The 144,179-nt window shown below is 38.1% G+C and overlaps 1 protein-coding gene and 2 pseudogenes across 4 annotated transcripts; 2 read left to right on the top strand and 1 right to left on the bottom strand.

The window, feature by feature from the left end:
* The first annotated feature begins 61,178 nt into the window (after positions 1–61,178).
* Positions 61,179–119,473, top strand: HEPH (hephaestin). Of its 4 annotated transcripts, none has more exons than XM_045847540.1 (22): positions 61,179–61,281; positions 66,211–66,335; positions 69,307–69,512; positions 71,632–71,876; positions 72,945–73,157; positions 74,191–74,373; positions 75,372–75,626; positions 77,840–78,008; positions 79,183–79,319; positions 80,604–80,735; positions 82,494–82,705; positions 83,624–83,774; positions 86,079–86,291; positions 96,236–96,449; positions 98,036–98,175; positions 98,965–99,096; positions 107,391–107,497; positions 109,340–109,565; positions 111,918–112,057; positions 112,921–113,083; positions 116,559–116,603; positions 118,544–119,473. In XM_045847540.1, the coding sequence occupies exons 3-22, from the start codon at positions 69,337–69,339 to the stop codon at positions 118,771–118,773; spliced, it is 3,483 nt and encodes a 1,160-aa protein (XP_045703496.1). In that variant the 5' UTR covers positions 61,179–61,281; positions 66,211–66,335; positions 69,307–69,336; the 3' UTR covers positions 118,774–119,473. The 4 variants fall into 4 exon arrangements, with proteins under 4 accessions (XP_045703496.1, XP_045703495.1, XP_045703497.1 ...); XM_045847539.1 differs by having other exon boundaries at positions 61,207–61,281; positions 66,199–66,335; XM_045847541.1 differs by lacking the exon at positions 61,179–61,281 and adding an exon at positions 62,744–62,869 and having other exon boundaries at positions 66,199–66,335.
* A 3,669-nt stretch (positions 119,474–123,142) lies between these two features.
* LOC123824253 lies at positions 123,143–124,168 on the top strand (annotated as a pseudogene).
* Positions 124,169–135,945: 11,777 nt separating this feature from the next.
* On the bottom strand, positions 135,946–136,240 carry LOC123824368 (annotated as a pseudogene).
* Between the last annotated feature and the right edge of the window lie 7,939 nt (positions 136,241–144,179).

Raw genomic sequence — 144,179 nt, 5'->3', positions numbered from 1 at the left:
TCTCTCCTCCTCCCACTCCCCTGTTGATAACCCTCCATGTGATCTCCATTTTTGTGGTTCTGTTCCTGTTCTAGTTGTTTGCTTAGTTTCTTTTGGTTTTGCTTTAGGTGTGGTTGTTAATAATTGTGAGTTTGCTGTCCTTTTACTATACATGTTTTTTTTAATCTTCTTTTCTTAGATAAGTCCCTTTAACATTTCATAAAATAAGAGCTTGGTGATGATGAACTCCTTTAACTTGACCTTATCTGAGAAGCACTTTATCTGCCCTTCCATTCTAAATGAAAGCTTTGCTGGATAGAGTAATCTGGGATATAGGTCCTTGTCCTTCATGACTTGGAATACTTCTTTCCAGCCCCTTCTTGCCTGTAAGATCTGTTTTGAGAAATCAGCTGACAGTCTGACGGGAACTCCTTTGTAGGTGACTGTCCCCTTATCTCTTGCTGCTTCTAGGATTCTCTCCTTCATTTTTACCTTGGTTAATGTAATTATGATGTGCCTTTGTGTGTTCCTCCTTGGGTCCAACTTCTTTGGGACTCTCTGAGCTTCCTGGACTTCCTGGAAGTCTATTTTCCTTGCCAGAATGGGGAAGTTCTCCTTTATTATTTGTTCAAATACATTTTCAATCTGTTGCTCTACCTCTTCCCCTTCTGGTACCCCTATAATTCGGATGTTGGAACATTTAAAGATATCCTGGAGGTTCCTAAGCTTCTCCTTGTTTTTTTGAATTCTTATTTCTCCGTTCTTTCCTATTTGGTTGTTTCTTTCTTCCTTCTGGTCCACTCTATTGTTTTGAGTCCTAGTTTCCTTCCCATCACTGTTGGTTCCCTGTGCATTTTCCTTCATTTCTTTTATGGTAACCTGCATTTTTTCATCTAATTTGCGACCAAAATCAACCAATTCTTTGAGCTTCCTGATCACCAGTGTTTTGAACTGTGCATCTGATAGGTTAGCTATCTCTTGGTTGCTCAAAAGGATGAGTTCTGGGGTACTGATTTGTGCTTCTGTTTGAGCCGTCTCTCTCTCTCTCTCTCTCTCTTTTTTTTTTTGGTTGGGTCGCTCCTGTTATGGTGAGGGGTGGAGCCTTAGGTGTTCACCAGAGCTGGGCACCCCAGTCGCTAGATTGTGACGTTGTATGTGAGGGCTGGGTCGAGAGGGAACAATGGCGGTAGGTCTGTTCTCCGTGGGACCTCAGTCCCTTCCCTGGGATCCTGTGTTGCGCGCTCTGCCCTGTTCCATAATTGCAGCCTCACTGGGTCTGCCAGCTGCCGCTTGCGTACTCAGGGTCCACCCGCTGCGATCTTTTGTGCTCCAGATGCCTTACACTCTTCTGGTTGCCTTATGTGCCCAATTCTCCCTGTTCTCTGCACCGCGAGCCCGAGCCCAGCTGCTTGTCTCCACCCCTCCTGCTGGTCTGGATAAACGGGTCTATTTCAACTTCCTGGCTGTCCGACTTCCATTCAGATAAATTTTCTATCAGTTCTGGGTGTTATTCTGCCTCTAAATTGTTGTTCTGATCTTGGTTGTGCATGGAGGTATGGTGCATATGTGCATCCACCTATGCCTCCATCTTGCCGGAAGTCTGCTTTTTTTTTCAATTAATCCTTATTTTTGGTGGCAGCAGGCCCTCCATGTTATGAGACATGCATGTCTCATCTGTTGGGTCCACAGGTAGGCTGCGCAGTTTCCTAGCTGGCTGCACCTGACTCATGCTGCCCAGATGGCAGCCCTTGGGCCTCATACCTGGTAAGCTCTCCTGCTACCCCCAATATACTAATTCCTGGAGCCAAGCATGAACTGAATGGTAATGGGGCTTGGGACCTGCTCAGAGGTGCACCTGACTGGGCTGGGCCACAGATGAACACACCATTGCCTTATGGCCTGGGGAGTTACCACACAGCCTCGAGAAAAGAAGGCTGACCCACGATTCTCAGGATGCCATCTCTGGGATATTCCCACATGTGCAGTGCACTACTATTTCTTAATCTTTTAGTATTCCAGGCACTGTACTAAGCACTTTTTGTGCATTATTTCATTTGATACTTACAGCTTCAGATGGATATTATTGTATTTGCTCCTATGTCTTTTCTGTCACTCTTTACTCCCTTACACTGATTTACTTTTTATTTGTAAAATTCACCACTACTTGACATAGTGTATATTTACTGGTTGCTTGTTTGCTGTTTGTCTCTCATTCTAGAATGTAAACCCATGAAAGCAGGAAATTTTGTATTTCATGTTCATTGCTATGTCCTCCATGCCTAAAACAGTACCTAACATATAATAGATACTCAATAATTTTAAATGAATTAATTGAATAAATGACCATTCTACTAGTGAGAATGAGAACTAGAATGGTAAAATCACTCAGGTGTATAGCAGATGCCTAGACAAGATCTAATATCTGTGTGTCTCTACTAATGATACTGTTAAGCACCACACTATTTTGCTTCCTTCACATCTTTAATGACCACTTATAAAGCATTTCCAGACATTCTCTGGATGTCGTTAAGGTAGAAAGAGGAAATTTTAGATATGATCACTGTGTTTGTGATATTTTAGTATATATAGAATCAAGACACACATGTATGGACACACACATGTACACACTGATACAAAGTGGATTATTGAACTTTAAACCTTGTGGTTCAAATAACATTTAGTGAGTAGTGTGAAAATACTTCCTAGAGAAAATGATATGACAACTACCATTTATGGTACTTCTGCTTTGGGCTGGATGCATTATCTCTAGGCTTTATCTTGCAGGGGAGACATTATGAATCTCCCTCACCATTTTTTTTTTGGTTGGGGAAAATTGAAGTCTAGAGACACTAAGGGACGTGTTCATGGTCATGCAGCTGGCAAGTGTCAGAAAGGAGATTTCCAATTCAAGTAGGTTTGTTTTTAAAGCCTGAACCTTTCTCTTCCATTCCCTAGGGTTTATACATGAGCTGCACCAAGAAAGATGAGATGGCTGCAGGGATGAGGAGAAGGAGATGCATAGTTGCTTTAATCCAGAGAGTTTACCTTTTCTTTATTCTCAACCACAATGCTCCCTGGGATGATGGTATGCATGTGGTAAAAACTTACTGATTGTGGGTGAACATCAGAGAAAGCAACCCATGTACTTTGAATTCCAGTATCCAGAGGTTACTGTAACTTTGTGCCTACATCCATCTCCATAGCCCACCTTCCTGGAAAAAGGTTTAAAAGGCATATTGGAGCAATTCATTACCATGAAAACATTAGTTAAGACCACCCTGTGTGTCTCTGTACCTTATGGAAAGCAATAGTTTGAGAACATGCATACACATAAAACCAGAAATGCCACATATAAATATAGATGCACAGATACACATGGACACATGAAAACATACAGATAGATGTACATATGTGTATAAAACTGCCATAGGCATAAAATATTAACACATTTATACATAACATACAAAATGTACATGCAGAGATATACATCTCACAATACACAGACATACAAAACAGTGACAGAGACAGAAATATACAGATATGCACAGTCATACAAAAAGAAACATTGAAACACAAACTCATATGTCCAAGCAGAGCATAAGCAGACAATACATGCATATATGCATATAAACATTCATATAAACACAGAGACACACACATATAAACATTAACTCAAAGATACATAGAAAGATAGGCATATGTGTTTAAAAGCAAAATAACAATAACAAACCTCACACATTAATGGAGGGGGATGAAAAACTCATTTATACAATGAGAGTAGAGAGATGGTAACAAACCCAATGGACTTTAGTGTTCTAGGAAGGCTTTCCTGAGGAACTAGAGTGTGGTGTGGGGTGGAACCTGAGATTTGGGCAGTATTGTAGAAGCAAAAGGGATGGGAAAGGAATATTAGGAGGGAGGGAGGGAGGGAGAGAGACAGACAGACAGACAGACAGACAGACAGACAGACAGACAGACTCAGAAGCAACATGGACAAGGAAACTGGTGAAAAGGGAGAAAATCTGTTAGACTTTAGCTTGGTGTATATGTAGAAAAGTAAGGAGAGGAAAAGCTTTGCAAGATTGTGGAGAATTTGGAAGACCATGCTAAGATGCCTAAACTTGATCTTATAGGTTTCTATGGGAGCCATAGAGGGTTTTAGAGTGGAGCTGGGACATGCTGCTTCTGAAAGAGGTAATTTAGGGCCAAATTTGTTGCTAAAATACCAATGGAATAAGGTAAAGAAATTGGAGGTAGAGGTATGGGAGACTAATTAGGCTATTGGAAGCAAAATGCAATGGGAAAAAAACACTGGGATGGATATTAGGAGAGCTGGGTTCATCCTCTCCTTTGGGCGTCAGTGTTCCCATCTGTACCCTAAAGATATCATGTTCACTCATGGATTTTAAGCTATATCTAGAGATACTTAGGGTCCTTTAGGATATAATTGTAAAGGGTAATCCAGAGGGAATGGGGAAAGGGAGTTGTAGGTGACTATTTCAACCAATGAGGTGCTGTAGCCAACTTGAATCCCAAGAGCTGATCGTACATGTTTTTTCCCAAATCCATATTCAACAACATCATGTTGGTAGCTTGAAATTGACCAAGGTGGGAATATTTATAGCACAAAAATTAACAAATATCATAAGCCTGGCCTTCTTTTTTTCCTTCAGTAATCTACTTTTAAACATTCATCCACATACTACTTGTTTCAACTCTTCAAACCCACATTAAGTAAAACAACTCTGATTTTATCTGCTAGACCTGTTGGGATTCTAACATGTCATTTTCTTGAAAGGAATCTGTGACTTGGATGATTTAAAAATTATACACCTAGCTCATTCTTAAGGGCCCTGCTAAGCCTGATTATACAAGGTTCTGGTGCAAGACCACAGGCATGAGTGTAGGTACATAGTAGGTACTGAACAAATGCAAATTAAGTACCTTCAAGGTTTCTGGCACTGTTCTAGGTACTGGGGATATAGTAGTGAGCTAAACAGACATGTATATTATGCTGATTACTTTCTAATGAAAAATGGTCATTATTAAATGAATAAACCAAACAGATACATATAGAAAAGTAAAAATATATATGATTTGGCTCAGCCATGAAGTTCTAGCAAAAAACACTGAATCTTTTTTTCACCACCAAAATTATCCATGAACTTATTGAAAAGATGGGAAGACAGAAAATATTCATGATTGTGCATGTGCAGGACTGAGATGAAAGGAAGTGTGGAAGCAAATGAGAGCTAGATTCTTATCTGCTATAGAATATAGAAGAAGGATTAGCAATATAAACATGTTTTTTAGTGTTATGGAGTTACCCTCTCCAAAAAAAAAAACAGTTAAAACATTTGAAATTATTGTCTATGAAGAGGGGGAAGTGTTTTAACAAGAATCACAAAACAATTTGATTGCTTTTATTATATGCATATTTAATTAGAAATATATGTATAGTATATAATGTGTCAGGTGGTGATGAGTATCATGAAGTTAAAATAAAACAATGCTACAAGACAGAAACAGTGGTAGGCAGAATACTGGACTCCCCCAAATGCCCACATGCTAATTCCCTGTGAGTATGACAGTTTACATGGCAAAGGATAATTAAATTTACAGATGGAATTACTCATGCTAATCAATTGGCCTTAACATAGAGATTAATTTGGATTATATTTGTGGTGTCAATGTAATCACAAAGGTTCTTAGAAATAGAAGAGATAGAAGAGTCAGAGTTAGAGGAAAATGTTAACTATGGGAAAAGAACACAGAGCGGTACAACATTGCTGGTTTGGAGATGGAGGAAGGCAGCCTCTAAAAGCTGAGAAGGACAAAAATTTGTATTATCCCCTAGAGCTTTCCAAAAAGGAATGTAGCCCTGCTGACATCTTGATTTTAGATCAATAAGATATATGGCAGACTTCTGAACTCTAGAACTGTGAGATGGTAAATTTGTGTTGTTTTAAGCCACTAAATTTGTGATAATCTGTTATGACAATGATATAAAACTAATACAGAGTGTACTAAGGTACCATGCACTCTCTGAGGAAATGACATTTGAATAGAGATTTGAATGAAGTGAGGGAGGAAGCTTGGCAGATATCTTGGGAAAGACAATTCGAGAAATGGAGGTCTGTAAGTGGAAGGTTCTGAGGAGGGAGCATGGCTGACAGAGTGAGTGAAGTGGAAAATTGATAGAGGATGTGATGAGAAAGTGGATGGTTGAGGGTAGGGTCTTGTAGGTCATTTAAAGGATCTTTAGCTTTTACTCTGAGATAAATGATGAAAGGAATCTGAGCATAGGGATGGCATGATCAGATTTGTGTTTTGAAAGGATTTTCTTCACTAGTCTATGGTAAACTCTAGAGGGGCAGAGTAGAAGCAGGGAGACCAGTTGGATGCTTTTGAAACAAATGAGTAACTATAGGATGGTGGCAGTTAAATCAGGGTAGACAAAGTAAATGCAAGAGACTGGGGGAAGAATGGCTAGAACTTGGGTATGTGTCAGAATGAATGATGGCTAAATAAAATGCACAGATACCACTCATGTGGTAGATCTGGATAGCTTGGGCAAAAGTAAGGCCACAAATACAACTCAAGAAATGCTGAGGGGAAGAAGCTATTTTTATCAGGAGACAATTTGGGACCAGCCAAATGAGAATAGAAGTGATGGGACTTTTGCATTGAGATATCTTCCTAGGGAGTATGTAGTAGGGAATGGAGCTCAGAAAAGAGGGCATGCCAAGTCAGATCTTTGACAATAATTTAGAGAGAGGTGATGATGAAGCCATTGGAGCTTGGAGAGGACAGTGGAGAAAGAAGCAGAGAGTCAAAGATGGAGAAGTAACTGTTCCTATAGTACACTCTACTCCCTTCTTTGCCACTGATTCCAGGCCCATACCTATAACTACAGAAAGTTAAACCCTAGAGAACCCTTTGAGATAACCATGGGTCCCATTTTGCCTCAACTGTACAGGTGGGAAAAGCTGAAGCCTAGAGAGAAAATGGAATTTGTTAAAGGTCACACAATGAAGGTCAGTGTCAGAGGCAGGACTAAAACTCAGACTAATTTTCAATACATCACACTGTCACTTATGCTGCTATATCCCCCAATTCTACAGACTGTGCTCAGTCACCCTAAGTAATGTATTTGGAAGAAGTCCCTTAGCAGACTGGAGCTGTTTCTGTTTTTACTGGGCCCTGGTTTGTCTCTCTAAAATATAAAGCCAATATAATTGATCACTCTACTGTAACAGTAAAGAATACACTTGAAAATCAAGACTGGATCCATTGCTTGCATGCATGCACACAGAATGGGAAACAAACAAAAAGATAGAACAAGTCTATGACACCAGATTTTTTTTTTTCACTGAACAAAGTTTCTTGAGCTCTGGTTCTTAAGGTGACAAAAAATAAAGGAAGTAAGAGTTGTGACTGTGAGTGGGTGGATGTGATATACATATGCATTGTCCAAATTTCACGTTTCCTGCTCCCACCCATTTGCCCCACTGACTTGGAAAGTTAAGCAAGAGCCACTGATATCCCAATGCCTAAGAAGATCCTTGGCAGCTGGACATGCCAGCCTTTCCCCTCACCATGTCCTGAATGGACTTTCAATTTAATTTCAATTCCTTCCATCAAAAGATTTTATTACTGACTTGTGTCAGGCTTGTGCTAGGTTACTTACAGGCACTCTTTTACTTAACCCTTATAACAAGGCTACAAGAAAAGTACTAATTTAATTCTCATCTTACTAATGACAAGGGTAAGGATCAAGAAATGTAGATAACTTTCCTCAGGCTCCATAGCTAATTTGAAGCAGAACTGGGAATGGAACCTATACAGTCTGTACCAGAGTCCTTGTTCTGGCTACCGTGCATCTTGTACTGTGAATTTCATCTTTGTAATTTTGGACCCAAGTCAAGGCCTGGTATGTGTTTAGTGTTTGTTAGGTTTAACCAAAATTAATGTGGAAGGTGATATAATTAAGAATTTAAAGTACTATGAAACCATAAGAGAATGAAGGATTAAATCCCCACAGGGTCAGGAAAGGCATTGAGGAGGAGATGGCATTTTAAGTGGACTTTGAAGACTTGGTAGGTCTTCTATAGGATGAATGGGGCACATGAATGAGTTATTTCAAGCTGAAGTTCAGGGTGAAGCAGGGTCACTTTTGTGTGGATGGATGACTTTCTCTTCAGTGCCTCTAGTCTTGACTCATATTCCAGACTTCAACCCCAAGACATAAGCAAATGTTTTGCCTCAGGACAGGATTTGACCTATAGTATACCCAAAGCTATGAAATTGCACACCATGTAATAAAATATCTACTGTACTAGGCATAAGTTTACATTTCCTGAGCATGTACCATCTATAGGATATCAAGGAGGTATCTGTGATCATATTGGTAGGAAGAAACAAATAAGCCAGCATTAAAATTTCATTTAAAAATAGGCAAATTTATAGTCAGGAAATAGATTAGTTGTTGCCTAGGGCTGGGAAACAAGAAGGAATGAATGAGTAGTGACTGCTAACTGGTACAAGGTTTCTTTTGGGGGTTATGTAAGTATTCTAAAATTGATGACAATGGTTGCACTACTCTGTGAACATACTAAAAATCATTGAATTGTATGCTTTAAATGGGTGTAGTTCATGTTCTGCAAATTCTCAATAAAGCTGTTAAAATTCATTACAATTTTGGAAGAATCTTTAATGGCTTGGGAAAAGTTTAGAATACAATGTTAAGCAATAAAGAATATTAAACTGTACATGTCATAACCCCAATTAGATTAAAAATATAATGGACTTACATATAGTGTTTAATGTTTTAAGTTTTCTGTATTTCCCATTTTTCTCAATGATCCTATATTTTGTTTCTACAATTATGTGTGTGTAAAATAAGCATGAACTGTTAATATTTGTTTGCAGTTAGTTAAAAACAATTAAATTTTTCTTTTGAACTTGTTATTTTTATAATTTTCAAATTTTTCTACAGTTAAAATTCATTATTTTAATAAACAGACAAAACTAAAGCATTTGAAAATACCATAAAATGTTCATTGTATATTGTAGTATCTACAAATAAATAACATAATTTACATTAATCAATGAAAAAATAAGCAATAATCAGGAGACAACTTGCAGAAGAAACAATACATTTGGCTAATAATACACGGGAATAAGCAAAACCTAGTGGTTGCTTCCCATTGTTGGTGAAAGTATGGGAAAAGAGGCACTCTTTCATGGGGATGGCCAGAATATTAGACTGGTACCAACAGTTTGAAAAGCAATTTGGCAATATCTAACAAGATAAACAGATTTACTGTGCTATTGGAGTTTTAGAATATTATTCTTTCTATAGAACCACTTAGACAAGTGTACAGTGACATAAAAATGAGTGTGTTTATTGCATCATTGATTATAACAGAGAAAATTAGAAGCAACCTAAATGTCCATCAGTATGGAAGTGAATATGTTTATTGACATGAATTATAATTTAGAATTACTTAAATACCATATAGTTCATTGATATAATAAAGAATACTATAGTTATTTTTTAAATGGGGTAAATAAATATGAACAGATAAAGAGAGATGTCTACAACATATTCTTAATTGAAGAGAGCAAATTTTAAAAGAGAATATATAATATGAATCCATTTTTAGAAAACAAAAAAGGTTAATTTATGCACAGTACAACTCTGTGCAGGGCAAATGACAAACTAATCTATGGAGTGAATCTATAGGGGACTTTCACTTTCTGCTAAATGAGGAGAATTGAATATAAATCACAGATCTGCTATGTATTAAGGCATGGGACCTCGTGTTATTTTCTCTCTCTAAGCTCAATTTTCTTATATGTTACAGAAAGCTAAAAAGTGTGCATATTTCATGGGGTTGTCTTGATGATAAGATGGAAAATGCATGTACATGCTTAATTAATGTTAGCTATTCTGCTTTGTATTTATTGCTCTAATTTTTATGCATTGTTTCTGAGGCTAGAAAAAAATGTTAAAGAAAAATAGAGAATTCACATTCAGATAATGATTTGATGACTTTGTCAGACTACCAAACAAAGTCAGCAGAAATTGTATTAAACCTTTCTGTGGGGAGCAGAATATCTGGTAACCTGCAAAGGAGCTCCCTGGATGGGAAAGCTTGATATCTTCGTTCTTAAAGATTATTGGAAACTGAACCATTTTTACATGCATTATCTCAACTGTCAGTTGTTATTATCACTCTATATGTGAAATAGAGGCTCTAAAGTTAAATAACTTGTTCAGGGTCACACATAGTGGAACAAGGAATGTTACCCTGTTCTGTGTGATTAAGTTTGTGCTCCTTCATATTGCACACACCACCTAGATTAATTCAAGTGGAGAGTGAGCAAACATTCCCTGGCACATTCCATACGTCCGTTGCACAGATATCACCTTTCACACACCTGGACCATTTCTTGAGGGTCTGGACGTGGAACCCCATGTGTTCTGTTAAAGTGTTTCCAGATTGACCAAGAGTAGCTCTGTGCCCTGCTAGGTCATGGGCTCTCACTGACCACAGAAATTGAAAACATTTGAGCAAATCAAATTTTTCTATCTCACTAGTTTGGGAGCAAAGCAGAAGTAGAAAAAGCTGACAATGTCCTGCTGGAACAGGGATGTTGAAATGGACACAGTATCCCCTTATGAATTCAACCAATACAAATGTCCTAAACTTAATTCTGCTCTTATTCTTGTATTTTCTTCTATGTTGTCTTTAATCTTAGAGGTAATAGGTACTCTTCCTTTCTTTTGTCTCTCCTCTTTCAGGTGCCTCATTGTGCTGCTCTCTCCTCTTTATCCTCAAAGTCAAATTTCTTCTTGAGGTTTTGTGTCATTTATAGCTGGATTAGTAAAAACTTTTCCTTGTGGACCTGGCTATCCAGATTTATTTTAATTTATTTTTATTTTTAATAATTTATTTTGGATATGTTATTTTTTTATCCCAGGAATGCAACAAGAAATTTATTTTTATTTTTATTTTTCATTGTTGTTCAATTACAGTTGTCCCCATTTTCCCCCATTACTCTCCCCTGCCTACCCACCCCCACCTCCCATATTCAATCCTCTTCTGCCCCACAGTTGCCTTTGTCTGTGGGTCCTTATACATGTTCTTTGACCATCCTTCCCCTTCTTTTACATATATACTGAACACTACATTGACCATCTTTTGTTGGCCCTCAAAACTCTTCCAACTTTTCCTCATCAAATGGTTGTATTATCCAAGTCCATAAACCTAGACTTAAATATCACAGATATTCTAGCAAAGGGCAGGTAAGAGTGGGAAACACAAATATAACTTACTTATTTTTATTGCCTGCTAGAATGTGGGCAATATGAGGGAGATGTTTTGTGTATTATGCTTTTTGATATACCACAAGTGCCTAGAACACTGCTTGGAAGCTACAGGAGTTTAGTAAATATTTGTTAAATGAGTGAATGAACATTCTAAGATCTTGTAGTTCATTCTCTTCCTTCCTAGTGCTCAAGTAAGAATCAAACCTGCTCCTCAAGTTTACAGGTAATATACTCTAAGTAAGGCTCTTATTTTTCTCTCAAAAACCATTTCCAGTTTCTAAAACTAACCAGTGCTGGAATTTGTTATTTTGTTCATGTACTCATTTATTCAGTTGATGAGTGCCTACTATGTGCCTGACCCAAGCTAGTGTCAGAAGTACAAAACTAAGTACAAAGTATTCTTGCTTGCAGGAAACCCATAATCCAGAGTGAGACCTGGATACAAAGCAATTATAACTAGACTTCCAGGCTACATATAATAAGTCCATGTTATATATACTAAATAGGCCAGACATAGAAAGAGAGAGGTCACCTTTAATTGCCTTTTAATATCACCTTTAATAAAACATTTAAATATCACTATAGCATATCTTTTCTGTAGCTGCTTAAACCCATTAAAGTATTAGCAGAAAATCATCAGGTGCTTTTAGCATTGCTCCTATGACTGCTAGCAAGTATGTCCCCTTCCATTAATATTCCTTCTCCCAGTCTTTTGTTCTCTGCAATATATAATTCCAGTTCCATTAGCTTGGTTCAAATATCATGGTCTCATGGCCTTGATCACTTTTTGAGAGTCCTTATTAGGTTTATTTCTAATGACTATTTTAGTAAGCTGTGATAGTCAACCTCATGACTGGGAAGTTGAGAAATTAAAACATTTTCAGAGGGCATGCTAACTGAGATGGAGCAATGTCCTTGATGGCATAATAGTCAAATCAACCCTCCACCCACATATAGAATGGAACAACTAGGAAGATATAGCAATATGTTGAAATTAGGAGACAGACAGAGTTAAAATGAGTCACCAGAACACCCAGAGCTGCAGAGATCATTACCACTTGCATTTCCGTGATTGGTTTGGTCACTGTTATCTAGGTGAAGAGTGCTAATGTTAAATTTATCAGTATTCTACTTTGTAAGACTGTTCCTGGCTAGCACACCACTGAGGATGAGTCATGTACAGATGTAAATGTCCAGCTATCTGTAGCAAAACTGGCTTAATGGAACTGTACTGATATTGGGTAGTGTGAGAGAGTACAAAGTGTGCAACAGTAGATACTACTTTTTTCAATATACATGGACCACATAACAATTCAAACATAGCTCTTGCCCACCTGCACTCTGGAAGCCATTGCAAGGAAATATCTCAGAGCCTTGCAGTTAATGATACTTTCATCTCTTGCCTCCATTTTATTGTCATAATCTCTCAAAGTGAGAGTTATATATCACAGAAATGTAAAAAAAAAGGCATTTTCACAAGCACTTAATTTTTCCAAAGGCTTGATAAATATTTAATATTTTAGGTGTTAGGAAGAAAAATATACTTGCCACACTACATTGGAACATCTATCTATGTGTATCTGGTTGAAGGATATTCAAGGTTTGGTCTGGCTTCAGTTACTTCAGGGCAAGTTATTAACTTCATGGATCCAGGAAGTCAATATTGTCAACATTGGTGAATGCTATCAACATAATCAAATAGATAAACCAGTGTTTACCAGTCTTGATTATACTTTAGAATAATCTGGGGGGACTATAATGCCCAGATATGACCTCAGACAAATTCTGAAATCTTTAAAAGTGGGTTCCAGATATCAATATTTTATAAAGCTCTCAACCTGATTCCAATGTATAGCCAAGGTTGAGAACAACTGAATTAGAGTAATCGTTGTGTCAATTCAAACGTCATTTCAGTTCCTGAAATGACATATATGAGGTCTGTCCAGAAAGTACCCAGCTGTGCAATTTGAAAAATAGAGACATTTACTGAAGAAGATACAAGATACAAGAAACATTGTACATAGGAAAATGATTCCCCAGTCCCCTTCAAAGTAAGCACCTTGGGACCTCACACAGTTCTCCCAATCGCCATCAGTTGCCACATTGTATTTTCCTGAATCTCATGACGGTCTTTAATCTCTTCCCTTTCAAAGGTGATTTTAGTTTGGGGAAAAGCCAGGAGTCACAGGGTGCCAAATGTGGGCTGCCGGGGGGCTGAGTCACCTGGGTGATTTGATGTTTTGTCAAAAAAAAAAAACCCTGCATGAGACATGATACATGAGCAGGTGTATTGTTGCGGTGAAGCTGCCAATCATCAGCTGCCCTTATGAATCATCTGAATAGTTTCCACAGAGGAATATTCAAACTTAATGCAAAATTGGATGCAGATTCCTTGCTCTACTTAGTCATTTTGAATGGGACTGCCACATGGCACACAAGTTCACACAATGGCATCTACCGCCCCCAATGACTACTACAGTGAAGTTATCATTATTCATGCGTGCTCATTCCAGTCCACTCTGCTTGGCTGCCAGGTAACATGAGTGTCATGCAAACAGTTCTTGTTAACAATGGCTGGACTTTTTCTGGACAGACCTCATATAACTAGCAATATTTCCAGGGATTACCATCTTCTTTCTTCCCCTCTTTTGGTATGGGCATATATAAAAACTCGCTATCCTGTAAAATCAAACTAAATATTGCCCTCGGTGAGCATGTGATCAAAATGTAGATTCAGGAACTCACCGGGCAATTGTTTTTTGTTAAGTTTTCTATTATATGGTTTCCTTTTATAATTTATGTTTTTAATGAAAATCAATGTTACTTAACATTTTAAGGAATTAACTTTTAGTCAACTTTGTAAACAAAATACATTTCCTGTTCTACATTTCCTCTTTTCATTTCACACAATTACATATTTGTGTGATTAATATGACTCTGCTACTAGACTACAGTCCATGGGGACTACAGCTTTGTCTTGCTTACCACTATATCCACAGTTCTTGGCACACAGTAGGCACTTAATAATATTTGTTAAATTAAAAAAACTCATAACAATAGAAAGGTAGGTGGTGGTTTATCACCTTTTTAACTGATGAGTTTTTACCACTTTGTTCATTTTACTCTGTCTTTGTCAATAGCACAAAAGTCAAACAGTCAGTAAAGACTTATCTTTGCTTAAAGATTTTGTATTCTTTCAAGGCCCTTGAGGAGAGGGGACAAAGATATTTCTCCATTGTTCTAAAATCAGAACTACCAGTTTTCATTTCTAAAGGACAGTTCCCTGAACACAGGCAAAGTAAAATAAGGTAAGGCACTTGTTGCAAAGCTTTCAACTGTATGAGAGAAACCTTTTCATATTTAAAAGCTGTTGAGAGGCAGCTGTTAGTAACATCTAAGTCTTCATTAGGCAAGTACGTTAATACCAAAATATATTTCATTATACATTTCAGAATGTACATGATGTTTTTATTTTGAGGGGTGTTGCTGCCCTTTACATAACCGAGATTTTTATCTAATGAGAAATTTAAAACTTTTTCAGACATGTGCCCTTATAGGAGTGTCCATGAAAGCACTTGGGCCTTTGCCTGGCCTGCAAAAGTGACCATGGCTCTTGAAGGGAAAAGAGAAGCAAGGCCCACATTGTTGCAATTTATTTAGTAATCTGATAACAGGAAAAATTTCCCAGATTACATTGTGGTGGTCATACCATGCAGTGCAGTAGTTTTTGTTTGTTTGTTTGTTCTGTCTTCTATAGCCTGTCCAAAGCAATGCAGTGACAGGTTTAGAAAAGAAGTTACCAAAACCAAAGGGAGGTGCAATTGAGGGCGGAAGGTGGGGGTCAGTGGGGCAGGGAACAGTGGTAGGGGGAAAATGGAGACAGCTGTACTTGAACAACAATTAAAAAAAAAAGAAAAGATCTTACCAAAACAAATAGACAAGAAAACTCCAGTTTAAAACTTACTTGGTAAACGTTAAGACCTCTCTGTCATTTGATCTTTTGTCTGAGGCTAGTATGTTGACTATTTCATTATCTATTTGGTATGAACTGTGGACTCTGGGAAAACAGAAAACTTTTTTTAGTAAATTTATTAATATTTCACTCTTAATGCTAAGTACAACCGGATTATTCATATAGCATGCCAATTTCATTTCATCTTACACCTCAGATCATCTTGATTGCTTCCTATTGCTTATCATTTCAAAATATTAACTCCTGAACTATTGACTTGGGAATACTGCCTTACTTTGCATACCTTACTCACCTTTTTGTTCCTATTTGTAAGTTTTGCCCCAGCTATGCCATTTTCACTTCCAATTCTCCTTCTGTTATTTCTTTAAAACTCTCAACAGCTTTTAAAAACTAAGCCTTAAGTTTACTTATCCAGTTAACATAGTAGTACCTATCAATCCAGCTCACTTTTGCTCATGCTGCTTTGTGACACAGATGACACTGGGATGTTTTTGCCTTGCATAGAACCACATAGTCAGAGAGTACTCCATCTAGATAGCTTTGAAGTTGAAAAAATGTTTCAAATACAAAGTCATACATACCTATAATTTACATCTTTCATACCTATATGCACACATGTCTAGAAGCCGTACATTTTTTGCCATAGAACTCACTCTACCTCAAAGAAGACACCATGAAATGCATACTAAGTTCTTTATTAATTGTGTAACATTTGGAACAACATTATGGTGACAACACAATTTTTTGAATTTATAAAATATGTTAGATTCACTCTTATATATCAAAAACCCAGTCCTGAGTAATATGAAGTCTGGCCTTCAGAATTTTAAAGACTTTGTAAACCATTATATTTAATTAAACAAACATGTTCTTTCTAAGATTTATTTGATTGAAGAGAATGAGAAAACCTTTCTTTTCCTTTGAAATTGCTATGGAAGAAGCATAAAATAAATGAATCTATAGGGGCAGTTTAGCAGATGGGAGAAAAAGAGTAAGAAAATGGTACAATCTCATCTTTTAAAACTTTTAGCTTGAAGTTTTAATATTCATGTTGAACAAGTAAAACATTTTAAATGCTCTCTTTACCAAATAGATAATGTAGATTCCAAGTGTAGTGGTGCCCAATGGTTGCACAAATATGAATGCTGCTGTAGGTAAGTTTATATGAAAATTGTTCCAGGTTGATCAAAAATACCACAATGTTTCTGAAGTATAATTAAATTTAAAGAAATTGTATATATATATTATATATAATAAATATATAATATATATATATAATCAGAATGTACTTGAAGAAACTATAGAGACTGTGGAAATGAAAGATATAGTGGAGAATTTGTTGACTATAAATGTGTCATTTTCATTTCTCATAAGTTACATTAAAGTAGAAGTCTCAATTTTAGTGGACTCTTCAATAAAATAGAATATTTTATTCTGGGATATAGAATCCTGGTCATGTAAATTTGGTAAGACTTTAGATAGATTCATCAAGTTATCCAAAATGAGGTCATTAGAATTGTGAAGTCTATCTCCAAAGTCACTAATGGCACCTTATTAAACAGGGAAAGCGGGGCATTTTTCATGTATTGTGCTACCTGCTTGTCTGTAGGAAGGTAGTGCTTTGTTATACAGAATGTGAGAAAAATAAGGTTAAAACAAATTATAATTCACAAGTCTTATACTGCTAAATGCATCACAGCACAGCATTAGAACTATTCTCTCATTCTTCTGAATCGTTACTCTCTGAACTGGCTATTGTGGGGGGCATATCAATTATGAACAATGTACTTTCATCTCTGGGCTTAGAAGCTAATATCAGCTTTCCCTAATATATGAATGCATTATTTCAACCTTGATATTTCTATAGGAGCAGAATAAAGATCTTTCATGTGTTTTTTTTCAATATGCAGTGATTTCAGAATAGTACTAACTACTAAAATGTAGATCTCTGCAGGATGTGCTTACCATAAAATCTAAGGCAGGCTATGGAGGACTATGCTTAGTAAACAACCAAAGAGGTACTTTCTAAGAAAGAACTTCTTTAGGTGGCATGTGCAAAACCCAAATTTATTACAGCACATTGCTTTGGTATTTTTTTTCATGATTTGTCTTAAATTCAGAAACATCATAATGTATTTTTCTTAGTTTTTTTATACTAATTTTCAGGGATTTTAATTTATATTATCCTATTTGATATTCACAAATGTCACAAGAGAAGCAGTTATTATTATACTTAGTTGACACAAGAGTAAGCAGAAATTCATAGAGGTTGAACAACTTGCCTAGAGTCATCTATGTAGTAACTGGCGGAGCTAGGACTGGTAAATAAATCTTCTGATCTATGTTCAAGTATGCTTTCATACCTCTTTTGCCCATTGGCTTCAAAGGCACTTGCCTCTCCTTCAATTTTTATTAAACTTGGATTACAGATAGGAAGAGAAAGTACTGGTATCTTTATTGGCCAATAATTTTTAGAGACAAAGCTAAATAGTTTGGGTAAAAATATTTGATCTCTTAAGAGATTAAAAAACTGAAGGAAGAGTATTTCCTCTTATTTATTTTCAAATACTGCAGTTTCTTTACTAACTGTTCTTTATACAGGATGGGGAGAATCAGTGGATGGTCTGGTGACAGTCAACTGTAGCATGCAAGCCTAGTTGTCATTTAGCTTGAACTAATATTCACCAATATCTAATTGACCAGACAGAAGCAAACATAGTAAATGTTGGATTTGAACCTGAAACTTTGAAACTAAATGACGAAGTTCATCAAACATGCCTAGTGTGTCTGACAGAAAGAAAATAACTCTTTTTCCAAGTCATCTTGGTTAACTAATGCAGCAAGAACCATGAATATCAAGTGTAGTTCCATTACTGATCAATGACAAAAACAGTTCTATCCAAATCTTCCATAGCTGGAGAAAATAATTATAGGAAAGTAAAAGAGTTTTATTTTAATTTATTATTTTATTTTATTTTGTCTCAAAATAGAAACAAAAGTAAGACCATATTAAGCTATGAGAAAGAAACCTGTAGGAACAGTATTAAAGACTATTATCTGCCAGGAATTAAGTTTCCTTACTCTTCACAGGAAGTTGAGGAAGAGCTCAATAAAGACAGTTCTAAAAGGCAAATGCCCTGCTCTTACAATTTCCATTATAATTATGGCCATTTACTACCTGACTCAGTCCAGGCAAAATGCATGATTTATTTTTATAGCTTAAATTTGTTTACCTATCCAATATTTGTACAGTAGTATATTTACCATTCAGATACTTAACCATATCACAGTGCTCAGATTCTTCTTTTATCAAATATTCTCATTAAAATACCATCTGTGGCCACAAACTTATAGTTTAAGAGATAGAGTCAATATCCTGAGATATTAAATAATGCTAAGTATAACAAACACACAAAATTGGTAAAAAGGCCTAGGTGAGAATTGAAATATTTTTGAATTGTAAGCATAATATTATACTCAGTATCAGTTGTCATATACTATTTTTTCTCTCTCCCTCTCTCTCTCTCTCTCTCTCTCTCTCTCTCTCTGTGTGTTGAATAATCCACTTAAATTCAGTAAAGTCTTAAAATGAATTGATAGACTTACCTCACTGACATGATCAGGGTCATAAATCACTTTCTTTTTAAATAGCAAAGACATTTACCCCACCATATGGGTAAAGGGTTACCCTAATGCTAGTGATTGAAATGTCACTAGCATTAGCACATTACTCTCCACAGTCCCCTTGGCCACAAGAGGCAAGTATTCAAGAATGTTCTGTTACTCAATATGGTAACCAGAGTCAAATCACATTGAATCACATACTTTTCAGTTTGTGATCAGATAGACAATAAAATGAACTTCCTCTTTGTATAATTTATAAAGAAACAATAGCCAGGAAGAGTTACAGTTTTCTTAAGAGAAGAAATTGTCAATTGTTTTTATCAGTATCCATTTGCAAATGTGTTAACAAAAAATTTCTACTTCACTAAGCTGGTCTCTGATGTATCTCGTCTGTACATTGAAATAATAAAGTATTGAAAAATTACTAATTTAGACTGAGGATTTCTGTAACTAGTAAACATTAAGGTAAAGGAGAAAAAGCATGAGTAAGGCAGTGGGAGGATGTAGATGGCATACATTAAGCCATCCTGCTTAATTCACTTAAATGAAAGTTTTCCTTTTAAAAACATACTATCTCATATTGCGATCTTCATCTGGATAGGTGCAATACAGCTCCTTAAAGGAGGTAGTATATAAAAAGCAATATGGAAAAGTAGAGAAATGGATCTTACATCAGTTTTGCCATGACCTCTGTATTGAGTAGCTACTCGTTATAAAAGTAGGAAGTTCAGAATGTTACTGTAGACAATCAGTCGGAGTACCAGGGTGTTCTTATGCTGAACATACCAAAGCTAGCAAGATGAATGGATAGGACTCAAGCAAGCCAAAAGTGAGAAAGATGAATGGACAGGACCCAAGTGCTCTGAAAGTTAGCAATATAATTGGATTTAAAAAAAACCCTCTTCTCCCTGTCCCTATAAGAACCACGGGCTTCAGCAGGAAAGGGAGATGTTCTCTGAGATGGAAGTCCACTGTTCCCCCAGGTCATAGCACCTGAATAAACCTTCCTTCCTTTTGCCCCAGCATCTGTCTCATGAATTTGGCTTTCATTGTGGCAGGCAGCCGAATATGTATTTTCAGTTACAAGAACTGACCACCTGAAAAAAAATTATAAACAAGGTCTTCTAAATACAATTACTTAAATTCTAAAGTTTTAGTTATCATGGAGAAAAACTATTTCACACAATAGCTTTGTGTAAAGTAGGACAATGTGACAAGAAGAGGAATTTTGGATACATGAAAAATTATTATTAAAGCATCACAAATCTGTATAATAGCGACTTTCATATAGTCTATTTTTAAGTTGTTAGAGCAACTAAAACCACCACACACCACATGATAACAAATAAATCATGGTATTACTATAGGGAAGAGAAACTATTGTATAATAGCTCCTTCATTTTTCAGTTCATAAAACAAAGACAAAAACATCATATATGCTAAATTAATAACAAAGACAAGGCAATAATTCAAATATTTTTTAATTCTAAGGCCTAATATTATACTCAGTGTCAGTTGTCATAGATCATCCTCTTTTTGTTGAAGAACCCCCATAAATGCAGTAAAGTCTCAAAAATGAATTAATAGGGTATCTCACAGACATGATCAGGGTCATAATTCACTTTATTCCTAAATAGCAATGATTTTTGCTCTGCAAGCATAGCTTCAACACATTGTATGTGGGTCTCATCTCTTAAATGACAAATGGAGGGGTGGGGAATTAATGAACTCTGCTGCCAAGCAGGATGGAAAAAATGGTAATCTAACTGCCAAGAGACACACAACCCTGAGACTAGTACCAGAGTCAATCTTTAAGGAAAACAAAAACCCTAAACGTAATAAATTTTGCAAATTGTGGAAGGTCCTAGACCAAGAAACCACAAATCATATGGCATTTTCCAGTTACAAATATTTCACTTCCAGACAATAAAGCATACTGTTATTCATAAGATTTCAGTACATAATTTATTGGTTATAATTCAGGCAGAATAGCCCTCTTCCAAGTAACACATGCCAGAGTTTGTAACTTGAGAGGCCCAGAAAATAAGGATGGAAGAAAAAACACATTAGTCTAGATTAGGCCATACAAACCCTGAATAAGAAGTACTCTTCAACCAAGGAAAGTACTTGGCCCAAAGGATGCTTTTTTGTTCATGTGGTGTAGGTAAAGAATATATTATTTGACTGCCCCCAATCAGAACAGAGTAAAGTGAAAAGTACTGCAATAATGTACTTGCCTAATAGAAATAACCTCTAGGGAACTCCTGTCTATAAGATTTTATACATGTGTAAGCTAGGTTTTGAGATGACTGTATTTCTCCCAGCAAACAGCATTCAATCTGAACCTCATCCATACATGAGGTCCCCAGACTTGAGGGGAGGGAAACATTTATCAATTGCCAGTGAGCAAAAAAGTTGCATATTTTGACTTGACTATATGGCACATTTTATGGTAACATTCATTAGGGAAATCAGGTACTCTTAAGACCATTTATAGTATTTCTGTCAACCATTAATCTGATTTCTGGAGGTCCAGATGCCACTAGATTTTTGCAACTCACTAACACAGGGAGCCTTTGGTCTTCTCCATAGTATCCATCTAGCCGAACTTGAACTCAACTTCTGTGGCCAACTCAAGCATTTAGTGTTAAAGCTATTTAAAATAATCACCAATTGACCGACTTGCTATGATCAGTTAAGGTTCTGAGGAACTCCAATGTCCTGAAGGATGAAGGTTATTTTATTGTCTAGATTAGTTCCCTTTGGTACAGGTTCAAGTGTATGGTCTACAGTGAAATTGGAATCAGGCTCAGAAATCTCACAGGGCCACTTTTTGGGTATGTTTCTCAGGAAACTCTTTATGCAAAAAGAACATGAAGGCCCATAACTGATCTTACTCTCCTTGGGGTTGAGAAATAAAAGAGGGTCAGTATTAGGGAATAGCATAAACATAAAATGATAAAACATGTAAACAGACAAATGTAACACTGCTGATGAAGGTGAAACTTAAGCAGACAGTCCTCTTCCATGTGCCACTCAGGGTTTTCATGGGAATATATTTGCTGATGATAGTGCCTTTGTGGCTCTAATTTAGTAGTATTTCTGCTGAAGCACACACAATATCCTAGTTTCAGGAAATGAAGACATCATTTTTTTCCTACAGTTCTGTGCCAAGCAGGAAGTTCACCCTACTTAAAAAAACTAATTTCAGAATTAAGATGTAGGGTGGGTTTTATACTATCAATGTTTGGCTCTCATTTTTAAAAGAAAACAAATGGGGGGAAGCAAAAAGTGGATTTGTAGTATTATGGGAAAAAAGGATAATATTTGGGAGTGGAGTTACAAGGCAAATGTTTCTTTAATCATGCTTCACTATCCTAACCATAACATTACACTTTGGGCTAACAGGCAATTTTTTAATCCTAGAATAATATGTGTCTGAAAATCAAAATCCAGGTTTCCTCAGAAACACAAGACATCCATTAGAGCTAAATCCTGATATAAGTTGTTGACCATAATTCAGCTTTTCTCATAAAAAAGCATAATTAGTAAAGGTTTCAAAGTGAGTGTATATTCAATATTCAACTGTACAACCAAAGTATAGCACAAAATTATGCTACCATTGAGCTAGATTTGGGGAGTCATTAGCTATGCACTTGGATTTTCAAGTTCTCTTCACTATTCTAAACAATGTTCTTGGGCTTCTCAGGAAAAAAAAAACAGTGGGCAAAGGTAATTATAAAGGTAATTATTAAAGACTCTACAAGCTATTGTTAATATATCCTTACCTTTCTTCAACCCTATCCAAAGTACTTTTAAGACTAAAAAAAAAAAAAAAAGAAAAGAAAAATAGTCTTCTTTCAAAACAAGTGGAGTACCCCCAGGTTTAAGAAGGAAAGATTGTTTTGGATTGGTGTTTCAGGGTTCTTAGGAAATAATCCTAGCAGTGGAATTGCTGAGCCAAAAGGCAGATCCATTTTTAGTTTTCTGAGAAAATTCCATACTGTTTTCCATAGTGGTTGTACCAGTCTGCAATCCCACCAACCATGCACTAGGGTTCCCTTTTCTCTACAACCTCTCCAATACTTGTTTGTTGCTTTGTTTATGATGGCCATTCTGACTGGTGTGAAGTGGTATCTCATTGTGGTTTTAATTTGCATCTCTCTGATAGCTAGTGATACTAAGTATCTTTTCATGTGTTTCTGGATCCTCTGTATGTCCTCCTTGGAGAAGTGTCTGTTCAAGTCCTTTTACCATTTTTTAGTTAGGTTGCTTGTCTTCTTAGAGTGGAGCATGGATGGAACTGGAAAGCATTATGCTAAGCAAAATAAGCCAGGCAGTGAAAGACAAATGCCATATGATCTCATCTTTAACAGGAATCTAAACAACAAAATAAACAAACAAGCAAAATATAACCAAAGACACTGAAATAGAGAATAGGCTGACAGTGATCAGAGGGGAGAGGGGAGGGAATTTCAGGGGAAAAGGGGAAGGGTTTACAGGAACAAGTATAAAGGAAACATGGACAAAAACTGGGGGGGGGTGGAAATGGGAGGGAGGTGGGGAGGGCTGGGGGGGTGGGCTGGGGTGGGGGTAAAAGACAGAAAACTGTACTGGAACAACAATTAATATAAAAAAGAAGGAAGAGATTGCATGTCTATTATAGTGTTATATTGAGTGTCTGATTTGTCTTTAATGAAGTTTGGATCATTGTCCTTGGGAAGACATGACACTAGAGAAACAGATCAAAGATGGCAGCAGACAATGTAGACATCACACTCACATCCTCCCAAGGCCAAACCAGAATTACAACTAAATTAAAGAACAACCAACCTGAATAACCAATTGAGGACTAACTGAACACATTGTTATGACCAAGGATTTATAGACAGAGCCATATTGACAATGGTAGGAAGGGTGGAAACAAGATAAGAACTGCCTCTGTGACATGGGATGGTCCCACACCCTCATGTGGCCTTTGAAAATCCAGAGTGATAGCTGAGCTGCAAAGTTCCACAACCCTGAAAATGAAAAGAGCTCAACTTCACACTGGGATCCCAAGCCCAAAATACCAGAGCTAGAAAGAATCCTATAACATCTGGCTGTGAAAAGCACCAGGGATTCTTCCAGCCAGGGGATGATGGCAGTCTGCTAGAAATCCAGGCATCCTCTTAAATGGCCAATGCTCAAAATTTTGTTTACAGCCACTCACCTTGGGCTCTGATAGAGGAAAGGCAGCTCTGAGCATGCTGGAGTCATACAGGGAGAAGCTGCATAGTATGGCTGGGGACAGGGCTGGAGAAACAGCCACCTAGTTTCTTGTTCTAACTCCCTGTCCCCCATTGCCCACATCCACCATCTTTCCTGGGCCCAACACACCCTCCATAATGCATCAGCCTGGGGGAATGCACTAGTGCCATCTTCCCAGCTTGCTGTGGCCCCACTCTGCTGAGAATATGCCCTGCAGAAGAGTCATGTAGCTACAGTCATCCTTCTCTCACAGTAAAGATTTTCCGGGAAGGATCTCAACAACATTTAGACAGACTTAGGGGGTGGCAGAGACAAATGTGGAAAGAATAAGTTGTGTGGCTCTAGGGTGGGGCCCATTTCTCCCTCACACACCCAGTCAGTGCCATCATTCCTAGGCAGGGCCTTCCATCCACAAGGCCAACTCTTGGTCTGCTTCAGCCTGATGAACTCTGTTGGCCTCACTCATGACTCTCGGAGACCATGACTCCTCAAAAAGGTTCACAGGCCCCTCACAGTGACCTTCGTATATCCTGAAAAATTTGCTGAGTGGACTCAGAACCAGTGCTGGTGCCAAGTCTGAATCTGGATCAACCTGGTGAACACCACTCACCACTACCTAGTTACTCACAAGAGCATACCTCATGCAGCTTGCATATTGCCAGATCCTCTTTTTTCCTTTTTTCAGTGAATGAACCTAACAGGCACCCAGAAGATGAAGGTGAATCTTGGGGTGACTTGGGCCTCTTACTGTCCTGCCCCCAGGCTTGGTGCTGGTGGAAGATGGCCTTGGCATGCAGATGGAGCACTAGCACATGCACTCAGGACCAACAGAGGCAGCCACAGACTGTTGATCACTTTGTAGCTCTAAATAAATAGTCCAGGGCCAGTCACAGACACTGTCTGATGTTGACCTGCATCAGAGTTCCTCCCAAGAAGCCCCAGAACCAACACACCCAGTGGTGGCCCTCATTCTACTTCCCAGAACAACCCTAAAACTGCATAAGCAGCACATCTCCCAAAGGGAGATGTTGGCAGGTACCAGATCCTGCTGAAGCAAATTCTGCTTCATATGGTCAGTCCCCACACAGCTGCTTATATACAATGTTTGGGGTCAATTGTCATTCTTGGCCCATCTTTGGGCAAGAGGATAAAACTTGTCCAAAGATGGGCCAAGAGCAATCAAAACTCAATTACAACAAGAGGGATCACATAACTCACACAATAGACATTCCTGGATCACCCAGCTCAGGTGATTAGGGAAATTATGCAACTAAGTCTGACAAGACACCTATGACATAAAGCCACCTTACCAAACAGAGAGATAGAGTACATATATCTAATACACAGAAACAGAGAGGCAGCCAAACTGGGGAGACAAAGAAACATGCTTCAAATGAAAGAACTAAATAAAATGGACAAGCAATCTACTAGATACAGAGTTCAAAACAATGGTTATAAGGATGATCAAAGAATTTACTGAGAACTTCAACAAAAATATAGCAAGAATAAAGTGGACATAGAAATCATGAATAATGAGTCAGATGAAGAATATAATATGTGAAATTAAGAATACACTAAAGGGAATCAACAGCAGATTAGATGAAGCAGAGGACTGAATCAGTCATTTAGAGACCAGGTAGGCAAAAACCATCAGTGCATAAAAAAGAATAATAGAATTTTATAAAACGAGGATAGTTTAAGGTACCTCTGGGACAACATTAAGCATAAAAATGTCCACATTATAGACATACCAGAAGGACAAGAAAGAGCAAGAGATTGAAAACCTACTTACTGAAATAACGACTGAAAATTTCCCTAACATGGTAAAGAAAAAATATGCCTAGTGCAGAAAGCTCAGAAAGTATCAAACAAGATGTACCCAAAAAAGGCCCACAGAGAAAACATAATTAAAATGTTAAATGTTAAAGACAAAGAGATAAACACAAAAACAACAAGAGAAATAGAATTGGTTTTAGGAAACTTCCATAAGATCGTCAGATGACTTCTCAACAGAAATACTTCAGGCCAGAAGGAATTGACATAGATATTCAAAGTGATGAAAAGCAAGGACCTACAACAAAGACTACTTTACCCAGCAAAGCTATCACTTAAACTAGAAGAAGAAATAAAGAGCTTTCAAGACAAGAAAAAGATAGGGAGTTCATTAGCAACAAACCAGTATCACAAGAAATGTCAAAGGGTCTTCTTTAAGAAGAACAAAAATAAAAAGAGGAACATAATTATAATAAATAAATGACAATAAATGCATACATATCAATAATCATTTTATACTTAAATAGATTAAATATTCCAATCAAAAGACACAAGGTTACTGAATAAGTAAGGAAGCAAGACCCACATATATGCTGTTTACAAGAGATCCACCTCAGAAGGAAAGTAAGACTGACAGTAAAGGGATAGAAAAAGATATTTTATAGAAATGGGAAAAAAGGAGGTGTAGCACAATACTTATATCAGACAAAATAGACTTTTCAAAAAGGCTATAATAAAAGTCAAAGAAGGACATTACATAGTAATAAAGGCTCAATCCAGCAAGAGGATATAAACCTTATTGAAAATATATACACCCAACCTCGGAGTACCTAAATTTGTACAGCAAAAGCTGATAGACAAAAGGGAGGGATCAACACTACTAAACTCATATTAGAAAATTTTGGCACACCACTGACATCAATGGACAGAGCTCCAGACATAAAGTTAACCAAAAAAGTGGACTTAAATGACACTCTAGTGGATGTCATAAAATAGATGGATTTTACCAATATTTTGAGAACATTTCATCCCAAAACAATAGAATATACATTGTTTTCAAGTGCACATGGAACATTTTCTAGGATAGACCACATGTTAGGATAACAAAACAAGTCTCAATAAATTTAAGAAGACTGAAGCCATATCTTTTATCTTCTTTGATCACAATGGTATGAAAATAGAAATTAATTATCAGAAAAAACTGAAAACCACATGGACACATGGATGCTAAAAAAACATGTTATTAAAAAATGAGTGGGTTTCCAATGAGATCAAGGAAGAAATTTAATGATACCTTGAAACAAATGAAATGAAAGCACAAGAACCCCAAATACATGGGACACAGTGAAAGCAGTCCCAAGAAGGAAATTCATAGCATTACTGGCCTGCCTCCAGAAGCAATAAAAATCTCAAATAAACAATCTAAACTTAACCTGAAGGAATCAGAAAAAGAACAATGAACAAAGTATGAAGTGAGTAAATGAAAGGAAATAATAAACATCAGGGGGAAATAAACAAAAGAGAGTCTAAGAACTACAAAAGATCAATGAAGCAAAGAGCTAGTTTTTTGAAAGATAAACAAAATCAATTAACATTTAATCAGACCTATACAGAAAAAAAGAGAGAGGACCCAATAAATACAATCAGAAATGAAAGAGAGATAACCACTGACACCACAGAAATTCAAAGGATGGTTAGAAAGTATTAAAAACAACTATATGCCAAAGAACTGAACAATATTAAAGAAACAGAGAGATTCCTGGAAATATATGATCTTCCATAACTGAAAAAGAAAAAATAGAAAATCAGAGCTGACTAAAAACAACTAATGAAATTGAAACAGTAAACAAAAACTTCCAGGAGTTCCTGCCAAGATGGAGGCGTAGGTAGAGACCCTTTGCTTCCTCACACAACTAAAAGGAGAACAACCAATTTGAAATCAATGAACAACAAAAAGTGCCAGAAAATCAAACTGCATGGAACTCCAACAACCAATGAATTAAAGAAAAAATCAACCAGAACAACCAGACTGGCAGCGTCGCTGCACAGCAAAGAAGGTTGCCCTGCCCGGGGGGGAATACCTAGGGCCCCTCCAACTTGCAACCTATCAGCTGTGCCAAGACAAAGAAATATGGCTCAAATGAAAGAACAAAGTAGAGCCACAGAATGAGCTAAGTGAGGAGGAGATCACCAACCTATCTGATGGAGAATTTAAAGCCCTGGTAATCAAAATGCTCACAGATCTGATTGAGCTTGATCAAAAAATGAAAAAAACAAATGAAGGATACCCAAAGTGAAATAAATCAGAATGTTCAAGGGACCAACAGTGATGGGAAGGAAACCAGGACTCAAAGCAATGATTTGGAACAAAAGGAAAAAATAAACATCCATCCAGATCAAAATGAAGAAACAACAATTCAAGAAAGTAAAGAGATTCTTACAAACCTCTGGGACAACCTGAAATGTTCCAATACTGAATTATAGGGGTGCCCAAAGGAGAAGAAGAACAGCAAGAAATTGAAAACTTATTTGAAAAAACAATGAAGGAAAACTTCCCCAATCTGGCAAAGGAAATAGACTCTCAGGAAGTCCATGAAGCTGAGAGAGTACCAAGGGAGTTGTACCCTAAGAGGAACACACCAAGGCACATCATCATTAAGTTACCCAAGATTAAAGACAAGGAGAGAGTCTTCAAAGCTGCCAGAGAAAAGGAAAGAGTTTCCTAAAGAGGAGTTCCCATTAGACTATCAGCTGATTTCTCAAAAGAAACCTTTCAGGCAAGAAGGGGCTGGAAAGAAGTATTTGAAGTCGTAAAAGGCAAGGACTTGCATCCAAGATTACTCTATCCAGCAAAGCTTTCATTTAGAATGGAAGGGCAGATAAAGTGCTTCTCAGATAAGTTCAAGTTAAAGGAGTTCATCATTGCCAAGCCCTTATTATATGAAATGTTAAAGGGACTTACCTAAGAAAAAGAAGGTAAAAAATATGGACAGTAAAATGACAACAAACTCACAACTTTCAACAAATGAACCACAGCTTGGCTTCTCCTGAGAATCTCCAAACCTGGCACAAATAGCAGCCACCTCAGATTGCTTTATTGCTCATGCAGGGTGGCCCCTGGGAGAACACAGATGGGGGTTGACATGGTCCTGCACCACCCTGGAAACCCTAGAGCCCACACATACTGTGGATAGCTACAGACCACATTGGAGCACCACTACTCTACCTCTGCACAGCTGATCCTCCATGGAAGGTGGAGGTTGGTAGTCAGTGGTCGCATCCAGTCCTTGCAGCTGAATGGCCTGGGTAAATCCCTCCCATTGACCCACCAACATCAATTAATCCTCAACTACAAGAGGAGTACGTACTCAGACCTCATGAAGGGTGCACGTCAAGTACCCAGCTTGAGTGATAGGGGAGGTGGCATCACTGGACCACACAGGACACCTACTGCATTAGACCATGCTACCAAGACACAGAGTCCAAGAAGCTCTACTTAAATCATAGAAACAAACACAGGGAAGTTGCCAAAATAAGGAGACAGAGAAACATGGCCCAAATCAATGAGCAGATCAAAACTCCAGAAAAAAGAACTAAACAAAATGGAGATAAGCAACCTGTCAGATACAGAGTTAAAAACATCAATTATAAGGATGCTCATGAGACTTAGTGAGGACCTCAATAGCATAAAACAGATCCAGTCAGAAATGATGGATACACAAATTGAAATAAAGGATAATTTACAGGGAAGCAAAAGTAGAGTGAATGAAGCCAAGAATCAAATTGATGACTTGGAACATAAGGAAGCTAAAAGCAACCAATCAGAACAAAATGAAAAAAAGAATTAAAAAAAAACCCCACCAAGGATAGTGTAAGCAGCCTCTGGGACAACTTCAAGCATCCCAACATTCTCATCATAGGAGTACCAGAGGGAGAAGAGAAAGGGCAAAAAATTGAAAATCTATTTGAAAAAAAATAATGAAAGAAAACTTCCATAATTTTGTGAAGGAAATAGACATGCAAATCCAGGAAGTACAGGGTCCCAAACAAATAGGTACAAAGAGGCCCACTCCAAGACACATCATAAATTAAATGCTAAAGGTTAAAGATAAAGAGGGAATTTTAAAAGCAGCAAGAGAAAAGAATTTAGTTACCTACAGTGGAGTTCTCATAATAGTGTCAGCAGTTTTTCTCAAAAGAAACTTTACAGGCTAGAAGGCATTAACAAGCATTATTCAAATTTGTGAACAGCAGGGACCTACAGCCAAAATTGCTCTGCTTAGCAAAGTTATCATTTAGAATGGAAGAGCAAATAAAGATCTTCCCAGACAAGAAAAAACTAGAGGAGTTAATCATCACCAAACAATTGTATGAAATGTTAAAGGGACTTATTTAATAAAAAGAAGATTAGAACTATGAACAATAAAATGACAAAAATATATATCAACAATTGAATCTAAAAAACAAACTAAGCAAACAAGATGAACACAGAGAATCATGCATATGAGAACGTTTTGATGGTTGCCAGATGAAAAGTAGTGTGGGGAAATGGGTGAAGATATGAGGGGATTAAGAAGTACACATAGGTAGTTACAGAATAGCCATGGAGTTGTGAAGTACAGAATAGGAAATGGAGTAGCCAAAGAACCTACACAAGACACATGAATATGAACAATGCTGTGGGGATTGTTTGAGGGAGATGGGGTACTGGGTGGATGGGGACAAAGGGGAAAAATCAAGACAACTGTAATAACATGATAAAATACAATTAAAAGTAAAAAATAAAATAAATAAAGTTTATTTTGTCAGATATAAGTATTGCCATTCTAGGTTTTTTTCTTTTTCATTTGCATGAGATATCTTTTTCCATCCCCTTACTTTTAGTCTGTGTGCATATTTTGTCTAAGGTGGGTCTCTTGAAGACAGCATATATATGGTTCTTGGTTTCTTATCCATTCATCTATCCTATGTCTTTTGATTGGAACCTTTAATGAATTTAGATTTAAGGTTATTATTATAGGTACTTATTTATTTCCATTTTATTTTTTTAACCATGTTTCTCTGTTTTTCTTCATCTTCTTCATCTTTGTCTTCTTTCTCTTCATCTTCTTTTTCTTTAACATTTGTTGTAATGCTTATTCATGGTAACAAACTATTTTTTCTTTCCATGGGAAGCTCCTTTTTTATGTTTCAATTTTAAGTTATGGCCTTGTTGAGTAAAGTAGCCTTGGTTGTAGGTCCTTGCTTTTCATCACTTTGAATATTTTATGTCAATACCTTCTGGCTTAGAATGTTTCTGTTGAGAAATCAGCTGACAGGTTTATGGGAGCTTCCTTGTAGGTAACTGACAATCTTTCTCTTGCAGCTTTTATGCTTCTCTCCTTGTCTTTAAGCTTTGTCATTTTAATGTGATGTGTCTTGGTGTGGATCTCTTTGGGTCCATCTTTTTTGAGACTCTGCAATTCCTGGACTTGTGTGTCTTTTTCTTTCACCAGGTTAGGGAATTTTTTGACCATTATTTCTTCAAGTAGGTTCTCAATCCCTTGCTCTCTCTTTTCTCCTTCTGGTACTCCTATGATGAAAATGTTGTTACACTTCATGTTGTCCAAAAGGTAAATTAAACTATCTTTGTTTTGTTTTGTTTTTCATTCTTTTTTGGTTTTATTGCTCTGATTGGGTACTTTTTTCACCTTGTCTTCCAAATTGCTGATTGAACCCTCTACTTCATTCTACCCACTGTTTATTCTTTCTAGTGTATTATTATTTCAAGTATTTCATTCTTTGTTTATGACTGGTCTTTTTTATGGTTTCTGTTTCCTTTCTCATGCTGTTGATCATCCTTACAATTATTATTTTGAACTCTTTCTGATAAATTGCTTGCCTCCATTTCATTTAGCTCTTCTTCTAGAGAGTTCTCCTGTTCTTTCATTTTGGGCCTGTTTCTTTGTCTCCTTGTTTGGCTACTTCTTTGTGTTTGTTTCTATGTATTAGATAGATCTGCAAAGACTGTGGCGCAGAGCTATGTCAGGCCCTGCCTGTGACTGGCCCTGGGCAACCCATTTGGGGCTACCAGCAACCCACAACTTGTAGTTCGTCCTGCTGGGACTTGCGGCTTATAGAAAGAAATGAGCTGTGCACCAAGGCCAGCTTTTATCAGTACTGTTCCCAAAGAACCCAGAAATCTTCTACCTATAGGCTTTCTGTTAGGCTTGGTCCCTGAAATAGTCTTTGGCTATACTCCTCAGCAGCACTTAAGCTCCACAGGGTTAGGTGAGAGGATTCCTGTGGTTGGGGCTGTTGCTTTCCTCGAGGCCAATGTCACATGGAGGGGAGTGCTCTTTCTGATAGAGGTAGATTCTGCAGTATGATAAAATGAGCACAGGAATATTGGTGGCTAACCCTTCAGCTCTTTCCTTATAGTCACCAACCCCAGTCTCTCCTCATGTTGGTCTTGTTCACTCTGACTTCCCTCTGCCAGAGCCCAGGGTAAGTGGCTGCAAACAAAGATTATGCATTGGCCTTGTAAGAGGGTGGTTGCATCTCTAGCTAGTTCTCCCTTATGGACAGAAATCTGTCTGCTTTTCACAGCCACATGTTATGTAGGCACCTTTCTCAGTTTTGGTGGTCTAAGCTAGGGAAACTGGCTTTGGGTTTTGACCCCACACTTCTCACGGGGACCTCCCTCCATAGCTGAGATATATCTCCAGAACGTCAACTGACTCCTGTGGAAGCCCATCCAGCCCGCCCTCTCATGCCTCTGAACTTCCTACTAGTCTTGATGTGGGTGACTTCTTTTGTAAAGTCTGTGGTTATAAGGCTTCTCTCCTGCTAGTCTTTATTGGTTATTCAGGATGATTGTTCTATAATTTAATTGTAATTCTAGTTTGGTCCTGGGTGGTTAGTGTAGCTTCCACCTAATCCATCATCTTGGAATGGCACTCTATGTATCATATAAAATTTGTGGTATTTGCTAATTTATTTCTTCAGGATTTTGCCAATAGGAGTTTTTTTTCCAATAAAAACTTTAATTCTCTATTGTTGACACGTGGCAAATATATTAATTGTATACAGATATTTTATATTAAGGAAACTATGTTTTAATATCTTATTTCTTAAACAATCATTATATATATATATACACACACACATACACACATATGTATGTATTGACAAAATACAAGTCAAACTAGCTACTTTTCAAACAAGTTTTGGTGGTTTTAAGGAGGACTAAGCAAAAATATGGACAGAACTACATATCACTACTATTAAGAAACAAACTCAAATGCATAATATAGATATTGACATGGTGTTGGAAGAGTTATTTTTTAATTGAAGTCAACTATTATTTATTCACTTAAAAATAAGTTATGCCCTATGTTTTAACATAGTTGCAGATCATATTATACTTCATTACCCATACATGACCCACAAGGTTGCTTACCCATAATTTCTACTTGCTTTATCCATAGGTGGCACTAAGTGTTTTGATTCATCTTTCTTATTTTTTAAATATGTTTTATTGATTATGCTATTACAGTTGTCCCATTTCCCCCCTTTATTCCCCTCTGACCCTGGGCACTGCCTCCCACCTGCATTCCCCCCATTTAGTTCATGTCCATGGGTCATATATATAAGTTCTTTGGCTTCTACATGTCCCATACTATTCTTAACCTCCCCCTGTCTATCTTCTACCTACCATTTATGCTATTTATTCTCTATATCTTTCCCTCCTCCCTCCCCCTCCCAATCCCCCACTGATAACCCTCCACATGATCTCCATTTCTGTGGTTCTGTTCCTGTTCTAGTTGTTTGCTTAGTTTGTTTTTGTTTTTGTTTTAGGTTCAGGTGTTAATAACTGTGAGTTTGTTGTCATTTTACTGTTCATATTTTTAATCTTCTTTTTCTTAGATAGGAACATTTCATATAATAAGGGTTTGGTGATATGAACTCTATTAACTTGACCTTATCTGGGAAGCACTTTATCTGCCCTCCCATTCTAAATGATAGCTTTGCTGGATAGAGTAATCTTGGATATAAGTCCTTGCCTTTCATGACTTTGAATACTTCTTTCCAGCCCCTTCTTACCTGCAAGGTTTCTTTTGAGAAATCAGCTGACAGTCTTATGGGAACTCCTTTGTAGGTAACTGTCTTCTTATCTCCTGCTGCTTTGAAGATTCTCTCCTTATCTTTCATCTTGGGTAACTTAATGATGATGTGCCTTGGTGTGTTCCTCCTTGGGTCCAACTTTTTTGGGACTCTCTGAGCTTCCTGGACTTCTGTAAGTCTATTTCCTTTGCCAGATTGGGGAAGTTTTCCTTCATTATTTTTTAAAATAAGTTGTCAATTTCTTGGTCTTCCTCTACTCCTCCTGGGACCCCTATGATTCGGATGTTGAGACATTTAAAGATGTCCTGGAGGTTCCTAAGCCTGTCCTCATATTTTTGAATTCTTATTTCTTCATTCTTTTCTGGTCAAATATTTCTTTCATCTTTCTGGTCCACACTATTGATTTGAGTCCTGGTTTCCTTCCCATCACTGTTGGTTCCCTGTACATTTTCCTTTATTTCACTTAGCATAGCCTTCATTTTTTCATCTAATTTGTGACCATATTCAAACAATCCTGTGAGCATCCTGATTACCAGTGTTTTGAACTGTGCATCTGATAGGCTGGCTATCTCTTTGTCACTTAGTTGTATTTTTTCTGGAGCTTTGATCTGTTCTTTCATTTGGGCCATTTTTTTTTTTTTGGCCTGGGCACACCTGTTAGTACTAAGGGGATGAGCCAAGGTGTTCACCAGGGCAGAGCAACCCACATCACTGTGTTGTGATGCTGTATGTGGGCAAGGGGTCCCAGAGGGAACAGTTCCATTTGCTCCACTCTCTGCTGGTTTTCAGTCACTTACCCCGCTACTCACAAGCAATTTGGGCCCTTCTGGTGCTGATTCCAAGGTGGGTAGTTTTGTGTGAATTCTAGGACCCTGTAGATCTCTCCAAGGAACTCTCCTGTGAGGCTGGAAGTTTCTCCCGCTGCTGCCTCAATACCCACAGGTGTTTTCAATCAGAGGTTTGAGGCTTTATTTCCCCGCAATGGAACCCTGGGTTGTGCAGTTTGTCTCACTTCCCAGTTGTTCCTCCCAGTTTATCTGCATGCGAATGTGGGACCGCACAGTCTGCAATCAGCTGCCCTGCCTGCTCCACCAGCTGCTGCCTTGCTGTGAGTCCTCTCCGCCCCTCCTACCAGTCTGGATGAATGTTTCTTCTTTAACTCCTTGGTTGTCAGACTTCCATAGAGTTCAATTTTCTGTCAGTTCTGGTTGATTTTTGTTTTTAAATGTGTTGTTGTCCTTCTTTTGGTTGTGTGAGTAGGCATAGTGTGTATACCGATGCCTCCATCTTGGCCAGAAGTCTAGATTCATCTTTTGAAGTAGGTAAGATGCTTTCTAGGAGACTCTTATTTTTTTCCTCAGCAAGTGAATAACCCTTCTTAAATGTCTTCATTTAAATAGGAGGATTAGAGGAAACAAGAGTTTATTTGTGATAATATTTATACATCTGGTCTTTCTCAGTTCATATTTAATCTTATTCCCTTTGATAATATTTAACAATGGTATTAGAAATAACAGCAACAAATAGGCCCTGGCCAGGTAGCTCAGTTGATTAGAGCATAATCTCAATACACCAAGGTTGCAGTTTCAATCCCTGGTCAGAGCACATAGGACTCAATCAATGAATATATAAATAAGTAGAACAACAAATAGATCTCTCTCTCTCTCTATATATATATATATATATTTTATATATAAATAAGAATTGAAGAATAAATAATAGCAATAAGCACTGAAAATTTTACTGATAGCAAATGCTCTTCTTTCACTCCCTTACCTCACCATCTTATCTCAGAACTTTGAAGTTTCTTTCTTCTTCTCTGATGAAATATGTAAATATTAATGAGCTCATTTTGAAGCTGAAGCCCAAGATGTGACTGGTATGAGACCCATATTTCATTGTCATTAGCTACCTTAATGTTGCAATGGTCAGTGACTGTTTTGTATGGATCCTAAATTTTGATCATCTTCTCAAAAAGATTCTCACTAGATATAAACTTTTGGGATCTGGGCAGCAAAATGGGAAAAGAAAAGGACCCAGGATATTTAAATGGTGGGTAGTTTAGGAGAATTAATATTATCCCTATTAGGTTAACTTTTTCCTGAGTGCCTACATTAAGGAATCTTAAAAGGTTGAAATTTTTTAAACATACATTGGTCAGATCAAACTAAAGAAAAGGAGAAAAGAGGATACCAGTCTTCTTGAAGCAATTCCTGATTCCAGGGATAGGACAGACCAAGTGTAAATTGAGCCTGCAATATTCTATTGTGTCAAAAATAAGCACTCAAAATATGGGGATATATCTCTCAATTGGTATATTATAGAATATATGAATTAAAACCTTTTAAGTAAATTAGGAATCCATATTTCTGTAATGATATAAATAAATACATAAACAGGGAAAAAGTAAAAACTCTATAGTAAGATGCAAACTGAAAATATAGAGGAATGTTGGAACTAGAAAATCACCTTGTACAGACATCATAGTAATATATAATTAAGAGTAACCAATATATGCAGATTCAATTCCCAGTCAGGGCACATACCTAGGTTGCAGGCCATGGCCCCCAGCAACTGCACATTGATGTTTCTCTCTCTCTCTCTCCCTCCCTTCCCTCTCTAAAAATAAATAAATAAAATCTTTAAAAAAAGAGTAACCAATATATGCTAAAATTATGGATAGAAATGTGAAGAACAGGGTATTTATGTAGACTCAAAGTCTTTCTCCACAATCTACATATTAATTACAAAGGTTAAAATAGCACTGTAAAAGTAGAGAAACCTGAGCGAGCACACATTAATGAAATAATTAAAGTTAACATTATGAATAATAAAGCAAACATCAGTTTTCTCTGATATGATGCACCAACAAGAACATAACATCTGTTCTTGGTATTACTACCCAAAACACATAATCTGATTCTATTCATGAGAGCACACCAGACACTCTTTAAAAATGTTGAGGTCATGGAAAACAAATAAAGGCTAAGAAATTTCTCCAGATTAAAGGAGAGTTGATATATAACAACTAAATGCACTGTGTAATCCTGGGTTAAATTCTAAACTGTAAGCAGAGAGAAGGGATGGTGCCAGCTCTAAAGAACATCATTGAGACAACTGGTAACATTTGAGTAGAGACTTGGAGTTAGAAATTAGTACTAAATCAATGAAAGTTTCCTGATTTTGATATTATACAATGGTTATATAAGAAAATGGCAATCCATGTAAAACCTTTGTATAAAAAACATCTATGGTAGTTCCATGGCTCCTTAAGAGGGTAAAGTTTAGGGGTATCTTCCAATTTATTTTGTGAGAATGTTAGGGCAGATGTCAGAAGTCACCTATTTCCATCTAGCTCCTCAGAGCTGAATAGAAGCCTTAGAATGGCTGGTACATCCTAGCCCTACCTTAGTTCTTAATGGCTCTTTTATTTACCACCTTAAAGATACAGAGAAAAGCAATCTACAACCAACAGCCAGCAACCAGGGTACACCTATCATGACCACGCAGTGGCAAATTAGTATGTATTATCTTAAAAGTATGAACAAAAGGAAAAACAATATAGAATGAACATATGATATGTTTGACTTTCCTTAAAAGGTATGTTTTTTATCAGGATGTCAGACACAATTTATACATGCTGACTAACTGCTCTGACCTTAAAAGATAAGAATGAGCTTGAAAAAAAATTGTGAGATATGAGATTAAAGGGACTTTCTGTAACCAAGAAAATTGTTTGACTCAATAAATTCAACTTTCCCTATTCATGTCTGTATGTAGTTCCCACTCATAAATCTCAACATAATCTGAAGAATTTTCTAACCAACAATCAACAGAAAAGTAAACATAAGAAGATTTTAAAAGGCTGAACTAGTATCTGGTTAGAAACTGCTGTTGTTCACAGTATTTCTGTTTTAGTTTTGTAATTTCAAGTCAAACAGATGCCACAAATGAACCAAGATAGAAAATATCTACCAAATTTTGAAAATATAATATGTAATGATATATTAAACTATTTGAATTGACATTTACAATATTCTTCATGAGAATTCTTTCTTTTTTACCCTTCCTGAATATTTTGGATTAAAAATTTAACTCCTTATGATCTTTCAATCAGAGAATTAGTCTATAGAGTTACCACATTAACATTTCTGAAAGCACAGACTACCTTAATAATCTTCTAGATTTACAAACCAAGATGATACTAATGCTAATCCCTTACTGACAATCCTAGGGGTAGAAAAACACTATAAAAGGCTGGAAGAACAACTAAATGACAAGGCCAGTGCATTTACACCAAAATAACATATCTGTACTTCCAGTGAGTGATATGACAAGAAACTTTTTTTGTTAGATTTAGAGACCACAAATTTCTTATATGGAATTAGGTTTACATGTTATCTAATAATCCAAATTCCACAGTGGGAAAGTTTCACAAATATTTGATTATAAGGAAACTCAGAAGGCCATCTAGTTCACTACTGCCTCAAAAGTTTTTGGTCTGATTTATGTATAAAACCAGAACCCACTGGAGCATCATTAATCACATGACTGACTCTCTCTCTCTCTCTCTCTCTCTCTCTCTCTCTCTCTCTCTCTCTTTATTCATTCTACAATAAGGCTGACTTCCAGGATGAACATGAAAGGTTGACTCATGGTCAATGTGAACAGAAATCTTGAAAGCTTGTCTTGATTCAGTGTTGGTGAAAGGCAAGAAAAATACTTCCACCATTTCATTTATTCTTTTCTCCCCTTCCTGACACAAAAGGCTCAATTTACTAAGTCAGTTACAAAAGAGAGAATCATGAAATTAAAGATATTTTTGTGCTTTATTGAAAGTTTGGTGTTGGAGTTCAACTTTAGATTGAATATTTTTTTAAGATTTTATTTATTTATTTTTAGAGAGAGAAGGGAGGAAGAGAGAGAGAGAGAGAGAGAGAGAGAGAGAGAGAGAGAGAGAGAGAGAGAGAGAGATCAATGTGTGGTTGCTGGGGGTTATGGCCTGCAACCCAGGAATGTACCCCGGCTGGGAATCGAACCTGCGACACTTCAGTTCACAGCTCGCGCTCAATCCACTGAGCTACGCCAGCCAGGGCGATTGAATATTTTTTAAAATTAAACTATCATTTATTTAAGTAATCAAAGGTTTTTTAAAGATTTTATTTATTTTTACAAAGAAGGGAAAGGAGGGAGAAAAAGACAAAAAGAAACATCTGTGTGTGAGAGAAGCATCCATTGCTTGCCCTCAACCAGGGATGGGGCCTACAACCCAGGCATGTGCTCTGACTGGGAATCCAACTGGTGACCTTTTGGTTTGTGGGACTATGCCCAACACATTGAGCCACACCATTAAGGGCTATATTGAATATTGATGAACAGTTGCTGGAACATATGTGCATTATTTCTCTAAGGTAAATAATGTATTATAAATTTTATCAGAAGTATTATCGTGCAATGATTTAACCATTTAAATTTTGTCTTTGAACACTACTGCCTGAGCAAAGACCCTATATTAGAGCCACTGTATGCTGTAATATATACTCTTTGGTTCCTTATAGAGCACTGGAAAATATATTAAAGAACCCATTTTATAAACAAAATAAAAAATAGACCAAAGAAAGGAATCATAGGTTATCCTGGACTCATAAAAAATTAACAAATAAGCCAAGAATGTAGCTTAGAGTACTTAAATACTGAACCTATATATCTAACATCTTTTTCCGTTTCTCTAGTGTCAAATGGAAATTGCTATCTGCTATATTACTCATGTCTGCATGGTCATTCTTGGATGCTGGTGCCTTTATTTTTGATTTACAGAGTGGTCTGCTAGTCAGCCAGAGTTATAGGATCCATGCCATTGAAACCTTAACAGGAGGCCAAACACTAAAGTGTTTGATTCAGTGTTATGGTTTTACTTAAAAGAAACCTCACTAACGTGCCATGGAAAACAAGAGTTGAGATTCTCAACTCAGAGTCAATCAGCCTTAAAAACCTTGGAAACAAGCATTGGAAATCTTGATAAACACTCACTTCTTCAGTTCTATAAATTTGGCATTCATATTTCTCCACTTCTCTCTCATTTCTTGCATTTCAGCCATCATTCTCTGGAACTTGTTAGGGTAGATTCTGACATCCTCAACTTTTATTTCTGGCACCTAAAATAAAAACAGTGTACAGTTAGGTTGCTTAAAAATTTCACATACCATCAACTCTCCATTATGGGAACTACTGGAAAGTAAAAGAGGTAAAATTAATCTAAAAGAGTAGACTGAAGTGAATAAATGTACTATTATTATTGCACAAAATCCAGAATGCTTTATAAGTTACATACATTCTCATCTCTTCCACTAATTTGAAAGCTCCCAGAAGATTACAACTATAGTGTACCCCATCCTTCCTCCAAATTTTTAGAACAATATCTTACACATAGTGGATCCTCAATAAATGTTTACGAAATTCGGCATATATTTTTTTAGTATATTTTGCACCTTAAGAACTATGAAGGGAATGCAAAGATAAATAAGTCATAGTTTCTATCACTAACAGTTAAAAATATGCTACAGGGATAATGAAATGTTTATTAAAAACTATAATTCAGGGGAAGGAAGATGGTGGCAAGGTAGGTGGGAACTTAACCCAATTGCTCCTGCACCCAACTGGTACATGTAACCGATCTTCTGAAAAACAGAGTGAACAGCCAACAAAATCCAAGCTTATATGAAGTTTGGAAGCCAAAGATTGTAGAGGATGTTTAAAAACAGATGGAAAGGAGATCTTTTAGGCTGACGGAAGGTCCCTAGGCCTTGCACCTGGGACTGGGGCTGCTGTGTTCCCAGGCCCTGTGCCAGGGACCACAGCTGCTGTGGAGCTTTGGAGAGCTGGGTCAGTGATTGTAACTTCACAGCTCCCTCCCCTCCCAGAGCAGGGAGGCCAGTCCCGAACTAGGAGAGACCTGGATGCTTGAAGTTTCTGGGGTTTGGAGATAAAGATGTAGTGGGAGGCACACAGCAAGGGGTATTCCCCAGCTGGGACTGTGGTCAATGTGGGACAGTAACCAGAGAAATTTGAGAGCCAGGTTACACCTGAAGATGAGAGGAGGGATGGGCTGTGACTGACTCTGACCCAGATAGTCTGGGGACTGGTCAGGGAGTTGGGCTGTGTGAAAAGGCAGACTTTGTTGAGAATGGCCACCTGCAACCAAGGGGAATTCTCTCAAAAAAAGGCTCACAGTCGATGTGCAAGGACCTCTTGCGCCAGGCCAGCACAGAGGGAGTAGGAGGGGCTCAGTTTGCTCCAAATCAGGGTGCCTCCAGGACTGATCAAAGGAGGGCAGTGGGGCTCAGGGAGGTAGCAGTACCCAGAGAGACTTAATTTAATGAGGGAACTAAAATGCCCTGAAGGAACTTTGCATTCTCACAGTGTCCAGGCTAGCAAAGAGGGAAGAGAAGGAATTTAAGTTGCTCCCACTTGGTACACCTCACCACCTAATCAAAGGGTGGCACATCAAGGTGGATTAAAGGTGCCAGCCTGGAGCATGACACTGGGGACTGTGTAGCGCTCTGAGGGCTTGGACGGGAGTCTGGGCACCTGTGAAAATTGTAACACAGACGAGTCCCCATCTTCAAACAACCACAGGAAAGGGAAAAAACAGCCCAGCCCCCCTTGGCCTGCAGCACCCAGGAAGACCAGCAAAACCTGGTTGGTGGCTTTAGTCAGCAGGAGGCTTGTTTTCTTTCTTCCAAGTGTGAGACAAGACATAGAGCTGTGAAAGGATCAAAGACAGATCCAGAGAGAGATCGGAAGGCTAACACCAACAACTGAGAAAAATTTCACTTTGCTATCCTATAGAACTTGCATTTTATTTATTATTATTATTATATGTTATTTTTATTATTTTATTTTTTACCTCTCCTTTTTTTAAAAGATTTTATTTATTTATTTTTAGAGAGGGAAGGGAGGGAGGGAGGGGGGGGGAGAGAGAGAGAGAGAGAGAGAGAGAGAGAGAGAGAGAGAGAGAGAGAGAGAGAGAGAGAGAAGCATCAATGTGTGGTTGCTAGGGGCCATGGCCTGCAACCCAGGCATGTGCCCTGACTGGGAATCGAACCTGCGATGCTTTGGTTAGCAGCCCACACTCAATCCACTGAGCTACATCAGCCAGGGCTTTATTTCTCCTTTTTCCCTTTAGTTTTCTTTGTTTTGTTTCTTGGTTTGATTTCATTGTTTGACTGGTTTTCTTTGTTCTCCCTTTCATATTTCATTTTAATCTTTCTTCTCTCACTTCAGGCATATTCCAATAACACACTACTCTTGGTCTTTTACTTTTTATTCTTTTTATTCAGATCATATTTGTTGTCATGTTATTGTTGTTCCAATCCCACATAACACCCTTCTCTGGTCTTGGTCTATTTCACTATCTTTCTGAGCTTTATTACTGTTGTGGTTAACTTTATTCTCTTGCACACTACACCAAGTTTCTAGCCCTTACTCTCACTATATCTCACCATCTAACCTAGCATAAGCACCCTGCTTTCTGGAGTCAGCTCACATTCTCTTCATACTCTAATAAGAGTCTTACCTCTTTTTCACCTTTTATAAAAAGTGGCTAGTTGGGTCAAATATCACAGTTATTGCTGTACTTCTCTAAAGGATCTCCTATCTGTTTTCTATTTGTTGGTACTTTAAGTCTCATAAAATATTTTGTTGCTGTTTCAATCCATTTCACTTTGGCCCAGCTCCTGATCACAAACAAGATAATGTGGGAGTTGTGCATACCAGTAAATCCACTGGAGGAGAGAACCCACCAACAAAGGAGCCACCAACAGGTAAAACCCAAGTGTAACAAGAGAGCCCACACAAAGAAAAAAAGGGCAACCCTGAAGCATTAAGACAAGAAGGTCAAAGAGACCATACTACTCAGTCCCACAGAACTCCTACCATAGAAGTTCACCCTACAAAGACAGCTAGCAAAGCAGAGCATCAGGAATTGCAGAAACAAACAAAAAGACTCACCTAAAATGGGGAGACAAAGAAACTGCAATGGAAAGGAATGGAAGACTCCCCACTAAAAGAGCTGAATGAAGTGGAGGCAAGCAAACTATCAGATATAGAATTCAAAAGAATTGTTTATAAGGATGCTCAAGGAACTCACAGACAACTGTGCAGAACTGAATGAAAATTACAACAGTATGAAAAAGGAAATAGAATCTATAAACAAGAACCAGAAAGAGATGAAGAATACAATTTCTGAAATAAAAAAAAAACACACTAGAAGGAATTACAAGTAGTCTGAATGAAGCAAAGGACTAAACTAGTGAGCTGGAAGATGAGGTAGAAAGAAATACCCAGGTAGAGTAGCTGCACAAAAAAAGACTAACAAATATGAGGATAGCTTAAGGGAACTGCAAGACAGCATGAAACACAACATTCGAATCATAGCAATACCAGAAGGAGAAGAAAAGGAACAAGGGATATGAAACAAAGAAAATAAAATAAAAAAAAAAAGAAAAGGAAAGGAAACCTTTTAAAAAAAAATGACAGAAAACTCCCTAAGGGAGAGGAAAAAGGCCACACCAGTTCAAAAAGCACAGAGGGTCCCAATCAATATGAACCCAAAGAGGTCCACTTCAAAACGCATTATAATTAAAATGCAAAATGTTAAAGACAAAGAGAGAATCCTAAAGGTAGCAAGGGAGAAACAGATAGTAACATACAAATGAGCTCTGATAAGGCTAGCAGTTGATTCCTAAACAGAAACACTATAAGCCAGAACGAAATGCCAAGAGATATTCCAAGTAATGAAAAGAAAATGTCTGCAACCAAGACTATTCTACCCAGCAAGGCTCTCAATTAAAATGGAAGGCAAAATAAGGATTGTTCCAGAAAAAAGGCTGAAAGAATATATCTCCACTAAACCAGCAGTGCATGATATGCTAAAGGGACTGCTATAAGAAGATGAAGAAAAATGAGTGAGAGAGAGAGGAACACAGGTACAAAGGGGGAAAACTGCAATGAATAAGTATCAATAATAACCTTAAATGTAAATGGATTAAATGCTCCAATCAAAAGACATAGGGTAACTGAATGGATAAGAAAACATGACCTGGACATATGCTGCCTACAAGAGACTCACCTCAGAACAAAAGACCTATGCAGACTGAAAATGAAGGGTTGGAAAAAAAATATTCTAAGCAAATGGACAGGGAAAAAAAAAGCTGGGGTAGCAATACTTGTATCAGATAAAATAGACTTCAAAACAAAGGCCATAAAAGAGACACAGAAGGACACTTCATAATACTCAAGGAAAGAATCCATTAAGAAGACATAAATATTGAAAACATAAGCATCCAACATAGGAGCACCCAAATATATAAAGAAAATCATGGAGGACTTTAAGAAAGAGCTAGACAGCAACACAGTTAACAGTAAGGGACTTTAACACCCCACTGTCAACAATGGATAGATCTTCCAAACAAAATATCAACAAGGATATTGTGGCATTGAACAACACCCTAGATCAAATGTACTTGACTGATTTTATATATATCCTTTAATCTCAAAGAAGCAAAATATCCAGTCTTTTCAAATGCACACGGAACATTTTCAAAGATAGTCCATGTGATAGGACACAAAACAAGCCTCAACAAATTCAGGAAAATTGAAATTATATCAATCATTTTCTTGGACCACAAGGGCCTGAAACTGGAAACCAACCTCAAGGAAAAAAAAATGCAAAAACATTCAATATTGAATAGCATGCTATTAAACAATGAATGGGTTAATAATGAGATTAAGGAAGAAATAAAAAAGTTTCTGGAAACAAATAAAAATGAACATACAATAGTCCAAGCCAAAGGAGGTAGGTTTAAGGGTGGGTGGTGGGGATGGGTGGGTCGGGGGATGTGGTGTGGGGAAATGGAGACAACTGTACTTAAACAACAATAAAAAATGCTACAAAAATTTAAAAAATGAAAAAGAGAACAAAATCTAAATTATAGATTGAAATCTAGAAAATGATCCCAAAGAGCAAGACCAATCCCTTAACTTAAAGAGATTGCTAAATCCCTAACAAAAAATTAGAAGAGATTAAATAACCTCTGTATGATCTGAATTTATACCAATAAACTTTGAGCTAGCAAAAAAACCCTATAATTCAATACATAAAATCTAAAATCATTTAAATGTGACTTGTACATGTAGAAAATATATTTATTTAGAAATATACCCATACACACATGTATCATTCTGTGCAGACTTTAGCTCTGACCTTCTTCCAGTTCTTTCTTGTTGGAAGTAATTATGAGCAGTTTTGGGGTGGAGGCTTTATCTTGTGAATAATCTACACTGAGGGTAATTTTCAGAAATAAACCAAAATGCACTATAGTTTAATTTTATAGGTCCAAGGGCATAAGAGTATATTTAACTAGGTATTTCATAAAATGAAGCTCTAAAGAAATTCATATGCAGAATATTGTCTAGAACATCAATGTTGTAATTATTTCCACAGGTGGTGACTAGACATGATTTAATGATTTGGATCTGCACTGTTTTAGCCTGCTTATAGGATGTATAATCACCATACTTAAAATATCTTAAAATAAGTGTTTTTTCTCAGAACCTTACAGAATGGACACAGTAAAATTTTCATTCAAAAATTTAACACATAACAGAAATAATAAAAATAAAACTAAAAAGTAAAGAAACATTATATTATCAATTTCTCTAAATGAAGCTTTATATTATACCGCTAATATGAATAAATCTGGGTTCTAGCAAGCAAGGGACTACAGACTCAATTTTCTCAAGTTGAAACTTGGAGAATTAGAATAGGGACTTCCAAATTTGCTTTTATCTGCTGTAAAGGTACTTGAAGAATGACCTTATCTGTCAAAAATCCTTTGTGGAGTTAACAAATCAGGAAAGTAAGTTAGACATATAGACGTAAAAAATAGATGACTAGCTGTGAAAAGCAGCAGCTGATAAATGCTGAGTGAGCAGCACAGATGATACACTTTTATCAGGATTCAGGAGAGGGAGCAATCACATTTAGAATTGACCAGACATCTGTTTTAACTTTGTGATAATAAATTGTCATCTTTTAAGGCCAGAAACCATTCATCTGTTTTGTGGGTGCCATGTACCATTTGCCTAAATATTTAGTAAGCCAATGGACATAAAAATCTAACAAGTCAATATAATATTTCAAACATAAGCAGTTAAAATTTCGATTTTCTTTTCTAAAAAATTAGAAGGAAAATCTGATGGTCCCCTTTAATCTACCAAGATCACCACTTGCACCAACAGAATATGAAAGCCAATGACGCCCAAATATAAACTCAATTTAGATATTGGTCAGTTCATATGTCTAAATATTACTCTGAATGAGACCAACAATATGAAGTGAACTAAGAACTATCTCTACACAATTATTTTCTCAATGAAATTGAATACTGACTGGTTCATCTTAGATTAGGTTTCTCTGTCACTCTCCTATTTCACATAATGGAGGCCATTCCACAGCCATCACAACTAAAACAAAGTCCAGGCTTCTTTTTTTCTGCCAATTTATTTATTTATTTATTTATTTTTATTTCTATTATTGATGTCCCCATTGCCTATCCCCCTTTGCCCATCTCCACCTAGCCCTCACACCCCTTCCCTCTGGCCATCATCACACCTTTGTCTTTGTCCACAGGTCATACATATCTATTCTGTGGCTAATCCCTTCACATTCTTTCATCCAGTATCCACTTCCCCTCCCTCCTGACAGCTGTAAGTCTGTTCCATGTAACTATTCCTCTGTTTCTATTTTGTTACTCAGATTATTTTGTTCAGTAGATTCCACATATAAGTGAAATCATATACTATTTGTCTTTCTTTGACTGGCTTATTTCACTTAGCATAATACTCTCCAGGTCCATCCATGCTGTTATAAAGGGTAGGAGCTCTTTTCTTTCTTCTGTGTAGTATTCCACTGTGTAAATGTATCACAGTTTTTTGATCCACTCATTTACTGATGGGCACTTAGGTTGCTTCCAACACTTGGCTATTGTAAATTGTGCTGCTGTGAACAATGGGGCACATAGGTTCTTTTGGATTGGTGTTTCAGGGTTCTTAGGATATGTTCCCAGCAGTGGAATTGCCAGGTCAAAAGGCAGTTCCATTTTTAGTTTTTTGAGGAAACTTCATACTGTTTTCCACAGTGGCTGCACCAGTCTGTATTCCCACCAACAGTGCACTAGGGTTTCCTTTTCTCCACAACCTAACTAGGACTTGTTTTTTGATTTGTTTATGATGGCCATTCTGACTGCTGTGAAGTGGTATCTCATTGTGGTTTTAATTTGCATCTCTCTGATGGCTAGCGATGCTGAGCAGCCTTTCATGTGTCTCTGGACCCTCTGTATGTCCTCCTTGGAGAAATGTCTGTTCAGATCCTTTGTGCATTTTTAAATTGAATTGTTTATCTTCCTGGAGTAGAGTTGTGTGATTTCTTTGTATACTTTAGAGCTCAAACCCTTTTCTGAAGGACCATTGGCAAATATGCTTTCCCATACAGTTGGTTCCCTTTTGATTTTGCTGATTTTTTTTTAGCCATACAGAAGCTTTTTAATTTGATGAGGTTCCATTTGTTTATTCTTTCCTTTATGTCCCTTTCTCTAGGGGACACATCAGTGGAAATATTGCTGCATGGAATATCTGAGATTTTTCTGCCTATGTTCTCCTCTAGGACTTTTATGGTGTTGCGACTTATATTTAAGTCTTTTTGTACCACAGATTTTTTCATTCACCTGTCTAGTGATGGACACTTGAGCTGTTTACAGATCTTGGGTATTGTAAACAATGCTGCTAAAAACATAGGCATGCTTATGTTCTTTCGAATTGATTTTCTAGATTCTCAGGATATAATCCCAGAAATGGGATAACTGAGTGAAACAGCAGTTCCATTTTTAGTTTTTTGAGGAAACTCCATACTGCTTTCTACAGTGGCTGCACTAGCCTGCATTCCCACCAACAATGCATGAGGGTTTCCCTTTCTCCACATCCTTTGCAGGACTTGTTATTTGTTGATTTATTGATGGTAGTCATTCTGACAGATATCTGATATCTCATTGCTGCTTTAATTTGCATTTCTCTGATGATTAGTGACGTCCATTGTTCATCTGTATATTTTCTTTGGAGAAATGTCTATTTAGGTCCTTTGCCCTTTTTTAAAAATTGGATTGTTTGTCTTCCTGGTTTTGAGTTGTATAAGTTGTTTATATATTTTTGAAATTAACACCTTATCAGATGTATCATTGGAAAATATATTTTCCCATACACTGGATACCCTTTTTATTTTGACGAAGGTTTCTTTATCTGTGCAGAAACTTTTTAATATGATGTAGTACAATTTGTTTATATTTTACCTTGTTTCCCTTGCCCAAGGAGATACATCAGCAAAAATATTGCTATAAGAGATATCTGAAATTTTACTGCCTATGTTTTCTACTAGGATTTTTATGGTTTCACGACTTGCATTTTAGTTTTTTGCCCATTTTGAGTTTATCCTTGTATATGGTGTAATTTGATGGTCTAATTTCATTTTGGGGGGATGTACCTGTCCCCAATTTTCTCAACATCATTTGTTGAAAAGACTGTCTTTACTCCACTGTATGCTCTTGCCTTCTTTGTCAAATATTTATTGACTATAAAGATGTGGGTTGATTTTTGGGTTCTCTGTTCCATTGGTCTCTATGCCTGTTCTTGTGCCAGTACCAGGATGTTTTGACTGTAATGACCTTGTAGCATAATTTGATATCAGGTATTGTGATACCTCCAACTTTGTTCTCCTTTCCAAGATTGCTGAGGCTATTGGGGTCTCTTTGATTCCATATAAATTTTTGAAATATTTGTTTGAGATCTATGAAATATGTCATTGTTATTTTAATAGGAATTGTTTTGAATCTGTAGATTGCTCTGGGTGATATGGGCATTTCCAAAAGATTTTTAATTTATTTTTAGAGAAAGGGGAAGAGAGGAAGGGAAGGACAGAAACATCAGTGTGTGGTTGCCTCTCATGTACTCCCTACTGGCGACATGGTCCACACCCCAGGCATGTGCCCTGACTGGGACTGAACCCATGACCTTCAGGTTCACAGGCCAGTGCCCTATCCACTGAGCCACACCAGCCAGTGCTGGAAATTTTAATGATATTAATTTTTCCAGTCCATGAACACGGTATATACTTCCACTTATTTGCATCTTTCTCAACTTCTTTTTAAAAAATATTTTAATGTTTTATTGTTTGTGCTATTACAGTTGTCCCAGTTTTCCCCCTTCACCCCCTCTACTCAGCCTGTCCCCAGCTTTCATAGGTGACCACCACACTGTTGTCCATATCCATGGGTCCTTCATGTATGTTTTATGACTAATCCCTTCACCTTCCCTCAATTTCTTTTTTCAGTGTCCTATAGTTTTCCCAGCATAGGTCCTTTACCTCTTTGGTTAAATTTATTCTTAGTTACCTTCTTTTTTTTCTTCAATAGTAAATGGGATTGTTGTCTTAGTTTCTCTTTCTGATAGTTCATTATCAGCACACAAAAATGCCACCAAATTTTCAACATTAATTTTGTATCCTGCTACTTTGTTGAATTGATTTATTAGATGTAGTAGGGTTTTATTTTTGGTGTAGTTTTTAGAGTTTTCTATGTACACTGCCATGTTATATGCAATTAATGACAGTTTTACTTCCTTCTTTCCAATTTAGATGCCTTTTATTTCTTCTTGTTTGTTGCTGTGGTCAGGACTTCTAGTATTATGTTGCATAAGAGTGATAAAAGGGGACATCCCTGTCTTGGTCCAGATCTTAAGGGAAATGTTGGTAGTTTTTGCCCATTGAGTATAATGCTGGTTGTCAGTTTTTCATATATGGCTTAATTATGGTGAGATATGATCCCTCTATTCTGACTTTGCTGAGAGTTTTTATTATAAATGGGTGCTGGATTTTATCAAATGCTTTTTCTGCATCTATTGGGATGATCATGTGATATTTAGATTTCACTGTGTTTATGTGATGTATCACAATAATTGATTTCAAAGAGTGTACTAACTTTCCAACCCTAGAATAAATCTCACTTAATCATGGTGTATTATCTTTTTTCAATATAGTTTATTGATTATGCTATTACAATTGTCCCATTTCCCCCCTTCACTCCCCACCACCCTGCACACCCTCTCCCACCCACATTCCCCCCCTTTAGTTCATGTCCATGGGTCATACTTATAAGTTCTTTAGCTTCTACATTTCCCATACTATTCTTACCCTCCCCCTTTCTATTTTCTACATACCATCTATGCTACTTATTCTCTGTACATTTTCTCCCACTCTCCACCTCCCACTTCCCTGTTGCTAACCCTCCATGTTCTCTCCATTTCTGTGGTTCTGTTCCTGTTCTAGTTGTTTGCTTAGTTTGTTTTCCTTTTTGTTTTTGGTGTGGTTGTTAATAATTGTGAGTTTGCTGTCATTTTACTGTACATGTTTTTTATCTTCTTTTTCTTAGATAAGCCCCCTTTTTTAAACATTTTATTTATTTATTTTTAGAGAGGGAAGGTAGAGAGAAAGAGAGAGAGAGAAATATCAATGTGTGGTTGCTGGGGGCCATGGCCTGCAACCCAGGCATGTGCCCTGACTGGGAATCGAACCTGTGATGCCTGGTTCACAGCCCATGCTCAATCCACTGAGCTACACCAGCCAGGGGAGATAAGTCCTTTTAACATTTCATATAATAAGGGCTTGGTGGTGATTAACTCCTTTAATTTGACCTTATCTGAGAAGCACTTTATCTGCCCTTCCATTCTAAATGAAAGCTTTGCTGGATAGAACAATCTTGGATGTAGCTCCTTGCTTTTCATGACTTGGAATACTTCTTTCCAAGCCCTTCTTGACTGTATGGTTTCTTTTGAGAAATCAGCTGACAGTCTGATGGGAACTCCTTTGTAGGTAACTGTCTTCTTATCTCTTGCTGCTTTTAGGGTTCTCTCCTTCATTTTAATCTTGGGTAAGGTAATTATGATGTGTGTTGGTGTGTTCTTCCTTGGGTCCAACTTCTTTGGAACTCTCTGAGCTTCCTGGAAGTCTGTTTCCTTTGCCAGAATGGGGAAGTTCTCCTTTATTATTTGTTCAAATATATTTTCCACTTGTTGCTCTTCCTCTTCTCCTTCTGGTACCCCTATAATTTGGATGTTGGAATGTTTAGAGATGTCCTGGAGGTTCCTAAGTCTCTCCTCATTTTTTGAATTCTTGTTTCTTCCTTCTTTTCTGTTTGGTTGTTTCTTTTTTCCTTCTGGTCCACTCCATTGATTTGAGTCCCAGTTTCCTTCCCATCACTAATGGTTCCCTGTACATTTTCCTTTATTTCACTTAGCATAGCCTTCATTTGTTCATCTAATTTGCCACCAAATTCAACCAATTCTGTGAGCATCCTGATCACCAGTGATTTGAACTGTGCATCTGATAGGTTAGCTACCTATTCATCACTTAGTTATATTATTTCTGGAGCTTTGATCTGTTCTTTCATTTGGGCCATTTTTTTGTTTGTTTTGATGCACCTGTTACGTAGTGAGGGGCGGAGCCTTAGGTGTTCACCTTGGTGGGGAAATCCAGTTGCTGGGTTGTGAGGCATATGTGGGGGAGGGGGTCTGAGAGGGAAGAGTGGCACTTGCTCTGCTCTCTGCTAGATTTCAGTCACTTCCACAGCTTCCCCCAAGCAAACTGGGCCCTTCTGGTGCTGCTTCCTGGGTGGGTGGGTAGGTTTGTGTAGATTCTAGAAGCCTTTGGGTCTCTTCAACGAACTCTCCTGTGATGCTGGGAGCCTCTACCAGAATCTCAACCCCCACAGGTGTTTTCAATCTGTGTTTTGAGGATTTATTTCCCCGTGCTGGGATCCTGGGTTGCCACGGTCTGTCTCACTCCCCAGTTTTGCCTTGTTTGTCTGCGTGTGAGTGTGGGGCTGCCCAGTCTGCCAGCCGCCTTGTACACCAAGCCCCTCCACAATCCTGCACCTGGCTGGGTCCACCCGCTGCCACTTTGTGTGCCCAGGGTCTGCCAGCCCCCACTTTGCCGTGAATTCTCTCCACACAGCCTCCTGACTCTGCCCCTCCTACCAGTCTGGATGAATATTTCTTCTTTAACTCCTTGGTTGTCAGATTCCATACAGTTCAATTTTCTGTAAGTACTGGTTGCTTTTTGTTCCTAAATTTTTGTTGTCCTTATTTTGGTTGTGTGAGGAGGCACAGTGTGTGTACCTATGTCTCCATCTTGGCCAGAAGTCCAAAAGTCATCTTTTTAATATATTGCTAGATGTGGTTTGCTAATATTTGTATTTTAGATCCTATGCTTATCAGGGATATTAACCTACAATTTTCTTTCTTTGTAGTGTCTTTATCTGATTTTGGAATTAGAATAATACTGGCCTTGTAAAAAGAGCTTAAAAGTCTTCCATCCACTTTAAATTTTTGGAATAGTTTGAGGAGGATAGGAGTTAGCTTTTCTTTGAGTGTTTGATACATTCACCTGTGAAGCCATACAGTCCAGAACTTTTGTTTCCTGAGATTTCTTTTAAGTTATGGCTTCAATTTCACTGGTTGTAATCTGTCCATATTCTCTAAATTTTCCTGATTCCGTTTTGGAAGATTGTATGTTTCTAGGAATTTATCTATTTCACCCAGGTTGTCCAAATTGATGGCCTATAGCTGTTTACAATATTTTCTTACAATTCTTTGTATTTTTGCGGTGTCAGTTGTTACTTCTCTTTTATTTCTGACTTTATTTATTTGAGTTTTCTTTTTTTTTCTTGATAAGTCTGATTTAAGGTTTGTCAATCTTGTTTATCTTTTCAAAGAACATGCTCTTGGCTTCACTGATCTTTTATGTTTCTTTTTTTAGTCTCTATGTCATCTATTTCCACTCTGATCTGTTTTATTTTCTTCCTTCTACTTACTGTGGGCTTTGGGTTTTTTTTTTCTAGTTCTTTCATGTGTAGTATTAGATTGTTTATTTGAGAATTTTCTTGCATCTTGAGTTAGGTGTGTAATGCTATGAACTTATCTTTTCTTTCAAGATTTTATTTATTTATTTTTAGAGAGGGAAGGGAGGGAGAAAGAGAGAGAGAGAGAGATAAACATCAATGTGCAGTTGCTGGAGGTCATGGCCTGCAACCCAGGCATGTACCCTGACTGGGAATCAAACCTGCGATGCTTTGATTCGCAGCCTGAGCTCAATCCACTGAGCTACACCAGCCAGGGCTGAACTTATCTTTTAGGACTGCTTTCCCCATGTCCCATAGATTTTCTTTAAAATTATTTTAATTTTTATTTATTTATTTTTAGAGAGGGGAAGGGAGTGAGAAAGACAGGGAGAGAAACATCAATGTATGGTTGCCTCTCACCTGCCCCCCACTGGGAACCTGGCCTGTAACTCAGGCATGTGCCCTGACTGGGAATCAAACCAAGGACCCTTTGGTTCACAGGTCAGTGATCAATTGCTGAGCCACACTAGGCAGGGCTCCCACAGATTTTCAGTTGTTGTTTGTTCATTTTCATTTGTTTTTAGGTAACACTTTATTTTTTCTTAGTCTTATTGTCAATCTATTCATTGGTTAAAAAATGTGTAATTTAGCCTCCAGGTGTTCAAATGTTTTTTAGTTTTTTCACTGTAGTTGCTTTCTACTTTCATACCATTGTGGTCAGAGAAGATGCTTGATAAGATTTCCATCTTCTTGAATTTATTTTGTGTCCTAACATGTAGTCAGTCTATATTTGAGAATTTCCATGTGCACTTGAGAAGAGTGTATATGCTGCTGGTTTGGGATGAAATGTTCTGTAAATATCAATTAAATACATTTGATCAACTGTGTTGTTTAAGGTTGCTGTTGCCTTGTTGATTTTTTGTCTGGGAGATATATCCATTGATGTCAGTGGTATGTTAAATCCCTAGTATGACTGTATTGTTATCTCTCCCTTAATGTCCAACAAGATTTTCTTTATATATTTAGATACTCTTATATTGGGTACATGTATATTTACAAGGTTTGTGTCCTTTTGTTAGATCAATCCCTTTAGTATTATTTAGTGTCCTTCTTTATCTTTTAATGTAGCTTTGGTTTAAGGTCTTTGGTTTTATGTAATATAAGTATTGCTACCTCCACTTTTTTTTTTCAGTTCCTTTTGCATGGACTTTTTTTTCCATCCCTTCACTTTCAGTTTGTGTCTATCTTTTGTTTTGAGGTGGGTCTCTTGTTGGCAACATATATATGGGTCTTGTTTTTGTTCTACTGCTATTTTCATTTTTCTTATGAAGTTTTTGTTGTACAAAACTATCCCACCTTACATTTTATCTTCAGGGCTACTTGTGATGTTAGCAAGCAAGGTGGTTTTTCCTCATTTCACAGATTAGGACTCTAAATCTTAGACAGGTAAAAAATCTGCTGAATATCACATCACTAGTACGTGACAATAGCAAGACTCAGAGTTAAGTCTATTGATCATTGTATTCAGTTTTCTACTGCTGCTGCAACAAATCAACAAAAACTTGGTTGCTTAAAATTGTGCATATTTATTATCTTACAATTCTAATAGTTTAGGAGTGAAAAAGAGGTTTCATTGGGTAAAATGAAGGTGTCAACAGGGCTGCATGTATTGTGGAGGCTGTATAAAACAATCCATTTACTTGCCTTTCTCAACTTCTAGAGACCTCAGTTCTCTGGCTTATAGTTCCCTTCCTCCATCTTCAAAGCCAGCAACATCCATTTGAGTCCTTCTGACACTTTATCACTCTGACCTTCTCTGCTTTCAACACTTCAAAGGACTCTTATGATAATATTGGGATCACTGGGTGATTCAGAATTATTTTATTTAAAGATTTTATTTAGTTATGTTTTAGAGAGAGGGGGAAGGGAGGGAGAAAGAAAGGGAGAGAAACATCGATGTATCAATCAGTTGTGTCTCGCACACCCCCAACTGGGGACCTGACCTGCAACTCTGGCATGTGTCTTGACTGGGAATTGAACCTGCCACCCCTCGATTTGTAGGCCAGTGCTCAATCCACTGAGCCATACCAGCCAGGACAGAATAATTTTATTTTAAAATCAGCTGGTTAGCAACAGTAATTCCAGCTGCAATCTTAATTCCTATTTTTCATGTAATGTAACATATTATCAAGTTCCAGAGATTAGTACATGAACATCTTTGGGGGAAACATTATTCTGCCTATCTCACCCCACAATCCACTTTCTTTTCCACTGTAACACAATAACAAGTAGCTAAAGGAATAAGTCAACTAGTTTAAAAAGTAAGGCTGAGAAGAGATCCATCTGCTACAGCTTGAGTTATACCCTGAACCCTGATTATGTTTGCATTTCCTGGAAGAGCAGTTGTATTGTGAGATTGCCTTTGTTTTCTTCATGCCAATAGAGATCCAGGGTGTGAAACTGGATTTTCTCAAATGGTAAACTTGCCTTAAAGTCATTCCAGCAAACACAGAGTAGTTGTGTTCAGACACCTGCACACACTTTCTGGCTGCTTGTGGGATCTAATCCAAAAGCTCGAATCATAGAAATATAAGATGTGGCATTTTGAAGGGACATAAAAGCCCTGCTAATACACAGCTCTCATTTTACAAATGAGGAAACTGAGGCCAAAGAAGGAAGATAGCACACCGTAAGTCATATAGAGGATTGTGGCATAGTGAGAACTGAAATGTAGTTCTCAGTACTGGGTCTAATTTCACCAAAGTAAGCTGTAATTTTTGGAGGCCGGAAAGAGTTTATTCAGTCCCTTAAATCATATTATATAGAAATGAACACTTCTTCCAGCCAGTGGTTAAGGAGCAACCATTGTGGCATTTTCTACCACAGTTTCCTGGGAATGAAAAAAGTATTGGCACAAGAACAAATTTTATATATATTTAAAATTATATATGTATAACACATAGACACAGACAACAGTGTAATGATAATCAGACAAAAAAGGGGTGAGGTAGGTGGAGTTAGGCAAAAGGGAGGGAAATGGAGATGGAAAGAGACTTTGGGGCAATGGGCACACAATGCAGTGTGCAGATGATTTTTTTTAGTTGTACGCTTGAAACCAGTATGGTTTTATAAACCAATGTCACTGCAATAAATTCAATTAAATATTAGGATAGAAGACGGACAGGTAGTGACATACACATAGGTCTTTTGGGAACAAGCTTTTTGGTTAGACAGTAAAATTATCAGGTACAATTAAGTCAACCTTAAAAATGAAAAAATCTTATCTAAGTTATCATACCAAACATGAAGGTTACAAATGCTGCTGTTTTCTAGTAAATTTTTCCTGACTATGAAGCCCAACTTAAAGGCTGTCTTATTCATTTTTTTGTTCATCATGCATGCATTCATCTAGCAAATATTTACTGCACACCAAGTCTGTATTAGGTGCTCCACTAGATTCTGAGGCTACAATAGGAAGCCAGCAAGATTAGATATTCGACTCTTGAGCTTCTATTATAAATTATGAAGACAGGCAGTTAACAAGAAATTGCTGTATACAAACAAGCAATATACCGGGTGCATTGGAAGCACATGGCAAGAACACCTAACCCAGAGACAAAGGAAATCAAGGAAAATTTCTTGGAGGAAAGGAATTCTAAACTTAGATCCAATGATGAGTGAAAGAAAAAATAGAGGTAAGGGTGTTTAAGCTGGATGGAATAACATATAAGTGCTGGACATTAAAAAAAGCCCATAGTACTCTGGAAAACTAACAAACTGACAGAAGTGTGGTATGGGTTGAGCATAGAATATGAAGTGAAGAGGGGCAAACTATGATCTAGAAAGATTAGGAGGGGCCAGATCACAAAGTGCCATATATGCCATGTTAAAGAGTTTGACCTTTATCCTAGTAACCATGAGATGTCATTAATTTTTAAACATAACACGCATACATTTTTTCCTCATGCATAGAAATACAAAGAAAGAAACACAAGTGAGTTAATATGTACTTTCCAGATAACCTTTTTTTAAAAAGGTATGAAGTTTGAAAATTCAAACACTTCAAAATGAAAATGAAACTCACCCTCTTCCCCACCAGGCTACTCTCTGTAAAGGAAAACACTAGTAATGGGGGGAGGGATGAGGACAACTGTGATTGAACAAAAATTTTAAAAAATTAAATAATTTTTAAAATGTTGAACAAAACAAAAAAAATTAGTGATGATTTCCAGGATAAGAAAAATGTATCCTCTCATATAAGTATATACATACAAGTGTGTATGTGTGTGTGAAGCAAATACAGGATGGTCACTATTCTGTACTTTCCCTTTAACTTAATGATATATCTTAGAGTTATTTCCAATGTGCATTCAAACACAAAAACACACACAAACAAAAACACACAGGACATTTCACCAGTTTGAATGCTGTCCTTACCTAGGGGCCCTGCTAATCTCTGTATTACCCCAATTTCAGTCAATAAAACTCCACAGCTGGAGGGTTTTAAGTAAGGGGAATATATGATCACTTTTATGTTCTTGGAAAAAATAGCTTTGGCTGTTATTTGAAGAACAGACCATAGGGGACAATAATGAAGGCAAAAAGAATAGTGAGGAGATTATTACAGTGATCCAGCTCAGAGGAAAACATTACTCAGACCAAGGCTATGGCAGTAGAGATGGAGAAAAGTAGGTAGATTGAAAAGATATTTAGAATATAAATATGGCAAAATTTGCTGATGAAATGGATATAGAGAGTGAGAGAGAAGGCAGGGATATTGGAGGACATTCAGGTTTCTGGATTGAGAGATGGAAGTATGAGGGAAAATTATATCATTTAGTTGTTCATGAAACTGGTCCTGACACTCACCCATTGAAAATGATCTGTTCCTTCTCTTAAATGTTATATCAGTTTATATGGGTAGGCCTCCTTTCTCTCATTTACCGTGCCTTTTATACTCGTGAAGGACTTTATTCCTGCATTCTGTTATCATTCTTATTTGCTGCCAGATACTTAGTAGTAAGTGTTAATGTAGGTAGGTGTGAAAAAAGTAGAGGAAGTAAGGAAAAAGAGACTAGCATTTACGGATCACTTACTATGTAATAGGTGATGCGGCAGGCCTTTATATGAACATTCTTCAATTTTATTTTCGCAGCCTGATTTTACAGATGACAAGCTGAGTCTTGGAGAACTCAAATGATTTTCCCAAGATCACAGACTTTAGAGAGAGGCAAAGCCAAGTTTCAAACCAGGACTGTCTGTGTCCAGAGCCCACAATGAGGAAGCCACATGAGAATGTGGAGGAGAGTTGGCAGGAGGACTTGATGCCATTCATAGAGTTGTTCAAGGAAGGCAGCCAGAAAACAAGACATGTCAACTGAGCATGGAGGAAAAAGGGAGACTCACATAGGCAGGCAAGAAGGGTCTGGGGGAAAAGGAATAGGCAAATAGGTGTTGGAAGGATGCTCAGGGAGAGTCTACATGAATGAGGTACCAGGAGACTGAAAGAAACATACTTTTGACCTGGGGCCAAAGATTGGATACTTGAAGACTAGGTTGGTGAGAGCTCAAGGATCAATCTGTAGAAAGAAGTTGGCTGGCAGGGGGTAAGTTTCAGAACAAAAGTCCCTTAAGCTTGAGTAGTGCTTCTCAAAGTGTGATCCTCAGACCAGCACCATCAGCTGGGAACTTATTATAAATGTGAATTACCAGGCCTCATCCAAAATTTACTGAAGCAAAAACTTGGTGTCTTAACAAACCCTCAAAGGGATTCTGATGCATGCACAAGCATGAGATCCACTGCCTTGGATAACTGAAGAAAACAGCAAGTAGAATCAAGAACTGAGTTAAGGAATCAGACAGTGTACCCCGAGGGAGCCCAGGACAATCACACATCACAGCAGTGTATATCAATCTTTTCAAAGCCTGATGGAGCCTGATGGTCAGAAGTGGTAGTAGGGAATGAAAAGGGAGAGCAGTGGCTTGAGAGGTATGGTGTATAGGCAACAATCTCTTGTTCCATGCACCTGTCCACCCTTTCCCAGAGGCCTTCTTGTTAAGAACTGTTAAGGAAGCTCATCAGAGGTTCTTGAGATAAAGCAGGTAGACTGGCTATGGTAGGGCACTGTCCATAGCCTTCTGTTTTCACCAGGTACCTGATACTGCCACTAAATTTCACTGTGAGAAAGAAGAAAAGGAAAGGAAAGTTAATTGAAGGCCCCCAGGATGTTGCATACTGTGCTAAGTGTTCATGGACATTGTAGTTTATTTAATTCTCACAGTATTTCACTCATGGAAGTACTATTGTTGCTACTATACAGAGGAGAAACCAGAGGCTCAGAAAACTTAGATAAGTTGCCCAAGGTCATACAGTTTAGACGGAGCCAGCAAAGATCCAAACCCTGGTCTTTCTGACTCCAAACCCCATGTTTCTCATATTAGTGTTGACTCTAACATGAAGGTCCCTGTGATCCTCTCATTTTGTAGCCATCTTAAAGGCATGCTCTTGTGACTGGCCATACACGGGTAACCTGAAAATATTGAGTGGGCAAATAAATAAGTAAAGGGAAGGGCTAGTGACAAAATTTAAATCTTAACTTTTAGGCACATTGTCTTCTTGTGCTTCTCAAATGAATATGCTTTTAGTGCCATTGAAGTTTCTTGCTGGTACACCAGGGTTAACCACATTTTCTTGGTGGACAGGCATTGAAAGGACAAGGTCCTTAGGTCCCCTAAGCCCCACCCATTTCCTTTCTTTCTCCTACCCTTACCAGGAGATCTGTACTTTCATCTTCCATTCATAGTGGGTGTATACTGTGAAATTTTGTTTGGGGAAATAGTTCTGCTTCCAAAAATAAGTTTGAAGAATGAAAAATCTAAAACATTTTCTCCATTTTACAAGAGAGGCAGCAAAGTCCCCAAAAGGCAAACTGACTTGTCCAGGATTACTGTGTTTTCTTTAGTAGCATAATTAGAACTCAAAGCCAGGATGCTACAAACATTCCTTTTTTTCATTGTGGATTAATACAATTTATTTTTTAAGAATGAGGAAAAAAGAATTTAGATTTCTTTTTAATTGAAAATTTTAAAATGATAATTCAGTTTAGGGCACTTACTATGTGCCAGCCAGTCACTGTGTAAATAGTTCATATGAATAATTATATTTCATTCCTTATAATAGCCCTATGAAATAGGTACTATTGTTATCCTCATTTTACAGAGGTAAAACTGAGATTTAGAAGAATTGAATACATTTTATGAGGTTGTAGAATCAGAAAATGTCAGAGTTGGTATTTCAATCTAAAATATCTGATTGTAGTTTTCATGTTCCTAATAATATTGCCATATTGCAAACGTCTATATGGCAAAACAGCCTATAGTGATAATTTCCAATCTAGAGTCAAATCTGTCCTGCTGCTTATTTTTGTAAATTTACTCTTATTGGTACATAGATATGCCTAATATGTTACATTGACGTATTTTAGTAGTTATGGCAGGGGCTGCAAATAAAATATTTACTAACTGGCACTTTACTGAAATAGTTCACCAATCCCTGGTCTATTGGTGTAAACTTAAACTCTTTTCAGGTAATGAAAGTCATCAGAAATATATCCAGGATTTGCAGAAGAGGAAGGTACTATATGCCCACTCAGTGAATTACTTAATGAATAATACAAACTCTGAAACCTGCCATAACTGGCTTCCTGTAGCTTTTACTGTGTTGACTCAAGTGTCTCTATATGAACTACTTCTTGTTGTCTTTCATGAGTCAGAGCGGAGACCTTATCCTTTCCCCTCCCTGTCATAAATGCTTTAGAGCCTGGACTTGGATCCCAGCTTAATGGGGTTGGTCCTTTCCTTCCCCTTCTAACTTAAAGGTCCCCTTCTTTGCCAAGTGGTGGAAGAGGCAGATAACCCCAGTAACTGTTGTGTCCTGATCCAACTTCACTTGATCACTGAGCATTTCTGAGAGAGCTGAGGCTGGTGGCTTCTTCATTCTCCCCACTGATGCTTCTACTTGGCTTGGTGTGGGTTGCAGTTTACGCAGTAGCTCCTAAGTGTCTAGGCACCTTTAACCACCTCCAGGAGTTTATGACAGAGACTTTGCCCCACTAGCTCAGTCTTTAAAAGTCCTCCTCCCTGGACCCTGCCCCAGACACTAAATTCAGGAAAGAAAAATGTGTTGAGCCTGCGTAGAGAACAGCATCTGCTCCAAGCCAAGGTCTCCTCATCATAAAGTAAGAATACTAGGTGGTAGAACCACCATTATATTTGTCTCTTTTCTATACCTGGGTCTGGTAGGTAGATGCAGTCCTTTCCAAAGATGCATGCAGGTCTCCATCTTTTTTTTCCCCACTCATTCTTTCCGTATACTTCACATCTTTGAAACCTCTTTCTCTTCCACTCAATATCAAGAATGTGCCTTCTTCATGGAATGCTGTACATGTAAATTTGTAGAGCTAGGAAGGTCTGTAGCTAGCTTGGGGCTCTCATAGGAATAAAATGACTGAGGCCCAGAGAAGAGAAGAGCCTGGGTCAAGCCTATATACCTGATTACTGCCAGAGCAAGCCAGCACTTGAACCTAGGTCACTTGTCTCAGGCCAGTGCGTTTTTTCACTGTCTTCTCTTTCCAGCAGAAATAAGGGTGGCCTTTGATTTTAAACAAATCCAGATTTCAGTTTCACTCAGAAATTTTAGGGCCCCTTTTTTCAGTTTACTTTTAAAAAAATGTAATATTTCCAATTCTTCTGGATCTTCTTTATTTTTAAGATGCTGACATATTAATCCAGATTATCTTCTAGTTGTATCCAGTCCCCTTTATGGAAATTGTTGATAATACAGCCCTAAGATTTCACACTAGGAGCTGCTAGAAATGGCAGAAGCAGAGGTAACATACACTGAAAAAATTATCTAGCAGTGAGTGGTGGACAGTGGGCACTCAATAATGGTGAAGTCACCTCCCTCATCTCAAAAGGGCTCTCTGTTTCTTCTCTAAGCAACACAGTATGGTAGTAAACCATTTACTGGGTAGACCCAGTAAAATTACCTATTTTACCTGCTAATTGTGTGATGTTGAGCAAGTTACCTTCTCTCTTAGAGCCTGGTTTTCTTCCATTGTAAAATAAGGAGAATTAGTGTTCATTTCACAGGGTATCAAGACACTTAAATGATAGGATGCATGTAAAGTGGTTAACATAGGGCCTGGCATATAGAAAGTTGTTTGTTGTATTACCAGTTTTATTTTCTCTTATCACCAAGCAACCATGGCCTCAGGATAACAGGCAGGGCTGATAACTGCTTCATAGCAAGAAGGGAAAAAATTGGTATGGCAGGGTGCTCTTCCTAAATCTAGTAATACTTACGAAAGACCCCATTTCATAAATGGGGCTATTGGAATCCCCCTGTGAGCTTTGACTGGCAAGACTGACAGTGCATTCTCCTCCCCCTCTTAGCAAAGGCCAACTAGCAAGCTGCAATGACAGAAATGCAGCCCACCCCCTTGTAATTCCTCCTGAGATCCTAACCAGGATTTGGAAAACACCCGGATATGGTCAAAGAACCGTCCCGGGTTTTGTACCAAACCAGACCGGAACAATACATTCCAGTAGATTAGTTTCTGGAAAGGACAGCACCCAGCACTACCCCCTCCTCCATTCACCCTATCCCAGTAACACTCGCCAGATTGGAGCCCTGGACTTAATTTATGAGAAAGGCCCTGTAACCCAGGATACTGACTGAGCAGGGCTGGCAGACTCACGCTGGGGTCTGCAGTTCAGCATCACTAGGCTGCTGACATGAATATAGAAGGGTTTTCTCTAGCAAAGGTAAGCTCTTTTCTCTCTTTCCAAACCCTACCTTTACCTTCCTTTCTTTGTAAAAAAACTTTTATTCATTTGGGTTTAGGGGAGTCCTGGGCCAATGGAGAGAAACTAAGTTGCTAAAAAGTTAAAGGAATCTTGGCTGGGTGCTCAGGGAAGTTAAAGCGAACAATAGGCTTCTTTTGTTCTTGTCTCCAAAATGGCCAGGACCACACTGGCTTGACTGCTTCAGGGACAATCCTGGAGTTGTAAAGAATAGCTATTTTTTCTGTTGAAATAGTATGCTGATTTTCCATTTCACAGGTTGAGAGGTTTGTTGATGTGATGGATCTGAGAACTACATAAATGAGAGGTTCAAACGCTTAAAAACAACTACCTGGTTTTATGTTTTGTGATCCAAATTGGTATACAATAAACAAATGATGGGTGAACTAAGCTATCGGCTTAACATCTAAATTATTTGTCACAGTGTCCAAAGACCAGAAATATTTTAGCAAACATGGATTCAAATTCTGGCTTTGCCAGTAACTGGCTGCTTGGCTTTGAGTAAATCCCTTCACTCTGGTCTCAGTTTTCTATATGTCACATTAAGAGGTTGAAAAAGATAGTTTCCAAAGGTCTTTATGGATATATGAATCTATGATGCATTCATTTTTTTACTGAATATCTATTGCATTCAAGCTTTTTGCTTGGGTCTCAAAACAATCCTGTGAGATACATATCATCCCCATTTTTTTGGATGAAAAAACTGAGGCTCAAATAGTTGAAAGTGACTTATTAAGAGGCCACCACATAGCTATTACAGGAAAAAAGATAGGATTTGAATTCAGATCTTCTGAGTTCAAATAAGTATGCTTTCTATGGTACCAAAACTGGAGTGTGTGCAGATAAAGCAGCTTCATTAGTACAAGTGGAAAATGTGTAGTGAAATAATATTTTCCAAGGAATGGTATGGTGATGATATGCTGGACATGATTACTAAGATGGGGAGTCAACATTCTTAGGTTCCAGCATCAGGATTTCAGGTAAATCCCTTCCTAAGTCTCAATTTCATCACTTCTGACATTGTAGGGTACAGTGAAACTGATTAAAGAATAATATAAATTTTACTTGTAGTATCCAGAAGCCTGTGTAGATTTTAACTTTCTAGTTTCCCTCCTAGTAAAGAAAAATCCTGTAGCCAAGGAAGGTGAGAAAATCTCCTTTGGAATATATCTTGAGACACAGGGTGAAGAAAGAGCCAAAAAGCATTAAGAAAGCAGAGGACCAAAATGGATGGATGCTTTTATTTTGTTGAGATTGGAGACAGGACCCAAAATATAGCTCAGCATTCCTGTGTTCATTTGAGTGAACCTTCGTTTAGTAGGAGTCTGTCCATCTCAGTCTAACACAACTGAGAAAGAGAGAGAGAGAGAGAGAGAGGGAGAGGGAGAGGGAGAGGGAGAGGGAGAGGGAGAGAGGGAATTGCATTATCACATTAAAGGAACAACTTGCAAATTAGAGGGAAAACAGTGATGCAAATTGTTATGGATCATGGTAACCAAGCCCAGGTTATGTTTGGATTACAGGAAGGTAGGGTAAAGGTATGGAAGGCCTGATTTGTTGTTGGCTGACTTTCATCCAAGACTGGTCTCAGTGTATATTAACTATATTATGTCTAAGTCCAAGTAGAGCAGAAATTCATGCTCTCTCTCCCTCTCTCGCTCTCTGTCTCTCCCCTCTCTGTTTTTACTTTATCCCAGGGTTCTGGCTCATGTTACCTATTTCATTTGTCATTTTATATTTCCCTTTTATTTTTTTCCTCAGTCTGGCCTTTCTCTAAGATTTCCTCCTGTGGGTTCAGCTGAGAGAAAGTAGCCCTACTCGAGTGAAAAGTTTACACAGGGCTTTTGCATCCTTCATCTCATTTGATCATTTTAGTAAACTAATGAGGAACCCAAACCAGGGATTATCTTCATTTACAAGATGAGGGAACTAAGGTTCAGGAAATAAGGTAACTTATTCAGTGTCATACAACTAATAAATGATGAGTTCAGAACTAGAATCTATTTTTCTAGGGTTTAAAGTCTTTCAATTTTATCATGAAATATCTAAATGATTTTAAAGAAATTTGATGGATTTTCTCTTTCTTCTGTTTTTTTTTTTAATTCTTACCTGAGGATATGTTTTTATTGATTTTAGAGAATTGTACACCTGAAACCTATATAATTAAAAATGTAATCCTCACCCAAGGATATGTTACTATTGATTTTTTTTTCTTAGAAAGGTGGGGGGTGGGGAGAGAGAGAGAGATGAGAGAGAAATATCAATCAGTTGCCTCCCAACCGGGGATCAAACACACAACCTAGGTATGTTCCCTGACCAGGAATTGAACTGACAACCTTTTGGTGAATGGTATGATGCTCCAACCAACTGAGCAACCTGGCCAGGGCTCTTTTTTCCTGTTTTAATAGTTTATGAAAAAATCAAATTAAAAAATGACAACAACAACAACAAATGCAGCTTTGGAAAGAAAAAAAGCCAGTGATTAGAAATAAAGAAAACTGCTAATATTTATCAGATGACTACTAAGTCTCCAATTCTAGTCCTTTCAAACAAAACTGAAAACAGTGCTCAAACTTAAGTTAGTTTGACTCAAAATTTCTGGATCTTTTCATTATATCACAAAAAGACTAATCTCAGTCATATGCATGTACCTGTATGCTTTGTATGTGCTGCTGTAATATAGGAACTTTTGAACATGTATGTGGTATGGCTATACATAAGATATTAAAGTTCTGAGATCCTGGCAAGCTTTATTTCTAAAGCTATTTCCTTACCTATACTAATAATACCCACTAATACTTTCTGATCACTTATACACTTGACCACAGATTTGTATCCTATGCACTTACAGATATTAATTCATTTAATCCTCACACTACTTGAGATATAACTAAGTATTAATTTCACTTCAAAGATAAAACTCAATGACTATAGAAGTGAAGCAATTTATCAAGTCATATAGCTAGGAAAAATCGAGCCAGGATTAGTTTAGGTAGTCTGATTCCAAAGGCTATACTCTAGATAAAAAAATGGGGAAGACAACCTTATCTCCCAAGACTTTGATAATTAAATGAGAAGGCAGATATGAAAAACATACTGTAAAGTAGAACATGATAGGCAAACACTAGCTAGCACTGTTTTCCCTCGGGTTTTATAGTCTAGCTCTTTTGGTCATTAGTCACCTTTGAGTGCTTATTCATTGCATGCTGAAGATCTGCACCATTCTCTTCTGGGAATATTTTCAGGGTTACTGTGTGCTTCTCCAATCGTGAAACTCTTACCTGGGACAGTTTTCTCCCTAGATAAGTGAGTTTGAGCTACAACGGCCTTGCTGGCAAGTCCCTGAAAAAAAAGCTTGAAGGAGGTCCATGTCGCCCTCAGTCTTCCATTGAACCAAGGACACACCCTCCATATTGAAGGTTCTAAGGTATGGCAATTTGTTTGACCATGTGTGGTACTACATGTAGGTGCATGTGAATGTACCTGTGTTTCATCAGTGAATGGGAACACTGGCAAAGTATGAGAACTAGAAAGTCTCTTTGAGAACTCTGTATAAAAAATTTTGTGGTTCTACCTTTTTTCATGTCATTATGTTTTCAAACATCTATGACACCAAAAAGGTAAGAACTATATAGTCCAGCTCTATTATTTTATATATGGGAAACAGGCTCACTAAGGTACAGTGACTTTCTTAAAGTCACTCTGTATACCAGTGGCAAACTTGAACTAGAACCAACTGGTGGGAAAATATGTGTTTGTGTCACTTTATGTCACTTTAGCAGTAGCTGTTCATGGCACACCTATAGGCCTGTATTATTGTGTCTGGCAATAGATGCATAAAGACTTCTAAAACATGATGTTAACCCTCAAGGAGTTTATAGTCCAATCTGGAAAATAAACACAGTTCATGAGGCAGCTCATAGGTAGAAAGGTAACAATAATACAAAGTTTGACTTAATGAAATTGGGTGGTATAGGGAGTAAGTAGTCCTTTAAGAAGACATTGGTATGAAAAGGCTAGAGGGGACCTTCTGGGGCAGTTATGATTTAAGTGAGCTCTTAGAGTAGAAATATAGAATGTAGGATATGGGGGAGACAGTAGCCAGGAGGGAGAAGGACAAAGAAAGACACCAGCAGTTACTATTTTGTTCTGAGCATTAATTATATTCTGCCCCTTTCTTGTAAGTTTTCAAATTTATTTCTTCAAAACTGATATTGTTATATATACTTTATAGGTAAGAAAATAGGTTCAGAGTAATTAAGTATTACCCAAGTCTACACAAGTGGTCAGTAGGAGATCCAGGTTTTGGAAAGAGAAACCCCAAAACACGTTCTCCCCTATATCAAGGGCTTTCTGCTGAATGTCATATGAAGACTGGAGATCAACACTTGCACTAGTGCTGTGTGTAGAGGGGCCTGAGATTTTATAGGGAAGTCTATAGGTCTGTTTATTAATCAGGGCCAATATCTAGGCCTAGCCCAGGTAAATATCTGGGGATTTTCTATCCATATGTAAGTCTGTGCATATCTTTGATTTTTTATTAATTGTCCCTATCTCATGTGCTTAGGATGGGGATTTAGTTAAATAATTTATATAAACTATTGAACATGGTGTTTAGTATGTTGTAATCTCTCATTAAATGGTAACTACTATCATTATTATCATTATGAATGATATTGATTAGATGTATTTTTGCCTGTATATATATGAGCATATGTGTGTTTCTAGAAGTGATCAAAATGCTATATGATTGCATGTTTCATAGTATATAGGGCTTTCCAAGATATGGTTATAATGATGGATGTATATATGTTCTTTGTATATACTCATGTGAGTGTGCAAGTACATTTTCTGGAAGGTAGTATGGCATGGTGATTAAGAACATAGACACCAGAACCATTCTTCCTGGACTCACAGCCAAACTATATCAGCTGTTAACTAAGTGACCTTGGGCAAATTACTTTACATTTCTGTTCTGCAGTTTTTCTTTCTGTAATATGGGGGTTTTAATGGAATCTTCTCTGTAGTGTCATTGTGAGGATTAAATGATTTAATATATGTAAAACACTTAAAAAATTGTTTGGCCTGCTATGCACACATGACAAATGTTGATTTTATTATTATTGTTATTATTCTGAAAATGACAAAGGTTCTGTGTGACAATGTGGTTCTATATGTGGATGCAAGTGTGTACAGGTCTTCTTTTGGGTAAGATTTCATGTGCCTATGTGTATGTAAGTGAATATATATAGTTTATATATATATAAACATATATATATATATGTTTATATTATGTTGTCTGTGTTTCTAAGTTTGACTGTAGCTGTTTATTGTATGACTGAGTGCTTCATCCCAGTCCCAAGAAGTCTAACCTCCTGGCCAATGTACTGAAATGAAATGCTAGAGAATTAGTTCTGACTCTGACCCAGGATTGGACCCATGAAATGAGTTTGTACATAGTAGAGAACCAGCAGAGAACATTTCTTATAAGTTATTATTTCTGTGACATATTCTCACTTGTTTTGTTTCATGTTTTACTTTTTGCTATTCACATGCAGAAAAGCACATAAATGCTTAGTTTATAGCTCAATATATTTTAACAAACTGAACACACTCATGTTATCAGTATGTAGATCAAGAAGCAGGACATTATCTAGAATATTTCTCCTCTTCCCTTATTAGTGACTGATTCCTACCTCAAGGATAAACACTATCTTGGCTTTTAGAAACATAGATTATTTTTGCCTGATTTTGTTTACATAAATGAAATAATAGAGTATGTATTATTTTGCATCTGATTTATTTCTGCAACATTTTGTTCATGAGAGGCATCTGTATTTTCATGTGTAATTGTAGTTTGTTTACTATCATTGTTATATAAAAGTCTATTGTGTAAATAAAACACAATTTACTCATTCATTCTGGTGTTCATGGACATTTTGGCTGTTTCCATTTTGGGTCTGTTAACATTCTAGAAAATGCCTTTTGGTGAATTCTCATTTGTTTTTAAACACATATCTTAGGTTATGGAAGGTGGCAACAATGAAAGCAGAGGCACGGGGAGAATTAGTGACTTGAGTCAGGTACTAAATGAGTCAGTGACCCAATCAGGCTTCTGGTGTCTGTTTCCTGATTCTTGAGCCAAGGTAAAGGAACTGGATCCAGATTTCTTTTTTGAAGGAAGCAATGCATAATTATCAGTATAAGTGACTGTTTAACTTTGCCCTCCAAAGTCCAATGTGTACAGATCATTGAACACTTGTTGAACTGAAAGTAATAAGGTAAGGTATAGATTCTGGGGTAATTCATTCTTGTTTTCTCAGTCATTCCATCTGGCTCTTGCCTCTTTAATTTCCAGACACATGCAAAGCCCCTTTGTTCTCTTTCTTGCATACCAGGAGCTATTCATTTGCCTGTTTCCCAGAGTAATGTGGGCCATGGAGCCAGGCCATTTCCTCTGGGCTCTGCTGTTCATACAACCCTTGTGGCTCCAACGGACTGATGGGGCTACTCGAGTCTACTACCTGGGCATTCAGGACATACAGTGGAACTATGCTCCCAGGGGAAGGAATGTCATCACGAACCAGCCTCTGGAAAGTGACACGTAGGTTTAATCTCTTGTGGAATTAGAGCTAGAGTTGGGGGGGCATCCTTGAGGTCAGGAGGTAGCCTCTTGAAGAACTTTTTTCAAGGTGTGTTAGCAGTCAGTTACTGATCTCTCTGGAGCATACACTTAGGGGCATGTTTGCTGAGAATAAGGCTAGTTGACTCAAGAGCCAGAATTCCATGTGGAGTCTGCTCTTCCATACTGAGGTGTCTCAGCATTTTTAAGGTCCTAATGGTAATTTCATATTCCTTTGGTGCTAAGGGGACATCCACAATGGTGTTTTAAAAATGGTTCTTTATCTTTAAAAAAAGAAAGAAACATAAAATATACATAGTGTTTGTAAGATGTGTGTGGTGGAATTATATTTCATATATGTAAAAATGAGTAAAAATAAAATCTTAAAATCAAAGAAAGTACAGTAATAGGTATCATTTGTCTAATACTCTGCTTATGACAGGTACCATACTAGACATTTACATACTTAGTCTTGCCTAATTCTTACAAAAGATCTAGGAGGCTAGTCTGAATATCCTAGTCTTTTAGGTGAGAAAGTTGAGGGTCAGGGTCATCAAATAACTCAAGTCCCACAGTTAATAAATGTAAGAGCTAGGATTTTAACCTGGGTAATGTGGATGCAAAATTGGTACTCCTCTCACCATTTTATCTCTCACAGACCCCACAGGATTAATCTTTTTGTTGTTGTTGTATTTTTCTTTATTTATATCCTAAATTATTCAAAGGAAAGAATCTAGGGGAGATATCAAAGGAAAGCTACTTTTTCAAATTAAAGTATAATTGGCATATGATATTTTATTAATTGACCTAGAGGGTATTATGCTAAGTGAAATGAGTTAGACAAAGACAAATATTGCATGATTTCATTTATATTTGGAATTTTTAAAAAATCAAAACATATGAACAAACAAAATGAAACCAAAAACAAACTCAAAGAAACAAAGATCAAACTGTTGGTGGGATTAACCTTTCTTTCTTTTTTTAAAAAGATTTTATTTATTTATTTTTTTAGACAAGGGAAGGGAGGGAGAAAGAGAGAGAGAGAGAAACATCAATGTGTGGTTGCTGGGGGTCATGGCCTGCAACCCAGGCATGTGCCTTGACCGGGAGTCAAACCTGCAATGCTTTGGTTTGCAGCCTGAGCTCAATCCACTGAGCTACACCAGCCAGGGCAGGATTAACCTTTCTTGATTTTAGAGCCTTGTAGATGCTTCAAAAATATCTCTTTTTAAAAAGTGAATGAGTGTATTAAAGAATCTTTTCTGATCATGAATCACTTTGTTTCTCCAAAGCCTGTTTTCCAAAGTTCACTGTAACATCTCAGAGCTCTCTAGGAAGAATTAGAGAAAGAATAACAGCTCTTTTTTTTTGACAAATCATTTTTCTAGCCATCTGGTTTTGAAGTCACAGAGTCTTTGTTTTAAAATCATCCTTGAGGGATAACTTATCCCCATCCCTGATATTATGAAGTAATAGTTAATATTTATTAAGCTTTTACTATTTTTAAGGCACTGTCCTAAGCTCTTTATGTATTTTAATTATTTTATCACCAGCAACACCTGTCTAAGTTTGGTGTTGTGACTATCTCCATTTTGCAGATTGGGAAATTGTACACAGAGAAGTTACATAAATTGCTCAAAGTCCCACAGATTTGGAAGTGGTAATATCAGCATTTAATTGAACTATCCTGGCTCCAGATCTTGAGATGTTAACCATTTCACTATAAAACTTCCCATATATAGCCGGGTGATACTAAGTCAGGCAACATGGGTAAGGAGTTGGTCACTTAAAAGGAATGAAGTCCTTAGTTGCTTGTTTTCCCATTATTATACATTAAATTGAACCATGTTAAATTGTCTTTTTTGTAGGCCTGTAGGCTAAAAGTGGTCAAATATCACCAATTTTATATGCTTTTACTTAATATTTCCCATTATGAAACAGTTAGACTCTAACTTAAAGCTTTCATGTTTTGATCAGTATATCCCATTTCCCCTTGTTCTGCCCTAAACAAAGATAGACATTTTTTGGTCAGTCTCCTCTGGAAAATAACCCTCCAGAGGTTTGAAGATTGTGGCAAAGTTGTGACTTTCTTTCTTCCCAGAGTAGCTTCCAGCTTCCTAAAGTCTGACAAGAACCGGATAGGGAGCAGCTACAAGAAGACTGTCTACAAAGAATACAGTGATGGCTCATACATGCATGAAATGGCCCGGCCTGCCTGGTTGGGCTTCCTTGGGCCAGTGTTACAAGCTGAAGTGGGAGATGTCATCCTTATCCACCTGAAGAATTTTGCTACTCGTCCCTACACCATCCACCCCCATGGTGTTTTCTATGAGAAGGACTCAGAAGGTAAATAGATACAAAGGGCTCATAGAAGGTCTTGTAGATACAGAGAATGCACTGATGTTTGCCATAGAGGAGGGGGTTGGGTGACTGGATGAAAACTGTTAAGGAATTAAGAAGTGCAGATTGGTAGTTACAAAGTAGTCATGAGGATGTAAAGTATAGCACAGAGAATATAGTCAACAGTACTGTAATAATGATGTATGGTATCAGGTAGCTACTGGAAATGGGGGGCAGAGTCACTTTGTAAGTTACATCACTGTCTAACCACTATGTTGTAAACCTGAAAATAATATAACAACATTGAATGTCAATTGTGATTGAAAAACAAAAAATAAAAATAAAAATCTACCTTTTATCATAAAGAATTACTTAAATGGCATTTCCATAAAATATTTGTGCTTTGAAAAGAGAAGAGAATGCACTGAGTATAAGGGAGCATTATTCTAGGGTCAGAGTCTTCCAAAAGGTCTAATTTTTCTTTTTAAGAGGGAGTTCAGTTTACTCATCTGTGTCTTTCACTATCCCAGGCCAGTGACCTATAATACAGGTACCACAGTGACTGAGGGAAATAGAGAGAGAAATCAGAAAGTCCTGATTTGGCCACTCATTCTCTCTGTATGACTTCTGGCAAGTTACTTTTCCTCAGTTTCTCTTTCATAAAATGGGGAAGTGGACCAACTGATCATTAAGTTGCCTTTAAAATGAAATTCTATGATTGTTTTCCAAAGCCAGTGCTTGCAGAAAGAGAATTTGTTTTTTTCCTGGGCCTCCATGCCACTGGCTCTGCACTAGGTTACTACTAGTAGAAGTTTTTGTGGCCACAGCTCCTTCCCCAATGGCTGCCACCTCTCTACCCATTGTTGATGTGAAGTCTGGAGTTCTTTAGCTAGGTGTTACCTGAATGTGTGCCTTCCTCAGGTTGTGAGGAACAATGTGCTGGACCTTAGAACTTTACCTTTTCCATAAGACTGGACCTAGGTGTCTCATATGTCAGCCTTCTCTTCACTTCTTTATTTGCCAGGGTCCCTCTCACTCACCCTGGGACTGGTCATGTGCAATTTCATTTTCTAGGCTCCCTCTACCCAGATGGCTCCTCTGGTCAGCTGAAAGCTGATGACTCTGTTCCCCCGGGAGGCTACCATATCTATAATTGGACAATTCCAGAAAGTCATGCACCCACTGATGCTGACCCAGCATGCCTCACCTGGATCTACCATTCTCATGTAGATGCTCCACGAGATATTGCAACTGGCCTCATTGGACCCCTTATCACCTGTAAAAGAGGTATAGGCTCCAAGGGTGAGCTATGAGATACAGTTTGGAATATCTATGGGTAGCAGTGATACAGCTGAACTGCGTACATGTTAAACAGCAACCTGAGGAGTGTTAATTTGGAACCATTGTTTATCAGCAGGAATAAACAATGCCAAACTCCATTTTTACAATTTTTTAAATCCTCACCCAAGAACATACTTATTGATTTTAAAGAGAGGGGAAGGAAGGGAAAGAGAGAGGGAGAAAAACATCCATTTGAGAGAAAAACGTCAATTGGTTGCCTCTTGTATGTGCCCCAACTGGGACCAAACCTACAATCTGGGTAAGTGTCCTGACCAGGAATTGAACCTGCAACCTTTTGGTTTGTGGGGATGATGCTCAACCAACTGAGCCACACTGTCCAGGCCCTTTTCACTATTCTTTTTCTATTATATTACCTTCTTTTCCTAACAAAAAACCCTTTTCTACTTTTAAAACTTTTTTTCTAATCACTTAAAAATTTGAATTAGTAATGATGGGAGTTAGATCACATAAAAGTAAATTATGTGGTAAGAGGTTAAGTTTGGATAGGATTGAAAGAATAGTCATCAGGATTTGGGAAGGATTGTGGACATGGTTTGGAACAGTCTATGTTTAAGGTATAGTAAGGCCTAAAGACCCAGATGTTATAAGAGTATAGTCAGTTTAAGGCCCTGGTTGGGGAAGTCTCCCTCTGCTTTTCTGTTTCTGACAAACTGTTTTAAAAACATGTTTATTGTATTTTTCCATTACCATTTAACTGCCCCCCCCCAGAAATCACCACCCTGTTGTTCATGTCCATGAGTCCTTTGTCCTTTTTGCTCAATCCTTCCATCCCCTAACTCCCCCCGCCCCAATAGCTGTCCTCCTACTCTCCATCTATGTCTCTTCCCCCACTTTCCTTGTTAGTTCAGTTTGTTCATTAGGCTACCTCTCTTCCTATTTATTTCTTATGAATACCCCTTGCAATTTACTGTTGCTAAGGATAGGAGGTTCTTAAGGGCACCTTTCTTCCTTGCACTAGGAACCTTGAATGGGAACTCCCCTCCTTGGCGGCAAGACGTGGACAGTTACTTCTTCCTGCTCTTCAGTGTGGTAGATGAGAATCTTAGCTGGCATATCGATGAGAATATTGCCAGTTACTGCTCAGACCCTGCCTCAGTGAACAAAGAAGATGAGGCCTTTCAAGAGAGTAATAGGATGCATGGTGAGCTGGGATGTAGTAACCACACTGTGACAGTAAACACAGATGGGTCTCTTCCGGGCCTAGTATTTGGTGGGTACTTTCACATATCGGTCCTTTTTAATCCTTACAAGTACCAGAAGTAGCAGGTAGTTTTACCTTGTTTTTACCTATGGGGAAACTGAGGATTACATAGCAGATAAATGGCACAGCTAAAATCCAATCCTAATCTGTCTGACTGCATTAAGTACCCTGCCTCCTCAGTGTGGAATAGCGTAGGGTGTTGATTCCATATACTCATGCAAGCTGGAAGAATTTCCCACTTTGTGAAGAAAAACGGTTACCTATGAGGGAATCTATCATGTTCATTAAATTTAAAACTAAGTAAAAACACAAAAGCCCTGGAGTATGGGCAGGGAAGCGATTTTTAGGAAGAGAAACAAGTTACTTTTACTTTCATTTAATTAAGGGAATGACTTATTGACCTTTGGTGACAAAGGTGGGCTCAAAACCAAACTGTCCCAATGCAAAGTAAAAACTCAGAGGGAAGATGTAAGGGATAACTTGGACAGCTCAAATTTCTTTTGGATTTTATACCAATTGCTTATAGTAACCATGGTAATTAGTCAGCTAATATGACAATTGTCCTATGGAAATTTTAGAAGGGAATTGGCTTGGAAGGAAAGAATTGCTTATAAAATAAACCACATTCCTTAAAAAGGCATCCTTACATTGCTGGGTTGGAATCTTGCCTCTACCAGTTAATAGCTCTGTGGCCTTGGGAGAGAGTAACTTTACTTCTCTAAGCCTGGATTTTCTTACTTTTTGCAAAGGACCATTGATACCTGCCTGTTTCCTAAGATTGTCTTTGAGATTTAAATGATATAATGGATATTGTCAGCACAGTGTGCTCTTTAAAATCTCATGTAAATGTTACTTAGTATTATTGTCAGATAGTAAGGTTTTTCCCATTGGGCTGTCCTTTCCTAGTTCTGATATTTTCTTTGGATTTCCTTTTTCAGCAATCAATGGCTTTGTATTTGGGAACTTACCAGAGCTGAGCATGTGTGCACAGAAGCGTGTGGCTTGGCACTTGTTTGGCATGGGCAATGAAGTAGATGTCCACACAGCTTTCTTCCATGGACAGATGCTGACCATCCGGGGCCACCGCACTGATGTGGCTCACATCTTTCCAGCCACCTTTGTGACTGCTGAGATGGTGCCCCAGAAACTTGGCACCTGGTTAATTAGCTGTCAAGTGAATAGTCACTTGCAAGGTAAGATCCAATACCTCTGACCCTTGAGGTATAGGAGGGTGGTGGCATCAGGAACCTGGGATATGGATAGGTCATCAGGAACCTGGGATTCTGGATAGGTCTTTAGGGTGAGATAGTGAGGAAAAAGGGATGAAGAACTAGACTAGTATTCTGGGGACCCACATGCTTTCCTGGCTCAGCCATTAACTTGAAGGGTGACCTCAGCCACATCTCTCCTCCGGGTTTTATCTTCATCTGTAACATAAGATGGTATAGGGATTGATGATTAATAAGGGGACTTTTAAGCTGACACATATATATATATATATATGATATATATATATATATGATATATATATATATATATATATATATATATATATCAGAGTCCTAAGGAATTAAGACCTGAAGTTATTTGTAACTTATTGAACAAGGAGTAAAGGAGAGATTAGTTTAAAAAGTATAAGTTTTCTGCAGGAGATCATGGAGTACTGTGGGCAAGTGCTGACACTCTAGTTGGGGCCCAACAGAAATATGGACAGAAGATTATTTTCATAGGGAGAATGGCTGAAGTAATGGCACAGTTCACTGAAGAGCATCAAAGGAGAGGAGGAACATATGAGGCAATAGAAAGAGCACTAGATAAGTAATTAGATGGTTTCAGTTGTTGTTTCAGCTCCATGAAAAATTCACTGTAATAACTTTGGAAAAGTCCCTTTCCACTTCTAGGACTCCTCTGCTGCATTTATAAAAAGGGAGATTTGGTCTAAATAGTCTCTAAGATCCTCTTCATCTGTCACTTTCTAGAATTAGTTAATATATGGTAAATTAGATGGATGTCAGAAAACTGATATGTGAGTATGTGAAAATGGATTTGAGTAGGCAAGGAGTTATAGACTGGTAGATCATGAGTCTGGGTAGTAGATTTTCCCCAGTAGAGGCCCATTACCCATGCTCCATCATCCAGAATCTGCCCTTGGTCCCCAAAGTGTTGGGGTGAATATGAATCCAGATGGAAATTAGAAATGCAGCACAATAGTAGAACAAGTAGGGGCTTAGAGCCAGATAAGCCTGTTCCACCAGTTGCTTAGTTAGCTTTGGCAAGTCATACCACTTCTCTGAGCCTTTGTTTCCTCAACTAATGATTGCAAAAATGATTCCTACCTCATAAAGTTATAATAAGGTTTCAGAAAGATAATATGATTTTGAGTCTTAAAGACCAAGAGAATGTTGAGACCAAACTAGTGGATATGAGAAGAAAATGAGCACTCAAGTTTGCAGCTGAAAGACAGGAGCTTAAGTCTCAACTGCTCCACTGACTAGATGTGTTATCTTGAGCAAGTTACTTAACCTCTCCGATCCTTCGTTTTTTTTTTTTAACTGCAAAAGGGGATATTAAAAGTCTGTTTCCAAAAAAGTCTGTTTCACAGGGCAGTTATAAGGATTGAAACAGATAACATATGTAAAGCACCTGACACAGGTCCTGGGCTATATATTTATTCAATAAGAATCAATATCTTTCCTCGTCATTTTTTGTATCTCAGATTTCTAATTTATAATTTTAAATCTCTTTGAGACTCAAATAAGATAATAATCCGAATGAGTTCTATAAGATGCCAAGCAAATATAAGACAATATCATCATTGCCATTATAACTCAATGTAACATTGTTCACATTTTAGAGATTCTACTTAGAATGTACATTTTCAAAACACTCCTAAACCTGAAGTTTCATCTCTATGTATAGGAGATGTTTCATTATTTGGGGAGATTCCCTCCTTAAAATTACTTATTCCTCTTTTTTTTAATTTGATGCTCCCACCAACCCAGTGTGGTATACCCTATTGCCCCCATTTAAAAAAAGAAGGGTTAAACTTTACATCTATAAATTGGCTTGCCTAAGGTCCTACAGACAGTGATAAAGTATGGACTTATACTCAGGTATTCAGACTTCATCCTCTGTGATATTTGTATAGTGTGAGCCTTTTGCAAAAGAATGAACATATGGTAAATGTATCAGTGGTGTTTAGCAGGTAGAGGTACTTTAATTTCCACCTGGGCTCCCTTTCTTTCAGCCAGGTTCTTAAGGAGTGAGAAAAGATGACTCATTTGGAGGTAGGGGTAAAGAGCCTAGTGGAGGGTGGGAGGCGAAGACTTTAGGAAAAGGAAGGTGGGTTGTCTGGGTCAAAGACTTGTTGGTTGAAGTGGGGCCAGCCATGATGTTCTTCCTCCAGATGGCATGCAAGCACTCTACGAGGTCAAGTCTTGCTCTGTGGCCCCCCGAGTGAGCCAACTAACAGGAAAAGTCCGGCAGTACTTCATTGAAGCCCACGAGATTCAGTGGGACTACGGCCCAACGGGTTACGATGGGAGTACTGGGAAAGATTTGAGGGAGCCAGGCAGGTAAGATGCAGTAGGCTTCCTCTCCCTACTCTTGGTTTCAGTCCTAAACACTACTACTCCCTCTCAGAAATCTCTCACTTTCACTTGGGGGTCACAATCATTGTCTGACTGGAGTTACATAGCACAACTGTTAACTAAATTCTTTTGCCCCCCCTCCATGGACAGCTTGCTTTTTGGGAGCTACAAAGCTTTTTATAGGGTTATGGCATACCCACAGCAAAAGGTCCTAGCAGTGTTTGAGATTGTTCCTGCTATAATCCCAAGCCACATTCAGAAAAGGAGACCTTTTCTTGTGGGACCAGATCCACTGAAATACCATTTTTCCAACTCTTCTTTATTTTACCTCCTTGCACCTTCCTTTCTTTTTCATAGTCTGAAGGATGCATATAAGCAGGAGTGTAAAAAAGGACTCTGAGAAATGTAGGAAGGAGAAGCAACTTACCTTGTGGCCATTCCACAACCATCATTTTGGAGGAATTTATCCAAATTCTCCTGCTTCTCAATAGAGCAGGTTAGTTCTCTATTCAGTTGCTAGGCCTTAAGTTATACCTGCTCACTGACATACCAGTGGTTCTAGGTTTTTCACAGAAGAGGCAGTTGGTAGATGACTGAGAGTTTGGGGGAATATCCTAAGGCACCAAATCATGTTTACTCTTCCGGCAAAAAAATAATGTGATGAATCTGCAGAAAACATAGGAAAGTAGGCACTTGGGCCTCAGCATGGCTTCTGGAATATCTAACCAGGTTTTCTGAGTTAGTGGGTTTTCATTTTGGAATTAAGGATATTCTTAATGAAGGGGAGAAAGAATCTTGAGTACCTGAAGATGATTAAGGACAAATGTAAGTCTATACAACTCAGAAGGGCAGGACTGGTGCTAATGTCTGGAACTTACAAGCAAGAAGATTTCATCCTACTATAAAAAATAACTAATCATTAAAAATATCTAACAGTAAGAGGGATTGCTTTCTCTGAAAATGAGTCCCCTAATCTTGAAAAGGCTGAAGCAGAGGCTGCATATTCTATTAGTGGTGTAACCTCCAATGGGTGGAAGCTAAACTGGATGATCTGAGCTCTTTCCTAATCATAAATATCCATAACTTGAGACCAAGGGTCATATTGGAATCTATTTGATACACAATTAAATCATGTGACATTTGTCTCCTTATATGACAGTGGCCCAGATAAATTCTTCCAGAAGGGCTCCAGCAGAATTGGGGGCACTTACTGGAAAGTCCGATATGAGGCCTTCCAAGATGAAACATTCCAAGAAAAGGTACAGCTGGAGGAAGATGAGCATCTTGGAATCCTGGGTGAGGAATCCTTAACTTATGAAATTAATTGACTAGAGCCATGAGAACTGGGGAGGACTTAGAAACTGGAGCCTGGGGCAGCTCAGAGGCACACTCTAGACCTGCATCTCCCAAAGTGAGTACCAACAGATGAGTGTTTTGTGCAAAAGAGTTATGTTTTTGAAATGTATCTGTTACATTTGGATTATTCAATTTGTTGGTATACAATTGCTCATAGTACTCTCTTATAATCTTTTATTTCTGTAGGATTGGTAGGAATGTCCCCACGTTCATCTCTGATTTTATTAATTTGAATTTTATCCCTTTTTTTCTTAGTCCATCTAGCTAAAGATTTGTCAGTTTGTCCTGGCTGGTGTGGCTCAGTGGATTGAGCACCAGTCTGCGAACCAAAGGGCTGCTGGTTCGATTCCCAGTCAGGATACATGCTTGGGTTGCAGGCCAAGTCCCCAGTAGGGGGCACATGAGAAGCAGCCACACATTAATGTTTCTCTCCCTCTGTGTCTGTATCCCTTATCCTCTCTCTAAAAATAAATAAATAAAATCTTTAAAAAATGGATTTGTCAATTTTTGTTGATCTTTTTGAAGAACTGACTTTTGGTTTTATTGATTTTCTTTATTGTTTTCTTATTCTGTATTTCATATACCATTAATGTATTTTCTTCTTTCTACCAGCTTTGGGTTTAGTCTGTTTTTCTTTTCCTGATTTCTTTACTTGTAAAGTTAGGTTGTTGATCTGAGATCTTTCTTTCTTTTTAATGTAAGTGTTCATAGCTATAAATTTTCCTGTTAGCAGCACTTTCACTGCATCTCATGTTTTGGTATGTTATGTTTTCATTTTCATCTGCCTCTAAGTATTTTCTAATTTACTGTGTGATTTTTTCTTTGGTCCATTGGTTCTTTAAAAATTGTGTTGTTCCCTATAGAATTGGACTTGACAGTCATGTGGGAGAAAGCCCTAGCTTTAGGTCCTGTCTGTGTTCCTAATCATTTGAATTTGAGATCAATTCCATCTTTCTGAGCTGCAGTTTCCTCATCTGTAAAATGTAAATATCCCCTGCCCTGTATACCTTGGGATGATATTTGAGGATCAAATTGAGATAATGGATTTTAATGCATTTTTTATGGCTATGAATTTTGATATACTTGGAAGAGATTATTCTTATTGCAAAGAGAGGAGTTCCCTATCTTTTTCATATCCCTTTTCTTTCCCTTCCTCTTTTCTGTTTCCATCATCCTTTGTCATGCCTGTTTTCATTTTCATTGTTTCTTCTTCCCATTTAACAGGGCCCGTAATCAGGGCTGAGGTGGGTGACACCATCCAGGTGATGTTCTACAATCGTGCCTCCCAGCCATTCAGTATACAGCCTCATGGGGTGTTTTATGAGAAAGACTACGAGGGAACTATGTACAATGATGGTGAGCAGGCAGGGTCTCCAACTAATGTGGGCTGCAGGTAATAGAAGGTAGGTCTAGAGGAAAAATAAATACGGAGTGAAGGAGGGAGAAGCAGGCAAAATTAGTAGGCATGTGTGGATATTGTTGAATAAATGTATGATATTATAGCAAGGCCGAGCTGGACTCAATAAGATATATGTTTTAAATATTTCTGATTATAAAATAACAAATATGTATTATGAATTGTGAAAATGTGAAAATTATAAAATAACTAAAATTATTCATAGATAAATTGCCATTGTATTTTGATATTCCTTTAAATATTTTTCTGTGCTTATAAAAATCTATATATTTATAGATTTGAGATCATATGGTTTGTACACTTTTGTGTCATATTTTCAGTTACCATTATATTTTGTCCATTTTTCCATCCCATAGTGATACTGTAAATCTTTTAATGACTATGTAATACTCCATCCATGGATTTATCATAACGTATTTACCTTATCCTCTTGTTTATACATGTAAATTTTTTATTATTTTATAATATTGTAAATCATTGGATGTGTGAAATTAATACATGCATATAGTTTGGATTGCTATTTCAGGAGGGAAATAGAAATGAGATTATTGAGTAGTTAGTTTCTTGCTTTCTCTGAAAATAATATTAACAGATGCTAATCCAAAGCCAAAATATCAAAAATAATAAAATCATAAAGGGCAAAGTTACAGACAAATCTACTCTGAAAGAATATCCTACAAGGCAACTGGTCTAGTCCACTTAAGAAGTCAATGTCATAGGGAAAAAAGTTAGAGACAATACCAAAGGCAACATGCAAACCTTGTCGGATCCTGTTTATTAAAAAGTAGTCTTAAGGGACATTTTGGAGATAATTAAAAATTTTTTACTATAGACTGGATATTAGATGACATTAGTGATATTAAGGTATTTTTTAGGTGTGGTAATGTTATTGTGGTAATACAGGAAATGCTTACTGATTATTTAGAAATAGAATGTCATGATGCTTGCATTTTACTTCCAAATGATTTAGCAAAAGCAAACAAACCCAAATTGTGTGTTTATGTATGTGTAGATAAACATACATATAAATGTAGATGAATTAAAAAATGCAAAATGTTAACAATCAACTCCAGGTGGTAGGGTGATTATTATATTAACTTTTACATTTTTTCTGTATGTTTGAAAATTTAAAAAGTTAGGAACAATGAGTGAATAGATAATTTAATACCATGCCTCCAGCCTGATGAAATTTTTTTTTCATTCTCTAAGGCCATACTCAAAAGTTAACTCCTTCATGTATAATTTTTTTAATCACCCAAGCCCAGAATGATGATACCTTCTTCTGAACCACTCAAAGATGAAATGGGCTATGATGACAGGTAGTGAATCTCCCAACTCTGGAAATTTTTAAACAGAGGTAGGGATATAAAAGCAGATAAATATATGTTTTTAAGTGAGGGGTATTCCAAATAAGTATAAATCACCTTTTTATTCCTCTAGGTCTTATGAGCTTGGAAAAGTTTGGGGAAGTTTAAATTTCTCCTGTTTATATAACAAGGTTTGGCAGAACTAGGAACCAAACTCTAGTGTCTTGACTCTTACCTAGGATTCTTTTAAATATTCAATATTCCATGTTACTTTTGTTCCTGCTGCTACTGCAAAATGCCTTTGTAGTTTATGATCTTTACCCCACTGTTTGGAGTTGATGATCTTTATTCTAACCCATATGAGTAATGAGTTCCATGTTTTCCCTGCAGGCTCACCCCATCCCGGTTTGGTGGCCAAGCCCTTTGAGAAAGTAACATATCGATGGACAGTACCCCCCCATGCAGGCCCCAGTGCTCAGGATCCTGCCTGTCTCACCTGGATGTACTTTTCTGCTGTAGATCCCATAAAAGATACAAATTCTGGTCTGGTGGGCCCTCTACTAGTGTGCAAGGCTGGTGCTTTGGGTGCAGATAGCAAACAGGTATTGTCAAGGTTTCTGGCTGGAAAGTCTGTTGGGTGGAAGTTGAGACAGGGTTGCAAAATAGGAGTTAAGCATGGAACTAGATTCTAGAGGTGAGAGAATAGAAAAAAAATAACCAAGCTATTGAATCAGAATTTAGTTGGTGACTTCAAGCTATCTTGTATGTTATTCTTTCACTCACATCATACTTAGTCTTTGATCCTTTATATTTTTTAGCCTCAGTAGCCCCTAGTCCTTGCTCCAAATTCCTAAATCCTCTTTAGTATTTGCTAGTCTTCTTTTAGATACACCCCACCATTTCTAGCTGCGTAGTCTTGCTAGATTACCAGTTACTATACCTCTCTTTTCTTCAGTTTCTTCATCTATAGTAAAGGGCTAACAGTGGAAGAAGATATTTTGGGTATCTGTAAGGATTAATTGTAATAATTTATATAAAATGCTTAACACAGTGTCTGGTACATAGTAATAACTCAGTAAATGTAGTAGTAGTAATAATTAATAGCATATTAATAATTATAATTATTTTCTCTCATATTTTCAAAGCCCCCAGAGCCCTTCCCCTGGTCTCCTAATTACCTTTACTACTCCCCAGGTGAATATAGGCTCTCTTTTATCACACTCTGTATTTTTTTCCATAACCCACACCTTTCCTGCATCTTTCCTGCTACATTTTGTACATTCCTCACTTCTAGTCTTTTCACTTTATTCTGATCTCCTTCATCCACCTGTTATTTGAGGTTACCTGAGGAAAAACTGCCTAGTAACAACTGCAGTTCTATATGGGAGATATGAGCTTGGCTCTGTGTCTGGAACAGGAAATGGGAAAGAATCAAGGATCATTGGGTGTGGAGCATCTGAGTCTACAACTGCTGAAACTGTTGTCATTTCTCCCTCTCTTCTCCCATACTGGGCCTATAGAAAGGGGTGGATAAAGAATTCTTTCTCCTTTTTACTGTGCTGGATGAGAACAAGAGCTGGTACAGCAATACCAATCAAGAAGCTGCTATGTTGGATTCCCGACTACTCTCAGAGGATGTCATGGGTTTCCAAGACTCCAATCGGATGCATGGTATGGGGAGTGAGTGCTTTTGTTACGAGCTACAACTGAGAGGTTATAAGTAAATTTCAATCTTAATTGTGACCCATCTCTGAAAATATTGATTCTACTGGTAAGCTATACCCAAGAGATGAGCTAGATTGAGGGATTAAACCTGACAATAGATCTTATACTTAGCATTTTTGTGGGCTGTTTCCTATGTTACGCAGGATAAGGGGGCACTGGATAAAGGTACTATGAAGTGAGGATTCCACAGAAGAAATCCCCTATAGACTGAGAAGAGTAAGCTGAGATGACAATTTTCCCGACTTATATCCTTCACCTTTTTCTTCCATTGTGCTTGCTCCACAACTTCATACTTCAGCAAAATGGGACTATTTTTGTCTATATGAATGTACTTTGTACATTTCTAACTTCATGCTTTTGCAATGCTTTGCCCTCAAGTTGAAACCCCCAAATATCTTTGCCCACAGCCTGGGGAATTTCATTCTCTAAAGCTGTACTCAAAAGGTAACTCCAATTTTTTTTTATGACCCAAGCCCAGGATGATGACACCTTCCTCTGAACTATTACACTATTGCATATTTATCAGACTATTTTAATAGCAAGTTTCATGTACCCACCTATATTTTAGTTAATTGTTACATTGTTTTTTACTTATGCTAAAGTGTAATGTCTTTAAAGGTGAATATGGTTTGTTTCTTATCTTTGTATCCTCTACACCGTCTAGTACACAGTGAATAATTATAAACAGGAACTACCAATCAATGAGTAGGTGGGCAGATGAGTGAATGAATGGAAAGACATGGTCCCAGTTTTCAAGGAGCCCCCATCATTTTGCAGTGATATGAAACTAACACCCATAAAACAATCTAGAAGAGTCCAAGACATAGTATAATTAAATGTTAAATTGTGTGGAACAGATTTCAAGTGACATTTTAAGAGTTCAAAGGAGGAGAACATTAATGAGGAACAATGCAATTAAAGGATTTATGGAAGAAGGGAGTGCTTGAACTAGGTCTCGAAGGCTGAATAGATTTGCAATCAGACATTATAGGTAGGTGAAGCAGAATCAGAAGGTTAGCAATGTTCTTATCAGCATCTCAGGGTATTACCAAATAGGGTTGGTTACCCATTAAAGCTAGTTCCAGTGGATGTGGGAACATTGAAAAGGGGCCAGCTTCAAGCAGGCCTCTCTATATTTTTGAGGGGAGTATAGAAGGTATGAGAGAATAAGGAACAAGTGTTTTGTCTTTTGGCTCCATCTTTTGGTTCTCCTTACCAGTCAGTTACATGAGCTGGAAAAACTAAGACCATCTTGCAAACCAAGTTCATTCCAGTTTGAATTTATGGAACACCTGATTAGTATTGGGTAACACGTTAAGTACTTAGCTACACATATACAGAAAAAAGTGTTCTTCCTCTTAGGTCAATCTCGGGTGGGGGGAGATAGATATGTAAGTAAATCACTGGCTCCTGTGGCAGAATTTTGTTGAGGAAAAGTTTTATGAAAACCAGAGACAGAATAATAACTCTGTTTCACTGGGGAAGTAACATTTGAGTTGGAGCATGATGGATGGATGAATAGTAGTTTTCTGTGTAGAGAGACTGGAGGGAAAGTACAATATATTGCAGGGCAGGGAAGAGAATGTGCAGTCAACAAGTGTCTAATAAGCCTTTGGGCATGCAGAGGCAAGTAGAGCTCACAGGATAATTGTGTGTGAGAAGAAGTTGGAGGATGGACTGCAGGTAGGGGTGCCAGGAATGAGGCTTTTGCAGGAGTTCAGGCCAGAGATGGTGAGGGCTAGAGCCAGAGCAGTGGTAGCATAGAAAAAAAGAGGACATAGTTTGAAAACAGAATATGGAAACTTGGAGAACCCCAACACTTTACAGAGTGATGGAGAATGAGAAAAAAAATGAAAGAACAATCAAGGAGGTTGTAAGAGAACCGAGAGAATGTGGTGCTACAGAAGTCAAGGGAGGAGAGTTTCAAGAGAGTGGGAATAAGAGAGTTAGTACTTTAGTATATGTGTGAAGGGGTTGCAGTAGTGGAGAGTAGTTCAGTTTTTCAGGGATGTGAAGTGTGGTGGAGGAGGGGCAGTAGATGAGGCCAGAAGTCTGGTTGGGCCCTCATCTCAAAGGGTCAGATCTTTATGAGTAGAACTAAAGTGGCTTAGGGGAGAGGGCAAAGGAGTTGTGGATGACTCAGAAATTTAAAGGTTTTTTTTATAATGCAGAGCTGATTCCATGCTGCTGGCCAGTGTCCGAGTAGTCCGGTTTCATCTCCCTATCCTGTCCTGTGTTTTTGTTTTCCAGCTATTAACGGGTTTCTATTCTCTAACCTGCCCAGGCTGGACATGTGCAAAGGTGACACAGTGGCCTGGCACCTGCTTGGCCTGGGCACAGAGAGTGATGTGCACGGGGTCATGTTCCAGGGCAACACTGTACAGATTCAGGGCATGAGAAAGAGTGCTGCCATGCTCTTTCCTCACACCTTTGCCATGGCCATCATGCAGCCTGACAACCCTGGTAAGTACCTTAGCAGCTGACCCTATGCTGAGAGACTTTGTTAGGCATGGGGCTGGGTGAGGGGGCTGGGTGAGGGGGCTGGTGAAAAGAAAGGAAGACTCTTGTGGAGGGTACTTAGGAAATTTTCAAAGCACAGTTGCCTTCTCCCTCCTGAACATGCAGTCTGTGTTGTGGTTATTTGGATTATCATCTTGGCTGCAGGCAAATTAGAGTGAAATACTAAGGAAGCTCTTTCTGGAATAACATTTGAGAAATAGGGATACTGCCCAGTGTCACAAGGGAGCACTGGGAGAGATTAGCCAAAGAACACGTGCATATATGTATGGCCCATGGACAGAGACAACAATGTGGTGAAGGCCAGGGGGAAAGGTGGGGGCTGGGTGAAGGAGGGCAAAGGGGGGAATTGGGAGACATCTGTAACAGTGTCAACAACAAAAAAGGCAATTTTTATACATGCAGAAGATGGACTTGGCTATGTAGCTCCTTGTTCATCTAGAGATTCCATAGATACAGTCCTTGCTTTGGTAGGGGGAGGTCCATGACATGTAACTATAAGCACTTCCAACTCTGATATTCTGTGAGGATTTCTGCAAACTTTGTTTGGGAATTAGGTAGGGGTTAGCTGTAACCATTTTAGACCAAGAATCAGAGCACAGAAACTTCTAGCCCAGGCTCTTTCAGTAACTTGCTGTTTAACTTTGGTCTAATCACTACTCTCTCTGTGGATAGATTTCTTTATCTATCCCTCTCCCTCCTTCCCCTTTCTTCACCCCCCCCCCCATCTCTCCCTCTCCTTCTCTCTGTCTTTCTTTCATTAAGGAATTTGACTTGAATGTTTCTTCAGATTCCATCTATATTTAACATTTAATAATGCAGCAGTAATTTCACTTTGCATTTCCTAATGTATATACTTTGTCTAGGCAGTAGATGGCAATAGTGTTTGTAAGGAAAATTTGTCAGTTCCATGCATTTCCCATTAAACTTTATTTTAGTTCTGTAGATTCCATTTATATTTGAAAAAGTCCCTAAGCAAAACAAGTCTCTTTGGCAATTTATTAATTTCATCCTGGCACTGGGTTTAATAAGCATTTGACACAAAGCTGGTCTCCACAGACATCTGGGTCTTCATTTTTGCCTATCTACCTCAGATATTTTTGTTTGGTCTGAGAGATAACTTAGCAAATTAGAAACAATAGTTAATAGAGCTGAAAGGATCAACAGAAACAAGTGCTTTTAGTAAGGCCTGTGGTGGGAACTTCTAAATAAAGACCTTTCTCTCTAGCCTTGGTCTCAAAGCCAAATCTTAGGCTTAATCTCCTCACAAAATTAGGCAGGCTCTGCAGCCATGTCTATGTGCTTCCCCAAGGCTTGCTCTTACTTTGGATGAATGAAATTATTCTTTGCCACACTGAGACCCGAGAATGATGGCTTTAGATTGCTTAAAAACATTCTGATCTGGTATGGGGAGGAGAAGGTGTGAGTGGGTTTATAAGAGTTAAGGCTTGAAAGGTTACTCTTTGTTAAGATTCCTGAGTTTTCTTACCAGCAAAAGTCAAAATTTATCTTACCATTGCATTTTCCAGACCTTTCAAACTCTTTCTGCTTTCTGAAGAATTCTTGAGTCATAGAATGTTGGAAATGGTAGACCCCATTTAAGATCATCTTTTTTTTAAAGATTTTATTTATTTATTTTTAGAGAGGGGGAGGGAGGGAGAAAGAGAGGAAGAGAAACATCAGTGTATGGTTGCCTCTCACACGCCCCCTATTGGGGACCTTGCCCGCAACCTAGGCATGTGCCCTGACTAGGAATCGAACCAGTGACCCCTTGATTTGCAGGCCAGTACTCAATCCATTGAGCCACTCCAGCCAGAGCCGTTTAAGATCATTTTAATTCACTTATTTTATTAATGGGAGGAAGAGACAGAGATCTGAAAACGGAAAATGCTTTGTTCAGATTAGACATGTTGGCTCTATTTTTCTTCATTTTCCTCTTGCCCATTCTCCACCAACTCCTATTGATTCTCCCTCCTAGATGATATATTGAATCTGAAGTCTCCTTCATTCTTCTTCTGGGGGCTTTCTCTCTGATTGAGACTGAGAGAGACCATTGTGAGTAGCTCTCTAAAGACAGGGCAAAACTACCCAGTTAATGGAAAAGCCAGGATCAGAATATGGCTTTAGGTTTCTAGAAAAAGGAATAGTGATGGAGATTGCTAAATATACATATGTAATAGAGCAGCTTTTCAGATTACTTAAATGCATCACCAGAGAGATTCAAGATGCTGTGTGCTGGAGGCTCACAATTATGTTTAACAAAATAGAGAAACAAATATTCAGAAAAAAAACTCAGCAAATTGTTCAAAGTGTTTCAGTTGTGAAGGTTTGTTGGTAATTTTTTTATCCTCTTTTTACTGTGCTTTAAATTTTAATAAGTCTATATTTCATTGAATAGAAATGGCATGTTGTACTTAAAATATACTGTATAATATACATCAACTGTTCAACAGAACTACTGATATTAGAGCTTTAATAGCCAGGAAAAATGGCAGATAAAAAGGGTAGAGCAATGTGTTTTCTCCTTTCTTCTCATCTCTCATTTTCTTTTTTTAAATATTTTAAAACTATTTATTTATTTATTTATTTATTTATTTATTTTTAGAGAGGGAAGGGAGGGAGGGGAGAGAAAGGGGGGAGAGAGAGAGAGAGAGAGAGAGAGAGAGAGAGAGAGAGAGAGAGAGAGAGAGAGAGACATCAATATGCGGTTGCTGGGGCCCATGGCCTGCAACCCAGGCATGTGACCTGACTGGGAATAGAATCTGCCATGCTTTGGTTTGCAGCCCGCACTCAATCCACTGAGCTATGCCAGCCAGGGCTCATCTCTCATTTTCCCTATTCCTGTTTTATCCTTTCTTTTTGTTTTTTTTTTTTCTTGTCTTCTTTTTTATACCTCTTTTTATTTTATCCTCTCTATACTTCCTTCCTTCCTTCTTTTTCTTATCCTTCATCTTTTCTTCTCTTTCAGTCCCTTTCTTTGTTTTTTTTTTGTCTTCTTTTCTCTGTTCTCTTCTTTCCTCCCATTTTTCTTCAATCTGTATCTTTTTCTCTCCTTGTCTTTCTGTTTTTCCTTCTTTTTTCTTTCCTTTTATTTTCCTTTTCTATCACAATTACATTTTCCCTATAGCATAATAAACATCTGTTTTCTTTTACTTGTTGGTATGAATGCTAGGGATGTGAGAATGAATAAGGCAGCTAACATTTAGTGTGAAAGGGAGATAGGTGTGCAAACAATATTCATAAGGCTATGATGATGCTGTCTGCCAAGGGCTATGGTAACACACAGGAAGCTATAACAATTTCTGCCTGACTTGTAAAGTTTTCCTGAAAGCAGACATTCAAATTGACCTTTTAAGGATAAATAAACTGTCACCAAGCAAAGAAAGGGGATGGTTGTGAGGAAGGCATTTTAGGCAGTATAAACCATATAGGCAGTAGCTTGGAAACAGTGTCTACCTGGAGAATGTTTCATACACTGATTTGATTCAATGTTTGTCAACTCAAGGTAGTATGCTAAAATGTGTTTGGAAATGTATGGATGTACTTTTAGTTACATGACTGGGAATATAGTGATAATTATACTGTCATTTAAAGGGTAAGAGTCAGAGATGTTAAAACTTTCTGCAATATGTAGGATATTATTAGGCAATGAAGAACAGTCTTATGCAAAATTCTAAAAGCTGCTCTGTTGAGGAATACCAAGAAGTAAGGTTTAAGGGAAGGTTGAATAGCAGGCTCTTGCAAGAGAAGATGAGAGTCCTGCTGATGAGTGGGCAATAGCAATGGTGAGCAGGGAAAGAGTTTAAGGGATATTTAAGAGGGATGACTTGACTTTGTTGAGGTGCTGCACAAGAAAAAAGGATGTCTGAGGTTTCTAGCTTGTGTACTAGATGTGGTATCTTTAATCAAGTGAGCAAATAGAGAAGCATGGGTGGGTTAGTAAGATTTGGGTCAAAAGTTCTCATTTGGGGGTGTGCTAAATTTAAGATCCCGATGAAATCCAGGTCATGTAGGTTTCACAGTAGGTAGTTGTGAATAGAAATTTGAAGCTTATAGAACTAGAATAATTTAGATATTGTCATAGTTCAAGTATATGCACATATAAAGTGATAGGAAGGAAAACTTAAGGCAAAAAAATACACATTTAAGAGGTAGGGGGGAAAAGAGAAGCCAGAATAAGGAGGCAGAAAATAATTGGTTAAAGTGGCAGGAGGAGACTCAAACATCAAGGCAGAAGAGTGTTAAAAAAAAGAAGTAGCCTAGGCAACAATATCCCTATGAGAAAATTTGGATAATGTGTTAGTCCAAGGTCACATGCCTTTCCCCAAATACCTTCTATTTGTCTCCATCCCCTCCAGTTAATCACACTTTCTTCTCCACACCAATCCTTGAGGCATGGCTTTTTGATAGTGTAATCTAGTCATTCATTTGCAAAAATATTTATTCACTCAACATATTTATTGCACACCATTCATGTGCTAAGTCTAGAGAAGGTGGGTAAAAAGATGGACATAATCATTACTGTAAGGGGATATCTGCAATAAACACATAAAACACATATATAAAAAGAGGTAATTTCAGATCATGATCTATATTATGAAAGAAATAAAATACAATGATATGATAGTGATTACTTTAGAGAAGGTATTTAGGGAAGGCCTTTTTGAGAATGTAACATTTACTCAGAGACCTAAATCATGAGCAGAAAGGAGCTATATGAAGATATCTGAGCAGAACATTTCAAACCGAGAGACCAGTGAGTACAAATGCCCAAAGGTAGGAAAAAGCATGGCTTGTTTTAGGGTCAGAAAGAAGGCCAGTATGTTTAGAATGTAGTGAGCTAAGAGAAGAGTGAAATGACATGAAGTCATACAGGTTGGCCAGAGACTTGCCAAAGTGTTGTAAGGTTTTGTTGACTATAGTCAGTAGTTTGGATTGTATTCTGAGTATAAATGGAACATTTAAAGCAAAGGAGCAATGTGCTATGGATTATATTTGTTAAAGATAATATTGGATCTTATATGGAGAATGGTTGAAGTTATATTTGGATGCTCCCATGTTGGGTGCACATATGTTTATAATGTTTATGTCTTGATGGATTCTTCCCTTGAGTATTATGAAGTCACCTTCTGGGTCTCTTTTTATGGCATTTGTTTTGAAGTCTATATTGTTTTACATAAGTATTGCTTATGTAAAACAATAAGAGCTCATTGCTACCCCAGCATTTTTTTCCTGTCCATTTGCTTGGAATATTTTTTCCAACCCTTCACTTTCAGTCTGTGTAGGTCTTTTGTTCTGAGGTGGGTCTCTTGTAAGCAGCATATAAGCTAGTCATGTTTTCTTGTACATTCAGCTACCCTATGTCTTTTGAGTAGAATATTTGATCCATTTACATTTAAAGTTATTATTGATAGATACTTATTCATTGCCATTTTTCCCTTTGTACCTGTGTCCCTCTTCTCTTACTCATTTTTCTTCATCTTCTTATAGCAGTCCCTTTAGCACACCTTGCAATGCTGGTTTGGTGGAGGTGTATTCTTTTAGCCTTCTTTTGTTTGTAAAACTCCTTATTTCCCCTTTTGTTTTAAATGAGAATCTTGCTGGGTAGAGTAGTCTTGATTGCAGGACTTCGTTTTTCATTACTTGGAATGTTTCTGGCCATCCTCTTCTGGCTTGTAGTGGTTCTGTAGAGAAATCAGTTGCCAGCCTTATTGGGGCTCCCTTTTATGTTACTTCTTGTTTTTCCCTTGCTGCCTTTAAGATTTTCTCTGTCATTGAATTTTGCCATTTTAATTATGATGTGTGTCTTAGAGTGGGCCTGTGTGGGTTAATTTTGATTGGGACCCTCTGTGCTCCCTGGACTTGTGTGACTTTTTCTCTCATCAAATTAGGGAAGTTTTTCATCATTACTTTTGCAAACAGGTTTTCTGTTCCTTGCTCCTCTTCTTCTCCTTCTGGTATCCCTACTATATGCATATTATTACATTTCATGTTGTCCTGCAGTTCCCTTAACCCATCTCCATTCTTTTTTAGTCTTTTTTTCTTTTCTTGTTCTTTCTGTGTTTTTTTTTTTCTACTTTGTCCCCTGGCTCACTGATTCAATCCTCTATTTCATGTATCCTGCTTTTGATTCCTCCTACTGTGTTCTTCAATTCAGAAATTGTATTCTTTATTTCCTCCTGTCTCTTATTGATATTTTCTATGTCTTTTTTCATTCTGATGTAGTTTGCAGTAAGTTCCTTGTAGTTTCCCTGTAGTTTTTGTAATTCTTACTGAGCTCATTGAGCTTCCTTATAACCATTGTTTTGAATTTAATATCTGATAGTTTATTTGCATCTATTTCATTTAGCACTCTTCCTGGGAATTCCTCCTTTCTTTTCAATTGGGGGTTGTTTCTTTGTCTCCCCATTGTAGGAGAAACTCTTCTTATTTGCTTCTGCTTCTTAAACTGATATGCTTTGACTCCCTGTCTATGTGGTGTGAACTTCTATGGTAGGAGACCTGTGTGATTCAGTGGTGCAGTCTCCTTGATCACCTGAGCTTGATGCTCTGGGGATGCCCTTTATGCCATTTATGTTGGCTCTCTGGATGTAATTTGTTTGTTTTTTATTGTTATCGGGTGGTTCTTTAGTGGGTTCTTCCCTACATCTGGTTGACTGAGAGTCATTCTACCCACCACATCTTGTATGCTGTTGTGCAGATGCTGCCAGAACAAACACACAAAGCCAAGGAAACAAACCCACACCTGCAGAAATAACTCCCACACATAATCCCACTATCAACAGCAAATGAACCAGTATTAATAAAGGTGTAAAGAGATTAAGACTATTATAAGAAAAAAGAGCAAATATGAAATGACCTACTATAAGAAAAATGATTTTGAGAGGGTAGAGGGAGGAACACTAATAAGAATAGGGTTTGGAGCAATTTGAAGAGGGAAAGTAAAATTTACATCATAAATAAAATAGAGACTGAAGAAGGCAGAATGGAATGAGAGAAGGGAAGCATACAGTATTAAGTTTAAAGAGAATTTTTTAAAAATAAAATAAAATAAAGTGAGAGAGGAAAAGGAAAAAAGTAAATAAATAATAAAAAATAAGAACCAAATTAGAGAAAAAGATCCATCACAGCACTATGAACAACACGTGAGGTAAAATTAATAGAGGTAGAATGGGAGTAAGAGGTAAAAATGAAAGAAAAGCTTAAGAGATGTCTAGAGGAAAGGGAAGTGATTTTGAGATAAAGAGAGGAGAAATATTAAGAGTGAGGAACAAAAACTAGGCTAAGACAGGGAAAAGTTAAGATCTGAGACAAAAAGCAAAAGAAAAAAGGAAAAGGAAAAAAGAGCAGGACGAAAGAGAAAAAAAGAAAAAACAGGCTAAGGCAGGAAAAAAATTAAAATTTGAGATTAAAAAAATGATCAGGAGAGGGGAATAGTACGATTTGAGATTTGAAATACAAAAATGGTGAAGCTCTAAAGATAAAATTGAAAAAATGCAACAACTACAGTATCCACAACCAATAAACAAAAATTGTTAAAGGTGGAAAGAGAATGCAGGTATTCTAAAAGTGGGAAAGAGAATGTGAGATGACCTTTAACAAGAAAATTGGTTTTGAGAGACTGGACAGGGGAGAAATAGTAAGAGTGTGGAATGGAAACAAGTTGTAGCAAGAGAGAAAACAAAATTTAAAACAAAAATAGTAAGAGGAAAAAATAAGGTGAAATGGGACAAGAGAAGGAAGGAGAAAAATATATGTATTGAAATAAACATTTTAGTGGCTTAATATGTAAAAACTTGAAGGACAATAAATGAATGTTAAAAAGCTCTGCAGGATACCCTGGAAGGTATGGCTCAGTGGATTGAGCATTGGCCTGTGAACTGAAAAATCACCGGTTCAATTCCCAGTCAGGGCACATGCCTGGGTTGTGGGTCAGGTCCCTAGTTTGGAGCATGTGAAAGGCAATGGATCACTGTATCTCTCACACATTGATGTTTCTCTCTCTCTTTCTCCCTCCTTTTCCCTTTCTCTAAAAATAATAAATAAAATCTTTTTAAAAAAGCTATGCAAGAACAAAAATATTGCAAATCACGGATAAGACCACTGTGGATTTCATCTTGGTAGCATCTAGTATTTACCACTGTTTTTTTCTTTCTGGATCCACCTGTACTGATGTCAAATGGTGTCCCAGTCTGGCCTTAGGCAACCTGTTGGAGATTATAAGGGATCCACCATCTATGGAAGACTACTTCAGTTGTCAATCTAGTCACTGTGCACTCAGCTGTCAAGCTTAAGCACCATAGGTGGGGCAGAATCCTCCCTGGAGTTGGGGCTATTGCTTCCCTTCAGGCTGCTGCCACTTGAAGGGGAGTGGACTGACTGAGCATGATGGTTCCTGCAGTATGGGTGATGGCTCAGCGCAGGGATCCTGGCAGCTGCTCCCTCAGTTCTCTCCCCCAAACCTCCATCCCCAGTCTCTCTTAAAGCATCTCTAGTCCATTCTGCCCCTCTGTCTTCACCAGAGCACAGGATAAGTGGCTGCAAATGAATTTATGCATTGGCCCTTTAAATGACTCTGCATCTCCAGCTGCCCATGTCTGGCATAGAGAAACCCTGTCACTTTTTGCAGCTGGATGTTATCTGTGTACCTTTAGGGCTCTGGTGCTCTAGGCTGGGGATCCCAGCTTAGGGTTTAGACCCCACACTTCTCAGGGGGATCCAACCAGCCACTTAAATATCCCTCCAGCACTTCAGCTGCCACCTGTGGGTGCCCAGCCAGCCCTCTTGCATCTCTTGTGTACTCCTTACCAGTCATATTGTACTGAAGCTGTTTTCTTCTGTCTGTCCACGGTTATAAGGCTTCTCTCTAACTATTGTCCAGTTGTTTGTTCCGGGCAATTTCTCCACCAATTTAGTTATAATTCTACATTAGTCCTGGGAGGTGGTTGGTATAACTCCTACTCACTCCTCTGCTATCTTAGATCTCCCTTCAGGTATACAACTTTAGAATACAACATCTGTATACTCCATTGTATGCTCCCCAACCATAGTAGTCTCCCTCCATCAGCATATATTTGACTCCCTTTACTCTCTTCATCTTCCTCCCATCTCCCTTCCTGTCTGGTAACAACTATAATGTTGTTTATGTCTATGAGTTTGTTTTTTATTGCTTTTTTGTTTTATATTCTACATATGAGTGAAATTGTATGATCCTTGTCCTTTTCCATCTTATTTATTTCACTTAGCAAAAGGTTCACTTTTTTATACAACTACTTTAGCCCACCCTTATTTCTTTGCTACATGGTTGAAAAGACAGACAACTGGTCAAGACCTTTCTTGGAATAATTATTATTACAGCTTTAGTTAATTATTTATAGCTTCACTTATTGAATGTTTACTATATACTATGCTAAACAATATGTGTATATTATTCTGTTTAAATCTACAACAACCCAATGAAGTAACTGAAATTATGCCCATTTTACCAGAAGGGAACTGAAATATACATAGGTGGAAAAATTGCCTCAAGATTATATAGCTAATGTGTCAGATAAGGTTACTAAACATCCTAGTTTGTTAATAACTGAGAAGTTTCCAGGAATATGAGACTTTTAGGGCTAAAACTTAGAAAGCCCTGGATAAATAGGGAAGAACTAGTCATCATAGTGGCAGAGTTTAGTTTTAAGCCCAGACAGTGCATATGTGGAGCTAGAACTTTTAACCTTTGTGCTCATTGCTCTCAATACACTTGTAATAATTTTTATGTAATGCATATATTAATCTTATCTGTAACTACCCATTCTCTACAGTATGCCTAGAGAGAAGCATGGAATCCCCCAGGTTCCCACAGGGACTTTCTGATTAAGGTTTTGTTCTTTCTTCTTTCTCAGGGACATTTGAGATTTACTGCCAGGAAGGCAGCCACAGAGAAGCAGGGATGAAGGCTATCTATAATGTCTCCCAGTGTCCTACCCACCAAGCTGCCCCTCGCCAACACTACCAGGCTGCAAGAGTCTACTATATCATGGCAGAAGAGGTGGAGTGGGACTATTGCCCTGACAGAAGCTGGGAATTGGAATGGCATAACCAGTCTGAGAAGGACAGGTAAAGCTTCAGAAAAGAAGTCACACTTTCAGACACTCTGTATCATTTTACAAATAAGGAGGATACTGAGATTCTGAAAGAAGGAAGGACTTAACCTAATAACATACCAACAGAGATTAGATACCAACATCTAGTCTCTGGTACGGGGAATAGAATGCAGGTAAAGTGGAATTCATTGCTTCCTCTATATTGCTGTATTGTGAAGTGGAAATAAAAGACTTTACACACACCCTCATGTTCTTAATCTTCACCTTCTTTCCTTTGGTTAGTCAGAAGCACCTCTACTGGGACTTAAATTTTATATAGCACTTACTCAAGGAACTGAAAACCCCAAAGTCAACTATTCCTTGAAAAAATGTCATTAAAGGACAGGTGAATCTGTGTAGCAGAAAAAAAAAAGAGTGGCTTAGATAAGTTAGAATTTTATTTCTTATTTGCATAATAGAATAAACATGAGCAGTCCAGGGCCAGTAGCTGAATTAGTCACATATAACACTTGCTTTCACCTCTGGAATTAAGTTGCCTGTTCCAGTTGTAATCATTCCCACATATCAAGAAAGGGGAAACAAGTCCAAGGAAAGCAGCACTTGGTTAGATGACCTGGAAATTGTGTACATCACTTTCTCTCATACCCCATTATCCTGAACTTGTTCATATGGCCATACCTAGGTACAAGAAAGTTTGGGAAGTGGTCTCTTGTTTGGCAGCCATGCACTCAATTAAAACCTAGGTGATTCTACTACTATAAAAGAAAAATGGAAGAATAGAAACTGAGGTACAGTTTAACAATTTCCAATAGAGTTTATTTTTGGTATTCTCACTTCCCAATTGTTGCTCTTTATGTTGGTTCTTAAAGGTTGAAGCCTATTTTCTAACTTGTTATGCAATCTACCTAGAAAAAGTGACTACACTTTTCTGAGACTTGGTTTACTCATCTTTAAAATGATGTGGTATACTTGAAATAACTTGACTGGAAGGAGGTAGAGAAGGAACAGCAGACTTGAATTCAAGTTCTGGCTCTCTTTCTGGCTGATGTATCAATGAAGATATGTCCTGTCACCTCTGGACCTCTGAATCCACCTCTGGGACATACCTACCTCACTAGCCTATTGGTAATGTAAAATGATAAAATAAATAACAAAGACCTTTGTAAATAGGAAAGCATCCTATAAGGAGAAATCTGTAAGATTTCTACTTGTCCCCAGCCCTTACCCTCCAGCAGCAGAAGCAGTTACTACTTTCCTGCCACATGTACCTTGTCCTCTCATCAAATGAATTCCATCTAAGATATCATTAAGGCTAGAGCTAGAGAGCAGGCCTTCTGATTGTTATCCCAGTGTTCTCGCCATATAAATTTTAATACAAATTCCTATTTGGATGATAGCAAACAAGATAACATAAATAGATATTGAAATCTACCATCTATAATTGCATGTATGCAGCCAATATGTTCAAGAATCTTGTATTAGAAGAGGTAGGCCCCCTCCTTTTTCTATCTGTGACATGAACTTTGGTCTGACCTCACTTCCCTGTGGGCTTAAGGCACTGAGGGTCAGGAGCTGATACCAGTCTTTGGATTCCTCTAGTTATGGTCACATCTTTCTGAGCAACAAGGATGGGCTACTGGGTTCCAGATACAAGAAAGCTGTATTCAGGGAATACACTGATGGTACATTCAGGATCCCTCGGCCAAGGACTGGACCAGAGGAGCACTTAGGAATCTTGGGTAAGGGAATTCCACTTTCTTCCTAGTGTCTAGAAGCCTGTGCTGATCCCAGAGGGGCTATGTCACATCAGGAAGGCCTCCTATTTCCCATTATCAGTTTTTCTTTATGATGTACTGGAACTATAGTCATATTTTATAAAACAGCCATGAAAATAAACAATCAAAGGGAGGAATTCATGAATTCTGCTGCAATCTGAGCTAGTTTTTTTTTTTCAGGTCTCTATATCTATGGATCTCTGAGGATGATAGATTTTTTTTTAATGCTAAAGGCAAAAGAATGCAGAAACATCAAAAAGTAGAAAAATGGTGCAGGAAACCAGTATTAGCCTTGTACCCAGTTTAGTTATTGGTGCAGTTTCTTCACTTTTGTGGGGACTAGTGAGTTTCCTCATTTTGCCCTTGTACAGAAGGGATCCACTAGCCCTTTAAGAGAGCCCAGAAATTCTGTACTATATGTCAAGCTCTCGCTCCTAATTAACAATTATTGTTCAGTGCCCTGATTCTCTAAAAATTTGGGTATTATTTAGAGAGAGTTGGGATGGGAAAAGTAGGGGTAATTGGAGATACAGTTCTGTTGATGGAGTACTATTATATGGGTAGCAGCATCACTTTAAGGGCTTCTGAATTTAAAAATGAAGCCAGTCATGATTTTCAGCTCAGAAGGATCCTTTCTTATGGCAAACCCCTAATTCTAGGGAGCTCCTATGTATGTCCCCTTCTTTAAATGCCTTTAATGTCCCTGTTCCACTACTCCACTAATGATACTTTTCCTTCTTTTGTATATATTAGGTCCACTTCTTAGAGGAGAGGTTGGTGATATCATAACTGTGGTATTCAAGAATAATGCAAGCCGCCCCTACTCTGTGCATGCCCATGGAGTGCTAGAATCTAATCCTGGCTGGCCACTGGCTGCTGAGCCTGGTGAGTAGGAACACTTAGCGAAGGGGAAAAGGATGTGCAGCACTTTTTTAGCCCTCTGCCTTGCTCCTTTAAAAAAATATGCTGTTAGAGAACTGAAACAGGAGTATTAGCCAGGACTAAGCCACAGCCTGAGGTTGTCTCTATGAAATACTAATTTTTCTCAGTCTTAAAACAGGCTACCTTAGTTTTTGTTTGTTTGTTTGTTTGTTTCATCAAAGTTGCCCTTAATGTTGGTTACACACGGAGCCTTATACTGGCCTTAACTCTGAATACAGATTTAGCTTCTAACCCTCTCTAGGAATGAACTAAACCTTGGCTATAGTATGAGCTCCTAATCATGGGTAGTTACCTGTCTCAGGCCGCAAACTGATCCCTGACCCCGGTAAAGTTCTTGTCCCCTTAGTACAGACTGAACCCTAATCCCAGTAACATACTAAACTCCTGATACTAAATGTAGGGTGATCATAATCTTGACCACATTCTCTTACATTCATTCATTTATTGAATAAATACTTACTGGAAGCCTACTGGATGCAGGAACAAAATTAGAAGGAATGAATACAGTGGGAAATAATACTTGTTCCTACTCTTTAAAAGCTTTGGCTATTATCACAGAGAGACAAGTAAACTGGTAATTATAATGTCATGTTTTAAATGTTAAATAGGAGTTTTTAAAGTGTGGTAGTTAGGTGTAAAAGAGGGTACCTAATATATGTTTGGATGGTCATAGTCATGGATGGCTTCCCAGATTAGGTGATACCTCAGCTGAGATCTAAATTTATAGTTCTCAAATTTTATCTTGTATCAGAATCACCTGGAAAGCTTGTGATTATGAAATAATGGATATCTGGGATCAACCCCCAGAGGCTCTGATTAAGTAGATGTGGGATGGAGCTCAATGATTTGTTATTTTAAACAAATTTCCAGGTGATTTTGATGTTTCTGTACCAGGAACTTACACTTTGAGAACCACTGATCTAAAGGTTGATGAAGAAGCATACAGTTAAAGGGATAGTGTGGGACAAAAGCAAGTAAAAGGAAGTTCCAGATGTAGGGAATGTAATATGTAAAGATCCAGTAAATAAGAAAGATGAAAGTTTAAGCTGAGGAAAGGGGATAGGTTCTAAAAAGACCAATGAGGTAGAATAAGCAGGATTTGGTGATTAACTGGACATTGAAAGTGAGACAGAGAAGAATTCTTTAAAAAATGGTCCATGTTTTTGGAAAAAAATTCTGAAAACACCCAGGTTTTTGATTTGCACAACCCGATAAATACTGATGCCATTCACCAAGATAAGACACATGGAAGGAGACAGGGAACATGAGTTGGGGTGGAAGAGATTGTATGGTGATGAGTTCACTTTTGAATTAGTTGAATTTTGTATGTCTGCAACAAAACTAATATAGATATCTAAAAGACATAAAGCTCAGGAGATCAGGAGAAAGGTATGATCTGAAGGAATTATGTAAGAGGCATCAATATTTCTATAGTAATCTAAGGCAAAGAAATGAACACAGTCACCCTGAAAGAGTATATAAAATGAGACAGTAAAAATTCTAGGAAAAGACCCTGGGGAAGACTAATTTTTAAGGGAATGCACAAATTAAAAAGTAATCCTGATCCCTGGCTGATGTGGCTCAGTGGATTGAGTGCCGGCCTGCGAATCAAAGGGTCACCAGTTCGATTCCCAGTCAGGCACATGCCTGGGTTGTGGGCCAGGTCTCCAGTAGGGGGCATGCAAGAGGCAACCACACATTGATGTTTCTCTCCTTCTCCTTCCCTTCCCCTCTCTCTAAAAGTAAACAAATAAAAATCTTTTTTAAAAAAGTAAGCCTGAGAAAAAAGTAAGCAAGATGTTAGAAATAAAACCAGGCGTATAAGGTATCTAAATTTGTTCTTTAAGTAAATGTTTATTTTGCTTGTTATATAAAAGAGCAAAATTTCAGTTCAGTAGGAATATCATGGTTTATGCATTTATTTTTAAATAAAATTCATTGGGGTGACATTGGTTAATAAGACTGTATAGCTTTCAAGTGTACATTTCTATGACACATGATCTGTATATTGCACTGTGTGCCTACCACCCAAAGTCAAATCTTCTTCCATCACCATGTATTTGACCACCTTTACCCTTTACTACTCCCACACCCTGTTCTTTCCAATAACCACCATACTATTGTCTGTATCTATGAGTATTTATTTTTCTTATTTGTTCATTTGTTGCTTTGAGTTTTATATCCCACATATGAGTGAAATCATACAGTTCTTAACTTTTTCTGACTTATTTCACTTAGCATCATATTATCAGGGTCCATCCATGTTGTTGCAAATGGCAGTATTTCATCTTTTCTTATGGCTGAATAGTATTGAGGTTCAATTGGCAGGCAAAAGGTTAGGAAAATATCTTCTGAGTGGACAGTGAAGAGTGTCTACCTCACATGTATATTTAAATAAATTTCTTCCTACTTTCATAATTTCCGGGGCTGAATAAAATATTTTTTCCATCTCTTTACTTTCAGTCTCTGTATGTCTGGACTTCTAACTGATTTGGGTAGGCAGCATGTACATGGGCCCTCTATTTTTCTCCATTTAGCAATCCTGTTTTTGGTGGAACATTTAATTCATTTACATTTAAAGTGATTAGTGATAGCCCTGGCTGGTGTGACTCAGTGGATTGAGTGCCAGCCTGTGAACTGAAAGGTTGCCGGTTCAATTCCTAGTCAGGGTATATGCCTGGGTTTGGGCCAGGTCACCAGCTGGGAGTGTGTGAGAGGCAACAGATCCATGTGTCTCTCCCGCATTGACGTTTCTCTCCCTCTTTCTCCTTCCATTCCCCGCTCTCTAAAAGTAAATAAAATATTTAAAAAATAAAGTGATTATTGATAGGTACATAGTTATTGCCATTTTAATTTTTACAATTATGTTACTGTTTATTTTCTTTCTTCTTCCTAAAGAGTCCAATTTAACATTTCTTTTAATACTGGTTTGGTGGTAATGAACTCCTTTCACTTTTTGTTGTGAGGGAAGCTCTTTATTTTGCCTTCAATTGTAAATGATAGCCTTGCTGGGTAGAGTACTCTTGGTAGTAGGTCCTTGCTTTATATTAATTCAAATATTTTATGATGATGCCGTCTGGCCTGAAGTGCTTCTGTTGAGAAATCAGCTGACAGTATTACGGAAGCTCCCTTGTAGGTAACTGTCTTTCTCTTGCTGCATTTAAAATTGTCTCTTTTCCTTTAACCTTTGCTATTTTAATTATGATGTGCTTTAGTGTGGGACTTTTGGGGTTCAACTTGATTGGGCCTCTGTGCTTTGTCTTTCTCCAGGTTAGGGAAGTTTTCAGTCATTATTTCTTCAAATAGGTTCTTCATTCTTTGCTCTTTCTATTCTTATTCTTTTTTCAAAATATATTTTATCGATTATGCTATTACAGTTGTCCCATTCCCACCCTTCACTCCCCTCTACCCTGCACACCCCCTCCCACCCATATTCCCCCCCTTAGTTCATGTCCATGTGTCAAACTTATAAGTTCTTTAGCTTCTACATTTCTCATACTGTTCTTACCCTCCCCCTGTCTATTTTCTACATACCATCTATGCTACTTATTCTCTGTACCTTTTCCCCCTCTCTCCTCCTCCCATTCCCCTGTTGATAACTCTCTGTGTGATCTCCATTTCTGTGGTTCTGTTCCTGTTCTAGTTGTTTGCTTAGTTTGTTTCTGTTTTAGTTTTAGGTGTGGTTGTTAATAATTGTCAGTTTGCGGTCATTTTACTGTACGTGTTTTTTATCTTCCTTTTCTTAGATAAGTCCCTTTAACATTTCATATGACAAGGGCTTGGTGATGATGAACACCTTGAACTTGACCTTATCTGAGAAGCATTTTATCTACCCTTCCATTCTACATGATAGATTTGCAGGATAGAGCAATCTTGGATGTAGGTCCTTGCCTTTCATGACTTGGAATACTTCTTTCCAGCCCCTTCTTGCCTGTAAGGTCTCTTTTGAGAAATCAGCTGACAGTCTGATAGGAACTCCTTTGCAGGTAACTGTCTTCTTATCTCTTGCTGCTTTTAGGGTTCTCTCCTTCATTTTAATCTTGGGTAAGGTAATTATGATGTGTGTTGGTGTGTTCTTCCTTGGGTCCAACTTCTTTGGGACTCTGTGAGCTTCCTGGACTTCCTGGAAGTCTATTTCCTTTGCCATGTTAGGGAAGTTTTCCTTCATCATTTGTTCAAATAAGTTTTCCATTTCTTGCTGTTGTTCTTCTCCTTCTGGCACCCCCTATCATTTAGATGTTGGGACATTTAAAGATGTCCTGGGGGTTCCTAAGCCTCTCCTCATTTTTTTGAATTCTTGTTTCTTCCTTCTTTTCTGCTTGGTTGTTTCTTTCTTCCTTCTGGTCCACTCCACTGATGTCAGTCCCAGTTTCCTTCCCATCACTATTGGTTTCCTGTATATTTTTCTTTATTTCACTTAGTGTAGCCTTCATTTTTCCATCCAATTTGCCACCAAATTCAACCAATTCTGTGAGCATCCTGATTACCAATGTTTTGAACTGTGCATCTAATAGGTTGGCTATTTCTTCATTGCTTAGTTGTATTTTTTCTGGAGCTTTGATCTATTCTTTGGTTTGGGCCATTTTGTTTTGTTTGGTCACTTACCTGTTATGTAGTAAGGGGTGGAGCTTTAGGCGTTTACTCTGAGGCAACCCACATCTCTGTGTTGTGACTCTGTATGTGGGGGAGGGGTCCGAGAGGGAACAATAGCACTTGCTTCTCTCTCTGCTGGTTTTCAGTCACTTCCCCCACTACTCACAATCAAATTGGGCCCTTCTGGTGCTGATTCCTGGTAGGTGGGCTTGTGTACATTATAACATCCTGTGGGTCTCTCCAAAGAACTCTCCTGTGAGGCTGGGAGTTTCTCCCACTGCCACCTCAATAGCTACCACTATTTGAAATCAGAGGTTTAAAGGTTTATTTCCCCATGCTGCGGCCCTGGGTTGCATGGTCTGTCTTGCTCCCCAGCTGTTCCTCATGGTTTATCTGTGTGTGAATATGGGACTACCCTCTCCACCAGTTGCTGCCTCACTGGGTCTGCCAGTTGCAGCTTTGCCCACCCCAGTCCTCCAGCCACAGCCTTGCTGTGATTCCTTTCCGCCTGGCTGACCGTCTCTGCTCCTCCTACTGGTCTGGATGAGTATTTCTTCTTTAACTCCTTGGTTGTTGGACTTCCATAGAGTTAGATTTTCTGTCAGTACTGGTTTTTTATTTTTAAATTGTTGCTGTCCTTCTTTTGGTTGTGTAGGGAAGCACAGTGCATCTACCTATGCCTCCATCTTGGCCAGAAGTCAATTCTTATTCTGGTACCTCTATGATATGGATGTTTTCACACATCATGTTGTCCTAAGATTTGCTTAAACTATTTTTATTTTTTAAATTATTCTCTTTTTTTTATTTCTCTGATTGGGTGTGTTTTCTGCTGTCTTGTTTTCCAAACCACTGTTTGAATCCTCTGTTTCACCCAACCTACTGATTATTCCTTCTATTGTATTCTTCATTTCAGGCATTGTATTGTTTATTTCTGATATTTTTTACAGTTTCTATGTATTTTCTCATACTGTTGAAATTTTCATTAAATTCCTTGAGAATCTTTATAACCATTTTTTTGAACTCTATATCTTGTAGATTACTTGCCTCCATTTCATTTAGCTCTTTTCCTGGAGATTTCTTTCATTTGAGCATGTTTCTTTGTTTCCCCATTTTTGCTGCCTTTTTGTGATTATTTCACTGTGTTAGGTAGATCTGCTATGTCTTCTGGTGTTGATAGGGTGGCCTTATTTAATAGGTGTTCTGTGGGACCCATTGGTGCGATCTCCTTGATCACCTGAGATGGGTGCTCTAAGACTGTGCCTTGTGTGGATTATGTGAGATCTCTTGTGTAATTGCATCTTGATTGCTATCATGTTGTTCATGTGTGGGGTAAACCCTCAAGCTGGATAACTGTGAAGACTGACCCAGACCACAGTGTATGAGCTGCTCTGAAAGTGCTGACCACACAAAACAGAATTCACCTCAGCAGGGTCTGGTGCCAGCCATTATTTCCCTTTGCATGTGCTGCTTGTGAAGCTAATTGGATCCTGTTCTGATATTGTCTAAAGCTCACCACTGGATGTGTTGGTTAGAGGGCCTCTTGGGAGGGACTCTGGTACTGGTCAATATCAGAAGCTTCCCATGACAACTTGTTTGGAGCTACAAAGTAAGCCATAGTTTATGGATTCCTCTCCTGGGTTTGCTGCCTGTGTGTGGGAAGGACCAAGCTGTGCACTAAGGTCAGCTTTCACCAGCCCCCAGCTTGTGGGTGGGTCAGCAAAAGGCCCACGGTATCTGCCTTTCAGCTGCCTATTAGGCCCCATCACTGAAAGAATCTCTGGCAGTACTTGAGTTTCATGAAGTACATTCTCAGTGATTTACCAGGTAGGGGCAAGTGGTGTTCACCATATTAATACAGGTTCAATCTCATTACCAGTTCTGAATCTGAGGTGACTCAGCAAAAGTCCCAGGTATGCAAAGGCTAGATGCCACCCACCAGGGGCTAACAGATCTTTGTGGTGGAGCTGGGTCTCAGAGAGTCATCAGGGTTAAGCTAGCAGAGTTCATTAGGCTCAAACCAACCAAGTTCAGCCATGTAAGGGAAGATCTCTTCATTGGTCAGATGTGCAAGAGAAAAACGTCTCTCATCCTTGGGCCATATAACTCAGTCTGTCCTTGATTCAGCCTGTACCTCTTGAATAGCTGAAGTTCAGCACTTGGATGTGGCTGGGAATATGGATGGAGGGGCTAGTTGATCTTCTGTAAGTGGCATGCACTGATCAGGCTTTTAGAAAGTTGGGGACAATGGCCCCTGCCCCAGAACTAGACAGCTCAATCACAGATACCTCTTGAATCTTTGTAGACTTTACAGCCCAGGCCCATGCACGTGATTTCTCCACAGGGCATCAGCTCTGCAGGGTGGTTCAATAGACAGTCCAGAAGGTGGGGCTATTGCATTCCCCCTAGTTTGATGATGTAAGGAGGGACGTGCTCCACCTAAGAAATATGGCATCTGCTGTGCGGGAGAGAGACTCTGCACAGGGACCATAGTGGCTATCCCTTTAAATTTCTTCCCAGAGCCACAAACTCTAGTCTCTCCTCACAGGACTCTAATATGTTCTGCACTCCTTCCACTGGATCCTAGGGTGAATGGCTGTGAATGAAATTTTGTGCACTGGCCCTTTAAGAGGTATTCTGGGCCTTTAGCTAACTCCCTCCCTCCCTGGTGGACAGAATCTGTGATGATTTTCACAACAAGATGTTTTGTGGGTGCCTCTTCAGGGCTCTGAGCTGGGAATCCTGGCATGGGGTTGAGACCTCATGTTCCTCAGGGAGAACCTTTGCAGCTGAGATATCCCTCTTGAATCCCAGCTGCTGCCTGTGCCAACCTGTGGCCATTGCTTTCTGCCAGTTTTGATGTGGCTTCTTCTGTAAATCTATAGCAAGACTTCTGTTTAGTTTGTCTTCAGTTGGTTATGCATGTTGATTGTTCTGTACTTTACTTGTAAATCCAGTTCATCTCAGGAGGCAGTAAGTGTAACTTCCCCCTACTCTGCTGCCATCTTGGATCCTCTCCTTGTACACTTCATTTATGATTGTTTTTTATGTTTTCTAAATTTATTTTTATTTTTACTATCTTTGTGTTTATTCCTGTGTTTATCCTGCTCCTAAGTTTTTTTAAGCATCCTTATAACCATTGTTTTAAACTCTGTATCTTGTAGATTGCTTGCCTTCATTTCCTTTAGTTCTTTCTTGAAGTGGGAGGGTGGGACTAGTATTAAGAATCATTAATACATGGATAGTAATTGATATCAGAAAGGCAGATGAGAATTTCTATGGAGAGACTATGGAAAAAGAGTAGAAGAAGACTACAGGCAGAAATTTGGGGAGACAAGCCCATACAGAAGGAAGCAGCAAGAAAAGAACAAAACAGGGCCAAAGAAGGGAGGACACTATAAGCAGAGAGTATAGTAACAGATGATTAGACCTCGGCCTTGAACAACAAGGCTCATAGAAGAGAGGCTGAGGATGTTCTAGGAAGGAGAAGAGCAAAATCACACAAAATAAAATAAAAACTGTTATGAAAATGATGGAGAATAATCTTAAAGATCTTGGGATTCATCCACCATAGCTTTTGGGAAGACTAGGGAGTTGGAAGAAATTTCTTACCTGGTTCAACTAGAGATCCATATTACTCTTCCTAGGTGAAGTTCTTACTTACAAATGGAACATCCCAGAGAGGTCTGGCCCTGGACCCAATGATTCTGCTTGTGTTTCCTGGATTTATTATTCTGCAGTAGATCCCATCAAGGTAAATACAATATTGGTTTCCTGAAGGTGAGTCTCATAAACTGGCAAGCTAACTGGCAAAAGGAAGCTATTACATAGGTACAGTAAGAAGCCCACCCTGAAATACTGAAGCCAAAGGTTTGGGGGAAAATTCCTTTAATCTATGGTTTATTTTAAGAGACAGGAAGAGGAATTAAGGGAATAGGTAGCACCACATGTTTGACCTGAGCATTTTCTTCCTTGTTTCTTCTTGGATCATATAAGCCCTCATTTAAAAAGCCTAAGATTGCTTGTCAAGAGATTGGGGTTATAGTCTCAAATATGAGACTATATCTTGCCTTTAGAGTGACTTTAAATCAGTCATTCTGTTTCTGTGTCCTCATCTAGAAAATGTGTTTATCTATCTAGCCACCTATCTACAGCCAGAACTGAGCAATCATTTATTGAGAGCCTACTGCATTTTTGCCATTACTTGGTGTTTGGATCATACAAATGTAAGGTAGAGTTCCCATATTTAAAGAGTATGATCTAGTTGGGAAGACAGATGAATATAAACTATAATGCTAGCTATATATATTAGCAGTTCTTTAAAACCACATAATAGTTTTTTTATTTTATTTTAATCATTGTTCAAATATATTTTTCTCCTTTTTATTCCCAATCCAGCCCCACCTCCCACCCTTCCCCACTTCCCTCCATTACCACCCTCCTCCTAGTTTTTGACCATGTGTCCTTTAAGTTTGTTCCCGTGAACCTTTCCCAATGTCCCCTAAAATTCCCTCTACTCTCCCCTGTGGTCACTGTCAGCCTGTCCTCTATTTCAGTGTCTTTGGTTATATTTTGCTTGTTTCTTTGTTTTGTTGTTTAGGTTCCTGTTAAAGGTGAGATCATATGGTATTTGTCTTTCACTGCCTGGCTTGTTTCGCTTAGCATAATATTTTCCAGCTCCATCCAAGCTGTTGCGAAGGATAGGAACTCCTTCTTTCTTTCTGCTGCATAAAATTGCATTGTGTAAATGTACCATAGTTTTTGGATCCATTCATTTACTGATGGGCATCTTGGTTGCTTCCAGCATCTAGCTATTGTAAATTGTGCTGCTATGAACATTGGGATGCATAGGTTCTTTTGGATTGGTGTTTTAGTATTCTTAGGATAGAGTCCCAGCAGTGGAATCACAGGGTCAAAAGGCAGATCCATTTTTAGTTTTCTGAGGAAGTTCCATACTGCTTTCCATAGTGGTTGTACCAGTCTGCAGTCCCACCAACAGTACACTAGGGACCCCTTTTCTCCACAACCTCTCCAACACTTGTTGTTTGTTGCTTTGTTTATGATGGCCATTCTGACTGGTGTGAAGTGGTATCTCATTGTGAAAACCACATAATAGTTTTATGTGAGTCCACAAGACAGTGATTTCTTCAGCTTGGAGAAGGGGATGAATGAGAGGGAAGCTGCAGAAAGCCTCATAATGAATAGAAGTTGCATGTACTTTCAGTCTTGGAAGATGAATAACAATATACCATAAGATAAGAGATATGGCAGAGGGGAGGACTTTACAGGAAGAAGAGACAACATGAGAAAAAAGAAAGTTCTTTCAAAGAACTTTTGAAAGTTCTTGGTGGGTTTAGAGATCAATGAATAGTCTAGCCTAGGTAAAACATAGATTATATAGCACATCTTACCTATATCTCAAGATGGTTGTGAGGATAAATTTAGATAACATGGTAAAGATGCTTATAAATGTAGCACATTATGATGAAGTTCTCAGGGCAGAGGGGCTTGGATGTCAGTTTGACTTCCTGTGCAGCACTGCCACCCAGGAACAACCTCATATCCTTCACTGTCTCTCACTTCTTCCTATTTTCAGGACATGTATAGTGGCTTGGTGGGGCCCTTGGTCATCTGCAGAAAGGGCATCCTGGAGCCCCATGGAGGACGGAATGACATGGACCGAGAATTTGCCTTGTTATTCTTGATCTTTGATGAGAACCAGTCTTGGTATCTGGATGAGAATGTGGCAACCCACGCGCCCCAGGAGACAGGCCGCATCAACCTACAGGATGAAACTTTTTTGGAGAGTAATAAAATGCATGGTCTGTAGAAAATAATCTAACTCTTCCATAGAAGTACCTACTAATTATATAGAGGTGTCTGATAGACCCATTACTAAGGGAGCATCATTCCTGAAAATATGTAAAGGTAGGAAGGTGGAATAAGGACAAAGTGGAAGAAATATCTACTATTATTTTACATTAATATACATAAGCAAATATGTGATCTATAGTAGATCAGGTGCCCAGAAAGCAGGAAGCTAACTCTGTAAAGTTTCTGTGGTGACACCAGCACATTTGAACATATTACAAAAGGCAAGATGGACATTTGTGACCTTCAATGTATTGGTGAACTGGCTGCTGAGGAGTCCTCTGCTTGAAAATCCTGGATTTAGTCTTTCAATATCATCGTATTTATTAACCACTTCTAAATCTGATATCTGCTTTTTCAATATAGACAAGTGGACAGCTTGTCTTTTAGTCTATTTTTTTAAAATAAAGTTCAATTTACAGATAGAAGAATTGGAAAAGATAGCCTCAAAGAGAAACATACTTGGTTATATTATGTACAAGGAAAAGTTTTTTGATGCTTGAGTAGATTTTAGAAAGAAATTGTGCATGCAAGCCTTCCTTTGTACTAGAAATATGTGTATCTCTACAAAAACAAGACAAAATTCAAGTAAGATGAACTTAAATGCAGTGAAATGGATGAAGTGATTTCTCACTATCCCTTCTAATACAATATTTCTTTTATCTGAGCATAAGGTATAACACTGATAGTGACTCTAATGAAATTCAAATGTAGTATTATATCGCCACATGAATTCTAGTTATTTCTGTCTGATAGATATATAAACAATTTGCACTAGAACAGGTATTTTGCAAACTACAAAGTGAACTTTATGTCCTGTCAAATCAGAGAAATAAATTGTCCAGGACAAAAAGGATGTAAACACAGTTAGATTATACTAGTGCAGGGGTTGGGCTAAAACCCATTTCCATCTGCTTGTTTATATGTTCATTCATCCAAAGTCTTCATGCATCAATTGCTCTACTTATCAGTCTATCAGGTATTGGTTGAGCGCTTTTTGAGTGCTGACACTGGAGATCAAAATTAATTAATGTTGGGGTCTGAGGGCAAATGGACAATATCCTTCCCTTCCCTTTCAGATACATGAACCAACTGAGAAAGAGAGAGATGCTTGAGATAAAATGTGGGCTTATTGAGAAGACTAATTGTAAAACTGAGTTTAGTTCTTTAATTAAATGGCCTTGCTAATATTCCTCTGGTAATGGATAGGTTTTCTACCCTATCATTGACATAGGTGGCCAACATTAGCCATCCTTCTTTTCAAGGGCAAAATCTTTCCCACAATGAAATAGTAAATCTATTTGCACCCTTTCTATGGTCAGACAGATTTGAGAGAGGGAAGATTCAGAAAAGGCTAAGTTGTGCATGTTTAGTTCCTTTTCTCAAATTCATAGTTTGGAGGGGGTAAAACAGAGATGGCTATAAATACTCCTTTTATTATTTTTCTTCTTGAGGTGTAGAGTGGAAATTACCTTTCTTCTCTGAGAAAATTAGAAGTGGAGGAATATATCCTGAGCATAGTCCTGGATGTGTTAATTAATATGACAATGAGTAGTTTATTGTTTTTAGAATATAGGGTGTAGCCTAGGAAGAGGCAATTGATGAGGCCCATGCATTAATATCATTATTAATTCCAAAAATGTGACAAGTCTTTTAAAATATTTATTATAAACTCAGGTGTCTTCTAGGTGTTCTGAGGAATGTAAGAAAATGAGAGTGCTATAGTACAATCATTCCCTGCTTACTAGGAACCTAGAGTCTAGTTGGGAATATGGGCACAGGAAGTGGGAAGTGCTTAAGAGTAGCTAATCAAAGAAGTGTTCTTGGAAGAGGTGAAGGTTTGACTAGGCTTTAAACAGATGGATAAAAAGAGGCAGGTTTTGGGGGAGGGAAGATCAAAAACATGAGAAAGGACACAAAGAACATGCATATTGAGCCATGTGGGGGATGGTGAATAAATTACCCTAATTGGAATAAGTGTGTTGGATAATGGGAAAGAGTCTTGGAAAATGTTTTGGGGCTATACTTTTAAAGACCATGTTTTCTGAGCTAAGGAGCCATGGACTTTATCTTTTGGGCAGAAGAGAGATATTTTAAACAACAGAATGGCATGGTTGTATTAGTTGTTTGGAAGACCACTCTTATACTACCAATGTGGAAGATAGACTGGAAGACTACAAATAGAGCAGATATAAGAACATTTAGGAAGTTATTGCTATTATCAGAGATGGTAGGGGTTAACCCTAGGACAGTGTCAATGGGAAGTCAAAATAAAAGAGATAAGACTTTGTATTCTCTTACAGCCATTAATGGAAAGCTCTATGCCAACCTCAAAGGTCTTACCATGTACCAAGGAGAACGGGTGGCCTGGTACATGCTAGCCATGGGCCAAGATATTGACCTGCATACTGTCCACTTCCATGCAGAGAGCTTCCTCTATCGGGTGAGCTGGAAAGAGGGCTGTGTCCCTCAGGGGTGATTAGAGGAGTGCTTTAACAGACACTGAGGAAGAACAGAATAACAGACAATAAGATAATAATCAGTTTAAAGAGGAGAGGTCTTATACATGGAGCATTAAGCTGGAAATTCTACTTTGTGTATCCTAGTATCACTTCTTCTCTCTAGCTTTAGCTTTACACTCAGATATAGAAGAAATAAGTGACTTATTAATGGGGTAAGGAGATTGAAGAAATCAATATAATTGGGTCTCAGTAAGGACTTGACACATAATGAGCAATTATTCTAAGGTCTAGGAATTTCAGGGTGTTGTCCAAATCTCTGAAAACACTTATTCCATTATAAGAATTTCTGTTCAGGAGCTACATGGAAAAACATGTAGTTTTAGGAGAAGGAGCAAAGTTAGAGTCATTGGTATATAGACATAAAGATCTGGAAGTGCTGACAAAGGTGATGATATGAAGGATAAAATAGTTTGAGTTTCATTGCTAAAGAAAGTATGTGGCTCTTTCCCACAGGTCAAGGATTAAGCTAAATTCCCCAGATATCAGCCTGCTGAAAAGTATGGAGACACTAGTTTTTAGCCTCCTAGAAGTAACTGTGCTGTCTTTTATTTTGGGATACTTTAAGAATAAGGAGGAGGAGAGAGAGGGGGTACCCTCTATTGATTTAGTTTGTGTGGGCAGGTTCATTGGAAAGATGCATAAGGTAGAATCTTTAAACTGCTCTCTGATCTATGAATTGGAGTTCCATGTCCCTGATGTGGATTTCCAAGCCTTTTGGTTTTTAAAAACTGGTATGTGATCTCTATACCGTTCACTTCCTCTTCACCCCAAATTTCTCTTGCAGAATGGAGAGAGCTACCGGGCAGATGTGGTGGATCTGTTCCCAGGGACCTTTGAGGTTGTGGAGATGGTGGCCAGCAACCCTGGGACATGGTTGTTGCACTGCCATGTTGCTGACCATGTCCATGCTGGCATGGAGACCCTCTTTACTGTCTTGTCTCAAAGAGGTGAGGACTAACTACCCAAGCTGTACCATCTTCTAACATTTGTATAGCTTATTGAAACCACATAATCCTAAAAAGTCTCACCTGTCCTTCTGATCCTAGAAGAACCATAACTTAAGACAGAACATATCTCCTAGGTGTTCTCCCATTTAACATTTCCTATTCACCATTGCCCCCTTGCTATTCCCTCCTTCTAATTTCTTTGACACATGTTGAGCTCAAATCAATTAATACAGTCTGGAATTGCTTGGGTTCTCATGTTGATGCCTAGTACAGATTTTCTTCCTTTGAAATATATTTATTTTATGTATAAATTTATTATTTAGAATTAATTAGAGTCACAGACTATTTCATGGAATTTTGCTAATGAATCCAGTTTATAAAATAAGAAGAAATATAATTCTAATAATCACCCCTTAATTGATTTTCTCTGTGGGGATTGTGAAAGGCAATTCTTTCTGACCTGGCACAACTCTGACTAAGGCTGGAAAGAAATATTAGCCTCTGATATAGCTTATCACAGATAGAGTTACTACCAAGAGTAAAAAAGAGGGGTTTTTTTCTTACATTTTTTAATATGGAAAGAGAATAGCTGTGGTAGTTTCTTTACCAATAAATTTTTGTTAATCACCAAGAATGTAGAAAGGTAGGCTGTGTTGGATTTTATGCCTTTGGGTTATTAAAATGTTAAGTCTCTCACTTCTTTTTTCTTTTAAGATTTTATTTATTTTTAGAAAGAGGGAAGGGGAGAGAGAAAGAGAGGGAGAGAAACATCGATGTGATACCAATGGATTGCCTCTCACACACCTCCAACTGGGGACCTGGCCTGAAACCCAGGAATGTATCCCAAATGGGAATGGAACCAGTGACCTTTTGGTTAGTGGGAGGGTGCCCAACCCACTGAGCCACACCAGTCAGGGCTAAGTCTCTCACTTTTTAAGCCTTTTGACCTGAGTCCAGCTCTCAGCATTATCTCCCTTTCAAGAGGCCATATAAAATCTGGTGGGGCCCACAGGAATCCAGGATTTTTTTTCCCTGTGCTTTTTTTTTAAAGTGTCATATGGTTTTGAAAAGTGTTGGTATTCAGGTAGATATTCTGGGGTTGCTAGCCATGGCAGCACTCTTGTCAGCAGGAATAGAAAGTGGAAGAAAGTCTTCAGGCATACAAACAGACTTAGCAAAATGGTAGGGATTACAATTCTGCTATTTACCCTCTGGGGGTGGTGGACAAATAATTGCACATTATGATTTCCTGTATGTTTGAAAAGCTTTGTTCTCTGGTAACCCATAGAGCTAAAATGTGGCTTCCATGTACTACTCTAGTACTATTTTCCACCACCAATATAAGCACACAATTCTTTGTTGTGTTCTGTCAGTCCTTAGAACCAAAGTCAAGTGATGAATTGATGTGTCATCAAGATTCCATAGATCTAAGATAACAGGTATTCATGTCTAATAATGGATCATCTCAAATATAGACCATCTAATAGATAAGAGACCATCTCAATTCATGTGACCCAGGGACTTCCATGAATAAGGATAGTTCATTTCTCTCTATGAAAATAAGCCAGCCCATAAATCTTACCTATTTGACTTTTTTAAATATATAACCTACTATGGCCAAATTCAATATTGTTCCAACCACATATGTGTTGAAGACAGGGAAGAAAGACTTTATTGTTGAAAGAGGGCTCCTGATGAGGAAACATGAGATGAAAACCAGAGCTAAAATGACAGGTTAGACTGGAGTAAGGTCATTGTTTCACCTAAAAGAAAAGAGAAAATAGAAAATAAAAAGATCAAGGTTTTGGTGAGGTACTTTACAGAAATGTAGAATATTTCTCTTTTATAGTCTCTTTTTTCATCTTTGATAGAGGAGAAAGAATCATCTGCTTGGAGTGAAGGATAGGTGGTTGGTTAATGGGCTTGACAAGAGTAGACAAATGTTTGAAATAACAACTCTGGAAAATGGGAAATAAAAGTTTACTCTGAGTAATGAGAAATTAATTATTGCCAGGCAGCAGTGAGGGCTTAAAATTGGACACAAGTATACTGATCTTTATACCTGTGTGATTTTTCTCTACCAGCATCCACCAGACAAAATACAGGGAAATTATAATTACTGGGGTTTTTGTATATAATTATAATGCTCCTGGTAAGTTTGTAGTTGAAGTGACAGAACATGGAGTCTAGCCTGACCAAGAATGAAAGAAAAGATAGGATAAAGCTGGGAGGTTCTGAAAAAAAAATGGAAGAGTCCAGTAGCTAGAGGTCTTCATGAAAAAGAAACAACAAGTGAAATGGAATAATAGCATTAGAGTACAAAAAAGATAGAAGGCTGTTGTTAAATTTTAGATTTCTGAGATGGAGCAGTTCTGCATAAAAAGTCCAGTGTGACCATGAGAGTAGTAATAGCATTGGAGTAGATGTGAAAAATTTGTTGGAGTTAAGAGCTCCAGAAACTGTGAGGCTTGAATGTTGGATGATGGGTCAATACCCATGGTGAGAACTGAGGAGGAGGAACACTTAGCCAGGTATCAAAGACTTCCATGAATGAAAAGAACTGCTAGGTAACAATGACAAGAAGTTGTTGTGACTTTTCTAGCTAAGTAATATGAGCCTCAAAACAGATAGTTTTTGAAAAAGGAGAGGAATGATAATCTCAAAGCACTATTGAGGGTATGTAAAGGAACTGTAGTCCTTAGAGAAGAATTCAGCCTCATTAAAGCAAGGAGAGGAAGAAGTATTCTGAGAACAGGTTGTGTATGTATGGGTATAGTTTGAATATGTAGGGACTTCCTGAAGGGAGAGTGGAAAGGGTGGCAAAGAGAGCAATTATGCTAAGTGAAATAAGCCAGACAGTGAAAGACAAATACCATATGATGTCACCTATAAGTGGAACCTAATCGACAACAACAACAACAACAACAACAACAAAAAACAAGCAAGCAAAATGTAACTAGAGACACTGAAATAAAAAACAAACTGACAGTAGTAACCAGAGGAGCAGAGGGAGGGGTACAATGGGGGAAAAAGGGGAAGAGTCATCAAAGAACATATATAAAGGACACATGGACAAAGCCAAAGGCGGGTAGGATCAAGGGTGGGAGGTGGAGGTGGTTGGGGTGGGTGGGACTGGAGGGGAAAATGGAGACAACTGTGCTTGAACAACAACAATAAAAAAAGAGAGCAATAACAGGGATTGAAGAAGTTCCAATAAGTGCACAAGTAATGCAGAGGGATGGCTTACTTTTTGGATTCCTAAGCCTATGCTCTAGCTCAAATTTTGTGTCACTACTCAAAATCAAATTTACATACCAATATTGACTTTGACCGTAAGTTAGTTAATTCCAGGTATCTTCATTTTTGGTTACTATATCACAGAGATTCCTCCAACCAGTGCCAGCCTCCCATAGTGAACCTGTGGATTGATAGTAAGAAAACAGGACTAACCTCTTGTCTTTTATTTTCTCTCTAGAACACTTAAGCATTATCACCACCATCACCAACGAGATTGGAAAAGGTAGGAAAAGTGATGCACAGACTGGGTAGTTGTATGCAACGTGTGCTTGTGGGAAGATGTGGTGTCTTTAAAATATGCGATCCACATGGCTGAAAGATGGACCAAAATACTAGCAGAAAGCATTCTGAGATTTCTGTGAGACTTCAAAAGTATCCCAGGTTCAGCTTCCCTCAATAGGTTTATTCACTCTGGTCTCACCCCCCAACTTCCTCAGTTGAAGGCTGATATCTTAGCCTCCCATCTAATGTGTGGGTGGCAAGAAAATTCAAGGTGTTGGTGGTTTGGGCATGAAGAAGCTGTAGCACAAACATAATTTCCTATAGGGACAGTATAAAACTACAACAAATACCATGGAGTCTACACCAGGGATTTTTATTCTTGTATCTATGAAATATCAAATAGTTGGCTTTTTAGAACCAGCCATTTCTTCCCTTCAAGAAATTATAGATTCTTGTTCTATGTAGCCTAGGTCCAAATAGTGCTTTCATTCTTCACCCCATTTGTACCTGAACTAAGACTCAGAAAAATTAAAAAAGTTATGAGCACTAGAAGGACATTAGAGATTATTAGTCTGAAAGTTTTTCAGTTGTGTTTGGAAAATTCCTAATGATCTGTCTATGTACCTTATAAACTGACAACCAGGGAATTAGGGTATATCCTGAAGGGGTTGTGAAGAGGTAAGGTGAGACTGAGAGAGTGGAGCATACATATTTATGTATTTCATTTTTTCTCACTTCTATAAGAACATATGTTCATCCAGTTAAACATTCATTGAACAGTTTCTGAGTGTCGGGGACACCAAAGAAACAAGACATAGATATTACCTTCCAAGGAATTTGTGTCTAAAAATGAATTAGAGAAACAACTGTGGTGTTAGATGTTGTAAAAAAAAAAGGCAAACAGTAATAACAGCTATCAGTTACTGTGCATTTGCCATCTTCCATGTGCTATGCTAAATATTTATAAATACTAATTCATTTAAGCCTCACAATAAACCTTTGAGTTAAGTATGGTTATTATATCCCTTTTCAAAAAGAGGTGACTGAAGTGCAGAAATGAGGGAGGATTAACTAACATGGTCCAAGCAAGTAAATTGTGGGCGTACAAATGGTACAGATACTTTGAAAACAGAAGAAGGGCATTCATTAACTGTCAAGCTGAATTGATGAAAGTTTTACAAAGACAGGTAACATTTAAACTGGGGATAGAAAAATGAGGAAGAAGAAAGTGTGTTGAGGGAAATGGAGCAGCATGAGAGTCTTGGAGGCCAGAAAGAGGATTGCCTATTCTGGGGAACAAAGAATGAGTTGCTAGAACCTGATTGTGAGAGCTGAAATGCCTAGCTTGAGTCTGAACTTTACTCCCTAGGTTAATTGGAGATCATTAAAACTTTGCATGCCAGGAACTCAAACAATTAGCTATTTCACCTGAAAGATCAATGTGACATCAGAGTTAACACTCAAAGAGGTGAGAGACTAGACAGCCCAGTGGCAGGCTGTTGTCATGGTCCAATGGTCAAAAAGAGCAGTGATAAGCTAGATCATTGAGTCTGACTTCTTCCCTGGAATTTTTACTTTTTGTTCTTAATTATACCTTCTGGAACCATGCAAACCAAATCCAGATTTTTAAAAATATTATAGTCCTTGATATATTTTTTTCATATATATCAAGGGTCTTTCTACTCTGAGCCTTAGCTCTTTCCATAAGGGGATTGTGAACGCAGTGATTAATAAGGACTTCCTCAGCTGTGACATCTTGTTATTCCAAGTCACTGAGACCTCTGAATCTGCTTTTATCAGCTGATATTTTAAAGGATAGGGACAGTTCCTCTGTTATATTTGGATAGAGCTGTTTCTCCTCTTTCAGGAGTAGATTGCAAGTCCTTTTTGGAGTATGCTCCAGCACAGGGTGACCATTTTCCTCTTGTTCCATTTCAACAGCAGTGTCCAGAGACTTTAGAGAAGACAATGTGAGGATGCTGGGCATGCAGGTTCCTGTAAAGGATATTGAGATGCTGGCTTCTGTCTTAATTGCTACGGGTGTCGTTCTTTTGCTCATTGTTCTGGTTCTTGGTGGTGTGGTCTGGTACCAACATCGTCAAAAAAAGCTACGGCGCAACAGGAGGTCAATCCTGGATGACAGCTTTAAGCTTCTGTCTCTCAAGAACTAACAGCTGGATCTTGGAACTGCACATCTGGAATGCTTTCTCAGCAGGCCATGGACCAGCAGCTGACCTTACTGTAAAAGGGGCATGGGTGGTAGGCAGACAGAGGAGGGAATCAAACTTGTCTGGGTATTTTTTCACTTATTTATTTACATGGAAATGCTATACATTCTCTTTTCCTTTAACTTTCATTGCTCTACTTGAGAACCTGTGGCTAGATGAGTCCCCCAGTATTATATATCACAAATGTCAATGGCTAGATTATATCACTCACTGACACTTGGAAGATGTGGAAATTTCTAAAAACTGATCCTTCTCACAAAGTACATACCAAGAGTAAAACACATTGAATAGGCTTCTACTGCTTTCCAGGACCTACACAAATTCAATCTGAACCAAGGCTAAGTGAGCTGTGAGGATAATCCATACTTAAACTAAGGAATAAAGAACATGGGTACAATGAGAAAATGGGTGGGGTGAGATCTGAAGATCCAAAATGTGTTTTGATTCTCTTTGGAAAGAAACTATTTTGGAAAGTGGGTGGATGGTGGTTGCCATGAACAACTTTAACTTCTGAACCCAGAGCTCTGCTCCTGAGGAAGCCAGTCCTCAAAATTCCTGGCACAATCACACTGAAGAGAATGTTGAGTGTCTTCTCCATATGATAAGCAGAAATTCCTGTATATTAAAGTACTTGTTAGAATAATGTAAGGGTGAATTTGATGATTTTGATGGTTCCTCTGGCCTCTGGAAAGTTGTGACTGTGATGGAAACAAAGGCCACTCAATGGTGGGGTGAGGAGTAGATATAGAATGGGTCAATCCTTTGTGGAGCCTGCCAGCTTGTGTTTTAGAAATGAAAAGGCTGTCTGAGAGGAAGCCTCAAAGTCAGAATGGTGGTTGCCATCTTTTGTCCTATAGGTGCCAAAAGTCTTCTGGATGCCAAAAAAAAAGTTGCAAGAGGAAAATAGAGAGCTGAGACCAGGCTCAAACCTGTCCCCTGGGCAAGGAAAGGTGGACACAGATCTCATGGAATCTTTTGCTAGTTGGGAGTATAAAAGGTCTACTTGAAATTTTGGGGGCCTCTTTAAAACACAGAGTCCTTCCATCTAGCACATTAAAGCGCTATTTCTTTGTTACCTGCAAGTTCAAGCCTATTTGAACTCTTGGTAAGAGAGCACAGACAAGAAAGCAGGGATGGTATGAGATGACCTACCCTCACTACAATATACATATTAACATTTTGCATGGCAAGTAGAGAACAGAAGGGGCCGCAGAAACAGCGAAGATGATACCCTGAAATACACAGTGCTTTATATTTTACAAAGAATCTAATAAATGACTGCATTTGACCTTCTTGCATTCTCTAAGGGCACTATTTTGTTTTACATTTGAATAAATAAAGAGTCAGAGAGTTAGTGATTTTACCTAAGGACATTCAGCTATAAGTTCAGCAGGGATTCAAGCCTTCATCTATTTGACCCCAAATACCTGTTTGATCACCCTATAACATGAAGAGCTCCACTAATCTCCATTTTTTGTGTCCATATTGACTCCAACTTTCCTATCTTGTGAGCCAACCTGTCTGCATAGTTAGCAACCTCTTACACATCAAATGTACAAACCTACAAGCCTGGTATTCAGTTTTCATATAATTTTGAAGTTTTAAGGGAAAAATGCAGACCATAACCTATCATGCATTGTAGTTTACAGTGGGTCAGTAATTTCCTGAGGAACTTTACTGCAAATCTCAGAAACATAGCAGGTGGTGGAGGTAGGGGAAGGTTTGGATAGCTAATTATAAAATCAACTGTTACACTTTTTTTTGTCTTCTTTTTTTTTTAGTTTTTTAAAAAATTTTACTTAAATTGTTGTTGCAGTACAATTTTCTATCTTTTACTCCCATCCCAAACCACCCACCCAACCCTCCCCTCCTCCCTCCCATTTCCACCCACCCCTAGTTCTTATCCATGTGTCCTAATACTTGTTCCTGTAAACCCTTCCCCTTTTCCCCTGAAATTCCCCCGAAAGTCCCTCTCCTCTTAACTGTTAAACTTTTTAAGCCATTGCATAATCAATGCATATAACAGGAAAACTACTTTGGCCTATTATTAATTTGGAGGTTTTTGAAAACCCAGTGCACTCTGGGGACTCCAGTCAACAATATTTATAACTTATATTCAACTGGGAGGTTGTTAGCCTGGTCATGAATCTAAGACAAGGAAAGAAAGGTAAGTGGGATAGGGATATATTTTTTCTGAATATGTAATACTGCTCCAGATTGAGGAATGCAAGCTCAATCCCATGCATTTTATATATATAAAATCTCTCTCTCTCTCTCTCTCTCTCTCTCTCTATATATATATATATATACACATATACATACATACATACATATATATATATATGTATATAGTGTGTGTGTGTGTGTGTGTGTGTGTGTGTGTGTGTGTGTGTGTGGAGAGTTTGCTCCCAATGAGGATGTAGGAGAAGTTTGTTTGTTTGTTTTTTTCACAATTAAGTGACACTTCCATCCATTTAATTGCTCAAACCAGGAATCCTCCAAGTCAACACAACAGTGATTCTTGTTTGTTTTGCCTCAAAAATATCTTTAACTAATTCATTTGCTTTTATCTTCATTGCTACCACACCAGTCTAAAACACAACCATCTGTTATCTGCACTAGTGTGGTAGCCCCCTTCCTCACATTCACTCTAGCACTCTATGCAGAAAAGTGATGTCTTAAAAATATAAATTAGGCTTCCAATTCAGATGAGATGCAATAGACTCATCTCTCTCTGGAGATAAACAAAGCCTAGAAATAATGAAAGAGGAAACAAGGACTCAAAAGTATAGAGAGAGGTAGGCATCCTGGAGAAAAATAAAGCAACAGGGCAAATGGGCATCTTGCCAACACCCAACCAAGGAGAATTCATCCAAAGATGAAAGAGAAATCCTAGTGACAACACAATGGGGGCCTGGAGACACTGGAAAAAGGGACTGAGGACAAGCCCTTCTGACACCAAGTGACCATGGAAGTTGCTCTTTACCTCTGCAGGCCAGAGACTCTTCTACCCCAAAGGAAATTTCAACATATTAAGCCCAGACCCACTCTTCATACCTGCAATCTGGAATATTCCTTTTCCTACCCAGAAATAATAAGTGGCTCTGGCAGGGATCAATAGGAGCCTCAGTGACACCCAAGAAACCAAGCAAAACAAAAAAAGATACAAAATCAATGACAATTACAGTGTCATACAAAATTACACCAGAACCCTGTGCTAAACTTAAGTAATGTGACTACCTCCTAAAATAGATGGTTTGAATGTGGCCCAGAGTTCCATTATACCAAGAACAAGGAAAATCACAACTTTAATGTGAAAAGACAATCAATAGAAACAAACACTAGGATGAATCAGATGTTTAAATAATCTGAAAAGGACTTTAAAAGTCATCATACAAATGCTGCAACAAGTAATAAAAAATGTTCTTGAGAAATAGAAAATTTTAGCAAAGAAATGTTATAAAAGGAAAATACATGAAAATTATAGAGCAGGAAAAGAGAATAACTAATTTAAAAAAATCATTGGCTGAGCTCACCAGTAGAGATGACATAGGATATAATTAATGAAATTGAGGATAAATTAATAGAATTTATTCAATGCAAATAAACAAAATTGAGTTAACAGAATCCTAGCAGCTTATACAACAAAAGAAATATATCCAGCATTTATATCAGGATTCACAGAATAGAAGGAGGGACTGGAAAAATATTCAAAGAAACAATGGTTGAAAATTTGGCAAAAATGTCTATAGATACAAAAGCTAAGTAAACCCAAAATAGGAAAAGCCAAAGAAATCTATGCCAAAGCATAGTATATTTATTTAACTTCTAAATAGTACAGATAAGAAAAAAAGCTTAAAATCTCCAAGGAAAACAACATATTGTTTATAGAGAAACATAAATTTGAATGACTGGGTTTCTAGCTAAAGCTCTGGAGGTGAGAAAAAGGTAGCATGACATTTTTCAGTTTCTGAAAGTAAAGGGCTGTCAATCTCAAATCTATATTGAGTGAATCTACCCCTCAGGAATGAAGGGAAAATAAAGACAATCTCAGACTAAGGAAAACTAAGGGAATTTGTTACTAACAGACCCACCCTTAAAGGGTAGCTCAGATAAAGTCGATCAAACATAACATGATGAAAGAAAAAATCCTGTAACATCAGAAATGAATAAATACAGAAAAAGCAAAACTAAGGATAAATGATAATATAAAAAAATTAACAGCATGCTCCATTCTTTGTGCTCAGTTAAGAAGGATCCCCACTTCAACTTTAGCAGTCAACACAGTAAAAATGCTGCTTCACTGGGTGACATGGTGCAGGAGGGCATTCGTTACAGTGATGCAGAAGCTGGGAAAAAAGGATCAGTGGCAGAAGACCGAGAAGTGCCCAGGATTGAGCCAGAGGCCAATAAGAGTAAAGCGAGAGAAAGAACAAAGGAAAACAAAAAAGAGACAGCAGGAGAGGGGTCAGTCCTGTATGAGGATCCCCCCCAGATAAGAAGACCTCACCCAGTGGCAAATCAGCTACCCTCAAGATCTGCTCCTGGAATGTGGATGGGCTTCAAGCCTGGATTAAGAAGAAAGGTTTAGATTGGGTAAAGGAAGAAGACCCAGATATCCTGTGCTTGCAAGAAACCAAATGTTCAGAGAATAAACTACTAGCTGTGCTTCAAGAACTGCCTGGACTATGTCATCAGTACTGGTCCACTCCTTCAGCCAAGGAAGGGTACAGTGGCGTGGGCCTACTTTCTCGCCAGTGCCCACTCAAAGTCTTCTATGGCATTGGTGAGGAAGAATATGATCAGGAAGGCCAAGTGATTTGCTGAATATGATGCATTTGTGCTGGTAACAGCCTATGTACGCAGGTCAAGGTCTGGTGTGCCTGGAGTACTACAGCACTGGGGTGAAGCCTTCTGCAAGTTTCTAAAGGGCTCGGCTTCCCACAAGCCCCCTTGTGCTATGTGGGGACCTCAATGTGGCTCATGAAGAAATTGACCTTTGCAACCCCAAGGGAAACAAAAAGAATACTGGCTTCACTCTGCAAGAGTGACAAGGCCTTGGGAAATTGCTGCAAGCTGTGCCACTAGTTGACAGTTTCTGGCACCTCTACCCAACTCAGTTTATGACTACACCTTTTGAACCTACATGACAAATGCTCAATCCAAAAATATTGGTTGGTGCCTTGATTACTTTTTGGTATCTCATTCTATCTTACTTGCACTATGTGACAGCAAGATCCATTCCAAGATCCTGGGCAGTGACGACTGTTCCATCACCTTATACCTAGCTGATATAAGCTTATACCTTCCCCAAATCATTTTGGGCCCCCTAAACTAGCTTTAAAATGCCATTTTTCTCTAGAGAATTCTACACTGTATTTCCTTTATAAAAATATGAATCCTCTCTAATGACATGGGTTTCCTTTAAGCCCAAGGTTTTGTGTTTTTTTGTGTGTATGTTTTTTTTCCTTTTTTACATTAAACAAAAGCTACTGGTGACTTCCTTTGACCTGTCCAAGTGAAAATATAGAGCCATAGTAAAAAAAAAAATTAACGAAACAATCAATAAACCACTACGCTGCATACTTGAAACTAACACAAAATAATATTGAATGTAAACTGTAATTGAAAAAATAATGTTAAAAATATCAATCAAGGCCCTTGCTGGTGTAGCTCAGTGGATTGAGTGTGGGCTGCGAACCAAAGTATCGCAGGTTCCATTCCCAGTCAGGGCACATGCCTGGGTTGCAGGCCATGGCCCCCAGCAACCGCACATTGATGTTTCTCTCTCTCTCTCTCTCTCTCTCCCTCTCTAAAAATAAATAAATAAAATTTAAAAATCAATCAAAATACTTTCACTGCCATACATAAAACACTTCACCAAGAACAGCAAAACAAACAAACAGTAAGTGCTGGCAAGGCTGTGGAGAAAAGAGAAGCCTAGTACACTGTTGGTGGGAGTGCAGACTGGTGCAGCCACTGTGGAAAACAGTATAAAATTTCCTCAGAAAACTAAAGATGGAACTTCCCTTTGACCCAGCAATTCCTCTGCTGGGATTACACCCTAAGAATCCTGAAACACAAATCCAAAAGAACCTATGCACCCCAATGTTCACAGCAGCACAGTTTATAAGAGCCAAGTGCTGGAAGCAACTTAAGCAGCCATCAGTAAATGAGCAAATCAAAAAACGATGGTACATTTACATAATGGAATTTTACACAGCAGAAAGAAAAAAGGAGCTCCTACCCTTATGGACAGCATGGGTGGAACTGGAGAGCATTATGCTAAGTGAAATGAGCCATGTGGTGAAATACAAATACCATATGATCTTGCCTGTAAGTGGAACCTAATTAACAAAACAAACAAGCGAGCAACATATAATCAGAGACATTGAAATAAAGAACAAACTGACAGTGATCAGAGGGGAAACGGAGGAGATAATGGGAGAAAGAAGGGGAAGGTCATCAAGGAACATGCATAAAGGACCTATGAACAAAGCCAAGGAGGGCAAGGATTGTGGATGGGGTGGGGGGAGTGGTGGTGGGAAAATGGAGATAACTGTACTTGAACAACAATAAAAAAATGGCCAAAAATATACATATGAAAAAACAAAAAAGAAAAAAAAAGAACACCAAAAACACACATATTTTAAACAACCACATTCATCAAGATAGGTCCTATAGTGGACCTTAAAACAAATATCAGCAAGTTTAAAATAATTTAAGTCATACATATAATGTGTGTTCTTTCATAACAATGGGAACAAAATAGAAAGTAATAACAGACTTGACTGGTGTGGCTCAATGGATTGAGTGCCAGCCTGAGAACCAAAGGGTCACAGGTGTGATTCCCAGTCAGGGCACATCCTGGGTTGCTGGCCAGGTCCCCAGTTGGGGGCATGTGAGAGGCAACCACTCACTGATGTTTCTCTCCCTCTCTTTCTCCCTCTGTTCCCCTAGAAAGGGGAAATAAATAAATAAAATCTTAAAACAAACAAGTAATAGCCAAACAACAACAAGAAAATATCTAGACACTCAGATTTTAAATGACACATTTTTATATAACTCATATATCAAACATGTCTCAAAGGAAATTGTAGAAAATAAATGGAATTGGCCCTGGCTGGTATGGCTCAGTGGTTGACTGCTAGCTTGTGAACCAAGGGGTTGCCAGTTGGATTCCCAGTCCAGGGCACATGCCTGGGTTGTAGGCCATGTACCCAAATAGGGGGCATGTGAGTGGCAACCACACTTTGATGTTTCTCTCCTTCTCTTTCACTCTCCTTCCTCCTCTCTAAAAAATAAAATAAATAAAGTCTTTAAAAAATAAAGAGAATTGATTGAAAATGAAAACAAAACACTTCAAAATTTGTGAGAAGCAACTATAGCAGTGCTAGGAGGAAAATTTATAGAACTAAAATGCATTAGAATATAGAAAATATGTTAAGTTACTAAAATAAGTTTCTACATAAAGAAACTGTAAGCAAAAGGGATAATAAATCCAAAGTAAGCAGAAAGAAGGGCAGCATACAGATAAGAATAGAAATCAATGAAACTCAAAGCAGAAAAATAATAAACAAATGAAGCAAAAAACAGCTTCTTAAAAATCAATACAAATAAAATGAAATTGATAAAACTAACAAAAGTGACAAAGATAAAAATAGACAAGATACAAAATACCATTATCAGAACTGAAATGGGTTACCATTGCAAATCCTGCCTCCATGGAAGGTGACATTATTAAGATGGAAACATAGGTCATTCCAACCTCTGTCCCATTGACAAGACACCATTGGAAAATCCCAGAACATGGAGGTGAGGCAGAAACACCACAATGGACCAAAGAGATGGAGAAGGATTGTATTGGAAGGATAAAAGGAGTAGTTTCACTTTTACCATATCACCTCTCCCCAAAGCTGGAACAACACCACACTGAGCAGAATCCTCTAGGTCTACATTTTTTTGTAGTGAGAAAAGAAAGCCCAAGGTAAACATCCAGCTACTCCAGAGTTTGGAGATTCTTCCCAGAAAGCCCACTCATCTCTGGCTTCATGGAGATCACTGGAAAATCTGTGGGGCTCAACCACCAGGGATCAGATAGAAATAAAGAAAGGCTGGGGATTACATCAACCAGCTGCTAGATTTTGGTATACCATATTCATAATTGTGGCAACACTCTAATGAGACCCCAGCCAGAAGTTCTGCCCATCTGCAGGGCTAAGGGATAGCCCTATCTGGACAGTGAGCTTGGTTGGCACTTCTCCATGAATTGGGTATCTGGAATACTGGCCATGAAGCCTATTCTACAGCCTCTCCTGGGAAAGAAAGCAAACTCACAGCTTTGCCTAACTGCTGAACGTAGCCTGCAATTCTGCCTGGCCAAAGAACCTGAGTAGTCAAGGAGACCATCTTTTAGCCCCACTCGTACTGGGAAGCAAGCCAACAGCTTTTCTCAACTATTGAGCACAGCCTCTTACCCTGAATAACCATGGAACCTAAACAGAGACTCTGTGTATCCTTCAAGCCCTATTTATAGTCTTGTCCAGCCACAGAGCCTCACCTACAATCCTGTCTGATTACTGAACACAGCCTGAAGCAGGGCCCAAAAAAGGGTGATTAAAGAGCCCAGCTAATGGCCACACTTGACTACAGAGTCCAGCAGGCCCACACAACCATAGAACTCAGCCAGTGGTATCCCCCTCAGAAAACAGGCAGTGGTCTCATCATAATAGGTACACTAGTCACAAGGCACATCTGCTTGTAGATGCTACCAGCTGACACATGCAATAATGAAGCAGAGCTAACTGGTGCAGTTCTTCCCCTGCCAAAGTAAATCTATAAATTCTGGAATGGGAGACTACCTACTTAAATGTGGAAATACAAAGTAAGGATACAAGGATCACAAAGAATCAAGTAAAAAGACACCACCAATGGAAATTAATAAAGCTCTCATAATGGAGCCTAAAGAAATGGAGATTTAAAATAACACATAAACAAAATGAGAAAATCAACAAAGAAATAGAAACCATAGAGATCACAGAGCTGAAAAGTACAATGCATGCACTAAAGTATTCAATAGAAGACTTTAAGAGCAGACATAACAAAGCTTAAAACAGAATTCATGAACTTGTATAGATCATTTAATATTACGCAGTTAGAGAAGGAAATCCTAAAAAAAATAGATTGTGAAGAAAGCCTATAGGTCTGGTGGGTTATCAGGAAGACAAACAAAATATACATCACTGAAATCCCAAAGGAGAGGAGAAAACATTGGACAGAAAGTCATTTTAAAGCAATAGTGTCTGAAAACTTTCCAAACATGGAGAGATAAATGAACATCCAGATTCATGAGGCACAAATGACCCCAAATTGGGTGAACTAGAAAAGCATTACACCAAGACACATTATAAATTGTCAAAGGTAAAAGATAAAGAGAGAAATTTAAAGCAGCAAGTGAAAAATGACTTGTCATATACAAAGGAACCCCATAAGACTGTTAGTGGATTTCTTAGCAGAAACTTTGCAGCCTGAGAGAGTGGGATGCTATATTCAAAATATTGAAAGAAAAACTTTCAACCAGGGATATACTACACATGGCAAATCTTTCCTTCATAAATTAAGGTAAGACAAAGACTTCAAAAAACAACAGAAACTGAGAGAATTCATCACACTAGAGTTGCCTTAGAATAAATACTAAAGGGCATTTTTCAAACTAAATTAAAAGGGTGATCATTAATATTGTAAAAGCATATAAATGTGTAATGTGTAAAACTCACTGGTAATAATAAATATATAGTCAAAGTCAGAACCTCTAATATTAAATGGTGCATAAGTCATTTGCAACTCTAGTTTAAAACTCAGCCCTGACTGGTGTGGCTCAATGGTTTGGGTGTCATCCCATGAAGTGAAGGGTTGTTAGTTTGATTCCCAGTCATGGCATATGCCTGGGTTGTGGGCCAGGTTCTTGGTTAGGGGCGTGTGGTAGGCAAGTGATAGGTGTCATGCATTGGTGTTTCTTTCCCTCTCTTTGTCCCTCCATTCCCCTAGCTTTAAAAAAAGATTAAAAACAAACAAATGAAAAATAACTATAACTACAATAATTAGTTATTGGATACAAAATATTTAAGGAGATATACATGTTGATATCAAATACCTAAAATGTGTGGTGGAAGAAGTAAAAGTAAAGTGTCTGTCAGCTATTGACTTAAGTTGTTCTCAGTTTAAAATAGGTTGTTATATCGAGGTATTTTATACAAGCTCATGAGGATCACAAAGGAAAAAAAAAACTTATAGTACAAGGTCTGTCCAGAAAAAGTCCAGCTATTGTTATAATGACAATGGTTTGTATGACACGGATGTAACCTGGCAGACAAGGAGAATGGACTGGAATGCACATGTATGAACAATGGTGACTTTACTGCACTAGTCAGTGGGGGTGGTAGAGGCCGTTGAGTGAGTATATGCACTGTGTAGTTATCACATTCAAAATGACTGAGCAAGTAGAGCAACAAATCTGCATCAAATTTTGTATGACTCTTGAACCTTCCTCTGGAAACTCTTCAGATGATTCAGAAGGCCTCAGCTATGGGCAACTGGTGATTAGCAGCTTCATCATGACAATGTACCGGCTCATGCATCACATCTCATGTAGAGTTTTTGGCAAAACATCAAATCACCCAAGTAACTTAGCCCTCCTACAGCCCAGTTTTGGTGTCGTGAGACTTCTGGCTTCTCCCAAAACTAAAATCACCTTTGAAAGGGAAGAGATTTCAGACAGTTGATGAGATTCAGGAAAATACGATGGGGCAGCTGATGACAATTGGAAGAACTGTGTGAGGTCCCAAGGTGCCTACTTTGAAGGGGACTGAGGTGTCATTGTCTTATGTACAGTGTTTCTTCTATCTTGTATCTTCTTCAATAAATGGCTCTATTTTTCATAGCATGTGGCTGGATACTTTCTGGACAGGTTTCATATACAAGTTCTGCTTTCATTTACGTTCAGTAGATAACAGGCCTTTCATGAAAATATTCCTCAATCATAGACATTAAGCTAATATTATTGGCATTCTGTTTGACATTTATTTTCCAGGACAAGCTCATTATGTTTTTGTTGGTAAAGTAGCTATTGAATAGTGTATTTAAATTGCTCCCTCTGATTTTATGTAGGTCTCAAGACCATTGTGTGAACCTTGATTCAGTCAGTGAAGGAGCTCTCTCTTGTAATGATACTATGTTCTGTCTGAATGTGTTCACCTGTATAACTGTTTATGGGAAACCTGTGGAATAAATGCTTGCAAAGGCCTCCAGATTTCCTGTAAAATAAGGATCACTGCTGCATAGTATCCCATTGTGTAAATAGCACCATAGTTTTTTTATTTTAATCATTGTTCAAGTACAGTTTTCTGCCTTTTACCCCCATCCCAGCCCACGCCCCAGCCCTTCCCACTTCCCTCCCATTTCCACCCCCCTTGTTTTTGTCTATGTGTCCTTTATACTTGTTCCTGCAAACCTTTCCCCTTTTCCCCTGAAATTCCCTCCCTTCTCCCCTCTGGACACTATCAGCCTATTCTCTATTTCAGTGTCTTTGGTTGTATTTTGCTTGTTTGTTTGTTTTGTTGATTAGGTTCCTGTTAAAGGTGAGATCATATGGTATTTGTCTTTCACTGCCTGGCTTATTTCGCTTAGCATAATGCTCTCCAGCTCCATCCATACTGTTGCAAAGGGTAGAAGCTCCTTCTTTCTGCTGCATAGAATTCCATCCTGTAAATGTACCATAGTTTTTTGATCCACTCATCTACTGATGGGCACTTAGGTTGCTTCCAGCACTTGGCTATTGTAAATTGTGCTGCTATGAACATTGGGGTACATAGGTCCTTTTGAAGGTCCTTTGGAAGGACCTATGCACCCCATGGTGTTTCAGGGTTCTTAGGGTATAGTCCCAGCAGTGGAATCACTGGGTCAAAAGGCAGTTCCATTTTTAGTTTTTGTGGTACATTTACTCAATGGAATAGTATGCAGCATAAAGAAAGAACTCCTACCTTATATGACAGCATGGGTGAAACTGGAGAATATTATGCTAAGTGTTACAATCCAGTCAGTGAATGATAAATACCATATGATCTCACCTATAAGAGCAATCTGTTGAACAAAATAATGAACAAAATAGAACCACAGGCATAGAAACATGGAAGAGGCTGAAAGTGACCAGAGGGGAGGGGGAAGAAGGACAATGGTGGAAAGAAGGGGAAGGGACTAGACAAAGAACATGTATGAATGACCCATGGACATGGACACCAGTGTGCAGATTGACTGTGGGAGCAGGGGGTAGAATGAGTGGAGGAGGGCAAAGGGGGAAAATTGGGAAAACTGTAATAGAATAACAGTAAAAAAGATTAAAAATAAGCATCACTTCCTTTTTTAATAACTTACTACATGGGAATGGTACCACTTTCAATAGGGCAGTGAGCATGTTTAACTGGGCTGGCTATATTGAGGAGGAAAATAAGATATACTCTTTTAACCATCAATTTCTGTGGTCCTTTAAATATATATTATTATATATATATGAATATTAAATCAACATAATATATATGGTGGAAATCATTTCAATTTTTATGTTAATGAAATGTCTTAGACCAATTTAAGATGACTCAATACATATGATACAGAAATAAAATCATATCTTGCTCCTTTTTCCTTATATGTCAATCAACAGAATAAAAGTTTCTATTTGAAAATGTGGTATATTTTCCTAAAGCAGTGTTGGAAGCAATACCATATTATGCTGTATAAGCAAAAAATATTTACTTGGTAGGCATTGATGAGGAGTTTTCAGTCATCTTAATAAATCGGTAGTTTGAACTATTCAGTTTATTATGTTGAACTGAATTATTAAAAAGCCTGGGAGAAAATAATTTTGGCTGTATTTAGTTGACTGAATATTTATATTGAGTACATATATGTATCTTGAAATAGAAAAACAAGAATTTATCCCAAGAAACCAGAAACACTAATCTGAAAGAATACATGTACTCCTATATTCATTGCAGCATTATTTACAATAGTTAAGATTTAAAAGCAGCCCCAGTACCCATCTGTACATGAATGGATATAAAAGCTGTGGTACATTTACACAATGGAATACTACTTGGCCATATAAAAGATGGAAATCTTACCCTTTGTGACAGCATGGATAGACCTGGAGAGTTTTATCCTTAGTAAAATAAGCTGGTCAGAGCCCTGACAGGAGTGGTTCAGGTGCCTGAGCATCATCCTGCAAAGGAAAAGGTTGCTGGTTTGATTACTGGTTAGTGCATATGCCTGAGATGTGGGTCTAGTCCTTGTTTGGGGCATGTGCAAGAGGCAACTGGTCCATGTTTCGCTAACAAATCAATGTTTCTCCACATCTCTTTCTCTCTTCCCCTCTCTCTAAAGAGAAATAAAATCTTTGAAAAAATAAGCCTGTCAGAGAAAGACAAATACCATGTGATTTCACTTATTTATGAAATCTAATGAACAAAATAAACAAACAAAATAGAGACAGACTTACAGGTACAGAAAATATAGTGACCGCTGTTAGAAGAAAGAGGTTTGAGTGGCTGGGTGAAAAAGGTGAATGGATTAAGAAAAGAAACTCATAGATCCAGAAAACTTTATCTTGATTACCAGAGGGAAACAAGATTACCAGAGGGAAAGGGAGCCAGGGAGAGATAGAATAAGGTAAAGGGTGGGGGATAAATGGTGGCCAAAGGAGACTTGACTTGGGGTGGTTAATACACAAAACAATATACAGATGATGTATTATAGAATTGTACACCTGAAATCTATATAATTTTATTAACCATCACCTAATAAATTCAATAAAAATTAATTCAATAAAAACTGAATATTGTGGGCAGTGGGGTTGTGTGGGGTGGGGGGAGTGGAGGGGAGGAAATGGAGACAACTGTACTTCAACAATTAAAAAAAAAAAGAAAAAAAAACCCTGACTGAATAATTTGGTTACTTTAAAGACTGTTAAGAATGCTTAGGTTCCCATACCCTATGCTTCTACTTTTCAATAAACATTAAAATATTCTAAAGAACCCTGGCTGGTGTGGCTCAGTGGATTGAGCACCGGCCTGTGAACCAAAGGATCGCCAGTTCCATTCCCAGTCAGGGAACATGTCTAGGTTGTGAGCCAAGTCCGGCCCCCAGTAGGGGGTGCACAGGAGGCAACCACACATTGATGTTTCTCTCCCTCTTCCTCCTTCCTTTCCCCTCTTTCTAAAAATAAATAAATATTTAAAAAATATTCTAAAGAAAAAAAAAACTTAATATCACTGAACTTCTCACTTTAATATGGTTAATTTTACCTCAATTTAAAAAGGAAAAGGAAACAATAAATTGAAAATTAAAAATCTAATTAGAAAATGAGCAAAAGACATGACCAGACATTTTCTGAACAGGATATACAAATCAGAAGTATATAAACAGATGTTCAACATCAGCAGCATCTGGAAGTTAAAATTAAAATTATAATGTTATACAACTATACAACTATCAGAATGGCTAAAGTAAAAAAAAAAAAATAGTGAAAATAGCCTTGGCTTGTGTGGCTCAGTAGAGTGCGGGCCTGTGAATAGAAAGGTCACTGGTTTGATTCCCAATCAGGGCACATGCCTGGGTTGTGGGCCAGGTCCCCAGTTGTGGGGTACGAGAGCCAAATAATTGATGTTTCTCTCATACATTGATGTTTCTCTCTCTCCCTTCCCCTCTGTTAAAAAATAAATAAAGGAATAAATAAATAAAATATTTTACAAAATAGTGAAAACACCAAGTGCTACTGAGGACACAGATTTCTTTGCATCTTCATACATTGCTGCTGAGAACGTAAATTGTACAATCACTTGAGAACAGTTTGACAATTTCTTAAGAAATGGAGCATGCAAGTACTATACAATTTATTTACATTCTTGGGCATTAATTCCAGGGAAGTGAAAATATGTTCATGCAAAAACCTACACAGAAATGTTTATAATGGCTTTGTTGTAACCCAAAAGTGAAAATAATTCAGATGCTCTTTTATGTGTGAATGGTTAATTAAACTGGTACATCCATACCATGGTTATTGGATTCAACAATACAAAAGGAATTCATGAAACTACTTGGAAAAATCTCCAGGGAATCGTAGAAATAAAGAACAGATTATTGATTCTCAGTGGTTAGGATGGGGCAGGAGGAGTGAGTTTTGTGGGAGGGAGGTGGGTATGGCTATAAAATGGGCACCATGACATATCAGAGATGCATGTATTTTTTTCTTTTTTTTTTAAAGATTTTGTTTATTTTTAGACAGAGGGGAAGAGAGGTAGAAAGAGAAGGAGAGAAACATCAATGAGTGGTTGCCTCTCACGTGCCCCTCACTGGGGACCTGGCCTGCAACCCAGGCATGTGCCCTGACTGGGAATCACACCCATGACCCTTTGGTTCACAAGCTGGCACTCAATCCACTGAGCCACACCAGCCAGGGCATATATAAGTTCATATTACTATTTTTGAGATCTTTTAATAAATATCCACATGTGGAATTGCTGGATCATATGATAGTTTTATTTTTAATTTTTTGAGGTACCTCCATACTGTTTTGCACAGTGACTGCACTAGTCTGCATTCCAACCAACAGTGTACTAGGGTTCCCTTTTCTCCACACCCTTGCCAAGACTTTGTTGATTTATTGGTGGTAGACATTCTGACAAGTGTGAGGTGATATCCCATTGTGGTTTTAATTGGCATTTCTCTGATGATTAATGACATTGAGCATTTTTTCATATGTCTATTGACCATCTGTATGTCCTCTTTGGATAAATGTCTATTCAGGTCCTCTGAAGATTTTCAAATTGGATTATGAGTTTTTTGGTCTTAAGTTATATGAGTTCCTTAAATATTTTTGATGTTAACCCCTTATCAAACGTATCACTGGCTGATTATCTTCTCCCATGCAGCAGGTTGTCTTTTCCTTTTGTTTTTGGTTTCCTTCAGTGTGTCATTACCTTTCTGACACCATCTGTTACATCTTTCATAATTCTACTCTAGCCACCCTGGCTTCCTTGCAGTTCCTTTAACATTCCAGGCACCTTCTTTCCCAAAGATCGAACTCACTATTCTTTTTTTTTTTAACTTGCCATTCCTTTTATACAGGATGCTCTTTTCATGCTAGTTGCATAGTGCACTTTCTTGCCTCCTTCAAATTTTCACTCAAATACCGTCTTATCACTGAGGCCCCGACTTACCATCCTAACTTAAATTTCTATTTCCTTGCTACATCCTAATGATCTTTCATGCTTTATTCAAGATTTCCCCAATTTGGGGGCATTTAGGTTATTTTCACTTTGTTCTTTACATAAATAACACTGCAATAAATTTCCTTGCTAAATCTTCAGGCTTGTGCTTTACTATTTCAATAGAATAAGAACTGGCTCATTTAGATGAGGAAAGTAAAAAGCTTCAGTAACTTCATGGTCATCTGTGAGTTTTTCACAGTGAGTTATTGTATAAAGAAGAATGGATAGCATTGACTATCATTTCTTTTCTTAGACAATATAGAAATAGATGAGCTTTAATTTTTTTCCATTTTAAACATTGTCCTTTTATTCAGTCTAAACAAGGCTCATTGGTCAGTGGCACATTTACTAAGACAAAAGTTTCAGTTTTAGGGTATAGGTGGATAAAAAAAATGAAGTTCTTGTAGTTTGATCTGTATACACTACTGGTTTTCTTCGTACAGTTTTTTCCATAAAAAAAAATCCTCATGAAAGAAAGCTATTTACTCCTTCAAAGAAGAGGGGAAGACTAAAAGTAACTTTTTCCTCCCCCTTTACATAAAAGGGGAATCAGTGCAGACTTCAAGTCAAGTTTGCATTTCTCTTTCATAACAGAAATACCAACATCGTGATTAATAACTGGCAATTAATAATTAAATAAAATCTCAGAATTTAAGACTGAGTAACAAGTTAAATCACATAGGTTTTGATAATGGAATAATACCCAAATAAGAAAAGTACACAGATGCCCAATTATCACATTTTGTATTTCACAGAAGCATTACGGATTCATGCCATTAAGTTTATTTACAAACACATCTAGTATATCGAGTTCAACAGTTTGATTCATTTTTTCAAAGAGACTGCACCTCTTAAAATGCTCTTCTTCATATCTGTTTTATGGATTAACTAAAACATCCTTATTTTTTAAGCAGTTGGTGTCTTACAATAAGGAAAGGTGCAGCAAATCCAGATCCAAAATACAAAGTCATCATAGCTAGTAACCGCTACTTGTTTTCCACCGAAAACGACAAATTCTTCCCAGGACCTTCCTCATAGTGGCCCCTACGGACTACAGAGGTTGTGAATCTCCGAATGCTCTGTCCCAACATTTCGCTGTTGGAAGCCCTGCGAAACGGGCATAAACTGAAAGCGGTAAAAATGGCGCTACCACACTAAGACCTTTTTTTGCAACCTTGTCCCCTTTTGTGCCGAGCTTTAATTTTTGTATGAGAGGAACAAGCTAGACAATATGGAGAATTGTCTTTTGAGGATTGAGTGATACCTTATTTGCATCCTAAAGACAGTTAATATTGTACTTCCATGTCTTTCCATAAACACATAATGTTTATTCGACCCTTCTGAGCAAGTTAGACATTGGTTGCCTGGAGACAAAAAGATTCTCACAGACACTTGATTTCTTTACTTAACTGTAGCTTTTCTCTGTATTGTTGGTTTCCTGGGTACAGGAGGTGCTGGATCAGGCGCTTGCTATCAGAGTTAAGGGGGTTTGTAGATTTGAATTCATAGGGGCCAGAGAGAAGCTGCAGACCACCCCTGCCCCCCTCCCCACACACACACACTGTCTTTGGTTTGAATGATCCATCTACTGCTTACCTCTATCCTCTACCATATATCTGATACTCACATGTCCTTTTCCATATTTTTCCTTGGACAAATATTTGTCATGCTTTGCTGTTTTCCAGCACATTCAAGATGTTCCTATATTTGTGGAGAATTTTACACAATAAGTCTTAACTCTCCAATCTATATGCCAGATACTTGCTTTCCTATCCTCTCTTTCAGCTAGGACAGAAACATAAAATTTAAAATCCATTAATCAGCTGTACACAGTTGAAAATGTGATTTGGAAAAGGTCATTATGAGGACATAGGTGCTGAGCAGGAACCTCCTTCTGGGGAGGTACCAATAGTAGCATGTGATTGGGGAAAACATGACATCCGTGATGTGACCTGCAGTTTCTGTTCCCTGTGGGTTTTTTTCTCAGTAGTCTTGTGGTTTGGCCTCAGCCTTATTTATGGCAGGGTCGCCTCCCAACCTGGCTCCTTATATTCTCCCTACCCACACATATTCCAAGAGATCCTGCGAGCTGCCTAATATTCTTTAACATGTTTCTTCTCCTGTTTGTAACTAAGTACCATGATTGACACACAGTCCAAGTGATTTGCTATACTTTTCTCAAATCCATCAATGATCTACAGGCAACATCAAAAGACCTGGTTTGGGTCTACAATTTGCTACTTTCTAGGTGTATGACCTGTGGAAAATTATCTCCTCAGTCTTTCCTGGGTCCCTCATGCATATACAAAGAAATATTAAAGTCTCTCTTACAAATGGCTGTGAGAATTCAATTAAATAACAAATGTGAAGTGGTGTGTCATAATATAAATCATTCATTGTTATTCTCACAAGTTATTAATTTTATTTAAAAATAAAATAAATAGCCCTGGCTGTTGTAGCTCAGTGGATTGAGCCCCAGCATGTGAACCAAAGGATAACTGGTTTGATTACCAGTCAAGGCACATGCCTGGGTTGTGAGCCAAGTGGGGTCCCCAGTAGGGGGCGTGGGAGAGGCAACTCACATTGATGTTTCTCTCCCTCTCTTTCTCCCTCCCTTCCCCTCTCTAAAAATACATAAATAAAATATTTAAAAATATATTTTATTGATTATGCTATTACAGTTGTTCCATTTCCCCTCCTTCACTCCCCTCCACCCTGCACACCCCCTCCCACCCACATTTCCCCCCTTTAGTTCATGCCCATGGGTTGTACATAAGTTTTTGGCTTCTACATTTCCTATACTATTCCTGCCCTCCCCCTGTCTATTTTCTACCTACCATCTATGCTACTTATTCTCTGTACCTTTTCCCCCTCTGTCCCCCTCCCACTCCCCTGTTGATAACCCTTCATGTGATCTCCATTTCTGTGGTTCTGTCCCTGTTCTAGTTGTTTGCTTAGTTTGTTTTTGTTTTGTTTTAGGTGTGGTTGTTAATGATTCGGAGTTTGCTGTCATTCTACTGTTCATACTTTTTATCTTCTTTTTCTTAGATAAGTCCCTTTAACATTTCATATAATAAGGGCTTGGTGGTGATGAACTCCTTTAACTTGACCTTATCTGAGAAGTACTTTATCTGCCCTTCCATTCTAAATGAAAGCTTTGCTGGATAGAACAATCTTGGATGTAGGTCCTTGCCTTTCATGACTTGGAATACTTCTTTCCAAGCCCTTCTTGACTGTATGGTTTCTTTTGAGAAATCAGCTGACAGTCTGATGGGGACCCTTTGTAGGTAACTGTCTTCTTATCTCTTGCTGCTTTTAGGGTTCTCTCCTTCATTTTAATCTTGGGTAAAGTAATTATGATGTGTGTTGGTGTGTTCTTCCTTGGGTCCAACTTCTTTGGGACTCTGTGAGCTTCCTGGACTTCCTGGAAGTCTATTTCCTTTGCCATGTTAGGGAAGTTTTCCTTCATCATTTGTTCAAATAAGTTTTCCATTTCTTGCTGTTGTTCTTCTCCTTCTGGCACCCCCTATCATTTAGATGTTGGGACGTTTAAAGGTATCCTGGGGGTCCTAAGCCTCTCCTCACTTTTTAAAATTATTGTTTCTTCATTCTTTTCTGATTGTATGTTTCTTTCTTCCTTCTGGTCCACTCCACTGATGTCAGTCCCAGTTTCCTTCCCATCACTATTGGTTTCCTGTACATTTTTCTTTATTTCACTTAGTGTAGCCTTCATTTTTCCATCTAATTTGTGACCAAATTCAACCAATTCTGTGAGCATCCTGATTACCAATGTTTTGAACTGTGCATCTGATAGGTTGGCTATTTCTTCGTTGCTTAGTTGTATTTTTTCTGGAGCTTTGATCTGTTCTTTAGTTTGGGCCATTTGTTTTTGTCTTGACCCACCTGTTGCATAGTGATGGGCGAAACCTTAGATATCCACCTGCGCAGGGTAACCCACGTCGCTGTATTGTGATGCTATATGTGGGGAAGGGGCTAGAGAGGGAACAATGGCACTTGCTCCATCTCTGCTGGATTTCAGTCACTTTCCCAACTGCCCACAAGCAAATTGGGCTTTTTTGGTGCTGATTCCCATATGGGTGGATTTATGTATGTTCTAGGACCCTATGGGTCTCTCCAACAAACTCCTGTGAGGCCGGGAACTTCTCCCACTGGTGCCTCAACCCCCACAAGTGTTTTCAATCAGTGATTTCAGGCTTTATTTCCCCACCCTGGCACCCTGGGTTGTGCGGTCTGTCTTGCTCCCCAGTTATTTCTCCTTGTTTATCTGCACACAAATGTGGGACCACCCAGTCCTCAATCCCATGCCTTGCTGGTCTGCCTGCTGCTGCCTTGAAGGCCAACTGCAGCCCTGTGCACCCCACTCCACAATCTGCCACCTCACTGTGTCTGCCAACCACCTCCTTGCCCTCCCCAGTCCTCCAGTCACCACCTTGCTGCAAGTCCTCTCTGCCTGGCTGCCCATCTCCATCCCTCCTACAGGTCTGGATGGATATTTCTTCTTTAACTCCTTGGTTGTTGGATTTTCATAGTTTGATTTTCTGTCACTTCTGGTTGTTTTTTGTTTTTAAATTGTTGTCCTTCTTTTGGTTATGTGAGGAGGTACAGTGTGTCTAACTGCGCCTCCATTTTGGCTGGAAGTCAGAATAAAATATTTTTTAAAATAAATAAAAATAAATGAATAGTGTCCTGGTTAGAAACTTGGACTCTAGTTTCCAAATGGCCTCATCTGAGGAACTTCCTAGCTGTGAGATCTTGGGAAAATTGCCTAACCACTTGATGCCTTAGTTTTCCTAACTGTAAAATTAAAATATTAGTTACAACTTCATAGGATTTTTGTGAGGATTAAATGTTAACATGTATAAAGTACTTAGAACAATGTCCACCATAAAGTAAATGTTTGGCATATGTTTGACACTATTAGGATGTTTTAAGATGATTTTTTTTGTATTTTAATTATGGCTGCTCTGTCCATTTGTAAATACCAAGTCTGTCTGCAAACTAGCCCTATGCACTTGACTATGGTAAAATTTCTAGATTTTTTGTTGCCAGTCTCCTGCAATCATGTTGATGTGTTCTAGGGAGGGAAACATTTCAGCCTGCCAATGACTTTGACCACATGGCCCTTCTTTTTTTTTATTTATTTTATTTATTTTATTTTTTTATTTTAATCATTGTTCAAATACAGTTTTCTCCTTTTTACTCCCAATCCAGTCCCCCCTCCCACCCTCTCCACTTCCCTCCCATTACCACCCTCCCCTTAGTCTATGACCATGTGTCCTTTAAGTTTGTTCCTGTGAACCCTTCCCACTGACCCCTTAAATTCCCTCTTCTCTCCCCTCCGGTCACCATCAGCCTGTCCTCTATTTCAGTATCTTTGGTTATATTTTGCTTGTTTCTTTGTTTTGTTATTTAGGTTCCTGTTAAAGGTGAGATCATATGGTATTTGTCTTTCACTGCCTGGCTTGTTTCGCTTAGCATAATGTTTTCCAGCTCCATCCATGCTGTTGCAAAGGGTAGGAGCTCCTTCTTTCTTTCTGCTGCATAGAATTCCATTGTGTAAATGTACCATAGTTTTTGGATCCATTCATTTACTGATGGGCATCTTGGTTGCTTCCAGCATCTAGCTATTGTCAATTGTGCTGCTATGAACATTGGGATGCATAGGTTCTTTTGAATTGGTGTTTTAGTATTCTTAGAGTCCCAGCAGTGGAACTGCAGGGTCAAAAGGCAGATCCATTTTTAGTTTTCTGAGGAAGTTCCATACTGCTTTCCATAGTGGTTGTACCAGTCTGCAGTCCCACCAGCAGTGCACTAGGGTCCCCTTTTCTCCACAACCTCTCCAATACTTGTTGTTTGTTGCTTTGTTTATGATGGCCATTCTGTCTGGTGTGAAGTGGTATCTCATTGTGGTTTTAATTTGCATCTCTCTGATAGCTAGCGATATTGAACATCGTTTCATGTGTCTTTGGATTTTCTGTATGTCCTCCTTGGAGAAGTGTCTGTTCAAATCCTTTGCCCACTTTTTTAATTGGATTCCTTGTCTTCTTGGAGTGCAGTCGTGTAAGTTCTCTATATATTTTGGAGATTAAACCCTTGTCTGAGGTGTCATTGGCAAATATGTTTTCCCATACAGTTGGTTCTCTTTTAATTTTGGTACTGTTTTCTTTAGCTGTGCAGAAGCTTTTAATTTTGATGAGGTCCCATTTGTTTATTCTTTCCTTTATGTCCCTTGCTCTAGGGGACACGTCAGTAAAAAAGTTTCTTCGTGAAATATCTGAGATTTTCCTACCTACGTTCTCCTCTAGGACTTTAATGGTGTCACATTTTATATTTAAGTCTTTTATCCACCTTGAATTTATTTTTTGTATGTGGTGTAAGTTGGTGCTCAAGTTTCATTTTTTTTGCACGTGGCTGTCCAGTTCTCCCAACACCATTTGTTGAAGAGGCTATTTTTACTCCATTTTAGGTTGCTGCCTCCTTTGTCAAATATTAATTGACCATAGAGACTTGGGCTTATTTCTGGGCTCTCTGTTCTGTTCCATTGGTCTATGTGCCTGTTTTTATGCCAGTACCAGGCTGTTTTGATTACAGTAGCCTTGTAGTATAGTTTAGTGTCAGGTATTGTGATCCCTCCTACTTTACTCTTCTTTCTCAAAATTGCAGCAGCTATTCGGGGTCGTTTATAATTCCATATAAATTTTTGGAGTGTTTGTTCTATGTCTGTGAAATATGCCATTGGTACTTTAATAGGAATTGCATTGAATGTGTAAATTGCTTTGGGTAGTATGGACATTTTGATGATATTAATTCTTCCAATCCATGAACATGGTATATGTTTCCATTTGTTTGTGTCTTCCTTGATTTCTTTCTTCAGTGTTGTGTAGTTTTCTGAATACAGGTCTTTTACTTCTTTGGTTAGGTTTATTCCTAGGTATTTTATTTTTCCTTTTTGCTATTTCAAATGGGATTTTTTTCCTTGATCTCTGCTTCTGCTGTTTCATTGTTGGTGTATAGAAATGCCTTTGATTTCTGGATATTGACTTTGTATCCCGCTGTTTTGCCAAATTCATTTATTAGGTCAAGCAGTTTTTTGGTAGAGTCTATAGGATTTTCTATGTATACTATCATGTCATCTGCAAACAGTGACAGTTTTGTTTCCTCCTTTCCGATCTGAATGCCTTTTATTTCTTTTTTCTTGTCTGATTGCTGTGGCTAAAACTTCCAGTACTATATTGAATAGAAGTGGTGAAAGTGGACAGCCTTGTCTTGTTCCTGATCTTAATGGAAAAGGTTTTAATTTTTTGTCCATTGAGAATTATGTTGGCTGAAGGTCTCTCATATATGACCTTTATTATGTTGAGGAATGCTCCCTCTATTCCCACTTTGCTGAGTGTTTTTATCATGAATGGGTGCTGTACCTTATCAAATGCTTTTTCTGCATCAATTGATATGATCATGTGGTTTTTGTCTTTGCTTTTGTTTATGTGATGTATTAGATTTACTGACTTGCGAATGTTGAACCATCCTTGCATCCCTGGAATGAATCCCACTTGGTCATGGTGTATGATCTTTTTAATGTATTGTTGGATGCGGTTTGCCAGTATTTTGTTGAGGATTTTAGCGTCAATGTTCATCAATGATATTGGCCTGAAGTTTTCTTTCTTTGTTGTGTCTTTATCTGGTTTTGGAATTAGGATGATGTTGGCCTCATAAAAAGAGTTTGGGAGACTCCCATCTTTTTGGATTTTTTGGAATAGTCTGTGAAGGATGGGGGTTAGCTCTTCCTTAAATGCTTTGTAGCATTCTCCTGTGAAACCATCAGGTCCCGGGCTTTTGTGTGTTGGGAGTTTTTTGATTACTGCTTCAATTTCTTTTGTTGTTATTGGTCTGTTCAGACTTTCTGCTTTTTTTTCATTGAGTTTTGGAAGATTATATTTTTTCTAGAAAGTTGTCCATTTCACCTAGGTTTTCAAATTTCTTGGCATACAGCTCTTTGTAGTAATTTCTTACAATCCTTTGTATTTCTGTGGTATCTGTTATAATCTCTCCTCTTTCATTTCTGATTGTGTTTATTTGGGTCTTCTCTCTTTTTTTCTTGATGAGTCTGCTTAAATGCTTGTCAATTTTGTTTATCTTTTCAAAGAACCAGCTCTTGGATTCATTGATCCTTAGAATTGTGCTTTTAGTCTCTATGTCATTTAATTCTGCTCTGATCTTGGTTATTTCCTTCCTTCTGCTTGCTCTGGGCTGCCTTTGTTGTTGTTCCTCGAGTTCTTGTAGACGTAGGGTTAGGTTGTTTGTTTGGAATGTTTCTAACCTTTTTAGGTGGGCCTGTATCGCTATGAACTTCCCTCTCAGGACTGCCTTGGCTGTGTCCCATAAGTTTTGGGTTGTTGTGAGTTCGTTTTCATTTGTTTCCAGAAACCTTTTGATTTCTTCCCTAATATCATTCTTGACCCATTCATTGTTTAATAGCATGCTATTTAATCGCCATGATTTTGAGTGTTTTTGTTTTTATTCCTTGGGGTTGGTTTCTAGCTTCAGTCCCTTGTGGTCCGAGAAAATCCTTGGTATGATTTCAATTTTCTTGAAATTCTTGAGGCTTGCTTTGTGTCCTATCATGTGGTCTATCTTTGAGAATATTCCGTGTACATTTGAAAAGAATGTATATTTAGCTTCTTTTGGATGGAGGGTCCTGTATATATCAGTAAAGTCCATTTCATCAAGGGTATTGTTCAATGCCACAATATCTTTGTTGATATTTTGTTTAGAAGATCTGTCCATTTTTGATAGTGGGGTGTTAAAATCTCCCACTATAATTGTGTTGCTGTCCATATCTTTCTTGAAGTCCTCTAAGATTTTCTTTATGTATTTCGGTGCTCCAATATTAGGTGCATATATATTTACAATATTTATGTCTTCTTGATGTATTCTTCCCTTGAGAATTATGAAGTGACCTTCTGGGTCTCTCTTTATGGACCTTCTTTGGAAGTCTATTTTGTCTGATAT

The sequence above is a fragment of the Phyllostomus hastatus genome, unplaced genomic scaffold (genome assembly GCF_019186645.2).
Source record: "Phyllostomus hastatus isolate PE091 unplaced genomic scaffold, TTU_PhHast_1.1 phas_contig_551, whole genome shotgun sequence".
Taxonomy (NCBI): Eukaryota; Metazoa; Chordata; class Mammalia; order Chiroptera; family Phyllostomidae; genus Phyllostomus; species Phyllostomus hastatus.
Note: the sequence above shows the minus strand (reverse complement) of the source record. Positions and strands in the feature narration are given on the sequence as shown.

Bases quoted from the DNA above. Each gene is read 5' to 3' on its own strand.
- HEPH (XM_045847540.1), top strand. From the start codon at position 69,337: ATGTGGGCCATGGAGCCAGGCCATTTCCTCTGGGCTCTGCTGTTCATA. The intron at 78,009-79,182 runs GTAAGATGCAGT...CTTATATGACAG, and splicing joins GATTTGAGGGAGCCAGGCAG to TGGCCCAGATAAATTCTTCC. The intron at 99,097-107,390 runs GTGAGTAGGAAC...TACTCTTCCTAG, and splicing joins GCCACTGGCTGCTGAGCCTG to GTGAAGTTCTTACTTACAAA.